The sequence below is a fragment of the Sardina pilchardus genome, chromosome 10 (genome assembly GCF_963854185.1).
Source record: "Sardina pilchardus chromosome 10, fSarPil1.1, whole genome shotgun sequence".
In the NCBI taxonomy this organism is placed as follows: domain Eukaryota; kingdom Metazoa; phylum Chordata; class Actinopteri; order Clupeiformes; family Clupeidae; genus Sardina; species Sardina pilchardus.
Window position 1 is genome coordinate 1,012,165 of NC_085003.1, and position 121,896 is coordinate 1,134,060.

At 40.9% G+C, this 121,896-nt stretch overlaps 2 protein-coding genes and 1 pseudogene across 2 annotated transcripts; 1 reads left to right on the forward strand and 2 right to left on the reverse strand.

The window, feature by feature from the left end:
- Positions 1-22,329: 22,329 nt before the first annotated feature.
- On the forward strand, positions 22,330-23,968 carry LOC134094315 (zinc finger BED domain-containing protein 4-like; annotated as a pseudogene).
- An 8,700-nt stretch (positions 23,969-32,668) lies between these two features.
- On the reverse strand, positions 32,669-106,490 carry tmtc3 (transmembrane O-mannosyltransferase targeting cadherins 3). The gene is made up of 15 exons (XM_062547469.1): positions 106,291-106,490; positions 106,124-106,175; positions 95,510-95,718; positions 89,000-89,218; positions 85,741-85,840; positions 85,246-85,361; positions 80,045-80,217; positions 77,120-77,372; positions 75,737-75,885; positions 72,146-72,266; positions 71,900-72,011; positions 66,827-66,930; positions 58,993-59,162; positions 34,806-35,032; positions 32,669-34,523 (listed from the first exon to the last, which is right to left on the reverse strand). The coding sequence occupies exons 3-15, from the start codon at positions 95,696-95,698 to the stop codon at positions 33,676-33,678; spliced, it is 2,781 nt and encodes a 926-aa protein (XP_062403453.1). The 5' UTR covers positions 95,699-95,718; positions 106,124-106,175; positions 106,291-106,490; the 3' UTR covers positions 32,669-33,675.
- Positions 106,491-107,938: 1,448 nt separating this feature from the next.
- On the reverse strand, positions 107,939-110,479 carry LOC134094316 (uncharacterized protein K02A2.6-like). The gene has a single exon (XM_062547803.1). It carries the CDS (start codon positions 110,477-110,479, stop codon positions 107,939-107,941), a length of 2,541 nt encoding a protein of 846 aa, XP_062403787.1.
- Between the last annotated feature and the right edge of the window lie 11,417 nt (positions 110,480-121,896).

A 121,896-nucleotide genomic window follows, 5' to 3' on the forward strand; every position in this document is an offset into this window, starting at 1 on the left:
GTAAAAGTAGTATTTGTTTAAGAATGTTGATATAGAGTAACTATTAATACCAATATTATCTTTCTCACAATTAATAATGATAAATAGCCTAATGGAAATGTAAAAAGTAGCATTTGTTTAAGAATGTTGATATAGACTATTAATATCAATATTATCTTTCTCACAGGATGTTGTCACACGATGGGGCACTAAGCAAAAGATGGTAGAGAGGGTGTTGGAGCAACTCCCAGCCAGGGGTGCGTTTCCCGTACAACTACGTAGGTTAGCTTTTTACCAACATGGTACGATGCATCGTTCAACTAACCAACATCCAAGTTACGACTGTTTCCCAAAACTGCTCTACCAACATAGTACTTTGTTAGTTTGAACCAAGTTGGTTGCTACCAACATAGTTCGGACTAGGCCTACAATAGTAGCAGATGTTTTCGGAGCATGTCGGGTCCTGTCGGCTAGAGCCGAACGCATACATGAGTTATGATTTCTGTAGCCTACACTCCTGAGCCCAGCCTTATGATAGGCCTATCATTAATAATAATCATTAAAATGATTTGTAGGCTATTATAAGAGCTAGTATTTTTAATAGGCCTATGTTATGTTTTCATTCTTATTATGGATGATGATAATTAATAATCGCCTAATAGTCATGGGCTAAAATGAATAATAATAACCCCAGCGTGTATCTTATTTAAAGTAGGCTAGCTTAGGTTAGGCTAATTAATCAGTGAAGCCTTCAAATCGCCAAACAGAGGAAATGTAAACAAATAAGTTACGCATTTATTGAAACACACCGAATACATTGGCCTACAAATCATTAGCCGATTTCACAATAATAAGTCCCATACGGTGGCGTGAAAGGATAGACATCAACATTACGAATTCCATGGTCACGGGTTCAATCCTGGGTAATGCTTGCTGTTACTTGTTATTGGAATTTTGATTTTCATTCAATAATTAAAAAGGTCTATTGATGGCAAAATATAGTCCTGGTGTTAACTAATAATTGGAGCCCTAACCATATGCTTACTACCTACCTTATAGGCCAACATGAGCCTAGGTCTGTTGTCCAGGGCCTAGGCTAAATAAAAAAAAATTACATTATGTTCTATTAAAACTGCCATGGTTGGATTAGATTAGATTCAATTCAATTTTATTGTCGTTGAGCACAAGCAGTTTGCAGTTTGCATCTAACCAGAAGTGGGGGAAAAAGCAGAAAATATAGTGTCATAGACAAAGTGTAGGTGGTAGGTAGGTAGACAGAACAAGAAATATAGTGCAGTGTAGTACAGTATATAGTTCGTTTACAGAAGGTGGATTAGACTAATATAAAAGAAGATAATATGTGCAGTGTATTAGCAGTAGAGCAGAATAAATATAGTAGAATGTTGAGCATGTGATCACACACAAGTATTTTAAATGAACAGACACAATGTTGTATGATTATTATTCATTCAGTTATGAAGTTATATATAATATCACAAACATTAGACATACTATTGCTCAAAGCGTTGAAGGAGCTGTGTCAGCTGTACCAACATAGCCACACACACACACACACACACACACACACACACACACAGTGTCACTGTATGTGTTGCTGTTGTTGCCTTTCTGCTGCTGAGATAGTAGCAAAGTCTATACTGTTACTGTTACTGTTACTGTAAAGCATATCCATATTCCCTGGGTGGATTGACATTTCAACACCTACTTTATTCCATCAACCTTCTATGATAACACAAGCATGTTAACCAAATAGTCCTGAATTCTGAAACCTAGACATGTAACTATGAGGATACTGCATATTGTTTGAAGTAGAATAAGCCATGTAGTACAACATAAGATGGGCCCCCAGAAAACAACACAACAGTGTTTAAGAAATGGATGATGTTACTCCAGTAATGAAACATCTCTGATGTCCCCTTGCCTCCTCCATATAGCTCATAATGATCATTCACAGTCCTGAGACATTAATGTATGGACTACATACATGGGTAATTCTTCAACTACGGGACATTTCATGTCCCAGTAAGAAATAAAAAAAACTAAAAGACATTTTTTCTTTTTTCTTTTTGTCAAACTTACTACACCCTAAGAGCAACTTATAAAAAAATAACCATGGCTCAATCATTATTATTTTAAGTAATATGAGGTCTTTTATGCATCATTTTTACTGTTTTCCCCCTGTCCCAAGGCCAGACTTTGGGTATTCAACCTCTCTTAATTCTAAATCAAATTGTGAAATAATGTAGAATTCAAGTCCAAATTATGAAATACAGTCTATTTCAATCATACATATTCTATATTGCAATATTTATTCACATTTTCTTATATTTTTCATAAGATGAAACCCTGTCCCATGGTTTCACTGTCATTTCCACCACACTGCACAAAATAGAATCTTGAGATCATGATTTTAGGTTTTTATACCTAGTAACTACAGTAATAGATACTCCACAGAGGGTTTTATGGATGGACAAAGGGTGACATCCATAGATATTAATACAAGGAAGAAAGATCCAGGTAAAGATGAGTGGAAATGAAAATATTTCATGTGGATGTCAAAAGCAGCTGGAAAAGCTCAAGGCCATATTGTGTGTTTTTTTGTGCATCTAATGCTAAGTCTAACAACTTGCATCAAAAGGCTAGATATCATGAGATTTTAGATGAAAAGGGGCAAAATGTCATTTCCGTCACAGTCATTTCCACCACTTTTTGGTTGAGGTGGAAATGACATTGCCCACGCTAAAACGCAGTTTATTTGCTTCATAGTACTAAACAAATATAGCAGACGAAAACATAATTAAATAACATATGGTATGGACATTTTTTTTTTAAATTGTGATGCTTTTAAAGATTAAATTATTGTCGTATTGTATTGTATTGTCGTTATGTCATCTCCACCACACTTGGAAATGACTTGTGTGTGGCGGAAATGACCATCACAGTACATATCAAGATAATCATATAAAAATAATACATCATGCATTTCTGGAAAATTAATCAATTTAATATTTGGGCAGATATGTGTGTAATATTTAATAAAATACATTTGGAACAGTAGATGTTATGGTATTTTTGCATAAAAACCCGTTTTGTTGTATGATGGAAATGACAGTTAAACATTTGGAATTAAATGGCAAAAACATATATTATTTAAGTAAAATCAGCATGACCACTATTAGGGCATGTTTCTAGATAGAGCAGGTAATTGAACTATGAAGAAAAAATGTAATTGAAAGATGTTGAATTTTCTGAAAAAAAGTCTTCAAAATGTCCCGTAGTTGAAGAATTACCCACATATGACATGACAAGTCATGCCTTTATGTTTAGAACAGGTGTGTGAAATCAATGAAGGGTAATTGCAATACAGTGCAATACATGTTGATCATTATGTACATTATGCTACTGGCAGCTTTTTGGAGGTGTTAGGGCATGGCCTTGGGCTAAGCAAGGCATCAGTCAGTAGAGCTGTGACAGTGGTCACACAGATCCTGTTGCAGCTCACTGACAGGATGACCTTCCCGACTACACCAACGACGACATCACCCAAGTCAGTGGTGGGTTTTATGCCATTACTGCACGACATGGCCCTTCAGGATGACGTCCCACTGCCAGATGATGATGTTGGTGGAAGAGGTCATTCCAGCAGCTATAGTGCAAACCTTCCTGATGGCCTGGAAGCATGCCGGGAAATAGTTGCTTACATGTTTGGACCCCTGTTTCACATATGTTCCTCATGAGGCATGACATCAAAATACATAGATAGGTCACAAAGCAAAAGCATTTAGTTAAATTAGTGAAATTCATGTCATGTTTTCACACTAACCACTGCAAACTGTTACACCCAACTATACACAATATGCTCACTTATCCAACGAGCCTCATACATATAAATGAAGTAGGTATACAATTACTTGAAAGTTGCTCTTTAAAGTTCTCCAAGCGAGAGGCTACTCAAGTTGACAGCTGTGTAGCCTATGTTGTAGCTACATCATTTAATCATTTAAAATAATTTACCTATGTTCAAAGGTCAAAAACGTAGGCTACAGTGATTAAGAGTTTACCTTCTACACTTAGTGGATAATAAGACACCAATAAATCATTATCACTTCACAGACATACTCCAGCATCAGCCTCCGTTTGGGTCTTGAACCTGCAGCCTCGGCCACGTCAGTGTCACGCACTGTTCACTACGCCACTGCACGGTCTGTGACCCAGGAGATAGACTATGTACAGACCGTAAGACACTTAACATACGACTACAATGTAACGTTAACTGTTCATAACAATTACAGGCTCACATGACATTTACGTTAGCATTCAAAAGGCCTATCACCCATAGACAGTAAAGATAACGTAAGTTGTTCGAAAGAAACCACGCTAACTCATTAGCATTAGGCTACATACAAATTCACGAACAACAACAACACAGTTAACTGCGGTCGCAGTACCTCACCACGCACTGTTGTCGTGTAGAAGGCTAACTCCACAACATTTCACTTTCCACTGTACCCCATAATGTTCTCCAGTAATGTTGTGCGCGTATAGCCTCTGGCAATATGTCATACAACAGTAAATGTTAGTGGGATCGTCGGCTACCATGATGGCTACGTCCATCTGTCCACTGCATGTCATGTACTTACTAACCACAAGGACCGACTTACCACAGGTCGAGAGGTGTAGTTAGAACTACACAACTTTACGATGGTGGTCACGAACGTTCGTTGCTACTACGCTTTTGGGAAACACCCACGTAGGTCAACGATGCATCGTACTATGTAAGTTCCACCACCATAGTTCAGACTAACGTTTTGGGAAAAAATTGTGTCGTACTTACATAGTTTCAACTATGTTAGTTGCTATGTTAGTTAGCAACTATGCTTTTGGGAAACGCACCCCAGAGCGGTAGATAAAACAGAGTGGTGCCACTCGTTATGGGGCTTTGGAACTGTTTACAGCCAATCTCTTGGTCAGTAGTCAATGAGTTAATTGATTACACCTTCCAGCATCAGAAGTACATCCCACTCTCCTGCGATTCAGCCATTCAGCACAGGGTTTTTTGGAACTTTTGATCGTGGCGGCAACATCAAAGAGTGTCGCAACTCTCTCTTTCTATGGCTCTACATAACACATTTACACACTATTCAAAGAAATACATACACAATATCTTAAATTAAATTACATTACACACATACCTCATTGGCCGCTTCACCAAGGGGAGTAAACTAAACTTGCAGTTTGCTTCTTGTGCTTGAAATACTCTTTAGAATCTAGCTTTTAACTTGAACCTGTGCTCACACGAGCTTCACATGAGTGGCGTGGCTGCCATCTCCTTAATAGAGTGTGTCACTAAAACAATTCCCCCTGCAACACAGTAAATGGCACATTTGCCCTGGTGAATTATAGGAAGTAATTATTACAAATAAAAGAACAAATAAAAAATGTACAAAAAATGTGCAAATACAAAGAATAAAGGACATAATTGTCTGGCAGTTACACTCCCACCAAATCACTTGTGATTTTCTTAAACCTTCATTCTTTAATACTGAGCTAAATCTAGTTAACTACATATTGAACTTGACCAAATATTTATCTTCACTGTCAACTACTATAATCCCAAGGTAAGTTTGAGACACATTGTAGGCTATATCAGTCAGCTTCGACCAATGTCACCATATTCTGAAAGGGTCTTTGGCGATTAACTGACTTCAAGTAGTGTTGCTTGCTTCTCATCCAACTTTAATTTCAGTCATCTATCTCTGAGTAAACTTTGATTTGGTGTCCTTGAATTACAACTATTATAGTGTTACGGGTGCTAGCTGGTTAGCTATGCTGTGGAACGTTAGTAAACCTCACTCCCCGACGCTTCAAGAGCGCTGCTGGCATGAAAGCTAGTAGCCTGGGCTTTTAGCTGGATTGTTAGCGCGCTCGACTCCCGATCCAAGGTGCTGCTGTCTCGCGGGTTCGAGTCCGGGCATGTGCAGGGCTGGACCGCGGTGGTTCCACACAACGCAGGTTACATTGGTGCCGTGACCCGGATCGGGAGTGAGGTTTAGGGGGGTGAGTGTAACGGGTGCTAGCTGGTTAGCTATGCTGTGGAACGTTAGTAAACCTCACTCCCCGACGCTTCAAGAGCGCTGCTGGCATGAAAGCTAGTAGCCTGGGCTTTTAGCTGGATTGTTAGTGCGCTCGACTCCCGATCCGAGGTGCTGCTGTCTCGCGGGTTCGAGTCCGGGCGTGTGCAGGGCTGGACCGCGGTGGTTCCACACAACGCAGGTTACAATAGCATTGGTCTTTCAGTTTCTGTGTGTTGCCATTTCTGTTTGTGTTGTATGTTAGCTATTTCCTTTTCCACCGAGACCAGAATTCATTGGCGGAATATTGCACTCTACGCCGGCTCTTATGAAGATGGATGTCCTTGCTGACATATTGTCCAGGCTGTAGCAAAGTTACTGATGACTTCGCATCTGGCTGCAAAGCAGCATGCTCTAAGTGTCCTCCCACCAGAGGCGATTGCTCATTGAGTGCAGGGGAGGCTCAGCCTCCTGTAAAATATCACGGGAAATTGCATGAAATAATGCCTATTATCAGCTACATTAGCAAGCCTAATATTCCAACTAGAACATGCTAAAAACGTGTTCAACTTCATGGCTATATCGTTATAGTTTAGTTTTGCAACAAGGTTTTGCCTGTCATCTATCGTGATTTCGCACGTCTAATGCATTGCTGTGACGACACGATCCATTAAAATCCCCATAGAGGCTCGGCCTCACTGGACTTCGATGGCACTACGGAGTGGGCTGGTCTTAGTGATGGAAAAGCTAGATTAATATTGGATAAACGCTGCAAAATCGTCATATCCAGGGAAGCCCGGCCTCTCTGGGGGTGAATGGGACAGTGGGATGGCTCGGATGCCGAGCTTCTGTATGATGATTGGAGGAACCGTCATTTTTTTTGATTGACAAGCATATTTCGCGATTGCACAGGAAGTTTCAACAGAGACGGGCTCTGGTTTCAAGTTCAGGGATGCGTGAAAGTTACGGAACCTTACAGGGTTGGCAGGTGAACTCGAGAGGCAAGGCTCAAATGTTTAATTCTATTGCATGTTGTACACAACATATCCTATCAATAAAACCGTAATGTGGAGTTACAGAGTTCGTGATTTGCATTTGTTTCAGTTGTGTGTTTAGGCTAAGTTGTAGGCTAGCCACATAGCTCGCTATAATAACTGTGTTGCTTGGCTAAATTGCTAATGTTTACTTGAATTTTATAAGCTATTTGATAGCATTCCCCACCATGGGAGATTCCAAATAAAACAGCAAGGCATATGAACGTAGAATAGTCACGTACTATAACTCTAGTAGGCTACCAAATAGCATATTTAACCCCCCAAAGTGAACTGGTAAAATGTAAGCTTAGTTCTAATCTAACCAAGCCAGCTGCAATGTCTCAGAACCATACGTATCTGACGAATCCAGTGCCGGATTCGTCTATAGGCTACTGTTTGGTCTATTCTGTTTTAGGATATATTCCCCCCTCAAATAACAATATAGCAGCAATAATATTAATTTAATAGTTGACCATTTTTATCAGAGCTTCCCCTATTCCAATGAGCAGCAACCGCCACTGCCTCCCACCCTGAGAGCACTACCTTTGTCTGAGACCAGATTCGACCTGTTCAATCTGGTCGTCTTGTTCTTGGTAATTATTCCTTCTTTGCCTTTCAGGCTTTGGATCTCATCAGCAGTGCAGGTTTTCCGAACCATTGGGATGATGGTAAGTTCTGAATCTTTTTTCCTTTTCAGGCGTGTTATCTTACAGGTTCTTGACTTCAAACTCTTGACTGCTTTAGCCATCACTGCTCTTCTGCAGCCAGAGAAACTTTGAAGATGGTCACGCAATGCTCTTTCTTCCTTAGCCTGGCTTTTATGTGCCAGGGTCTTAAGCTTTGCGTCATCAATTGTGACTTCTCCCACCTTGCTATCTCCACTGCAAATTTCATCACACCAAAGAGTTTTTGAACCCTGCTTGTGATGGAGATCTTCTTCAGAAATGTGTCCTTTCTCCACTAATCCTTCTTTAAAGGGATATTCCACCATTTTTGGAAATACGCTCATTTTCCACCTCCCCTCGAGCAAAACAATCGATATTTACCTTGTTCTCGTTCATCCAGCCATTCTGTGAGTCTGGCGATACAACTTTTAGCTTCAGCCTAGCATAGATCATTGAATCGGATTAGACCATTAGCTTCTCGCCTGCTAGCTTCATGTTTAAAAGTGACTAAGAGAACTGGTAATTTTCCCATTTAAAACGTTTCTCCTCTCAAGTTAGAAAGTGCAATAAGACCAACTGAAAATGAAACCTGCCGTTTTTCTAGGCTGATTTGACATGGAACTACACTCTCATCTGGCGTAATAATCGAGGCAACTTGCAAACGTACCACAGGCGCAGTGATATCATACGCAGCATCTGAAAATAGTCCCCATAGACAACAAGCAGCAGTAGTGCCAGTAGTGTGCAAGTTGCCTCGATTATTACGCCAGATGAGAGTGTAGTTCCATGTCAAATCAGCCTAGAAAAACGCCAGGTTTCATTTTCAGTTGGTCTTATTGCACTTTCTAACTTGAGAGGAGACACGTTTTAAATGAGAAAATTACCAGAAATCTTAGTCACCTTTAAACATGAAGCTAGCAGGCGAGAAGCTAATGGTCTAATCCAATTCAATGATCTATGCTAGGCTGAAGCTAAAAGTTGTATCGCCAGACTCACAGAATGGCTGGATGAACGGGAACAAGGTAAATATCGATTGTTTTGCTCGAGGGGAGGTGGAAAATGAGCGTATTTCCAAAAATGGCGGAATATCCCTTTAAGGTCCGATTCAGGCACCTTGATCTGTCTGTTGTCTGGTTATGATTCTATTGCTTAATCCAACATCACCACCATTGTCGACACATGGATTACTACAGCCAATTATGCACCAGCCAAGGTCTGTTCTTTGAGCAAATGGCTGGTCGTCCTTACCAGACACTACTTCTCTTGGCAAAAGTGCTAGTGGGCAGTTGTAGCCAATAAGAAGACCAATGTCACAGGTCTGTTGAGGAGCAATTTCTTTAACAATATGCTCTAAATGAGGCCATGCTTTTGCAGTCTTCGATGTTGGGATATGAGACACCTTGGCAGGGATGAAGTTTCTTGAATAGACCACAGGGAGACCGATCTTCTTTGGTGAGTAAAAACCTCTCACCTGTAGACCAGTCTAGAGGGCTGCATTGGGACTGGGACCCGCCGGGTCCCGCGGGACCCAACGCAAATGTTGCGGGAACGGGCGGTATGAACTTGACTGCGGGCGGGAGCGGGCGGCAGAAAAAAAAACTCTGCGGGATCGAGATTTAGCATAGCAATAAAATGGAGAGCATAATTGGAGTGGAAAGCCTAGCCTAGCCTTGCCTCCCATTGAGATACAGTGAGGGTTTAAATTGTTTGTCGTGCGCGCTCTGTTGCGACTGTCATGAGGCAGAGGAGCTGTGATGCGCCTGGCTCGCTCCATGCCTGATTATTTTTATTTCTTTCCCGATATCTCAGACAGGCGTCCGTCATTTAGTACACAACGCACTGGGGGTGTGCAACACAGCCTAAGTGGCTGCATAAGTTGCAAAGATGTTTTAACTGAACGCAGTTTTTGTAGCCAATGATTAAACGAAGTTCTAGCCGTGAACGGTCATTCAAACACAGTTGTTTTCTATTCAAGCAGCTGTTTTTTTTGTCTTGCGGGACGGGAGAAGATACAAAATCAATGCATGTCTATTACAGTGCAAAAATTATCAGAATTTCGCGGGAGCGGGCGGGACTAAACATAAACATTGCGGGTGCGGGCAGGACTGTAACACACACTCCGCGGGTGCGGGCGGTAATGGTCAGAATTTCTGATTATGCGGGCGGGATTGGGATGAAGAAAACAGTCCCGCGCAGGGCTCTAGACCAGTCAGCTTCTGACAGGACACAGTTGTGTTTCTTGACACCATTGTGGAAAGTTGCAACTCCACTGGTTCTTTCTTGGTAGCTAGAGAGTCCGCTATCTCTTGAAGCACAAAGGTTGTATCACTCTGGGTGTCCAAGAGCGCATAGACTAACACTTCACGGTTTGGTGCAGTTGTCATAGACAAACACACTGGAATCACAGTAGATGTGAGGGTGTTGTGAACATTCTGCACAATCTTATTAGAGATTACCTCATCTGCTTCTGTTTTAGTTTGTGTAGACACCGACTTCCTTTCTTTTACCTTGTTCCTTTCCTTTGATGATTGTGAGGATTCTTGACTTTCTTCCTGCTGTAATTTCTTTCTGTTATATCCAGTACGGTCTTCATGTAGGCATGTTGGATGTTTTCTTTCACAGACACTCTTCTTTTCGCAGGTCTTTGAGTGGTGTCCAGTATTCAAACATCCAAAACATAGTCTTTTTGTTTGAACAAACTTTTTCTTTTTTTTTTCTCAAATGTGTTTTATTGAGCACTCAAGATACAGGTACAATCATTAATACATTTCAGGCTCTTTTTTTGCTTACAAGTATGCTCACAAAGTCGAAGAGGATATTGTATGCTGATAGAACACAACAGAAAAAAACAAAACAAAACATAGAAAACAAACAAAACAGACAATGTAACATAAAGGACATATCAGGTTGACTGGGACCCCCCCCCCCCCCCCCCCCCATCCCTGAAGACCCTACTCTTAACTGCGTCAGTGCTGCTTACTGTTTGAACAAACTTGATGCGTTCTGCAACAGTCTGTTATGTTTCCATGACAGTGTGTTGGGAGCACGGATGACGTGTATCCGTTTACGTGTACTGTGTGAGTTTTCAGTTTCATTAAACCACCGAACATGGCGTGCGCCTCTGTCTTCCTTTAGACATATTTTGCATACATAACATTGGCGACGAGGATGGAGCTTTCACTTCCATCACCAACACCGTTCCTTGCACTGCCGGGCGAGCCTCCAGTGCCCTGGCTTCGCTGGCTGGAGTCGTTTGAGACATATATCACTGCTCTCGGACTGGAGGAGGCTAGCGAGGCCCGACGGAGAGCACTCCTCATTCACTGTCTCGGCACCGAGGGACAGCGCATACACAGCACCCTGGGCCAAGCCAAAAAGTACAAAGACACTGTAAAGCTACTGGAGGCACATTTTGCTGCTCCGCAGACAGTAATTCTCCGCCGGATTGTCTTCCGGCAGCGCAGGCAGAAAGCGGGTGAGTCAATCCAGCATTATGTGGCCGACCTCCGCGGATTGGCTGTTTTTTGTAAATTCGGTTTTATGGAGGACGAGATGATTAGGGATCAGCTCGCAGAACATGCGTCCCACCCCAAGATACGCGAAAAGTTAATCATGTCGCCAGACGAGCTGACTCTAAAACAAGCTTTGGAAATAGCTTTGAAAATCGAAACAGCCACCGAGCTAACTTCGAAACTAGCTGCCCGCGCTTCCCCGCAGCCTGCCTTGACGCAACATGTGGACGAACCGGAGCGTCCTCCCAGTCCTACACACTCGGACACGGACCCAGGGATTCACTACACAGCACGCACACACGGTCAGCCTCGCCGCAGCTGTGGCGATTGTGGCTCTTCTTCACACGCTACCAGAGCTCCAACGTGCCCTGCCAGAGGACAAGTATGCCAGCGCTGTGGGAAGAGCAACCACTTTGCCAGAGTTTGCCGTTCTGCACCGGCCGCGGCGGGCCCACGCACAGGCCCGCGATCTGCGGGAGCCAGCGCTTCAGCTCCCACGCCCATTCATTCAGTTAGCTCTGCCCGGACATCGTTCAAGACGTGCACCGTAGAACTGGATGGGGTCTGCGTGCCATTGCTGCTGGATACTGGAGCGGCCGTGTCTCTTCTCAACTGGTCCACAGTCAAACGCTTCTTGCCTCACGTCACACTGCAGACACCTTCTGCCGTACTACATGGCTATGGCAATTCCAAGATCAACCTAGTGGGCTCCCTGAACTGTTCAGTACGCCATGGAAACAAATGTCTACCCACTTTCGCTTTCCAAGTGGCGCAGCATGGAGCTAACCTCATGGGGCTGGACCTCATCACCGGCCTGGGCTTCACGTTCCTGGACAGCTGTGGAGCAGCAATCCTTCAGGTCAGCTCGCCATGGGAACAGCGATGGCCTCAGCTCTTTTCGGGCTTGGGCGCCATTTCAGCCTTTACACACCAGCCTCTCCTGCACACGGACGTACACCCAGTCATACAGCCTCTACGCCGCATTCCCCTGGCACTGAGAGACGAGGTCACTGCTGAGCTGACAAAGCTGTTGGAAATCGGCATCATAGAGCCAGTCAACGCCTCACCATGGATCTCTAACCTGGTGATCGCAAAGAAGAAGTCAGGTGGATTGCGTGTGTGTGTGGACCTGAGGGCGGTGAACAAAGCTGTGGTCCCCGATAAGTATCCACTGCCCACTGCAGAAGAACTGACCTCCCAGTTTCATGGCTCCACAATATTTTCAAAACTCGATCTCCGCCAGGGATACCTGCAAGTTCCCCTGCACCCAGACAGCCGCAGCCTCACCGCGTTGGTCACACACGCGGGCGTTTTCCAGTACACCAGGGTACCTTTCGGCCTATGCTCCGCCCCTAGTTGTTTCCAGAAAATCATGGCCACTATTTTTGCCGGTATCCCGGGCGTGGTCATATTTCTGGATGACATAGTGGTACACGGACCGACGCCTACCATCCACGATCAACGCCTGACACAGGTACACGACACGCTGGCCTCCCACAACCTCACGTTGAATGGGTAGAAATGTCTCTTCTCTGCGCCTGAGGTGGAGTTTGTGGGCTTTCGCCTGACGCCAGAAGGACTTAGCCCTCTTCATTCCAACGTGGAGGCCATTCAACAGCTGCCCATGCCCTCCAGCTCCCCTCAGCTTGCCTCCTTCCTGGGCATGACGGCCTATTACCTGCGGTTTCTTCCTCAGTACTCTGCTACCACTGCTCCTCTACGCCTGCTCCTTAAAAAAGACGCTCCATGGACATGGGGTATTTCTCAAAGTCATGAGCTCGTCCTTGATAGAATGCTTTCTTTCAAGTCGAGTGCTAGAGAGACAAGACTACACACCTTCCCAGTACCCTCTCCAGCCGTCAAGATCACATACAATGGAACAGCCTAGCGAGTGTGGAAGTGCACGTCAATTGTGCACGGTTCCGGCTGCGCGCTTAATTAGAACCGTGGAAATTGTGCTGCTTTTACAGGAGTTCCGACAACTGCGGCCCGCAGTTGTCGGGTCTGCGGCTGCACTTTCCTCTAAATAAACTTTTTGGAGTAGCCTACAGTATTTCCACATTCGACTTGGTCTTCACATATCACAATCCGTAGTTTATAATTATGTTAGTGTCAATGGAAAGTTATACCAGTAATTGGCAACAGCAACGGTAATGTTAAACGTCTACAAAGTTCGTATTGGGCGAAGTTCTGAGATAAATTAATAACAAGTCTATCACAACTTGTTCATGCACATTGACTATGCATTTATGATGAATATGCACAATAACTTGATATAAATGCCTGGGCAAATATACAATGGCATTAACAAAACACTTGATAAATCATATTTAGCCTACATTAACACGCACTGCTTCTTTGCATCTACTTTCCATCTCCCTCTCTCTCTTTTTTTTTAAACCGCACCGTCAGAAAATTTCTAATTGTTCATACGCAAAGGATTGTGGGTTATTTCTTCACTCCGACGATCCATCGATGCATCCTCCAAAATTCTCCAAAATTCTCAGAACGAAGGACTCAGCACTTGCTAGAATTTGAAAGCATCCTTGACTTTGGAACAGTGCTTGACGAGATTTGATGACGTAACGTCCTTGAAAAAGTGGCTTGGAAGGAGCAATCCTTGACTTTGAGAAGCACCCATGGACTCCTGCCTGTGCGGCTGCCATCACACAGCTGAAGTCCCAACTCACCGCGCCACCAGTGCTCGCCCATTTTGACCCATCGAGCCCAACACTCCTCACCTGCGACGCCTCCAACTACGCACTAGGGGCAGTGTTGTCTCAAATCCATAGTGGCACAGAGAGGCCCATCGCTTTTGCCTCACGAGCCCTTAATTCAGCAGAGCAGAAATACTCTGTGGGAGAGAGGGAGGCCCTAGCCTGCGTCTGGGCGTGCGAACGGTGGCATATCTACGTGTATGGCCGTTCATTCACTCTACGAACTGACCATCAAGCACTTACGGCCCTGCTCGCAACATCTGGTTCTGGACACAGGCATCCACCGCTGGTATGAGAGGCTTCACCAGTACAACTTCACGCTGCAGTACACACCGGGCCGAGAGAACGTGGTGGCTGACTTACTGTCACGCCCCACACAACTTCCAGCTACGGACCTCAATGCTGACACCACCGATCTCGACCTAATCCAGCTCCTCCACTCACCTCTGGAGGCAACAGTGTCACTGCAAGAGCTACAGCAGGCTTCTGAACAGGACCCAGTGTTTGCACAGCTCCGCCCCTTCATCCACTCCGGGTGGCCTCCAGCCTCCAGCCTGCCGGACACCCTGACGTCTTTTCGCCGCTTTAAAGATGAACTTTTTTGCTGGAATGACCACTGTGTAGCCCGGGGCCATCGCACAGTCATACCCTCTGCTTTACGGGCACAGGTCCTATCCATGGCTCACGACGGCCATCTGGGCATCGTCAGGGTCAAGCAGCGTTGCCGTGAAGTAGTCTGGTGGCCAGGCATAGATGAGGACATCGAGGCCATGGTGAAGGACTGCACAGCGTGCCTAGTGAGTGGCAAGACCGGCCCTCCACCTGCACCTCCCCTTCAGCCACTGCAGTGGCCAGCTGGGCCCTGGGAGCACATCCAGATGGACATCTGTGGAGAGCTTCATGGCGTCCCACACCACCAACGTTTCCTCATCGTGGCCTACGACCTTCATTCTAAGTGGCCTGAGGTGGTTTCTACCGGGTCTGTCACCACTCGCGTGGTCATTGACTTTTTAGAGGAGCTGTTTGCCCGCTGGGGCATGCCCACAACATCGCCTGCGGGTCCCTGCTCACCTGACGAGTGCCACAGAGTGCACAGCATGAGTCAGCTGGTCAGCTGCGTGATAGAGTCTCTGCACGACAGCGCAGAACAAAACAGCGCTTTGACCAGGCCCATAGGGTCAAAACCCCTACTCTGACAGACCTGGACTGGGTCAGGGTCCGAAGGCCTATACGGGGTCATAAGCTCCTGTCATTCTGGTCCGCGCCTCTACAAGTGACTGAACAGCTGGGCCCTGCCACTTTCCGCTTGTCGGATGGAACGAGGTGGCACGCACGCCGCCTCCGCCGAGTGCCACCACCTACTGCGGCAGACCTGGAGGTCATCCGAGATCCAGATCCTGGTTCTGGTGGCCCTCTGGATCCAGCCACACGACCAGTTCGTGTCCGCACCAGACCAGGCTACCTGGGGGACTATGTTGCAGATTTTTAATACTTTAGCTTGAAGTTCTAAGGCACTTAAGTTCAGGTTTGGAATAGCCTTCATGATAGCCTCTTTTAATTACAGATGATAAAGATGTAAGATTCTTGCTATTTCATTGGATAAGAGTCTTCTACTTCGCTTGATATAAACTTTTGTTTAATCATTTGCTGCTTCCCTGTTTAATTAATTATTACATTTTGTAGCAGGTTCAAATACAAACTTGTTTTTAACTTATTTTTCATTCTTATTATTATTGTGGAATAGTTCATTTTGTCTTGTAGAGGTCTGCGCTCTTGAGTGGCCTTCTAATTAGCGTATGAAAACGAGTGTAGTGTTTGTGTGGGCGCGTGCCAGGCTATAACGTGATTAAGAATACATTGGCCAGGCCTGACACTACTTACACTAATGAAAGCCTTTCATTACGTAATCAGGGGGCTCATCTACAAAGCTTGCACGTGCACAAAAATGTTGCGCACACCATCTGTCATGCTCACAGTCAGATGTAAATTAATGTGAGAATGAGCACAATATCAACATTTCAGAGTGGCCCAGCCAGAGTCCAGAGCTCAATCCATCAAAGAAGTGAACAGCGGAGTGAAGGCCAGAGTGATGCCAAAGAATCGTTCCTGCCTCAAAACCCAGATTTCTGCTACAAAGGTGCAGTCTAGAATCACTGTGGAGATATGGAGAGGCTTGGTAGGTATTATAAGAACTATTGAGAGCTGTGAATGCAAATTAAGATGTTTCCATTAATATAGTGTGTGTGTGTGTGTGTGTGTGTGAGTGTGATATTGGTTAATGTGCAAATTAATGGATTGCTTTGACAACTTAAGCAAAAAAATCAAAATCTTGGTTCTAAATACCTGTCTGTCTTATGAATGTGTATACATTAACAAAAACGGTATGATCCCACACTTTGAATGTGTGACAAAGGTCTTTATAATTTAAACTTTTGTGATGGGAATCAGTACAGGACCTTAGTCACAGGTCATGTGGTTTAAAGTTACTAATAGCTAAGACCAATAGTCTTGTGTACACATTTTGGTCTTAACAAAGCCCATCCCAGCAGAAATGAGAGAAAGCATTCACTCCCACCTTCCCACCCCCTGCCTGCCCCCAGGTGCAGAGCAGAGGCAGTCAAGGCCCATCCCCAGAGGCTGTAACTGGAGGCTTATCAGACCACAGGGCTGTGCAGTAATACTCCTGTGAAAGACCTCTTCAACCACCTCCCAATATCCATTTTTCTGGAGTGGCCACTGAAATGGAGAATGCTTTGGCCCCTTCTCAGTACAGGGATGTGAGAACAGTCTCAGGAGTGGGAGACTTTAAAGAAGAGGGATGAGGAGATGAAGGAAAGGATGTGGGAGTCACAGACAACACCTCTGAATGATTACACCAATTATAATGTGAGGACCTGACATTGGCGAGGCTGTTTGGCTCAAACTGATACAAAAGCTTTTAGGACGTCACTTTGCGTAGGTGGAACACATCTGTCATTTGAGCAGGACTAGCTTTAAAATGTTGACAGGATCAATGCAAAGTTATCTAATGTCTGATTTACCATGGCTACACTATGGCTGTTTACTCAATGCTGTAGCCTATCCTTACTGGTGTAATCCACATACAGAAAGCTTTAGATGTTTAAATGTCTCAATGAATTCCTGTTTACAATGTTGTGTAATCTCATACATGATGTCTGTAGAAAATCCTTGAGGCTTGCAGTGTTGGGGAGTAACGCATTACATGTAATACATGTAAACGGCTCCGGAATCCCGACAGAATTACGGATCACTCCCAAAATTTTATCGTTTCTTCCTTGGGTCATGCCTGACATTCGCTGAAAATGTCAGCGAAAACCGTCCTTCACTTTTTGAGTTATCTTGTAGACAGACAGACAGACGGACAGACGGACAGACGGACGCCGGTCCCTGATGAAAACATATACCTCCTTGGCGGAGGTAAAAAAAAACAACCGTACCATCCGACCAAATGAACCCAGGTCCGGTCCAGGGGACCTAGTGTGAATGCGCCCTCAGTGTCATTATACGTACATTCAGGTATGACGTAGTTTTGACTGAAAGCAGTTGAGAAGTATGCAGAAGTGAAGGGGTTAATAACTTGACATCTGCGGCAGCGCAAGGTTAAACCGGACAGCAAACAGCAGCTTCGAACAGTACAGGCATACAGTATCATCAGAGAAAAAAGGCATCGCAGATCTCCAGATTAAAAACAGGCAAACCATAGGATAGATCCAGATCAAGTGTGTGACCACGTTCATGTGTCGGCCCAAGTACAGACTGAACAAGATTAACAGAGTCTATGCTCAGGCAAAATGCTCTGCAGGGATCGAGTCACTGCAAAGATACGTGCATGCACCCCAGGGATGCAAGCAACTGAGGCACCTAGAAGATGAAGCAAGAGGGTTTAGTAAGGAGCAGAAAGAGAACCTGAAGATTCAGTAACGTCCATAGATTGACCTGGGAATGAAAGGAAGGAACATTGTTAGAATGATGTGGTGACCCCAAGAGTGATGGCACAGCTCCAGGGAAGGAGGTGAAGGAGTAACCCAGGACACAGTCCTTGGGGGAAAGGGGCGTAGGCACAAACGCGGTGCGGTGATAGGCAGAGGAAAGATGTAGCGACGCGGTCGCTACGGCCAGGGAAGGTGGCGGCTCATCACTCTGGGTCAGCAGGACACCTATGCTGGAGGGAAGTGGTTAAAGACATGACAAGAAATAAAAAAATATGAAGACCTGTGCTGCGGCTCTGTTGCTCCACAGATCAGCTAGAAAGGGCAAAATAAAACTAGACCAGCAGTGTTTTAGTAAACCAGAGATATCAATAATATGCATCAATATAGTAATATCAAGTGCAAGGAAACAATAAAAACTGTAGCCAACTATGGTAGCTAGCGGCAAGAGAAGTGGTGAGCAGCATGAATTATGAAGAATTCCAAGGAACGGTGCAGAGCTACACTCTGGTGTATAATGCCCTCTTGGTCAGCTAGGATGGAATGGAGCAGATAACGCTGGTGTTTGCTCTCTTGGTCAGCTAGGATGGAATGGAGCAGATAACGCTGGTGTATGCTCTCTTGGTCAGCTAAGGATGGAATGGAGCATAGCTATACGCTGGTGTACAGTATATGCTCTCTTGGTCAGCTAGGGAAGAACTTTAATTTGCTGCCACGCTGACAGTGGAAGATGATGGGGGAGAGAGATGTAGCGATGCGGTCACTATGCTAAGGAAGGAGGTGGCTCAGCATGGCACCTATGCTGGAGGGGCGAGGTCAAAAGACAGATGACCGGAAATAAAAATATGAAAAACCCATTGGAAAAACCCAAGCAGTACCTTCATAGAATCTCTCCGCTGGGCGCCATCTTAATCAAGTCGCGATAAGCTGACTGACGAGCACAAACGAACAGGAAGGACAGGGGAACATATTGCAAAAGTAATTCCATAGGAAATATATAGTTATACTGTCTACATGAGCATGATGAGTAACAAAGCTCAAAATGTTTGGAATATGTCCCCCTGTCTTTCCTGTTCGTTTGTGCTCGTCAGTCGACTTATCGCGACTTCACCACAAGATGGCGCCCAGCGGAGAGATTCTATGAAGGTACTGCTTGAATAAACAGTATAAACAGTAAAAACAGAATAAACAGTAAACGGTTGAATAGAAATTGCGTACGGAAAAATCGATCAGCGGAATAATAACTATAACTAGAAAACGTAATTCCAGGAAATTACTATGCATGAAAATGCAAAAATGGAGAGGACTTTTATTTTGAAACAGTTTTGGGTAGAGGAAACAGTTGAACAGGATATGTAGTCTTAAGAGAGCCAGAAAGCCTGAGACAGAGAGTTGCTGCCAGGTGGCCTGGTCATTAGAATACCTACGTTACAAAGTTTGAATGAAGTTTCTAAGTTAAACAGTTGAAGAGAAATTGCGTACGGAAAAATCGATCAGCGGAATAATAATAACTCTAATAAGAAGCCTAGGAAGAACAGTATAGTGCATTTTCATGCACTACAATAAGAAGCCTAGGAAGAACAGTATAGTGCATTTTCATGCACTACAATAAGAAGCCTAGGAAGAACAGTACAGTGCATTTTCATGCACTGTAATAAGAAGTCTAGGAAGAACAATACAGTGCATTTTCATGCACTGTAATAAGAAACCTAGGAAGAACAGTACAGTGCATTTTCATGCACTGTAATTAATAGTATACATTCACCAATACACACGTTTTTGCTAATTATAGAGCCATCGACAGACCAAATAACACCAAATTTACTGAGGGTGCTTTGGATGGGGTCTCAAGTCATCCCACCAAATATGGATTTCATACGTCACAGCATTTCTAAGATAGGCACACTTCCTGTTTGGCGGCTTCGCCCGCTGAATTTAATTGGTTATCACAGGCGAACGCTTAGACGTATGAAGGTGAAATCAAGGCGGTTGATCCGCCTTGGTCTATAGATCACGCGTGCCAAGTTTCATGACAATCGGATAAACTATGTGGCCAGGGTAGCTTTACTTTGACTTTGGACAAAATTCAAAATGGCGGAAAATGACGTCATATGGTGTGTTGGAATCGGCTGAGTCAGAGGATTCCAATGGTATAAGTTTTTATCAAAATCGGCCATACAGATCAAACGTTGAACGTATTTTCCAACTTTGACCAGTTGGTGGTGCTAGGGCGTGAGAGCGGCGAACATGAAACCTGGTGGTGTCAATCAGGGTAGTCTCCTCTATCAGCGTACCCCATTTCATGACTTCATGTCTTATGGTTGGGGCTACAGGTGGAAAAATGTGTGGGCAAAAGCGCTCAAAAATCTCTTTTGCAAGCACACTAATAATAATAATCTGAGCAAAAACAATAGGGCCTTGCACCTCGGTGCTCGGGCCCTAATAATCTGAGCAAAAACAATAGGGCCTTGCACCTCGGTGCTCGGGCCCTAATAATCTGAGCAAAAACAATAGGGCCTTGCACCTTAGGTGCTTGGGCCCTAATGAAAAACAGCAATTTTCTAAACATATAGATACTATATGTTAACTAGAATGCGTTTCCCCGGTGGGAAGTGCGAAGTGTGCTTGCTCCGACGCGCCGCGACAGCGCCCCGGCAGGAGACGCGACCGCTCGCCCTCAGGTCAAAGCGCCAAAGTTTGGCCAAGACGCGAAGCTGCTTCGAGTTTGGCGGCGTTGCCCTTGATTGCCGAATTCTTACACTGACGTGAAGGGTTGCCTAGGTTCATCAGTGGTATGTCCCAGAGCACCTCCAATGTAAAAATGTGGATGTCATCCCAAAGACGTAAAGAGATATGAGACAAAATGCATTTTTGCTAATTGCGACGCCCCCTAGTGGCCGAATTACACCAAATTTACTGAGGCTACTTTGGATGGTGTCCAAAATCATCCCACCAAATATGGTCTTGACACCTCAAAGCGTTTCCGAGATTTGACCTCACTTCCTGTTTGAAGGCTTCGCCATCGAATTTGATTGGCTGCCATGGGCGAACGCTTTGATGTATGGAAATGAAATGTACACCTCTAAGGTCTGTAGACCTTGTGTTGAATTATGTATGAGTTGTTCACGTGTAGCCAGCATGAAACACGTAACCACTGAAAGAAGGAAGGAGCCTAAGGAACTAGGCATGTTTCTAGAACAAGTACGAGTAATGTTAGGAGTATTGCGGGAACATCTGCTGTTTACTCACTGTTGAGTAAGTTGCAATGTGTTATAGCCTCAAATTGATGGTAGAATAAATAGGACGACTCACCTGTTCAAATGGTGTAATAGGATCAAATTTGGTGTTGATATGTCAAAGCAACCAGGCTGTTACTGGTTAACGTTTCTGAATATGAAATCGATTTTGGATCGGTTGCATGTGAGGGGTCGACCAATTATCGGCTGGGCCGATAATTAGGGCCGATATTTAGCATTTTTATAATTATCGGTATCGGTAATTTTTTCCACCGATAAGCCGATATTGAAATGGATAAAGAACGAAACGCCCTACTTGTCTACTTCTGTCTGTGGTTGAGAGTGTTGTACCGCCCACAACACCATCTGATTTGTTAGTCAGCACGAATCCAGCCAATCAGGATCGAAGACTGGATGCACAGATTGCTTTCGCTTCTCATCAGTCACTCGGAGAGGCAGTGACAGACTTGGCTTTAGCGGTACGGAGCGAGTTTTCAAAGGTAAGATAACGTAAACTATTCAACCTAACACAAGTCATCACGCATAGGCTACACCTCCCTCTCTCTCTGCTATCACTATGGATAAACATGATAGGCCTACACATGACACTTGTGATGCAAGTTGATAGAAATGTGTCCTTAGATCGTTTTGCATTAGATAGTCCTATGTAATAAATTAATTTGAATTATAACCTACCTACTTACAGGAGCCTAATCATCATTAGCAATGTTGTATGTGGGATGACCGTCTCCTGAATACCACACATCAATTTGAAACATGTTAGTAATGAATGCTAACTTAATTTTTAGTCCTTTCACACATGTAGCTATAATGTAAAATCTGCCATACAGTTTTCCTATGTCACCCGTGGCCCCATTTAACTTTATTTTATTCTCTCTCTCAATCCAGATGAGTGCACAAAAGGCAAGGCAGGAAAGTGCAGTATGGGAGTTCTACACTCCATCCACAGCAGGGAAGGCATTGTGCAATACCTGCAAAGTTACTGTCAGTATGGGAGGTTCACAGCCGAAAATTAGCAATACTTTATCACCTTGCCCTGTATGAATCTGCAAAGAAGCAGGAACCTGCTGCAACAACAGCTGGACACCTGGCAACAGCTGTACACCAGCCTGCAATCAATGACATGTTTCAGCAAAAAAGAAAATGGACCAATTCAGATGACCGATCAAAACATATGGACAAACTTATCACGGAAATGATAGTTACAGACAACCAACCATTCACACTAGTCTCTGATGTTGGCTTTCAGCGAGTCATGGCTGCAGCTGAACCGCGGTATGAATTGAAAAACGAGAAATTTTACCGTACAGCCAAACTAAATGAAATACATGAGAAGGTTATGCTCAAGATCAAAGCCCTTATTAAGCCAGATAATTCTGGCTTCCCACTGTCCTTTACCACTGATTGTTGGTCTGGATCGACTGAGTCACTGATGAGTCTAACATGTCACTTTATTGACAAAGAGTGGCTCAGAAAGCAAGTTGTATTAAATACAAAGGTAATGCAGGGATCCCACACCGGTGATTATATCCGGGAGACATTCCTAGACATGATTCCAAGATTGGGAAATCACCAAAGACCGTGTAGCTCTTGTCCTTCGGGATAATGGAGCAAACATAGTTAAGGGGTTAAGGCTGGCTGAACTTCCAGACCTAAGTTGCACAGCTCACACTCTGCAACTGGTGGTTAATGAAGGCTTAGCAAGTCAAAGGGTTGTGATTGACATAACTGCCATGATGAAGAAATGTGTGACTCATTTCCAGCACTCCATCTTGGCCAAGCAGCGCTTTAGGAGCATTCAGAAGGACCTTGGCCTTCCTGAACACCAGTTGATACAGGCTGTTCCTACAAGATGGAATTCCTCACTCCACATGCTTCAAAGGGCACTGGAGCAAAAGCGTGCTCTAACCATATACTCTGGGGAGTATGGTGGGTTTTCATGCCTAAATGCTCAGCAGTGGGAGATTGTGTCCAATTTAGTAGACACAATAACTCCCATTGAAGAGGTGACCCTTGAGGTGAGCAGAAATGATTCCTCTGCATCTTGCATCATCCCCTGTGTCACTGTGCTCATGATGCTACTCCAAGGTGATGGGCCCTCAACACAAGGAATCGGAACCCTTAGGGGAGTGATGAGGGAGGCTCTCAGCAAACGCTTTTCAAAGTTGGAGGAGACAAAATCTGTGGTTCTGGCATGTCTTTTGGATCCACATTACAAGAGCCATGCATTCTCCTGTGATTCAACACTGGCCAAGGCTAGAGAATGGCTCCAAGAGGAGGTGGAAGGTGATTTAGAGCCAAGTGAAGAGCAGAATGCAGCAGGTGTAGAACAGCAAGAGCAAGCTGATGCAGGGGGGGACACTGTGACAGAACAAACCCCAAAAAGGCAGCGGAGAGAAGAGACTCCATCTCATAGCCGGCTAGATGCAATGTTTAATGTTTTGCTGGGACCCCACACAGGAGAGGTGTCAACCCAGCACACATTAGAAAATGAGCTACACGAATACCTCACAGAGCCACTGATAGACAGGCGCAAGGGGGATCCTCTCCAGTGGTGGAGCCAAAATGAGACCCGCTTCAAGATTCTTGCTGCAAAAGCAAGGAAGTTCCTGTGTGCCCCACCCTCTTCTGTGCCGAGTGAACGTGTGTTCAGTGAGGTCTCTCTTATCTACGAAAAAAACCGAAGCCGCCTCACTGGAGAAAATGCAGAAAAGCTCTGCTTCCTCCACCATAACCTTCTCCTGCTAAATTGGGAATACTAAACTTGAGTAAACCATTTTTTTGTGATTCTACGGGGAGTGATCTTATTCAATTAATTAAATTAGTTTGTGTTTAATGTATACATTTTAAAAATGCTCAGCTCTCTGCACTTTATAAATTAATTTCATTATGGAAATCTTTTGGTTTTTGAATTGTCAGTTTATCAACCCAGTGTCTTTTTTGCTACCTCATTTTCAGTTCATAAAACATCAGGGAGTGATATTTTTTTCCATTCCTCTATTTGGTGGTTTTATTTGACTTTATTTTCTGAAATGCTGCAGGCACTGCAGGTCCCCACTTTGTGTTACAAATAAAAATAATTAAATGCTTTTGAATTTAATAGTTGCTGTGTATTGCCTTTATGTCACAGGGTGTCTACATTCGGTGGGGGAGGAATCCACATTCTAGAGAATGAGTTTCCCTTGGGGAATGTTTCAATGTAACGCCCAGGATTAAAATGGCTGCCTCCTGTGTTGAGGTGGTAGTGCAACCAGAGTCCCTTTAGGGAGAGCCGGTCCACTTCCTATTAACTCCATTGTACCGGATTGTTCCTGCAATCTGTTGAAATTCCGCTAGGGACGTTGCCGAGCAAGTGATAAATGAATTGTGGTCTATGGGGCTAAGCGGCTAGAACTCGTTTTTTTCACAGTTGACAACTTCATTTCTTAATGTACATTGTCGTAGTAGCTACCTGAGTATAGGTTTTCCACTGGAAATGAAATAAAAAGTCACTCATGTCCTTTCTGCTTTTCATAGGATGGGCCGTTTTCCCTGTAACATGCTAGCATTTAGCTCATGGATGCTCGCGACACTCGCGACCGATTACGACCGTCGTGAAGCTGAACCAAAGATAATTAAGGGCGGAGCAAGATACTTCATGAGAAGCCACTTCCTGGAACCCGAATCGCAAGAGGGGGGGGTCAAACTCCCCCTTTATGCAGAGCAGAGGCAGCAACTGTTCCATTGAAGTCTATGGACATAGATCAGAATTTCAACTATATGCTAAAATCTCCATTCTCTAGAGTTAGGAATGTGAATTTTGGGCACGGTTTCATGACCCTCAACCCCTTCTGACCACTTCAGGTACATTTTTAGCATTTTTGAGCATTCCCGTCTGGAGAAAATCGACTTTATATCAGGTGTGCCCCTCTTGTTTATTCTGCTTATGTTGGCCGGTTGCTACGCTCTACCTTGACAACACATTAGCCAGCCAGCTGAACCAAATCCTGATTTTGTGCTAACGACGATCAGATGGCGCTGGGGTAACTTAATGAGAGCAGCGACATATTTCCATTATTCCATTGATGTTTTTATTCAATTCCTTGAAAGTGTACATGCTTTGTGTGTGTTACTTTCATATTAGAACTAATAAATGTAGAGGGCTTGAAAGAGCAGCATGTTATTTTGGAACATCATCAAGCATTGATAATCGAGTGCTTGATTTTGTACACCTGTGGAAAGGGACCTGATGAAACCCATCATACGTCTGACACACAATGACGCGCCTCTTTATGCAGAGGAAGTGATCCCCGTTTTGCGCCCATAGACATGAACTACGACGACGTATCTTGCTACGCCTTAAGGATCTTTGGCTGAACCTTCTTTTAGGTCTATGGCCGTAAAGTGGTTCGCTTGTGTCACGTGACATGAAAACTTTGAAAGGGTTTTTAGGAATAACAACACATATTGAAAATTTTATTGGTCAGCTGATTGTCAAGTCAAGTTATCCTGCATCGCATGCATTAATGCAATTTTAGGAGAAAAAATTATATAACGACAAATGTGGTACTGGGGGGTTCAGCTCCATTGCTACCCATTCATTCATCACTTGCTCGCGATCGCCCTCTAGTTGCAGTACCATGCGGAAGTATTTCGCTAGTGGTCCTTCTCCCCTTATTAGACATTCTCTGGTGCAACTTAACAATCCATTAAGCTAACGAGCCTCAGGTGTTCAACGTTAGGGAGCTAGGCTGCTGATTGGTGTTTAGATGTGTGGGAGCCCTTTTATATGCCTTAGGTTGCCGGCAGTAAGGAAGGAGAGCTGGGGGAGAAGATGGCACACAGGAGATTCATACAGGAGATTCATACAGGAGATTCACACAGGAGATTCACACAGGAGAATTCGACGGGCATGTTTGTGGTAGTGATGGGCGAACGAAGCCTTGTGAAGCCTCTGAAGCTTCTTCCTGATTGTATCGCAAAATGATCCGAAGCATTGAAGCATCGAAGACAACACAGTGACATCTGGTGGTCAACAGAAATGACAGCACTATGAACTCGACGCAGCCGAATGAGGCACAGCAGAAGAGACAGATATACACATACATGGCGTGTGATGACTGGAAATTACATACATTAATTAGAACTAGGGTATTATGTTTGAATATCATATGTTCAGCGTTTGAATTTAGGCCTACGCGTGTTCAGTTTTAACCAACTGCAGCAAGAAATGCAGCCTCCTACTGCCTATGGCAAATTGCAATATCGATTTCCTTTTTAATAAATAAAGTTTAGGCCTTATACAATAAACTGCCATTGCCTACTCATAACCGAGACGCATTACAGTCTGTTATAGGATAGAACTAAAAGCTGCATTATTAGAAGTAGTATCTCACGAACATCGTATTGTGCATGTAATGACGGAGTCGAGGTAACGAAGAGGACTGTCAATCCGACGCTTCAGGTTCGATCCCAGAGAGGTGCACCTTAGCGGAAATTTGTTATGGCACAAAAACACATTTCATTTCGAAACTTATTTAGTAACAATGATTGCTGAGTAACTTAAGACACGTAACACAGGTTTTGTTAAATTAGAGCAGTAGGCTAATACAGAGTAGGCTTGGGCTAGTGTAGCTTCTGTGGGGCAAACTTTCGATTCCAGCAAAACCTTTTGGTGACGTTCTAAGCTTCGCACGTCATCAGTCACATGCTTATACCAGCTTGATACAAGCTCCAATACACTGCTTCGAAACAATTTGCTTCGTGGAAGTGATACAAGCTTCGGTGCCTCGGTGTCAAGTGTCCCATCACTAGTTTGTGGAAAGCCGCCGCCTGCTGACCAGCTAACTGAATGCAGCAACTAACTAACCCAGCCCAGCTGTAAGGAGACTGATGCCTGGATACTGTTCGTTTTCTTGGTCACCGTGAGTTTGATTGCCGAAGGGCCTTGTTGATTGGAGTGTCCATTGTGAAGTGTCTGAAGTGCATAACCGAGTGCTGTGACTATTTTTGCATTGTTTGCCCTGCACCTAGTACAGTACCAGCTATAGTCACCTATGGCCTGGGTAGAAAACCCAGTAACCTGTATTTATGAGCACCACAAGAAGCTGCTGCCCTGATGCCGACTAGCCTCCCACTGCCTAGCCCCTGCTGGAGGATACGAGCAGCTGCTGTCCGGATGCCGACCAGCCCCCACTGCTCAGCCCCCCTGCTGGAGGCAACAAGAAGCTGCTGTCCGGATGCCGACCAGTCCTCACCGCTCAGCCCCCCTGCTGGAGGCAACAAGAAGCTGCTGCCCTGATGCCGACGAGCCATAACACTGACTAGCCTCCTACAGCCCTGCACCGGGAGGGTAACTCCCGCAAAGACTCTTAATAATTTAATAAAGAAATAAATGTTTTAATCCTATTTCCTGAGTCCTGACTTTGTGGGGATACGGTTTGCTCCTCAGAGTGGTAGACAAGTCAGTGGCGACTAGCGCCCCCTGCCTGTGACACTATCTACCCTCCTTTTTGACAACTGACATATCGGTTTTACATATCGGTTATCGGCCTCCATTTTTGGTAATAATTGATATCGGTATCGGCCCTGAAAAAAACATATCGGTCGATCCCTAACACACACACACAGACACACACATACACACACCTCTTTCAAACAGAAGAGTCAGTCCGTTACATCTGCCTCTTGTCCACAAACTGCATGTTGCTGAGTTGACCCACAACGGCAACAGCAACGAAGACTTACACACACACCACCCCCTCAAACCCAAATATCTGTGTGTTACGTCTGCCTCTTGTACACAAACTGCATGTTGCACAGTTCACCCACATCTACCCACAATTCTTTGATTTATAAATAATCCCTGCATTAAAAAACTGCAATGTGTCAAATCTTTATATATATATATATATATATATATATATATGTATATGTAATACTGTATGGGCAATTCCATGTAAAACTGTCAAGTCCATAACCCCACACAGTGTCAAACTATGATGTGGATGATGATTTCTTAAAAGTTTACCATTTCGCTCTTCTTGTTTGTACAACATATTCAATGATATTGTTAACTTAATCATTTGCATTATATAAATGTAACCTGTTTTTCCACCCTTATGTCTCAACATATACTGGAGTCACATTCATAAACATAAACAGGATCCTAGGTTCTCAATTTGCTGGACTCGCTGTCTACCATAAAGTTAAAGAATAGTAATAACAGAAGAAAAGGTAAGAAGATGTTGATAGCGTGATTAACTAGTGTGGTGCCTCCACTGAAGAATGTCTTTACCACTGCCCTGGTGGACATATTTAAATCCTCAGAAATGTCAAGTGACTACAGTTACTTCTACCTGCTTTGATATAGCTTATCCTAAATGAAATACTATGCATAATGCAACAATCACAAAACATTTATTGTATCCTTTGTTTTTAACTCTTAGAATTCAGTTCAGTACGACATAATAAAATGAAAGTACGAAAATAGTTTTTAAACCCCTTTTTAAAAGTTCAACCTATCACTTTCAATGAAATCTCAATTAAGCATTACGTAGTTCTAAATAGTAACTGTGTGGTAATAATTCACCTATACCACCCATAGCCTAAATTAATTAAATGTTTACCATGAACAATAGTTAAATGAAACACACAGTAATACTTTCTATAACACTTTGTGTTGGATGTAATTAATTGGACCTAGAATTGTTAACTGCTATAAGTGGGCCAAACTTCCCAGTTTAAGTCTCCACACATAAGCTTGCCTACCGAGTCGAAAAACGTAGCTCCCACTTTCCTTAGCTGTAGTGGAATTCTGGGATTACTCCCTGAAGCGGAAACTATTATTTTAACCTAATTATAATTACGATTATTATTGGGGAGGTTATAGGTTTGCACTGATTCGGGTAGGGTAGTGGTAGCAATATACTGGATGGTATATCGGTTAGAATATAGGACGGAGAAGAGATGGGGTTTAACTTTGTATTGTTCCAGCAGAGACATTCAGGATTTCCATACAGAGAAATATGGGTATGGCTATTTATATACTTTAATATAAACTTTTTGTTCGTGACTACTACGTTATTAAGTGGTCAATTACGCCATCTAGCGGCGTAAAATGGTACAGTGTAATAGCGTTAAAAACTTCCTGTATTTGGAATGCAACATCCTTACAACAGTATAACGCTAAACAGTAGATTCCTAAGCGAAACACATGAAGTATTATAATTTCAAAGAACACTTACACTATATTACTTCATGGAAATTATGTCAAGAGCAAGTTTAACTATATTAGCAAACCTCTTGCATACCAGTGTGAATTAACTCGATGTAAACATCATACAAACTTACTTTTCATCAATGACTCGCAACTCTGAATGTCAAAGACTGGATTTCTCAGGATAACTGCAGGAATTGTCAAAAGGTAAATTAATTATCTCTGTTTAAGTGCACAACGAACTTGCACGTCTCTGCAGGTACTAACAAAAATAAGAAACTTAACAGGAAGGCACGTGAGTTTACCACATGAAATATCACGACAAATGCTAAATCACAGCGAACCGAACACACAAATGTCCCGGCCTTTTCTACATAATTACTCAAACTATAATGAACTCTACATGCTAATACCTTACAGATGTAAACTTGTGCACATTCAAAGGATACACAACGAATACAAAAGCAGTAGCCTACATATAAAAATGCAAAGCGAAAGTAAACAATAGGCCTAATCTCTGTTACATCTTCTAAAGACGTTAAACAACATGTTTCAGGCACGTTACAACATATGCTGAACAGTAAATATTGTAGGCTCACTAAGTTCTGAGCTAGCTCAGCTATCCAGCAAGTTTACAATCACTAGGCTAGGACGAACAAAGAATGCAGGAAATCTTCACTTTTTTCTCCCTTCCTTCATTTATGCTGTAAAACTGTGAATACAGAAATAAACTATTTTCAGTCCATTTGTCTTGTCTAGCCACGCATATAGCGAATTGCCGCCATATCAAAAAACAAAGAAATCTTTCTCTTAAACATATCTTATTTTCTGTACTTATGTCTAAACACATATTTCACTAGAACAACTTACAGGCATTGCCTTCGTATGGGTAAGAAATAACTATAGCAGGTGGAAAACATAAATTGTCCGGAGACAGCAACCAGTGTGAATCATCTCAGTGACTTCTCTCGTTTTAACGCTAAGCAGGAAGTATTTACTAGCCTACTAACACTCCAAAGTAGATTCTGATAAGGCCAGTAGATGGCGCTCTAACATAACAAATGACTGGTAAATACTGAGTGCAATAACATAAACGAAATCTTGGTCGGCTCAGACCGTGACAATATTATTGACTAAACAATAAACTTGTAGGAATGAGGTGTCAAACTCACTTTATGGTCAATTATCATCACACATAATGACTGGTGCATACGTGCAGGAGCGGTCTTTCTAACAGGGAGTGATTTACCCAGAATGCTCCGGTCAATTATGGTAAATAACAATAAATAAAATCGAATTCCTCTCAAAACATCACAAATATATCAAACGATGTCCTGTAATCATTACAATCTCCTAAATAGTAATTCATTACGAAGAGAAACCATTACAAATTGTCAAAAATGAAACACCGTCACAGTGAAAAATCGTGTGATTGCGACTATATAGAGCACCTGGACATCAGTGTTGATTAACAACGAGTAAGTCCATACTTGCCTCTCGAGGCCATGGCATCGTTAAGATCTACACAGTCTCGGGATGAGACATCGTTGCCGACAATCCAAATCGATCATGTGCATTGCACCGTTGCGGACTATCTCAGTCAATCAGCTCTGACAAACACGATGTTGTGGTATGTTAGCTGGTCTAAACCGTGTCATAAAAAGTACTACATGATGGAACTCGTGCCAGTTCCTTTTGCAAGAATTGGCATATTTTGATTTTTTTTTTTTTTAAATATCAACATTGTATCTTAAATCACTCTGGAATGTCCTTTTGGCATTACTTTAGCAATTTAAGATGAGCTATTCTGCTTAATAGTATACATTCGCCAACACACACGTTTTTTGCTAATTATAAAGCCATCGACAGACCAAATAACACCAAATTTATTGAGGGTGCTTTGGATGGGGTCTCAAGTCATCCCACCAAATATGGCTTTCATACGTCACAGTATTTCCAAGATAGGCACACTTCCTGTTTGGCTGCTTCGCTCGTTGAATTTGATTGGTTATAACAGGCGAACGCTTGGACGTATGAAGGCGAAATCAAGGCGGTTGATCCGCCTTGGTCTGTAGATCACGCGTGCCAAGTTTCATGACGATCGGATGAACTATGCGGCCAGAGTTGCTTTACTTTGACTTTGGACAAAATTCAAAATGGTGGAAAATCCAAATAAGTTTTATCAAAATCGGCCATACGGATCAAAAGTTACGGGCATGAACGTGTTTTCCAACTTTGACCAGTTGGTGGCGCTAGAGCGTGAGAGTGGCGCAGAGCATGAAACCTGGTGGTGTCAATCAGGGTAGTCTCCTCTATCAGCATACCAAATTTCATGACTTTATGTCTTACGGTTTGGGCTACAGGTGGAAAAATGTGTGGGCATCAGCGCTCAAAAATCACTTTTCCATTCATTCCTATGGGAAAAAATCGACCGGAAAAACTGGAATAACGGGAGAACGACAAGGCGTATCAAAAAGCTGTATACAAGCCACCATCCTCGCATCAGGACGCATGTGTGAGAGGTGGAACGGCGTCTCTAGCTCCAAATCCCTAGGACAAGATAGGGAGACAAGAGTTGGACTTAAGATAAATAATTTGGATAATATGAAACGCACGGATAACAATAGTGTGCTTTTGCAAGCACACTAATAATAGGAAGAACAATAGTGTGCTTTTGCAAGCACACTAACTCCTGTATATTCTCATTCAGGCGAAGCACTGCTACTTGGGGTTTGCAGAAGTAGCAATGGGGCTTTTCAGGTCCTGTGTGCAAATCACTCTGCCGAAGTAGCAGTGCTTTGCCAAAATGAGAATATAGTTCCAAGTATTTACATGCTTAGAAAAATGCTGTGCCTCATTTTTAGTGAAACTGTGGATGAGATGGTGAATAAGTGCATTTCTCAAATGTGGGCGTGTTCCTTTAAAGGCCATGTGCTACAAGGACTGGTCCTACCATGGGGAGAGAAAAGAAAAACTTGTCAGTTAAAGGTGCTCTAAGTAACCCAACATCGCTTAGAGCACCTTTAACAAATTAAACATGTGACAGTAACCATACCTCACTGATTTTTAACAATACTCTTTAGGCTTGGTTTCAAGGCTGAACCATTACATTGTTTGAAGTTCCAACCACTCTGTGACAGGACAGGAAAATCCTGTTTAAGTGTTCCCAAGATGAATGTAATTAGTGGGAAGCATAAGTGAGGGTATAAAAACAATCACAACAATATTCACAGTAAATGTGTTCAAGATTATTAAGAGGACACTGTTGGAGATACTGTCATTTTATTAGTGGGAGTGCAAATATTGAAAGACTATCTTTAAAATCTCAATGTGAAAACTGATACATATTCTGATATCTTAATGCTTAAACATAGGTCTAGCCATCAATTATAAACACAAAGGAAAACAGTCCATCTTAATTTAGGTTCAAGTTACAGTTTGTGTGTTATATTTGCTTTGTGCTGGTAAATATGAACTATTTACCAATGAACTATTTACCAATGATGCCAAAGATGCATCTAAATCAGATGACAAATCAAAAGTTTCTGAAGCTGCTTGGCAAGAAATAGATTGAGACGCAAAAAGAAGGAAGAAGTCCTACGTGAAAGTGACAAAAAAGTAAACATAAATACAGGTTAAAACAGTACTCTTAAATGACATCATTACTTGTCTAACCAGAATACAACGACATGATGCAACCCTGAAGAGGGAAAAGGTGTTGTGAAATTGGCCACCAAACAATTCAATGGCAAATGGTGTAGCTATGTTGGAACTAGAGGATAGGGGGTTAACACAATGAAATAACTATGAACTAAGGCACCAAGATTACAATGCATGCAGGAACTCACCCATACCCATCTGGAGGGAGGTGATAAGCTTTGACTCGAGATTAAATCAATGGCAATATGAGGTCATGATTATCTAAGCCACTCTGCAGCTATATTTAAAATGGCATGATCATGAGATCACAGAATGATAAAAATCAAGTAACAAACACAGATCCAGTGATTTTTAAAGAAACAATATGCATAAAACATAAATTAACATCAAATCACAGCAAGGAGGACCATTCTATTTTCTGTTTTGCATGGGTTCTTTCAACTATCTTCTGAGAAATGTGATCGTCTCTATTTTACTAAACAGTATCTGTTAAGGAACTCTGACACAGAGTTAATAAGACATGCAAAGACAAACAGGACATGTTTTGAATGGATGCACATTTGTGCTTTAAATTGTTCTATAAAAAGTAGTCGTGGCAGATAAACAACAGGGTTAATCACCGCTTAATATGCGCTCAATCTCTTCTAGTCTTTTCAAGGCAGCTGCTCTTTTCTTTTCAATGTCTTTAATCTCTTTTGTGGATTTGCTCTTAGTCCGCTTGTCAAGTTGGCTATCCTCCAGGTCTTTTGATTGGTCCTGGCCTTGGTTGTCAGAGCTTTCTACAGGGGAGGATTTCCGTACATTCTTCTCATTCCCATCCCCCTGTTTGGCTTCTGCACTCACAGCCTGCCCTTTCCTCTCCTTCCTTTCCCCCTCAGTCACAGAGGAAGTAGCACCCTCTACTGGTAGCAAAACATGCCCTGAAGCACTAATTGCTGCCATCTTATTGCGGACAATGTTCAGGTGTCTGCGGACATATTCCTCCTGAGGAGCCATGGCCAGTGTCTCTTGGAGGCACTGCTCAGCCCGTAAAAGGTCTCGTTCCTCAAAGTAGACCACACACAGGTTGTGTTTGCCCTGCACATTGGTGGGGTCCATGCTCAAGATGCGCTGGAAACAGGTTTTGGCTCCATGTGTGTCTTTTTTGTGGTTCATTAGGATATCCCCTTTTAGAATGAGGCCTTTAATGTGTTCAGGATGGTAACGCAACAACTCATCCAACACAGGTAGGGCATCCAGCTCCCGTTGGGACTGGGAATAAAGTAGTGCCAAGTTGAACAAAGCACTTCGAAAGCCAGCCTGCAGGTGGACGGCCTTCCGCATCCAGTGTTCAGCTGCCTCATTCTCACTGGCATCCATGGCAAGCATCCCTAGATTGAAATAGCCATTTGCATCATTAGGCTCCTCTTCTACATAAGTGAGGAAACGGCGATTTGCTTCTGGACGGAGTCTTGCATCACCTATTGGGTCAGTTGGGAAAGATAAATTAAAAAGCTTGATGGATTAATCATGTTAGGGGTCTGAAATACATTGAAATGATTCAATGTAATATCAGAGCAACTTTTGCGATAGAACATACAAATTGCCTGCTGGAATACTAGATAATGTACAGACAGGTTCTGCAAGCATACTTTTGTATTGTTACATGCATCACATATGAATCTCATCTGTTTTCCAAATCTGCAGGAACTGAACAGATTAATACTGTATTCACCGTCTGCAGAAATACAATGGTCCCTTACCAGACTCCTGCATGAGTAGAGCTGAATTGAACAAAGCCAGCTTGTGACGTGGATTTAGCTCAAGGGCGCGATTGAAGTTTCTTAGGGCCTCTGCGGGCTCCTTCATTTCAATGTTGACTATGGCCAGATTGTACCAGAGATCAGCATTGGTGTGGTCCAACTCAAGGGCCCTGAGATAGGCATCCTTAGCCTCTGTAGGTTTATTCATCTTCAATAAAAGCTCCCCCCTGTAATTTGAAGTCAATATTAGAGCTGAAAATTGAAATTTTTTCTTTCTTTCTTTTTTACACAGTTTATCACACATCACATACATTCTTAAACATAGCCACACCACAATACATAAAACAATAAGGACAAGACAGCAAAATATGCAACAAGACAGACAGAAAAAACCAACAAACAAAAAAAAACCCATATAATACTAATAATCCTACGTTACCACAATCCGTATTATCCATTCATTTATAGGAGTTTATCTTTTTATAGTCTCTATGTAATTCAGTACTAAGGACCATGTGGATAAAAAATCTTGCAGTCTTGAGTGCTGCTGACTAATAATTTCTTCCATGGGCAATAAGTCTATTATCTGCTCCAGCCATTGACCCAAAGTGGGTACTGGCTGGGATATCCATGTGGTAAGTATACATTTTTTTGCAACATATGAAAACATTGTAAACAGAAATTTTTTTTGCAGAGGGAAGCTTGTTTTCCAAATCATAATTCAGCAAATATAGCATAGGGCATAGCTCAAAAGTACAGTTCCAGATGTCTTGAATTGCTATATGGATCTTATCCCAAAAGGAGTGAACAAGTTTACAACGCCAAAATAAATGCATACATGTTCCTAGTTCAGTTCCGCACTTCCTACACATAGGATCATTTGTGTTATCATACTTATTCAGCTTCACTGGGGTTATATCATATTTAAACAGGCATTTATAATTAGTTTCTTTAACTTTAATGTTTACAGTTGAAGGTGAGGTCAGTTCAGTACACAGAGTTAAACATTCATTTTTGCTGAATTTTATTTTAAGCTCTATTTCCCAGTTTGCTCTCAAGGGGGAAAAGGAGTTCTGGGAATTTTCAGACAGAAATCTATACAATTGAGATACAGCGCCCTCCATAATTATTGGCACCCCTGGTTAACACTAGAGGCGCCGGGCCGTTCTGACCCACTAATACCTAGAAGCGCCGCGCCCCGGTCATTTGACCGCTTTGACGACCTACTAGAAGCGCCGTGCAGGTGTGAACTACTTAAAGCGCGGCGAGGCGGTCAAAAGACCGCTGAGTCCTTAGAATGGGAGGTTGTTACTTACACATAATGATAGCTAGATGGCGCTTCGTGCACGAATCAAATGGTTTGGTCATAAATTCAGTTTGCACTAAGCCATGCGTCATTCGTGTCAGACCGTGTTGTTGATAGTCTGTAGTTGTTTCATTATGACATACAGCACGTTTGAGTTATCTGTTCATTTATTTGTGTTGATTTGTGTTGTTTGAGGTAAAAACTCTGGAAGAGTTCTTGAACAAACCTTAAGCAAACTTGACTTTCAACTTTTTCATGGTATTTCATTTTTTAGATTTCGTTTTTACATTTTGTATGCTACTTATAAATTTTATTTTAAAATGGAGGCGTTCTGTGATAGGAGCCTGACCCGACGGGAGGGGAAGGATGAAAAATGTCGACCCAACACCAATTTTCATTCATTTAGGGAGAAGCATCTTAGGGTCTAGCTACCTCGGAGGGAGGGAGATAGAGAGAGCTATGCTGAGCAGGCATAGGCCTATGCGCGAGTGAAAGATATTCTCCGTTTTGCGAATGTGTAGGCTATGTTTGCGCTGTCTGCTGAAAAAAAAGCTATAGGCCTATTGTTTCTACAATTTAAGCTAACTTCTATGTGAATTCGAGATTCAGGATTGAGACACACATTTTAACCGACAAGTAAAGACTAGGCGTAGCCAAATGGTCAGAGCTTCGGCCTCATGACCCAAGGATTGCTGGTTCGATCCCCGACCTATTCAGGGCTGAAGTACTTTTGAGTAAGGCATCAATAAAGTAGGCTGTATTCTATTCCTTTTCTATTCACACAACTACACGCACGCTGGCGAATTCGATCATTCTGAAACGCGCACATGCGATGAAACATGATTGCGCATTCTTCCACGAGTTGCCTAGCCAGCCTACAGCCTACAGGGGACAGAGAGAGGGGGTGGGGAGGCAGTTATTTGTCCTCATCAATGCCGCGGTGATGTCTGTAGCCTAGACGAGTGTATGGGGGAGGGGGAATGATCGGTTTCAAATAGGTTTGCAATGGATAGTGTGTTATGTATAGACCCGAAGCCATTTGCTTTGAGAATAACCGCTGGCTGAAGTTGTTGGCTGGCTAGCTGGCTCAGCCAAAACCTAAATGCTGCCTGCAGCCGCCAAAGTTTTCATGACTGATAATGGCTTTAGTTGCCACTTCATGTCTACAGATGTCTATATCGTACTAGATCTCAACACACAATGTTATTGTAGTATTTTGGACAACGTTCTGCACATTTCACTTCATTGTAGACTGCATGTGTTGTGAGCAGTGCAGCAATCTCTAAAAAGGAAACGGTGGAAGTCGCAGCCTAATAGCCTATCGCGTTCAATGCTGTAAATCAGTCTGTTCCAGAATATTTGGTTCATATCATCAATCTTTTTCGTTAATGGTAAACTCACTCTCGCTAATGGTAAACTCACTCTCGCTCTTCGGTCAGGTTAAGCAGCCATGGGCAGTATGGCCACGAAAAAGAGAAGATGCACTTTTAATAGCGAATGGACCGCAACATAGCTCTCTTGGCAAAGACCTAGAGGCGAAGCAGAGAGAGCATTTTGCATTTGCGTTTTTCTCAGTGGCATGGTGAAGAATACGATGTGAATACGGTGACCACCTGTCCCGCTTTACGTTCTACTTTACAACAATTTTACCCTTTGTCCCGCCTCACACAAATTGAGCATCTGTCCCGCTTTTTCATTCGACCCTAGCCAATTGAAAATAAATACACAGATACGTTCATAGGCGTAGGCTATGTGTTAACTTATGTCCAATAGTTATAGCGAATGGCGAATAGCGAATGGACCGGCCTACTTTCGTCTTTCCCCAGATAGGGAAATGCGTTCAACATAGGCTATATTTGGTCTCAACGTCAGAAGCCACCCAGAATTTGATGCCAAATTTGTCTGGTTTATTGTATTGTGTAAAGCGACAACGCGCCTGGGTCGGGAACAGCTGTTCATCAACCGTTATATTCTCACCGGGAGTGTAAGAAGCAATGCTGTTTCTTACAAACTTATCGAAAATCTCTGATATCATCCAGACTCAATCTAAAGACGAGAGTTAGAAAGAGATACATAGGGAGCCGAACTCCGGTCGTTCGCGTTGAAGGGCAGTTATTTACCCCTAGTCCAACTGATTCACGTGTCAAAGTAATGAGAGAGATACTATTGAGCCACCCGCCGTCGCAAAACCCTGGAATGAATATCATAATAGAAAATAGTTTGTACAATAGTAAACTATTTACAGCAAATATGTAAGAAAATGCTTATAGCCTACATTAGTCTGAGCTTTAAAGATACAACTAGGCCTATAGAAGATATACAACTTAGAAGATATAGAACTATGAATGTACGTAGGCATACTAAGTAGGCTAAGCCCAAATAAATGCATAAGAAAGGTTTGCCCACAGATGAATGATTTGGCCTATACTAAATTAATTTAATAGGCTACGACGAATTTCAGATGAAAATATTTTTTACACACATAGCTTTATGCCTAATAGAACAACGTCGCGCAACGTTTTCAAAACAAACTTTTTACCACTGTAAATCGCCTCCATACACTATGCCATGTAAAGGAAAAATAGTTATTAAAATAAATAACATATATAATAGGCTACATATTGCACATATATAAATTATATGTTTTATTATATTATCCTCATGCCCGACTGACAGGAAACTTATGGGAACCCTTGCGACATCTGCTGTGAGAAAAGAGAATAGCAGCCTGGAAAAACATGGCCGAACGTGAGACTCGCATTGTTGTGAAATAAGTAATAGCAAAATAGCTCTAAACTAGCTTGTACCGGTGTGCTTTTGGTCATGTAAAAATACTGGGTGATAAAACACGCATATTTAGGAAAAGTCGTGAACGTAGGGTCCTGGAATGTAATCGAGTGAAAAGATTTTTATTTTTTTTGTAATCACTGTGGTCAAATGACCGCAGCCCGGCAGTTCTAGGTATATCTAGGTCAAACCTACACGGCGCTTCTAGTAATACGCGTCAGCGGTCAAATGACCGGCGCTTGGCGCTTCTAGTGTTAAGATGTGTTCTTTAGCTTCTAATATATATATTTTTTTTCCAAATAATATAGGACCACAATGAAAAAAGCATAAAATCCAACCTTTAATACAAGTGCATTTATTTAGAACGGAAAAAATCCTACATTAAGAAATAATTATTTTACATCAAATCATGTGTGCCACAATTATTGGCACCCCTGATGTTAATGCTTTGTACAACCCCCTTTTGCTATAAAACAGCACCTAATCTTCTCTTATAATGTTTCACAAGATGAGAGAAAACAGAAAGCGGGATCTTTGACCATTGCTCTTTGCACAAAATCTCCAAATCATCCAACGACCTGGGTCCTCGCCTCTGCACTCTCCTCTTCAGCTCACCCCACAGGTTTTCAATGGGGTTGAGGTCTGGGAACTGAGATGGCCATGGTAGGAGCTTGATACGGTGTCTGGTGAACCATTTCTGTGTAGTCTTGGCCATATGTTTTGGGTCATTATCTTGCTGAAAGACCCAGTGACGACCCATCTTCAGCTTTCGGGCAGAGGCCACCAGATTTTGATTTAAAATGTCCTGGTATTTCAAAGCATTCATGATGCCAAGCACCCCAACAAGGTTCCCAGGCCCTTTGGAAGAGAAACAGGCCCACAGCATCACCGATCCTCCACTATACTTCACAGTGGGAATGAGGTGCTGTTCTGCATACTCATCTTTTTGTTACGCCAGACCCACTTAGAGTGTTTGTTGCCAAAAAGCTCTAACTTTGTCTCATCCGACTAAAGCACACGGTCACAGTTGAAGGCCCAGTACCGCTCCAGACGTTTGTGCTTATGATTTTGAGTGAGAAAGGTTTTTTTTCGTGCATGTCACCCAAACAACTTGTTGGCATGTAGATAGCGCCTGATGGTTGTTTTGGAGACTTTGTGACCCCAAGATGCAACCATTTGATGCAATTCTGTAACAGTGAGCTTTGGAGATTTTTTAATTTCTCTTACCATCCTCCTCACTGTGCGTGGTGGCAAAATAAACTTGCGTCCTCTTCCAGGCTTGTTTACCAGTGTTCCAGCTGCTTTAAAGTTCTTAATGATTCCTCTGACCATAGATATGGGCAGGTGTGCGAGTGGCTATTTTCTTGTAGCCATTGCCTTACTTGTGAAGGTCGACACACATCTGCCTTACTTGAACAGTGTGTTCCTTTGTCTTTCCCATGTTGAAGAGAAATGGCCTCTGCGTCACGTCATATTTATAGCCCAGGGAAACAGGATGTTAAGAATTACTAATTAAATGTTCCTACATACTCTGATCGACTTTGTAAACTACTGTAGAAATGACAGAAATGACTGTGAATACTTTAATTACATTTATTTCCTAGGAATTGTCAGGATTTTTTTTCTACAATAAAAACTGAATTTATTTTAAGGCTTTTAACACATCTTAACCAAGGGTGCCAATAATTGTGGAGGGCGCTGTATCTTCCCTTTTACCGAAGTGGCAGAAATAACAAATTCTTCCAACTCAGTGGGATAGTTTCGAAAGTCTGTTTGACAGAGAGCTAGAAAGTCGGGGTTAAATGCAATAGGGGATTCTTTGCTTATATGTGCTTCTGTACTCAGGTGCCTGTTACAAGCTCGCCAAGCTTCTAATGTGGCTCATTAAATCAAAGATTGGAATTTGTTGACAGAGTGTTGTTATGATCTCTAATGGATAGCATGTTAGTGATTCCAATGCAACCCAAAGAGAACTAGTTCCCAGCTTCCAACTTACTGTATTTCTAATTTGGGAGGCCCAGTAGTACCAAAGAAAATTTGGGAGTCCTAACCCCCCTTTCAAATAAGACTTGGCTAAGGTGAACAACTTAATTCTTGGGGTCTTGTTGTTCCATAGAAATTTTGTTAGACATTTATTGATTAGCTTAAAGAAAGAAGATGGAATATAACATGGCAACATATTAAAGGCATAGATGAATTTAGGAAGTATACTCATTTTAATAGCATTTATTTTCCCAATAAGGGACAGTGGTAGTACAGACCAAGTCTGAAGTTTCTTTTTACATTCCTCCAGCAGAGGGTTAAAGTTTTCCTTAAATAATTTATCCAAGGTAGGTGTCACTTGTATTCCAAGATACAGTATTTGAACCCATTTACTGACCAAAAGATGGGACATTATTTCTTAATCTTTTCTTCATTTAAAATATTAAGAGGGCAAGCAATTGATTTTTGTAAATGTACCTTATACCCTGCCGTTTTTGAGAATGTTTTAAATCTCAGCCAAAACATGGCATAAAGTTGACATAGCATCAGTGACTAATAATAAGGTATAATCAGCATAAAGTGAAATGTTATGATGTTGTGTGCCCGCGGTCACTCCCTTTATCATAGGATTAGTTCTAATCATCTCAGCATCTCTAAAGCAATAACAAATAATAATGGGGAGAGAGGGCAACCTTGTCTGGTACCTCTTCCTAAGTGCATTGGGTGAGATTCCACATTGTTGGTGCAGACAGTTGCCTTTGGAGTGTCATATATTGCTTTAATCCATTCAATAAAATTGTGGCCAAATTTAAATTGATCTAATACTAGAAAAAGGAAATTCCATTCTAAACGATCAAACGCCTTCTCAGCATCAAGGGATATTAGTAATGAGGGTATTTTTTCCTGATTCAAATAGTGTATGATGTTAAACAACCGCCTAGTATTATCCGATGAATGACGACCTTTAATAAATCCAGTTTGGTCTAATTTTATTAATTTAGGAAGGATTGCTTCTAATCTTTTCGACAATTAAAATAAAATTATCACAGATTTGTGATAATTTTATAGTCGCAATTAAGCAGACTTATAGGTCTACATGAGGCACAACTCTGAGGGTCTTTAAAATTGCTTTGTGTTCTGAAAAACTTTAATATTTAAAATTTAATATCATTCCATCTTCCAAGATATAATCTGTAAGGGACCCCTTTATTTAATCCAAAAACACAATTTCTAGTTGGTGTTGGGATGATCTACTATCAAACTGATTATTGAAAATCTGCCTAATTGTAGCATTTTTTTTTCAATAAAGTATTAATTATTCATTAATTAAATTGAATCATTAATTTGATCTAGCACAGAGTGTTACCTGAAAAATCAAAATACCTGTAGTCTGACACATACACAGTGCAAACAAAATGTTTCAGACTCATCTTAAATGGATTCAATACGTTCATTCAATTCATGGATTACATTTTGATTACATGGAGACATATCAAAGAACCCCTCAAAGCGGCCTATTATAAGGATGAAATACCAAAAAAACCCAGTAGCTATAATCTGGCCAAGTTCACCTATTCTTGCAGTCAAGTATGAAATTCTTTGAGACGCCATGACACAGACTATTTCTACTACACTGCTGTTTTTATTCAGAATATGCTGATTAACATGTTAATGGGAACACTGGGTTGACAGGGCGAGCCTCACTATTTAAGATAAATAACTCACGGTTCGATTTTATTTTTTGCAGTCATGGCAGTTATGGAATGGTGTTGGCACCCATGCTAAAGTTGACTAAAGATAGGAATATAAAATCATCTTTTGGACATTTATTTTAATGGCTTAATTAATAAAACTAGAAAATGTAATTCCATGGAAAGAATTACCAATGCATGTAAATGTAAAAAGGTTGCTGTGTCAAACATTGTATTTGTTAAAAAGACAACATATGAATAGATAGAATAGATAAATAATTAGCCTAACCCAATTACAGTTCCACTAAAATTACTTGAATTATTTAATTACTTAACCCTTTCATGCACAACGTCCACATGTGTGGACAGTAACTTTAACTCTGTTTTCTACTTATTTATCATGTTGATATACACCAATCCACTTCAGGGCAGTTTTAGTAGGTCCTTGGCAATATATTAACAATATGTATCATCTTATATTTGGAATATTGACTGCTTGATGACATCATCAATTCAACATGAGTGACAGTAATGGCCATATGCTGAATGCTCCAGGCATATCTGTAAAAAGCTAGTACTCAAGAAGGCAAAATCATGTAAAAAAAAATATTATGCTGTACAGGAGAGTGTGTTGAACAACTCTATGTTTTCAGAAATTCAATCGGATGTAAAATGGAGTTTGTAGACCCTAAAAAGCAACTGTCCACGTATGTGGACGTTGCGCAACAGAGGAGTTAAATGGCCAAAAATTAGATTTTGTAACTAGGACTTTTCTTTTTTTTTTTTTTTCAAATATGATTTTAATTGCTTTAAATTACAAAGAAACAAACATTTGGTAAACATATCTATAAATAATGACCTAATTACATGTGGTAATGCCAAGGTGGTATGGTAATATGGGGGTAATAGAGGGTTGGGTGGGTAGTAGAGGGGTGGGTATGAGAGTACTGGAGGTGTGGGTGGATTAGTAGTAGAGGGGTGGGTAGTATGGATGTAGTAGAGGGGTGGTTGGGTAGTGGTGGTAGTAGAGGTGGGTAATATGGGGGTAGTAGAGGGGTGGGTGAGGGTCGGTGAGCAATAATGGGGGTAGTAGAGGGGTTGGGCGGGTAGTATGGAGGTAGTAGAGAGGTGGGTGGGTAGTATGGGGGTAGTAGAGGGCTGGGTGGGTAGTATGGAGGAAGTAGAGGGCCATAGTTTCCACATTTTCTGTCATTACATTTTATCCTTTTTTACCCCTTTGTTGCGCACTGTCCACATACGTGGACAATAACATAACTTCTATATAAAAGCATATTTTTTAAAAATTCCAACTGATTTTCAATATTGGGCTCATATAGAGTACTAAAATCAATACTAAAAAAATCTAGACACTTTTTTTCATAATGCGTGCATGAAAGGGTTAAACGTGATTTATGAAAAGGCAAATTGTGGACAGTAGGCTAGGCCCTATTTTGGAAAATAACTCTTCATTTATTAGAATAAAAGACTGAAATGAAGTTGCCAACTTCAGACGAGTTGCAAGCACTGACACTTTAGTAGGCTAGGCCTACTGAAGTTCACCTACAGTGAAACGACTGGTAGGATAGCTAAGCTTACATACATATCTACACTTTAATGCAGGTAAAAAGTAGGCTATACATAGGCTAAGAGCTTAGACCCCATTGTAATACAATCAACGATGATGCTATGCAGCAACAGGTAGGCCTAGGAAATTATATAACAAATGTAACGTTAGCTTATGGTAGGATATTTTAATGTACACAAACATATTACATATAGCTAAAAAGACTGCTAGCTTGCAAACAACAAACATGAGAATGATAGCAATGTAGTTTGTAGCCTACTGTAGAAACGACTTTGAGAAGAAGGCTTAACACTAGAAGCGCCAAGCGCCGGTCATTTGACCGCTGACGCGTATTCCTAGAAGCGCCGTGTGGGTTTGACCTAGATATACCTAGAACTGCCGGGCTGCGGTCATTTGACCGCAGCGATTACAAAAAAAAAAAATCTTTTCACTCGATTAAATTCCAGGACCCTACGTTCACGACTTTTCCTAAATACGCGTGTTTTGTCACCCAGAATTTTTACATGATCAAAAGCACACCGGTACAAGCTAGTTTAGAGCTATTTTGCGCTCACTTATGTGACAACACTATGTTGTCTCGCGTTCGGCTATTTTTGTCCAGGCTGCTATTCTCTTTTCTCACAGCAGATGTCGCAAGGATTTCCTGTCAGTCGGGCATGAGAATAATATTTTACCATAAAACATATTGTTTATATATGTGCAATATGTATTATATATTTTCATTTACATGGCATAGTCTATGGAGGCGATTTACAGTGGTAAAATGCGAGTTTGTTTTGAAAACGTTGCGACAGGCCTACATGTGTAAAACATATTTTCGTCGTAGCCTATTTATGTACGTAGGGCGCGTATGCCTACGTACATTCATAGTTGTATATCTTATCTTCTATTTGTAGGCTATCTTTTAAAGCTCAGACTAATGTATAAGCATTTTCTTACATATTTCAAGTCAATATTTCTTACATATGTCATAGTCAGGGGGCCAAAACTGATATTAAAACTTTGTCGGACACTTTTTGGTACAAGCATACAACCTATCCAGTATTGATATTTAACCCCTCAACATGACTTCTAGACAGGTTGTCAGCTTAGAAAATGTTATTTTGTCCATTTTAACACTATATTCTTAAAAATGGAAAAAGCGGATTTTCCCCCCAAAGTGCTTCCTTTTTCTTCCATGTTACTACCTACTGTAATTTTGGGCAAATGTGCAATATAATCCAACTTGTGTGCAAGCATGATCATTAAAAAATAATGATCAATAAATACCACAAGAGTATCACACCACAAGGGCCACTGTTGTGTCAGGGGGCCAATTCTGAAAAGGTCTTCCGTTAAGACTTTTGCAGACATGTTTTGGTTCAAGCTGTCAGTGTCACCCTATTTTTTTTTTGTTAGAAGACACAAATAGGTAAGATATCAGGGTGGTTGTGAAGACGAAGTTAAAAGCTTGTAGGGAGAGACATGCAATGCTGCACAAGTTATAATATTTAAATGTTACAGTGAAAATGTAGAACTGTAGATGGTGGTGTATAGTGCTATTTAACTTCATTAATATACCAGGCTGTGACACAAATGATATTTAATGGACATATAACTATAGTTATTCATTCAATCCAAAAATAACTGCTCTCTCACTACTTTAGGGTTAGTAACTAGTTAGCAATAACAACTTTGTTATAGTCGTATGGCAAAGGTATGTTTTTCCCCTGTAAAACCCGGGAAGTTAACTGAACTCAAATTATTTGAGTATACTGTAAAGCCTGGGAAGCTAACTTATCTGAAATCATTTGAGTAAACCGGATGCCTTGACATTTGAGTTTGGCAACTCATTTAATTTGAGTGTAAATAAGTCATTCAACTGGAGTTATTAGTATATTGTACAGTATGTATTGCATTTTGTGTTGGGATAACTTAAAGGAGTCAAGTAAACTACACTAATTTTATTCACCTAATAACAACTTGAGTGAATTGTCATGACAAGTAAGAATTATGTAGGCCTACACACGAAAAAATGCAATGTACTCAATGTGTGAGCTATAATTTTCTATGGATTATGGGTAAATGCTTCTTTGATTTTCTAATAAGTATTTGTTCTCTTAGCTGTTAATTGTGGCTTCTTACTGTTTACCAGGTGATGGGCAAAAATATTGTGTTGATGATTTTCAGAATATGGTCAGATATACCATTAAGGAGAAGCCCATTCTCAAAATATAAAGAACATTTTGAAGTTCATTTTTTCTTGGCCTAATGCAAAGTTGATTGTGTTTCCCAATTTGACTTTGACCTATAGTCACTTGAAAGTATCACAAAGTTGAGTATCCCAATGGTGTGATTGAGCCTCCTATTGTCTGTCTGTATTGTCTCTTGGGGAGATACAGACACATTATGCATGTTTACATTGAGTAACTATATTACCTATCTTATGGACAGGATATGAGCTTCAGGAGTAAAGATTTCAGGATTTTTTTATAGGTTTACATTTCTATTAAATTAATAGGATTACTGCAGAATGATGGTAGTGAAACATAATATTTATCACCATGGCAGTACTGGCCATCATGATATACTGTATCTTCAGATTATCATTACGTCTGTCAGAAGCATTACAAGTGATCTAAGATTTTAAAATCAGCCCACAGGCCAAGTCTGTTATGGATAGTCATCTGCTTGATGGTGTGTGGTGTCAATGTAAATAACACAATGACATAACAGCTATAGTATAGCCGTAAATATAGTTTAACTATTGCATTTAAGATTCAATTTCAGTCAAGATTAATATGTGATAATGTGTTAAGAATACTATGGACAGTGACATTCTGGGAAATGTAATGTGTGAATATACTTCTTGCCATGATTACTTAATTGAAATGAGTGGCATATACAGTCATGGCTGAAAGTGTTGGCACCCCATGCAATGAATAATGTATCATGAATAAATAAATGTTCTTCCTTAAAAGACTGGGGTCATACGTATTGGCACCCCTACCCCTATGTTAACCTGGGGTCATACGTATTGGCACCCCTATGTTAACCCTATGTTCTCAACTCCCATAGAGGCAGGCAGATTTTTATTTTCAAAGGCCACTTATTCATGGATCCAGGATACTATGCATCCTGATAAAGTTCCATTGGTCTTTAGAATTGCCCCACATCATCACAAACCCTTCACCATACCTAGAGATTGGCATGGTGTTTTGTTCAGTTTTCTTCAGTTAGCCTATTAGCCTGTTTGATGCTCATTGAGCTCAATGCAAATAAAACCAGCTACAGTAATAGGCCAACTGAATAAAACACCATGCCAATCTCTAGTTATGGTGAAGGGTGTGTGATGATGTGGGGCTATTTTAGTTCCAAAGGTCAAGGGAACTTTATCAGGATGCATAGTATCCTGGATCCATGAAATAAGTGGCCTTTAAAAATCTGCCTGCCCCTATGTTAACCCTTTGTGTTAAATTCCCATAGGGTTACATAGGGGTGCCAATGCATTTATTTATTTATGATACATTATTCATTCACATAGAACGTTGGTGTCCTTAAAGGTTGGATATGTTCTACTTTTATTACTTAAGGCATTAAGATCAATTTCCAAAATATGATTTTATATTTCTCTTTTTAGTCAACTTTAACATGGGTGCCAACACTTTCAGCCATGACTGTATTTTACTCAAGTTGAAATTAGGTGAATAAAATGAGTATACAGTAGTTTACTTGACTCCTTAAAGTTATCCCAACACAAACTACACACATAGAAATAACTCAGCTGAATGACTTATATATACTTAAGTTAACTTCCCGGGTTTTACAGTGCAGCCAAGCAGTGGTGCTCAGGTAGGCAGCCAACAGAAGGTACCCAGGGACCATGTCCATGTGCTCAGTCTGAGTCCTGGTCAGGGACATCGACACTGCCTGGTACTGCACTGACTTCCACTTTCCTCACATCCACATATCGTCAACTCCAAGCACCTGACCTGTACTCACCAAGCTCCAAGCACCTGACCTCTGTGGTTAAAAGCTGGGGGGAAAGCATGCCATCCTTCATGTGCCTTCTTCTGTTGGCTGCCTATACCCGAGCACCACTGCTTGGATGGGGAAAAATGCCTTTGCCATACGACTATTACAAAGTTATTACTACTAACTAGTTACTAACCTCTAATCCTAAAGAACTGAGAGCAGTTATGTTTGGGTAGAATTGATAACTATAGTGATATGTCCATTAAACACAATTTGTCACAACCTGGTACATTAATGAAGTCAAATAGCACCATAGACCACCATCTACAGTTCTACATTTTTGCCATAACATTAAAGTATTACAACATGTGCAGCAGTGCACTGTCTCTCCCTACAAGCTTTAAACTTGGCTTGACTCATTCCCATAGGTAGGGGTACTGATTGATAGAGGTTTTGGAATGCTATGTTATGTTCAGGGTTCGTACACCTTTTTCATGGCCAAATTCCAGCACTTTTTAAGGACTTTCAAGACCAGTTTTCCAGTACCGAAATCGAGTGTGAACAAATCCAAAGCCCTGTTGTTTGAGGTCACTGTAGGACAAAAAAACTGAAAATTTGATACAACCTAAGCCAACCAGCAGCTATCATTAGGTTAACTGAATGGGGCATAGAAAATGGAACCATTTCATTAGTGTTTGCTGCTGCTCTATTTGGTCTATGTCATATCAAATTTCCTTGTTCTTTTTCTTACTGACAGCACTCGATAATGTTGAACAGCATGGATTGATTCACACCATATTTCAGGGGTGTGATTGGCAAAGGACAAAAAAGAGGAAAATATACCCAGCACCCCCGGGAGAAATTTTTGAAAAATAACCCCTTAAATGATAACATCTGATGACTTTTATGAGAACTATTGATAAACTGTGATACATATATTTCAAACATTATAACCACAATATAGTCTATATATAAGTCTATAACTAATGTATAGCAAAGTAGCCTAGGCCTACTCAAGACTCAACCAGATATGGCTGAAATATGTAGGCTATCATGATCATTTTGCCAACAATGATGTAGAACCATGGATTTTCTCAGTTCATAACATGTTTTGTTTCAACTTAAATCAACATAACGTTAAAATTTTGACTAATATAGGCCTACTTGATCACATATAGCCTGCCCCCTTACAGTCCTCTAGTCCTGATAGTGAACCATAGGCCTATAGATATTGATGCTGTTTGAAGAGGTTGCTCCGAAGAAAATCAAATTGCACCACTCCCTCTCCTTCCAAAGTATCATGTCATACACCCCTCCTCCTTAAATAAATGGCAGGCCCTACTGTTATATGCTTCATCACTAGTTGTTCAAGTGCACACACTAAATGGAGAGCTATGATTAAAATTCAGACTGTGCCTTTAAATAGGCGACTTTTTTCAGCACAATGCGACAGTAAGCCATTTCCACTACAAAATCAGCTCAATATTATGTGCAAGACTGATGTTTACCAAGCATGCCAGCGTGTTAATATCTTATCACTATCATACGTTTTCTCATAGTGAGATGGCTATCCCGAAATATGTTTTGAATGACATGGGGCGCACGTCGGTGAACGGCTAGACAAACGCGAAATGACAAGGTGTTAACTAAACAATTTAGTAGACCTAAGGTCGACAGGCTTTGTGGTTAAAACGATGAAAACCAGTAGGCTAGTCGGTCACAGCTAACTTCAAGCACAATAGCTTAGACTTACACGCGCATAAATTAAAAGTCAATTATCAGCATCACGAGATTGCTGCTGTCATTATTATCGAAAAATCCAGACACGTTAAACTGGACGCGAACGCGTGGCAAAGCCAAAACAACTTCATAAATGATGTCTCTTTAAATAAATAATTTTACCTTTACCGTTTCATGGCTTCTGCTAAGAAACAAATAGTTCACCACACACATCGAACTTGCATCAAACATTCATCAACACACGTCTGCTTTCACTTTCAATGAAGAAGACTAGCGAACGGACATGTTTGAGTGATGAATGAGAAGCACCAAACCCGTCGTCATTGTCAGCGCAGCGCATAGACAGCAAATTAATTTTATTTCCCTTCATTTAATTATTGGTCTATTTAGGTCAGACTGCCGAGAAATATGTAGGCCTAGCACTTTCAAGCATTCACAAGCACTTTACCCGAAATCCAAGTATTTTTCAAACCTTGAAAACACCACATTAAAATCCAAGCATTTTCATGGATTTCAAGCACCCGTACGAACCCTGTATGTTTCCAATCTGATATTCACTTTGAAAACTGGTTCTCTTTAGGCGGAGATTGTTTTTTTCATGTTCTAGGTCTGTTGTCTCTTATACTGTACAATAAATGTTCATTCTGACACTTCAGCAGACATCCCACGAGTGTTAGCTTTCACTCCATACCATTTTTTATCTATATGGTCCATGTGGTTGTGGAGATATTCAACATTTATCGTTGGCATGTCATGTTGAGCAGGAAACCAAAAAATTGTCCTGAAATTGCTTTCACAAGTCAAAAAAAAAAAAATTTTGCTTGACAACCACCATAATATCTTACCTATGGGTGTCTTCTAACTAAAATAATAGGTTGACCGCTTGTACCAAAACATGTCCGCAAAAGTCTTAACGGAAGCCCTTTTCAGAATTGGCCCCCTGACTATCAAGTGGCGCAGCGTTAACACTCCTGTCTGCAACGCCGGAGACCCGTGTTCACATCCTGGCAGCAGCGAAATACAGAATCTTCGATCGAATTTACTGACCGTTTTTCAACGTCGATGAACAATTATTTTTTGTTAATGGTTTTTAATAACAACCTATCTGAAATAAACGGATGAATCACAATATGTTTAGGCCTACCATTAACGAAAAAACATTTCGCCAGCCAATCATTTTCTGCCACCATCTGACAAACTTTGACTAAGCCAGTTAGACTTTTTGCATCTAAAAATAATTATATCATAGTGACACGCGAAAAAATAAACGATAGCTTAGAAACTAGGCCTGCATGAGATTTTCCCACTGGACACACCACATCAGTATTGTGCTCGTTGCTACGATACACGGGACTCACAGTGAGTTGACGACCAGTGAAAATGACATGGGGAAAAGAAGGAAACAAAGTAGAACTACTTCTAGCCTGATTTTGATCACCTTAGGCCTACATACTTTCCTAATTCCTACGTTACTCAGACTTTTGTTAAATCGTCAGGGCCCGGTTGCACAAACACCAAAACCAAAGATTGATGATATGAACCAAATATTCTGGAACAGATGGATTTACAGCATTGAGCGTGATAGGCTATTAGGATACTGCTGCGACTTCCACCGTTTCCTTTCCAGAGATTGCTGCGCGCTCACAACGCAATGAACGCATGCAGTCTACATTGAAGTGAAACGTGCAGAACGTTGTCCAAAACAATACAATAACATTGTGTGTTGATATCTAATACAATATACACATCTGTAGACATGAAGTGGCAACTAAAGCCATTATCAGTCATGAAAACTTTGGCGGCTGCATTAAGGTTTTGGCTGAGCCAGCTAGCCAGCCAACAACTTCATCAGCCAGCCGTTCTCAAAGCAAATGGCTTCGGGGTCTATACATAACACTATCCATTGCAGCCTATTTGAAACCGATCATCCCCCCTCCCCCATACACTCGTCTAGGCTAGGCTACAGACATCACCGATGCATTGAGGACAATTAACTGCCTCCCCACCCCCACCCCATCTATCTGTCCCTGCCTACTAGTCTGTAGGCTGACTGTTCAGGCAACTCGTGGAAGAATGCGCAATGTTTCATCGCATATGCGCGTTTCAGAATGTTCGAATTCGCCAGCGTGCGTGTAGTTATGTGAATAGAAAAGAATAGAATATAGCCTACTTTATTGATGCCTTGTTCAAAAGGACTTCCGTCATGACTAGGTTGGGAAGCGAACCAACACCCCTTGGGTCCTGAAGCCGAAGCTTTAACCATTGAGCTACAACCTTGCTTATCAATCACGTGAAAATGTGTATCTCAATGCTGAATCTCGAATTCACATAGAAGTTAGCTTAAATTGTAGAAACAGGCCTATAGCTTTTTTTCAGCAGACATCGCAAACATAGCCTACACATTCGCAAAACGGAGAATATCATTCACTCATTATTTTAAATTAGGCCTATGCTACTTCTCACGCCTATGCCTGCTCAGCATAGCTCTCTCTATCTCCCTCCCTCCGAGGTAGCTAGCCTAGACCCTATAAGATGCTTCTCCCTAAATGAATGAAAGTTGTTTTAGAAAGTAGCCACGGTAGCCTGTAAAATGCGGCATGAAATCCTGGCTACTGTGTAATTGAAACCAGACTGTTAGGCTCTTTGTTCCAGGTGACTAGGTCCGATCATTTTCGGCGGCGCGAACCTATTAAATTAATAGAAGTGAATTTGGGGAGTGAATTAGAACTAGCCACATTCACTTTTAGAGCATTTTAGTTGAAAGTCAAGTTTGCTTAAGGTTTGTTCAAGAACTCTTCCAACGTTTTTACCTCAAACAACACAAATCAACACAAATACATGAACAGATAACTCAAACGTGCTGTATGTCATAATGAAACAAACAACCACAGATTATCAACGACACGGTCTGAATGACACATGGCTTAGTGCAAACTGAATTTATGACCAAACGATTTCATTCGTGCACGAAGCGCCATCTAGCGATCATTATGTGTAAGTAAAAGCCTCCCAGTCTAAGGACTCAGCGGTCATTTGACCGCCTCGCCGCGCTTTAAGTAGTTCACAACAGCACGGCGCTTCTAGTAGGTCGTCAAAGCGGTCAAATGACCGGGGCGCGGCGCTTCTAGGTATAAGTGGGTCAGAACGGCGCGGCGCTTCTAGTGTTAAACCTAAATGGTGCAACTCGCATCTATCAGATTGGACTTCACTTAGGACAGAGTTAAGACTGGCGTGGCTAGACCCGGCGCCCTGTTGGTGCAAACGGCCCCAACGTTAAACGTTAGCCGCGAGCTGATTGTCGTTAGCTAAATATAGTGCTTACGTTAACGTTAGGTAAGGTTTGATTGTCTTTATAACGATTGATAACGTCACCTAGAGCTAACCGGATAATGACGACAAGCAAATCAAGATACAGCGCCCTCCACAATTATTGGCACCCCTGGTTAAGATGTGTTCTTTAGCTTCTGATAAATTCATTTTTTTTCCAAATAATATAGGACCACAATGAAAAAAAGTGTAAAATCCAACCTAAGACAAGTGCATTTATTTAGAAGGAAAAAAATCCCACATTAAGAAATAATTATTTTACATCAAATCATGTATGCCACAATTATTGGCACCCCTGATGCAAATGTTTTGTACAATCCCCTTTTGCTAATAAAACAGCACCTAATCTTGTCTTATAATGTTTCGCAAGATTAGAGAAAACAGAAAGAGGGATCTTCAACCATTCCTCTTTGCACAAAATCTCCTAATCATCCAACGACCTGGGTTCTCTCCTCTGCACTCTCCTCTTCAACTCACCACACAGGTTTTCAATGGGGTTGAGGTCTGGGAACTGAGATGGCCATGGTAGGAGCTTGATACGGTGTCTGGTGAACTATTTCTGTGTAGTCTTGGCCATATGTTTAGGGTCATTATCTTGCTGAAAGACCCAGTGACGATCCATCTTCAGCTTTCGGGCAGAGGCCACCAGATTTTGATTTAAAATGTCCTGGTATTTCAAAGCATTCATGATGCCATGTACCCTAACAAGGTTCCCAGGCCCTTTGGAAGAGAAACAGGCCCACAGCATCACCGATCCTCCCCCATACTTCACAGTGGGCATGAGGTGCTGTTCTGCATACTCATCTTTTTGTTACGCCAGACCCACTTAGAGTGTTTGTTGCCAAAAAGCTCTAACTTTGTCTCATCTGACCAAAGCACACGGTCCCAGTTGAAGGCCCAGTACCGCTCCAGACGTTTGTGCTTATGATTTTGAGTGAGAAAGGTTGTTTTCCCTGCATGCCTCCCAAACAACTTGTTGGCATGTAGATAGTGCCTGATGGTTGTTTTGGAGACTTTGTGACCCCAAGATGCAACCATTTGATGCAATTCTGTAACAGTGAGTTTTGGAGATTTTTTTATTTCTCTTACCATCCTCCTCACTGTGCGTGGTGGCAAAACAAACATGCGTCCTCTTCCAGGCTTGTTTACCACTGTTCCAGTTGTTTTAAACGTCTTAACGATTCCTCTGACCATAGATATGGGCAGGTGTGCGAGTGGCTATTTTCTTATAGCCATTGCCTTACTTGTGAAGGTCGACACACATCTGCCTTACTTGAACAGTGTGTTCCTTTGTCTTTCCCATGTTGAAGAGAAATGGCCTCTGTGTCACGTCATATTGATAGCCCAGGGAAACAGGATGTTAAGAATTACTAATTAAATGTTCCTACATACTCTGATTGACTTTGTAAACTACTGTAGAAATGACAGAAATTACAGAAATACTTTAATTACATTTATTTCCTAGGAATTGTTAGGGGTGCCAATAATTGTGGAACAGGTGATTTTATGAAGAATAATTATTTCTTAATGTGGGATTTTTTTCCTTCTAAATAAATGCACTTGTATTAAAGGTTGGATTTTACGCTTTTTTTTCATTGTGGTCCTATATTATTTGGAAAAAAATGAATTTATTAGAAGCTAAAGAACACATCTTAACCAGGGGTGCCAATAATTGTGGAGGGCGCTGTAGGAGTAGCAGGCTACTGCAGGAGACAAGACGATAACGTTCTGTGGCATGGGGCCGGTTTCACTAAGGTAGTTTAGACTGGTCTATGGCTTAAAATAGGTCTTATGTTTCTTTATAGATCAGTCTAATGCAAGTAAGCCAGTTTCACAAAAGTTAAGACTATCTAATTTTAGACTTAAAAAAATAGACACCTCACCCCCAGGCTAACGTGGGTCTAAAGGGCTATATCACCATGATAACAACAGAAAAGGTGCTAAATTACGTCAGCTTATCCATTTGAAAGCAGGCTAGCATGGCTAGCTAATGTAGGGCTTCAGTCCTATGAGTCAACAGCGTCTGCTTTAAACTAACCTAGATTATGGCAACAATGTATGTTCCTGCCTACGAATAAAATGTAAACGACCTCAAACGTGTTATATGCACACATTAAAAGAGCATGCAGACTGGTAGGTTGGTGAAAGTAACGTAGCTTCCTAGCCAGCTAACGTTACGCTGCCTCGATAGGTAAAGTGGGATAGAACATGGGTAGGACAAGACGGGAGCAAACTATGTATCCGTTACGTTAGCCAGCAACGACAACCACACTAGCCACTATGCATGACACAAAAAAAGTAGAGCCCGACCGATATATCGGCCGGCCGATATTATCGGCCGATATTAGGCATTTTCAAAACTATCGGTATCGGCCGATAAATATTTTATAACGGCCGATAAATATTTTTTAATTAAATAAAGGAAACCCGAATATTGATCCTTCCATTCACATTTCCAGTGTTGTAATTACGTTGTATTCCACCAGAGGGCGCATCTTCTTACTGCAAGACACGCACTCTGCTTGACTAGTTAGTTCTACTTCCTAAACAACGGTAACAAATTGCAGTTAGCGTTGCGTGTCATAGTTTTCTGAAGTGGTTTGTGTGTTCATGGTAGGATGATTTTCACGTGAAATGTAATTCTCATTTCTTCTAAAAGCCTAAATAAATGCAAGAATGTTTATCGGACATGCTTGATTTTTACTGCTGTAGGCTAACGTTAATCTTAGAGCCACTGGTCACAATGTTAAGTCCAAAGCTAAAACAAAAGCTCAAATTGAACGTTAGCATTGGTGGTTGTGTGATGGAGGCTAATTTGAATGTTGTTGTATTTGTAAAACATAAACGTGGTTATACTGAGGATATTGATAGCAGCACTGTAATTGGCCGGGTTTCCCAAAATCGTTAAGAAGCTCTTAAGTCCTAAGAACTTCTTAGGAGCGTTCTTAGAACATTCTTACAACGCTCCTAAGAAGTTCTTAGCACTTAAGAGCTTCTTAACAATTTTGGGAAACCCGGCCCTTGTCTCTTCCCGACCGTCATCCCGTTCATTTTCCGATCATAAGGGGAGCTAAATTAGCAGCGCCAACATTTAGCCATAGAGAGTTAAAGCGGAGTAATGAGGGATCTTTGATTTAGCTAGTGGAATTTAGCCGGTGGAAGTAGTATGATGCATCCTTAAAAACACCTCTGTTTGCTAAAACTATTAAGCTGCTGTTGACTTGTTCACAAAGATTGCTCAGACTGTCCATGGTGGTCCTGTCAGTGCTGTCAGTGAATGTAAACTGTTACATTAAGCTCACGAAGACAGCACACAAAATAAATGTGAGCATATGAAACAAGTCTTCAGAGCTAACCTCTATTCCCAAACACTCACATACTCCTTTGTTAGTCTTTTTTTTGCATTTCAACGAAGGTGTTTACACCAAGCATGGTTTACAAAGGTTAAAGGTAAAGTAAAAAGAATATTTTGTGCAATGGTGGTTATCAAAGGTGAGAAGACCACACTTATTTAATAAAAAAAAAAATACTGTATAAGAATGTTTTATTAGGAAACCAGATGGTTAGGCCTATTTAAACAGATAGCGCCCCACCTTGATCAACATTTTATAGGAGAAAGTTTTTAAATTATGTTGGTTAAAAATGATTATCGGCGGATATATCGGTTATCGGCTATTGAAACTCTCAAATATCGATATCGGTATCGGTCCTCAAAATCCCATATCGGTCGGGCTCTAAAAAAAAGTCTTTATACGTGTTAAAGGGATAGTTCGGATTTTAAGACACGAAGTTGTATGGGTTCCCTGTCAGCAACGTAGTGCATCAGCACTGACTTACCCCCGAGAGCGTCCTGTGAGCCGAGATCCAGCCGGTTTTAGATCGTTTTTGATGCTGAAGAAAGTAGTCCGGCAAGTTTCTGGGGTCACGAAAGTAAAGTGTTTTTCTTCTCAAACCCATATGCGTTCAAAAGAGTGATATATTTGCACCACAAAAACGTTGTCCAGGAAAAAATCAAACCTTGTTATCACTTACTTATTTTTCGCGATTCCTATCACTGCGCGCTACTGACAGCTGGACAACGTTTTTGTGGTGCAAATATATCACTCTGTTGAACGCATATGGGTTTGAGAAGAAAAACACTTTACTTTCGTGACCCCAGAAACTTGCTGAAGAAAATAATCCGGCATCAAAAACGATCAAAAACCGGCTGGATCTCGGCTCACAGGACGCTGTCGGGGGTAAGTCAGTGCTGATGCACTTCGTTGCTGACAGGGAACCCATACAACTTCGTGTCTTAAAATCCGAACTATCCCTTTAAACTCCTCCAAAATGCCCAGTTTCTCTGAGTGAGTAAAAGCTACGTGGTTAGTGTCCACTTGGTCAGCCATGTTTTTTGTTTTGAAAAGAGTCTTAAAATACCCAGATTACCCACAATTCGATAGTCGGTGTCTTAACTGCTTTGTACAACACTATTATTTAGACGTCTATGCTAAGTCTGACTATACCCTTAGTCTAAGTTATAGTCAGTCTATCTTAGTGAAACCGGCCCCTGGTTTCAACGTTAGATTGCTTCTTCTAGTCACTAGCGTTACAGTCAGAAAAGTTTAAAGCGGAGCGGAGGATATGAAGGTCAGGATCTTGTTACAGCTGTAGCCTACAGCTTTGGACCAACCTTTGGAACTAAAATAGCCCCACAACATCACACACCCTTCACCATACCTAGAGATAGGCATGGTGTTTTGTTCAGTTAGCCTATTAGCTGGTTTGATTTGCATTGAGCTCAATAAGCATCAAACAGGCTAATAGGCTAACTGAAAAAAACTGAACAAAACACCATGCCAATCTCTAGGTATGGTGAAGGGTGTGTGATGACGTGGGGCAATTTTAGTTCAATAGACCAAGGGACTTCATCAGGATGCATAGTATCCTGGATCCATGAAATAAGTGGCCTTTAAAAATAAAAATCTGCCTGCCTCTATGGGCATTGAGCACATAGGGGTGCCAACACTTACGACCCCAGTATTTTAAGGAGGAACATTTATTTACTTATGATACATTATTCATTTACAAAGGTTGTTAAAGGTTGGATATATCCTAATTTTATTACTTAATGCATTAAGGTTAATTTTCAAAAGATGATTTTATATTCCTCTTTTTTAGTCAACTTTAGCATGGGGTGCCAACACTTTCAGCCATGACTGTATTAAGATCAAAACATCTATTTGCCATTGTTTATAGTATGACTCTCTCGAAAGATCATTTTGATTTAACTTAAGAAGACTGACTTATTCAAGACAAATTTACTTAATTGATCATTTTGATTTAACTTAAGAAGACTGACTTATTCAAGACAAATTTACTTAATGCACTGGCAGACAAATTTGCCCGTTTTCAGGATAAGACGTCTCACTAGACAAGTCAAACTCTTCTTATATAAAGTCAAATGATTTAACGAGAAAGTTGTCAATCGTATATCAAGATCATAAAATCTAATGGTATTGTTTTCAGTGTAAAGAGACTTACCTAGCAAATTTGCCCCAAAAACTTATTAAAACAAGTCAAAGTCTTCTTAAATTAAATCAAAATGAGAGGGAGAACACTAGGTAAGCTTCTTCAAGCTTAAAATAATACCAAACATATTTTTTTCTCTTAATATGAGATGACTAACACTTGGTTGGATTTTATTTTTTGCAGTGTACGAATGTTTTAATAAAACCTTAGAATGAGAAGTTAACAAACTTGGCTTTTCCCAGGAAAAAGAATGAAGTATGCAGTACTTTTACTTGTAGTTTTCAGGTGGAAGAGAACACTTGCCTGCTTATATAAGCTTGCTTGAAGTCAGGTCTCATACTGATGGCTTGCCTGTAAAGCTGGTCAGCTTCCTCCAGACGTGAATCATTTGCCCGAATCAAGTTGGCAAGGTTTATGTAGACATTCAGGTGGTTAGGTGCAACACGTGTAGCATATTTCTTCCCTGGAATTATCTATAATATAAATATATGAAAATTAAAATGTTTCCAAAGGTATTTTTAATGAGGTCTCACAGAGAAACGCTGGCTGGGCTACTTCAAATACACTAACCCATAGATAGATAGATAGATAATCTCTTAGTATGGTTAAGGGTGTAGTGTTGATGTGGGGTTATTTTAATTCCAAAGGCCAAGGGGACTTTATCAGGATGCATAGTGTCCTGGGTCCACAAAATAACTGGCCTTTAAAAATAAAAATAAAAATTCTCTATGGGAATTTAAAGGAGATCTATGGAATCCCGTTTCCGCCACTTGGTGGAAAAAAACTGGCAGATACTAAGTCATAATTATGAGATGCAAAGTCGTAATTATGAGATAGAAAGTCATAATTATGAGATAAGAAAGTCAAAATGATGAGATAGAAAGTCATAATTATCAGATAAGAAAGTCAAAATTATGAGATAGAAAGTCATAATTATGAGATACAAAGTCAAAATTATGAGATAGAAAGTCATAATTATGAGATAGAAAGTCGAAATTATGAGATACTTTCTCATAATTATGAGATGGTAAGTCATAATTATGAGATTTGAATAAAGTCGTAATTAAGATTATGAAGTCAAAATTTTGACTTTATTGGTTGGTAGCCTGCCTTGACCTCGCATCACTTCCTTCCCGTTCAAAACTGTTGCCGGCAGTGTTGTGCACGTTCACACTCTTCAGTAGCCTAACCATAGAGATATATATATATATTTGACAGGTTCAAAAAGCACAAACTCTTATTTGCCGCGAGGTAACGTCATCTAAGAAAAAAGAAGTCATCGTTCGTACTATGGCATGCAAAAAAAAAAAACACGCTTCAACTGGGATTCGAACCCCACATCTTGGGCACCCCACTCACTTGTTGGGGTTGCTAGGTAACGGTAAACAAAACTAAAAGATCGTATTTCTTGATTTTGCTTAGTTCTACAAACGGACGGCTTTACCCGTTCACTGAATAAAGTTTATGGAAATTTAGCACCACTTTCCCATCTCAAATATTGTTTTAATAATCCTAACTTGTTAGATTTAGGTAGACCATCTCCTGCCAAGATGGTCCCGCTATGTTGGATAGCACGGATTTCAGGTTTGGATGCAAATAAGAAAATGCCTCCATTCCACTATTTACACCCGGGTGTAAATAATCACTCCGTATTATTAATTGTTAATAAATGCGCGGCCGCATTTATTAGGCGTCGGTATCTGCCATAGACCTAAAAGAAAGGTATCTGCCCAGCGAAATAAAGCCAAAATTTCGGACATTCTCAATTAGATGAGAACAACAGGTGACTGTAGCCTATATTCCGTCAGAAACAGATTTTCATTCAAATGAACTGAATTTGAACTAGTTCAAAATTAAAAATGGTGAAAGTTATGAATGTGAACTGAACTTTGAACTAGTTAGGCTACTGAAGAGTGAACGTACACAACACTGCCGGCAACAGTTTTGAACGGGAAGGTGAGTGATGCGAGGTCAAGGCAGGCTACCAACCAATAAAGTCAAAATTTTGACTTTATAATCTTAATTACGACTTTATTCAAATCTCATAATTATGACTTACCATCCCATAATTATGAGAAAGTATCTCATAATTTCGAATTTTTATCTCATAATTTCGACTTTCTATCTCATAATTATGACTTTCTATCTCATAATTACGACTTTGCATCTCATAATTATGACTTAGTATCTGCCAGTTTTTTTCCACCAAGTGGCGGAAACGGGCTTCCATAGAGATGCCCGAGCCACTGCCATTGAAAACCTGTTTTAGCATTGGCAAGCTAGCGGCAGATTTCTGAGTGCAGGGGCAGGTTGAGATCAGCTCTGAGACAAACGCTCACACTCAGTATCATGTTTCAACACACTTTAAGTCAATATCACACCGTAATTCTCCTTTAACATGGGCGTTCCAATACTTATGACCCCTGTATTTTAAGGAAAACATTTATTTATTTACAATATATCATTCATTCACAAAGAAAATTGATGTCCTTAAACGTTGAATATTTCCTAATTTTCTCATTTAGGGGGGAATTCTCTAGCCTGGATGCCAGACCGAAGTTTAGTCCCGCCTACATCCTTTTTCTGCAGGGAACTTCGGTCTGGCACTTTTCCTTCGGCTGCTACTATCCGAGATACAGATCTGTTCGGACCAATCACATTGTCAGGGCGGGCTTTACGTGATTGACAGATGAACAGCAGTGAGGTTCATGGCTGCATGCGTCCTCGTTCGACGAGTTGGGTGTGCGACCGTGTTGGCTTAGGTTGATTTTGATTGCAACAGAAACGCTATAGCTATGAATTCCTAATTTGTTCATGCAGTTTGGCCTGTTTAGCTTAGCTATTGAAACGGAGTACACCTTAACATGTTTCGATACAGTTAAGCTCAATTTCACACCGGAATGCTCCTTTAACGTATTATGCCTTGGACAACCGTCCACAGCTGTCACCACAGGGGTCCCCCAGGGCTCAGTACTGGGCCAGCTTCTCTTTGCTATCTACTCCACCTCTTTGGGACAGATCATTCGTTCGCATGGCTTCTTATACCACTGCTATGGAGATGACACACAGCTCTACAAGCGCTATCAATAAGCAGCAGAGGAGGCTCGTCCATTGAGGAAAGGGAGGACAATCCTCCCTAAACTTTTCAGGGAAATTAAAATAATAAAATATACATACATTTAACCAACTTCCTAACTAAAACAACATAGAACTAATTGCTTTTCAAACGCAATATTACTGAAATTAGTCAAATTTGTGAAAGCGACCCCTATCGCAATTGAAAATTACTGCACGGAGGATCTTCCTCCTCAAGACCCCCATTAGCGCCCATTATAAACTCTCCAGACCCCCGCGGCTCGTGGATACCATTCAAGTGAATGGCCGAAGGGAGGAAGATCCTCCGTCAATGAACCAATCAATGGAGCTCATGCTGCTAATATCCAATCAGAAATGCAGGATAACTGTACACATCAGTTGGCATGCCGCAGGAAAGTCGAGCATGTGGATCGAAAATGAACGTAATTAACTTAATCATTTCAGTTGCTTAATTGTTAATAAATCAAACGTTTGATTGAGCATCCAACTTTGTGTCACTCACTGGACTTACAAACAGGGTCAGAACGGCAGAAAGAAACTCCAATAGCAAGCAGCTAGCTAGGGTAAGTCTGTCAGTTAACTTAGCAAAGGAGAGAGCAATGAAAATAGATGTTGCCTCGTACCAAGCAAATGAATGAACGTCTGAATGAAGACATTTCTGTAACTATTTAGGTCTAATTTAGTTGAAAACGAATTTAAGCTAATTTTAACAAGATTAACTAGCCAGGTTTTGCACACTATCAAGCTTTCATGAAAACGTGAGCCTCCATGAGCATATTAGGGGCTGTTGTCTAGGGCTACTTGAATATTTTTTAGCCTAGCCTAAAAGTGTTATTGTTTTGGGTTAGATCATGATTGTGCAACTGGTTTGGGGGCATCAAAGTAGAGCCAGAATACTTTGCTTTAGAAGTTTGACACTTCTACCCAGCTGCTCACAATTCACGTTATCAATCGGCTGAAAACTATAAGAAATGTCAAAATAAAAGTCCTTGCACATTTTCAGTGCATGAATTATGTCTTGCAGTAAAGGGGTATAAAACAGTACAGGATACTAAAAGTATACTAACAAGCTGGGGTACAAATAATTGTATTTATTAATTCCAATTTACTTACTTTGGCATTAAATCATATCCATAACCATAATGTGGGCTTAACAAATTCCCTCTCTGAAAGACCCCCCCACGCACACACCTTCCTCCGTTAATTCTGAAACCACCAGCCGCCACTGATAAGCAGCGACATAGCCTTTACTCAACTTAAGGCGAGACACGGCAGGAATAAACATAGTTTTGCTTCGGTTTGCCAACTTATCATGTATTCTTTCACACTACTACAACAACTAAGTCCGATTTACACATTTAGAGGTTTATTTCATTACCTTTTGTCTGATCACGCCTGTATATTTCTTCTAAATTCGCCAAAAGTTAGCATTCTAATGTGTCATAAACTACCGCGACCGTGATACAAAAAATATCATGCGTGGTGTCGTTGGAAAGCTGTGTTTCTCCTGCATGACGTTATGCCATCCAAATATGGACACTTCCTTAGTATCCGCAAGCAATCGCGAAAGTTCAAAGAAGAGTGTGGACTGAGAATGTATGTCATTTGCTGTGTTTCAAGGCTTCTCAAAATTAGTTTTTTTTGTTGTCATTTTCCAACATCTCAGTCTATGTAGTAGCACTAACTTCAGTTATCAGTATTCTGAAGATATTTACAGTTGGATATTGCATATGGATGTGAGAAGAAAATAAATAGTGTTCCTAGTGCATTTCTACATGTGTGAAATGAATGTCCCACACTGGGATTACTGCAGCTGAAGAAGACTTGAAGAAGAATCTGTCTATTCACATTTTTCTACCAGCCATTGATAAGTTGATTACATTTTTAACATGTTGTATTAAAGAAAATATAGGCTAGAAAATAACTCTTTGTTTGTGCTGTAAAGTGGTTAGAAGAAATTAAATCGGAATCGGCTAAAATCGGTATCGGCCGGTCAAACTCGATGAAAAATCGGAAATCGGAATCGGCCAAAAAATTGCAATCGGTGCATCTCTAGTTTACATCATAACAGGAAATAAACACCACCAAACAAATGGTAACAGTGGAATAAGTGGGATAATGGACTCCACGGCGTTCGGTCCAAGAAATAAATGCACTTAGAAGGGGCCGATTTACCTCTACATTCATATTTGTGAACTAGGGCTGGGACAACGCATCGACTTAATCGATTAGTTCGACGCAAAAAATACGTCGATTCAAAATATGTGAATCGATAGTCGTCAAAATCAAAACAAGGTTGGCAGCGACGGGAGTGACTCCTCAGACTTTCAAAAATGCAAGGCAGCACACACTTGTTCCTCTGCAGCGTTTCTCTAACTATGGGTCGCGGAGCTAGCCTAGAAATCTAGACGTCCATAGCGGCAGCAAATATGGGTCTGGCTGGTCAGGCTACCGCGGAGCTGCACCGGTCCGCAATGTAGAGACTGCTAGTCCGTGAGGCGTGGAGCTTCACCTTATAATTTGCTGCGCAATTGACCAAGCAACCGCGGCCCGACAGAAAAAGAAAACAAACGTTTCAGCAATCAGGAGGAAATACTTGCTAATTCGACGTGATTAAACATAGAGCAACACAATTAAGTGTTGGTATGAGCGTTCATTGAATGCATGTGCGTGTTTGCGCGACAGAAACTGAAACTAATCGATAACGTTGGTGGCAAGTTCCGCTTCAACCTGTTGGAAGCCGAAGGCTGTTTAATTATTTAAGTAAGGGATAACGGCCGACGAGGTGACCGGTTCGATGGAAATAATGGCTAGGTGGAGGTCTAGAACTCCGGCGACGTGCGAAGCACGTTACCTCCGCCGTGCCATTATTTCCATCGAACCGGTCGACCTCGAAGGCCGTTATCCCGCTTATCTCCCGTTTGTATTCATAACCTGTATATTTAGAACATAGTTTTATTCCACTGTTGCGTCCGTTAACATCGCTAAAACTGTCTTGACTGTGGGACTACTTTCCGCCACATATCAACTTTCTACTTGTGGGACAAAACTGCCGTTACTAGTTCTAAATGGATGGTTGCTATGGCCAAAAGCCAGTCGTTAGTTCTAAATGGCTGGTTGCTACGGCCAAAAGCCAGTCGTTAGTTCTATCTCTCCCGTTGTCAAGCGGGCATATCCCAGGATTCTGATTAACTTTAACTTTGAAAGATCGCTACTTTTATAGCCTACATGGCATCCAACTAGCTACAATCCACCTCCGTCATATGCTACAATGTTACTATGGTTCTGCACGTCTGTATTTCAGCTTGGATGCAACGTGACAGTTCATTTAAACTTCGCAACGAGTTTGGCAAATTAATATTCAAGTGTGATACGGGAACTACTTCAAAGGTAGCAGGTTATACGAAGTTAATGGCCACCCCATCAGCCAATCAGAGAAGAGAATTCCATTGTTGAGGGAGATAACAACATTTAATAGAACAACGTGGATTCTTGAAACAGAGCAGAGTATAGTTCAGTCAAATTTTAATATGGTCAAAAGATTGTAGCATTAGTCTTTCATTTAACAATCTCCAAATCAGTGATTTACGCCTATCTGCTCGGCCATAGTAGACAAAAGTTGGTATTGTGTTTCCTGAATCCTTACATTCAGAGATTCAAATGGAATTTCATTTAAAAACATGTCATTTTTGTCTCCATTTGCCTACCAGAGTTTGATGCTTGCACGAGGGATATATCCAAAAACAATTGCGCCAATATAATTGCTGTTGTTTTCAGAAGTATTTATCATGCAACCATGCAAAAGCAATTAGCTATTGTAATGATACTGTATCTTACATTTTGTGAACAATGTTAGCACTTTAAACATTGACTGCTTTGAAGTGAAAGTACACTTAATACAGCATAATAATAATTGTAATAATGATCATCATAATGATGATTTGATGGGGGGTATACAGTACGTGTAGGTGGGCCCAAAGACTTGAAATAAACCTACTTAACATTTTATTGATGACAGGGGATCTTGGGGGATCTTGTCTCCTTCAATTTGACAAAACTCCCAGTGTTTTCAAGGCTTCAAGGTTTTATTGAATGCTACCTCTGATTTAGAATGCATTACTTTGAACTTGTACAGTCTTTCATTTTGGATTTTTAAGAGCAATACACATTGCAATGTTAAGGAATTCATTCCCTCTGACTGCCCTACCATCGCCATTGCCCTCGCCATCCCTATGACTGCCCTACCATCGCCTGCTGTGGTTCCCTGCCCGAACCTTTGGCCCACGCATCCCAGCGACCCATCACTTTCCGAAATAACTAATGGATTACTAATGGACAATTTATTCCCTACACTGGACTATTTGAACTTTCATTGTCATTGTAACTTTCAAACTACAAATGACTGTACTGTAACTGACCCAAGGCAGATGGGTTGGGCCCTTGAGTCATGGATCTGTCTGAGGTTTCTTCCTATATGTATCTCCAATTCTAGGGAGTTTTTCCTTGCCCCTGTTACTCAAGGGCTCTCTTTGAATGTCTAACACTCTGTAAAGCGCCATGAGACATGTGTAATGTATTGGCGCTCTATAAGCGACATTAAATTAAATTAATTAATGTTTTATTTCATTCAAATATGTAAATCAACATACATATATAGCTATTAGTCAATTAGTGAGGAGATAATCGATAATCGAAATTGAGTCGAACTGAAAAAATTAATCGTTAGATTAATCGATGCATCGAAAAAATAATTGCTAGATTAATCGTTTAAAAAATAATCGTTTATCCCAGCCCTATTGTGAACCGAACGCGGTGTCGTCCCTGACAAAAATGACTTGCGCAGTAGACAGGCGTCTTATCCAAATGTGAACTTGGTGCTGTGTTCAAGATTCTGAAGCAAGTGCTAAGACTCCGATTGGCCCAGAGAAGTGTGAATTACAAGAATTAGCCAATAATGTTTCGCAATTCTAAGCGCCACAGCCGCCGCCGCCCAACCGCCCCCCCCCCCCCCCCCCCGCCGCTTATATTCACTCAGACATACCTGTGGCATCAGAGATTTTGCAACCATGTATGCTTCTTCAGCCTCTTTGGATAGGTTTAAGTTTTTGTAAGTTCTCCCCACATTCATATGAGCTCCAATGTCATCTAGTATAAATACAAAGAAGAATGCATGTATTAGTACTGAAGAAATAAATCTAAGGTAGGTGCTGCTATGTTTTTAAATTTAGTATCACTAGTGGTCTCATTGAGATATGGTCTGTTTTCCAAGGGAGCTCTGGCCAAAGGAAACATACACAGCAACATATTTGAAACAAACATACAAATGAAAGGCCGATAAACTGAACACAAGACAACAAAAAGAAACACAAACAAAGTTATTATCAATACTGAATACTTGGGCTGATCGATACACCGTTATCGTATCTACATCTAGATATGAACATTCAAGATATTAATATCGAAAAAGAGTGCGACTGAAAAAAAAATGTGGGTCGTACTTGTGCACCTGACGCTGCTCAGGTGAAAGCACACATTTCTTTTGCAGGTTTTCATTGTAGACTATGCGTGCAACTTTAACAAACAGTACAGAGGTAAACCCCCTCACCTTGGCCAGCTTTCTCTCACTCTCCCTCTCTCTCTTGTGCACGCTAAATGGACATCCGCCCCCTCGACATGCACATTTAATTCAAATAAAACATTCTCGACACAAGACGACTAGCTAAATTATTGTTAAATCGGGTTAGCATCATTACTATGCTGTACACATTTGGATAACACTATTGCATTCAAGTTGACTGATCATCTCAATACCAATGTTTTCCAATTCCAAGACTCAAAAGGGCCTGTCTCAAGGGGAAAAAGTATTAGCCTACATTGAAACTTAAACACACATGGGGAAACTGAACAGTCCAACCAGTAGACTATAGCTAGCCAACCATGCTACTTTGTTTACAATATTTTGAGGCTTCTACCAGACAGCTGAATTAAAGAGATGGAGTTGTATCATGAATAGTAGTTTAAAAAATTGTCACCCGATAGGAACTGATTTGACCAGGCTACTTTATTGTATAGTAAGTAACATAGGGATTGTGGTAATACTAATAGTTTACTATTGTTGGTTTACATGTGGTAGGACTGTGTTCCTGTTTGTTTGTTATGTCGGAGAAATTACAAAAAACAAAGTAAAACTGCTCAAAAATGTTCAACAACCAGTATTTACTGAAAGGTGCATAATTTGACGTTATTGCCATCCTGTGACGTAATAATATGCAAATTAGATTAGCAAATTTACCCCCTTCATAAACTTAAGTTCATACTCAATGATTTTCACATTTACAGTAGGACATTATCTCTGACCACTTTCAAGCCATGGCCCTCGGAAATGTTTATGCAAAAATCCAAAAGTGTTTTTTTAAACCCTGGCGGTTAGAGGGTTAACACACCCGAAGAATACATAAACACCTCGACATGGTAGTGATTTTCACCACTTAAAATTGATTTATTTTTATTTGGAATGAAACAACAGTGAGGCAATAGAAAATGCCATTTGGAGTTTGTTTGTTTTGTTTGTTTGTTTGCTTTCCAGGGCAATGTGACATTTTCACCTATGCACTCTATTTTAATAGATTTAAATTGATAGTTTAACAAGTACAAAAGTTACCAATATGAAGTATACAAAGCCCAGATGTCCTAAGACCTACGCAACACAGTTTGAATGAAGTTTCTACGTTAAGCGGCTGACGCTGAATTAGCTGCATTAGAAGAAGAATGATGAGAAGAAGCAGCCTATGAAGAACAGTACAGTGCATTTTCATGCACTGTAATAAGAAGCCTAGGAAGAACAGTACAGTGCATTTTCATGCACTGTAATAATGCGACAAGTCGTCGAGTTAAATAAATTCTAAGCACAAATGTTTAAACAATCAAATAATAACTAACTGCCACTTGAAGTTAGAGACAGACATCGCTACATTGCTGACAACTAACGCTACAGAGATATAGATCTGAATATTGACCAAAACAAGAACAATGTTAACTTACATAGAACATTGATGATTGATTGATGAAAAACACATTATTTTGTCCAAAAACCTTCATTCCTGGTGAGTCGCTAACCCCAAACAATGATCTATTATCTATGATACCACTTAACAAAGACAACATTATTATCTGACAAAGATCAATCATTAGAATAGGGACCTCTTTTGACAATGTAAAAGATCAGAAATGTACAGTATTAATCACTAGAACCCTGGTGAGCTAGTATTTTTCATTTTATCGTGTAACCGTAATTACAGTGCATGAAAATGCACTGTACTGTTCTTCCTAGTAGGGATGTTAACCGGTGACTGTTTGACCGATGGTTGACCGTATCCACGTTAACCGACCAAAGTTGTCGCTAGTCGGTCAAAAAAACAAACAAACAAAAAAAAGAGGCATCTTTAAATTATGCTAAACACAGTGGACTAAACGCTACTACAGCTAGCCATCTCATTCCAAAAAGATCTTTTTTGCGTGGAGTTAACAAATTATCCCTCACACTCAATGTTTCATAACTCGCCTGCTTGTAGGCTAGGCTACGTAATAAACCAATAAAAACATTTGGCACGAGGTCACAGCGGTGGCCTTTTGCAATCTGGAAGTCCGCTGTTTTATCCATTGGGTTTTATCGTGTTGCAGTCTAGGCAACTTTCCGCATAAGATGGGCTTAGATTTGGAAAGACATTACATCTACATTTCAGGAAGGGTCATCAATGGTAACAGATAAGGTAATGATCATCTTTCGTTATTATTGTTAGCACTTCCTCAAACTAAGCTGCGTCTCTTCGGAGCTGTCATTTTCATTTAGTGAGCCGTGGCCATTTCAGCTTCAAATGAGCTTCTAACGCTAGACAAACACCTTTATTTGCAACGCGATCACCTTGTACCCAAACCATTTTCGGAGCGAAGGAACCATTTGTCCTCCACTTACAAGCTCCTTGGTTTGCAGGACTCATGTTTGGCGCTGGAGGGGATTTAAAAAAAGTGACGTGAGTGAAAGGGCGGCGCCGGGGCTGTGTGTATGAGCGGGGGACAGAGAGATGAGAGTTGGGAAATTGCATGGCTGTTATTTCAAATAGCATAATTTATTTTAAACGTATCGGTTAACCGGTTTCAACCGGCTAATGAGCCTCAGTGGTCGGTCAAGAAAATTTGTAGTTTTCGCCATCCCTACTTCCTAGGCTGCTTCTTCTTCTTCTTCTTCTTCTAACGTATTTAATGCAGCTTCAACCGTTTGACATAGAAACTTCATTCGAACTTTGTAACGTAGGTCTTGCTTAGGACACCCGTGCTATGTATTTTTCAACTTTGTAACTTTTATACTTTTTAAACTATAAATGAAAAACTATTAAAATTTCCCCATAGACTCAACATTGTGATTATGACATCATAATAGGGCAATTAGAATCTTATGCCAGGTGGCCAGGCCAGCTGCAGCAGCTCTCTCTCTCTCTCTCAGGCTTTAAGCATACAATCTCTCTGTGAAGACTACATATCCTGTTAAACTGTTTCCTCTGTCCACAACTGTTTCAACATAAAAGTCCTCACTGCAATAATACACTATTAAATCATTTAACCATTGAAACTACTCAACTATTTAACTGTTCAACCATTCCAACTATCAGTTATCATCAACTATGCCTCCAGTCAACTATATGAAACCTGCACGTACCTAGCAACCAACATAGCAACCATTAAAATTAAGCATTTATGACAGTTTCCATAGCAACCAACATGATTATACTACCGTAACTTCCTTATTCCTGATAGTGGCCACCATGGATACCCTAGCAACAAATGTTTCAAAATAAAAGTCCTCACTAGCAAGTTAACATGGTTAGCATTGTTAACTTAATTAGCATTTTCAACATAACTGCTAGAAATGATTAGCTAAGTTAGCTAATCAACCTGGTTAGCATTGTTAGCATAGTTAGCATTTTTAACATTACTGCTAGAAATCATCAGCTAAGTTAGCTAATCAACCTGGTTAGCATTGTTAACAAATTTAGCATTGCTAACATAGCTAGCATTTTTAGCATAACTGCTAGTATTCATTAGCCAAGTTAGCTAATCAACCTGGTTAGCACTGTTAGCATAGTTAACATTTTTACCATAACTGCAAGAAATCAGTAGCTAAGTTAACCAATCAACCTGGTTATCATTGTTACCATAGTTAACATTTTAACATGAATAGAAATCATTAGATAAGTTAGAACTGGAATGTTTCAGCTTTAAACTGTCTACCTTCACACTATTAACTTTCTTTAAACTATGCAATCACCATCTTTACCCTAGCTACACCTTAGTAGCCATATCTACATTATCTATCTATACATTTTTGCATTTTCATGCACTGGTAATTCCTTGCAATTGCATTTCTAGTTTGACAATGTTTTGCTAACATAAGTCAGGACAACCTCTAAAGGAGATTGATTTTACAATGTATGAGGTTTATTAACAGTTTAAGATTTCATCAATTGCCTTCAAGCTAACTCCTCTGCGGTTACCATGCAAACTCGAAAAATAATATTCCTGGAGGTAATATCTTTAGCGTTTGCAAGCTTGGTTGACTATATGCTTATGATATGCTTGCGATAGTTGTAACATAAAAATGATATAAGAACCTTTTGAGCCGGACTATTGGGAGTACATACGTTGAGTTGACACCAAAATCATGTCATTCGGATGTATTTTGAGAAAGTTCGAGTTCACCGTTTTTAGCCAAAACTCGTTAGCCTGGAAGTGAACTGGGCATGTCCTTTCGCCGCTACAAAACGCTATTTTTATACCTCTTCTACTGTTCCAAACAACACTACACTTACGTGGTAGTGAGTAGAGGGTCCCTAAAGCCAAACCAAAGTATCCCCACGTCTTTATGTGGTCGGATAGAGAGTCCAGAATGAATTTAATCGAGTCAGTACCTTTCCGGAAATGTCGCTGCTGCAGCTGGCAACGCTTTAACACTTTATTAACATTTCCGGAAAGGTACGGACTCGGATTAAATTCATTCTGAAAAAGTGAAAAAGTGCATTTCACTCCGGATTATCCCTTTAAGGGTTAAACTAATTCTTACCTGGCTGTACTCGTGTAGCCTGCAGAAAATATCTCAAGGCTATTTCGTATCTGTTCTGATTTTCCAAAGCATGTCCCACATTGTTCCAAAGCTTTGCATTGTTCTTGTTCACCTGCAAAAAGAACAAAGAAAACAAAAATCAGATCCGTTATGGTAAATTGGCTTTTCAATTTGAACTTTTTTTGCAACATAAGCAACAAAAAGTAACTGGGATGACAATAGAAATATCAAAAATATATTTCATACTTTTAATGCTGAAGTGAAAAGGGTGTACTCTGATTCCCAGTCCCAGTTCCGGTTGAAAGTTTTCATAGCATGTGTTAACAGGAGAATTCCCATCAATAGCCATGATATTTTCTTTGATGCTCTGTTTAACAAATTCATATGTTATACATATCTGCACATATACATACGGTGTGGCTACAGTTAGGATAAATAAAGGCCGGTCTCAAATAGTGACCTGGTCTATTTTTTAGTTTCAGGTTGTATTCAATCTCCTAAAACCTGCTAGATCATCTGTTTAAACCTATACTGTGCTGTTCTTGGCTTAATTCCTCAAGGTAATTCTTCCATCTAGAGGGGAGATGGTATATTGCAAGACCTGTAAGCAAAACTCTGTCTTTTGGTAACTGAATGACAAACGCGAAAAGGCGGAGATGATTTGATTTTGATGGGTGCACAGGTGAAGGCAGAGCAGGACAGACTGTAAATATGATGCAATTTGATATCATTTCATGATTTTTTTTAAATGTGCATACTTGATCGTACAGACAAGTGTGTAGTATTGTTGGAAAGCCTCACTTCTGCCCTTTTGTGCAATAAAGGTCTCATCTCAGTGCAGCTAAATGTTGCAGAGAGAAGAATGGGTGTGTTTTTGACGAACTTTGCGTCAATCGGGTTCTAAGGGTTAACCACAATTATTATACCATGTCTCTTGTTACTTCATATTTTCTGTAATCTCAGCTTTATTGAAAATGAGGGCTACCCTCAATGCGCATTAGACAAAATATTTTCGCGGACCCAACGTCAGAAGTGAGTGCCTAGACTCGTATCTGCTGTCTCTCCATGAAGTAAGCGTTTGTTCTCCTTTGACTAGTATTGAATTACAAAAGTATTGCAATACCCTGAAATCAGAAACGTCACAAAGTGTTTTTAGTTGGAGGCTACGCCAACTTAGCTTTAAGAAAGACAAATTTAGGAAGACTTTTTTACCCACTGCAATAGCACTTTATAATGTCTCCCTTCTGGGCAGAGAGAAAGGAATAACATTTTAAATAATTTTCTGCATGTATGTTTGTATGTTTTTGTTGAATGTTGTGTTTGTATTGCTGCTGAAACACTGTAATTTCCCCTTGGGGATGAATAAAGTATATCTATATAAATGTATTAGTATCGATATATTTCAGAATGAGGATACATATTTCATGTCTGTGTACACAAAGCATTCTAGTACATTTGGTACAGTGAGACATTGCTTCTAGTTTAAGTTATGTTCATTTGCTGTTTAATTTCTGATTTGGACCGTTCAAGTTTATGTTGCTAACCTACCTAGGCTATGTAATTTAAACTTACTGTTGGGTTTAATGAAATGTAATGACAAAATAAGCTAAGCAACCTATTGGCAAACTCTGAGGAGAGTTCCTTCTAGGTAACCATCCTGTTATCTCATGTGTAGTGCTCACCAAAATCATAGAAATGAACATCGGAAGACACATATCTCTTCTAAACCGCTCACAAAAACTAAGGAAACTTGACTTTGGCCTATTATATCCCCTTTAGTAATACCAACCAGTAAAGTGTTTCATATCATTTTTATTGTTGATTCGTCACCTTTACAATGAGGTATAGCTTGTAAGCATAGGGCAATCATGGAATGAACAATACAGCCAAATGTCTAAGTAGTGCCAACCAAAAATGTGCCAAAATGGCCAGTAATAGGGTTCTGCTGCCAGACATCTCGTTTTGGGCTTCAAGTGCTACCAGGTGAGTTTAGATACCGGGATGAGATTCTGGAGCCAGTGGCAATTCCATATCTCCAGAATATAGGACCAAATGCCATCCTCCAGGATGACAACGCTCGCCCCCATAGAGCTGGGATCATCAGAGAGTACCTCCAGAATTTGGGAGTGGAGAGGATGGAATGGCCTGCCGTGACGCGAGTCCAGACCTCAACCCAATTGAACACTTGTGGGATCAGCTTGGGCGTGCTGTACGTGCCAGAGTCACCAACAGAACCAGGTTGGCTGACTTAACAGATCCTTATCGAGGAATGGAATGCCATCCCATCCCACAGCAGAATGTAGCCAGGTTGGTGATCAGCATGAGAAGAAGGTGCCAAGCTGTTGTGGCTGCATATGGATCCTCTACATGCTACTGAGGACCCTGACACTGAGTATAAAATGAACGAATGTATTTTTTGTTTTCCTCATTTCTGTGGGAGAGTGCAATCGTCAATGCTTGAAGTAACAAAGGTGAATTCCAACAGCATAACAGGCCATCTTGGCACATTTTTCGTTGGCACTACTTACACATTTGCTTGTGTTGCTCATTCCATGGGAGCCCAATGCTTACAAGCTGTACCTCATTGTAAAGGTGACTAATAAACGATGAAAATGACATAAAACACTTTAGTGATTGGCCCATTATATCTCCACTTTAATAATACCAAAGTCAAGTTTCATTACTTTTTGTGAGCGGTTTATGATCCTAGAAAGATTTTCTTCTTTTTTTGAATACTTATTTTATCTAATGACATAAACATAATGAATTGCATCCACATATCCTTGGACTATGCACAACTATCTTTCTTTAGCCTAAAATCATCAGAATGAAGGCAAATTACTTTCACATTCTTCTTAGTGACAAGCACTCAATTAGACCTACATTCCACCACTATAACGTCATTAAAGCCAAGTCTATAGTGAATAGTACAAAAATCAATATGAAGTGTTAAAGTTACTAAATGTTTTTAACAATTATGCAGATCATAAAATACTAAAAATTATTAACAAAAGTTTATGAATTCCAAAATATGAAATAGAAATTACATGGCCATAATTTTCTGTGTGTGTGGAGGGTCAAGTAGAGTTTAGGATTGCCATTGATATTGGCCACATAATATTCAATATTACCGATGGCATCAAGGTGGTGGGGACTCCCAAATCAAATCAAATTTTGACTTGGTATCTGTATCAAAACAATAATTTTGGTATTGTGACAACACTACCTTTAAGGCGGGTCTTTGCCTCTGATTGGCCGTGGTCTACATATTCCTGTACACCATGCTCCGGGCTGTGTGTTTGAAATTGTGACCTGAGCTCATAGAGAGTTTTTTAGTGAAGAAAAGTAGGCCTACTGTTCAACCCAATACGGTCATTCCCGGTCCATGCTCTGACAACGGCTCAGAAACTGAGAGCGATAAAAAGTTTACCTAAAAGTGAGCCATTAAAGGTGATGCGATGTACATTTTTGGGTGCACCTACATTTTGTACTGGTGCACCTAACAACAGTCAACGCAAAAAGTTAGTCTGGAGCCCTGCCTACCATCGGATAACCTAGTACTATGGGTAGGCATTATGTGTGTTTGAAATAATTATTTTTGTGATATTTCCAAACTTTGCAGAGGAACATTTTTGTATTAAGGGAATTAAAGGCCTGTCGCATACACAGTAGATGTCTCTCTCAAATACTAACCGGTGCAGTTCTGAGATTTGGAAAAATAAAAGCCTGGGCTATTCTTTGAAGTTTTACGGTATATACATACATGCATACATACATACATAACAATTATACAAAACAGGTCAAACAGTAATTCAATTGTGTTTTGAATAGACTTGCCCTTTTCTTGAAACCGCTTTGAATCCATGTGCAATTAATATGCAAAACCCCATGCTGGGTACATAAAGCACCCGCTCTGCTACTACAAACCCAACAGGAAAGAACAAGTTGGATGCTGGGATGAAAGGAAGGATTGTTAAAGACAGAGCCTGAAAAGAAAGAAGGAAAAAGAATCAAGGTATTTTAATGTCAGCATGGTGAAACAATTTTTACTAAAAATGTGGGCTGGTTACATAATAATATATATAATACTATGGTTATAGTTAGATACTGTGTCGCAGTTCCAGCAAAACTTCTGCCACCAGTTCGAAAAATGTCCCTTCCAGGTTTCAGGCGCTATTCCAAATTGTTCTTTCAAATCTAGAAGTTACTGTTACTGAGGAGCAACACAGAATTCACATGCCCCCCACACCCCTTTTTTTTCACTAAGCAAACTGAGCAGTAACATGTTAAGTTCATTTTAAATCATGCAGGGGACATCTGGGTCCTTCATGATGCCATCGTGACACATTTCACAATGGCTGCTGCCACCGAGGTGGCAAGGACCATAGCGTGGGTACCATACTCCAGAGCGACTTATAGCAGCTAGTCCGTAAAATACGGTATACTAGTCAAGGACCGAGAGAACTGAGCCCATACGATGAATGGTCTGGAAGCAGATCTGCACTGCAAAAATAAAATCTAACCAAGTGTCATTAATCTTATATTAAGATGTGTTAGTATGAGAGACTTGCCTTGCACTCTCTTGAAAGATCATTTTGACTTAATTTAAGAAGACCTTGACTTAGTTTAAGGAGTCTTATCAAGAGAAAGTTACTCGATGCACGGGCAGACAAATTTGCTCATTTTCAGGATAGATTAGAGCAGTTTTTGCATTGTATGCATATGAGGAAAGCCAATCAGTCCTCAAACTAGAGGCTGGATATCAGTGTCCACCACAACCTGATTATATATACTCAAATAATATGGTGGAGGTATTTTTGCTAGGACAGTTGGATGGATATGATCTCTCCATGGACGTCTGTGGAGAGGTCCAGTGCCTGTACTTCGAGCATAGCAGTTATACCTGTACTTTGATAGTGATGAAGTGTTTATAAATAAATGTGACCCAGGTCCCCATGAGCATGTGGTACGGGTGCTGTAGCCAGTTGTGTGACAGCGATCCCCAATTAAATACTTTTACAGGCCAACATTTGAACAGAATCCTGAGCGTAGTACTGTAACCATTATGAAATTATATAGCAAAATACCAGTATATAGGATTATCCAGCATTTATCTTAAGTGGACACAATTTACAGGATCTCTTATTCAACAGCAATTGCTATTAAGATTTGTAGCCTCATCATGTACACACATCCAACAATACAAATATGTAATCTCACCATTATAACCGTTTTTCCTGAACTGTGTGCATCCCGGAGACTCTGACAGGCTAGGACAGCCACAAAAGAATAGAAGGCTGCGGTTGCAAGGTTACGGGTGTCCAAAAGTGTCTCAACCAATGGAATGGTACCCATGGTCCAATCACAACAGAGCTCAGATGGATTTAGCAAGAGCCACGCATTGACTGGTAGAAGATAGTTGAACGTCAGCTGTCTGGTTGGTGAAGGGCTGACCGCTGCTGGATTATCGAACCTTAGGAGGAAAACAGTTTTTCTTGATTTTTTTAGGAATCATAAAATGGTGATATATGGGTTCAGCGATAAGCCCAAAAAGCTTCCATGATGTAAAAAAAAGAAAAGAAAAAAAATCAGTCAGCAAAACTTGTTGGTACTTGCCCTACAGCTGAACTTTCTGACTTTTCTGTCAGAAGAAAAATGTTACAGACAGATATCGTGCACATCATGGAAGCTGCTAATTTTTCTGAATTGTCAATACCATATACACAATATTGCCAAAATAATTGGGTCACTTGCCTTGACCCCCCTAATGACTTAAGTGACATCCTATTCTTAATCCATAGGGTTTAATATGACGTTTGTCGACCCTTTGCAGCTGTAACTGCTTCATCTTTTCTGGAAAGGCTTTCCATTAGGTTTAGGAGTGTGTTTATGGGAATTTTTGGCCATTCTACCAGAAGTGCATTTGTAAGGTCATACACTGATGTTGGACGAGGAGACTGGCTCTGAGGATCCGCTCTAATTCATCCCAAAGGTGTTTTTCCAGGTTGAGGTCAGCTCTCTGTGCAGGCCAGTCAAGTTCATCCACACCAAACTCTGAAATCAATGCCTTTTTGGATCTTGCTTTGTGCACTGGTGCACAGTCATGTTGGAAACGGCCATCCAAACTGTTCCTTCAAAGTTGGGAGCATGGAATTATCCAAAATCTCTTGGTTAATGCTGTAGCATTCAGAGTTCCTTTCACTGGAACTAAGGGGCCAAGCCCAGCTCGGGGATGGCCCCTTCCTGTTCCAACATGACTGGGCACCAGTGCACAAAGCAAGGTCCATAAAGACATTGATTTCAGAGTTTGGTGTGGATGAACTTGCCTGGCCTACACAAAGTCCTGACCACAACTAAACAGAATGAATTAGAGCGGAATCTGAGAGGTAGTCTCCTCTTCCAACATCAGTGTGTGACCTCACAAATGCGCTTCTGGAAGAATGGTCGAAAACTCCCATGAACACACTCCTAAACCTTGTCGAAAGCCTTCCCAGAAGAGTTGAAGCTGCTATTGCTGCAAAGAGTGGACCGATATCATATTAAAACCTATGGATTAAGAATGGGATGTGACTGAAGTTCATACGTGAGTCAAGGCAGGTGACCCAATACTTTTGGCAATATAGTGTATTATACAGTAGGCCTATATTATTTTCATCCTGCATAACAATAAAGAATATGTGCTTTGCCTAGTAGGTCATGTTCAGAGCAGTAATGACGCCTGGGATTTAAAACTGGAATCTCAAACATGGAACTTAAATAGTGTGTGTGTGTGTGTGTGTGTGTGTGTGTGTGTGTGTGTGTGTGTGTGTGTGTGTGTGTGTGTGTGTGTGTGTGTTCACACAATTCAATTTGCTCTGAGTAGGCTGAGCTTCGCTCTGCTTAGGTTAAAAAGAAGATCTTTCACGAGAGGATTTTGGGCTGCGTAGATTCAACGCAGATCTTGTTAGAATGGTGAAATGCATCCACACCTGACATTATTTTGAGGAAGAAGTAGCCAACCAAGCTCAATTACTGTAGCATGCAGCCAGACGGGCTTGATGTAGGTGGGAAATTATGGCTTTAAAAAATATCGGCGCAAATTATCGGCAGAAATTCTGTTATCGGAACGATAATAATATTTAAATTTTTCATTTATCGGCCAATAATATATTGGCCGCCGATTTATCGTGCATCTCTATTTCTTAACCAGCAGACCGTACCTGCCAACACATATGTGGTGAAAAATGGAAAGTGCAGAACAGTCGTACAGAACATTATTGATCATTTATAAATTGAGAGAGAGGGCACAGCCATAGGCTACATTTAAAAGGAGCTAGCAAAAAAAGTGCAGACACAATGGTTATGATTATAGGATTCGGCAGACACTTGTGTCTAAAGCGACATACAAATAGCAACAATACAATAGTTAAATTTAACAGTAAACGATGCTCTCAAAGTGACAGTGCACCATTTATAAATGAGTTTAACAACATCAACAGTGGTGTGTGAGAGGGGGAGTGGCTACATTAGAGCAGAGATGTGCTTCTTTCACCGATACATTTAGCTACATCTTTTGCATTACTTATCCAAGCTAGAAAAGCACTCAGAGGAACAATAGGCTACAGGCAGAGGTCTGCGCTCTCTAAGTAAGCTACCAGGATACAACTCATAAATAACGTTATGCACTCTGATAAAATGTCCATGAAAAGCCTGCTTTACCTCTTTATAGTCCGTTAGTTTTGCTTCTGCCATTCTAAAGCGTGCTAATGTTTTTATCCATGCGGGCCACGAGCTTATTCGAAGTCGAACAGATAACTTTTATTATTAGCTTACTTCTTCCTTGGTTGTCATACATTTAACCTAAACTATTCAGTGCGCCACTATGTGGCCATAGCATGCCATTACACGGCCAAGTGAAAAACATAAACGAAATCCATCAATCACTTTTTGAGTTATCTTGCTAACAAACAGACAGACAAACAAACCCCCCGACGAACACATAACCTCCTTGGCGGAGGTACCAATGTCAAACACTGCACTTACTCATGCCCGTAGCAAGACACCTGTCAAGTTTGAAATTGAACGAACAAACGGTTCAACAGAAATGCGGTTAACGTTCCTGTAATTTATAGATAGATAAGACAACAAGCCACCTCATGTTATTACCTGGTGAAAACTGGCAACTGTGACTGAATGACCTGCACTCTGATGATCACCAACAGCAGTGTACTGATGATGAGAACAATGAGCTTGAGCAGCGTTTGCAGCATGCCATACGGCAACATATGTTTCCCACGCAGTACCTGCAGCACAGTGTCCAGCAAGGCAGGCAAGGTGAACTGTCAGTGAAGGAACAAATGAGATAGTGAAGGAGGGAAAAATGAGAGATAAAACATGAAAGAAAACATGAATTGTACTATTTTAGAAAAATACTTGAAAAGGTACAATCAAACCCCTGACATCAACAATGTGCTAGCACTTCAGATAGTTTCAAATTCATACTGAGGCTTTATTCAACACTTCACAGAAATATGATTGCCATTTTGTTTTAAAGTGGACTTATTATGCACATTTTTAATGTTTACAACTATTCTCGGAGTCTGCTAGAATAGGTCCACTCATACTATACATCTTCATTCAGTCTCTGTCTTAAAGCAACACTAAAGAGTCTTTTGTCCCTTAAAATAATGTTCCCAAAATCATTTCAGTGGTTCATCAACTCGTAACAGAGTGAACGGCACTTCTGCATTCACTTTGTGGCCCTCTATCTGCTACAACCGCACTATGCAAGTTTGCCAGATCGGGTAGCGGTTCTCTAGTACGATGGAATGAGACATAAGAAACTACAAATTTGACTTGTCTGTGGACATCGTTATTTGCTGGATGAACAAATAGCGTTCGTGCGACAGAGGAAAAGTGCTTTAGTGTTGCTTTAAACAGTCTATTATATAATGTACACAATGACCTACATGTAAGTTCAGCGCTGAGTACTTTTTGGTCTAGTCTTAATTTGATTTTAGTTTAGTTCTGTGGCAACAAGTGACCTGCAGGCCAAAACTGGCCCACCAATAATAATATCTGTCCCGCCAAATTATTCTGATAATTTTACATTCTTGCATCAGTGAATGTTTTTTTCAAAATATCCTTACATCTACGTTGAAAATTGTTATGTCACAACTTAACTTTTGCACTATTTTTTTCCTGAGTAGTGGGACTTTGAGTCTCCTACTAGGGTTGGTCATTCTTTCTGGGGTTTTTTTGTACTATTATTTATTTGATTTATTTTATCCATTTTATTTTATCTATTATTTATTACCTTCTTCCTCCTCACTCACACACACACACACACCTGACTGCCCTCCTACCCCACCTTAACCTACAGTAATTCCCCACATACTCAGCCCCCCCCCCCACACACACACACACACTCTGCCCTTACCAGCATCTTATTAGCCACATACATACAACACACTGCCCCCCCCAAAATGCACACTTCCCCTACACACATAAACTGCCCTTAACCCTCCAACCCCTACATACATACAGTACACCACTATTACCGCCCCCCCCCCCCCCCCCAAAAAAAAAAGACGATCAACCAATCAAATTAGGGAATGTCACGGTCGCGGTCAAACTGTGATTCGTCAGCACATTAGAAAGGGAAGCCATCCTCCTCGTCTTTTCCTCACCAGTCGAGTTACGAGTGGCAGTAGGCTAGTCCAAGCTGCGTTGTTAGCTTACATTGCCGTGACAATGCGTGTAGCCGTATAGCTTATTCATATCTCCGTAGTCTACGCATAGGCCTAATGTAGTGATGACCGAGTAACTTTGTGTGGAGATGTGTGGGAGAGAGGGGGAGGGAAAGAGACAGCGCGCGTGTGTTGCAGTCACCAATGTCCCTCGTCCAGTCTGTTTACATGGTCTGTTGGTTAGAGTATATCGCTATGCATAGCGCAAAATGTATACACCCCCCCCCCCCCCTTCTTCAAACAAACAAATAAATAAATAAATATGCATTCGTCACTTGGCTTCCTCAGAAATTTTCCTTACGCCTCGCCACTGCCACCCAAGACATCACACATGCCTGCCCTTACACACTTACATGCTCCCTCTACAAGCACAACCCCAGGCAGTTGGGTTGGCCCCTTTAGCCGTGGACCTGCCCAAGGTTTCTTCCTACAAGGGAGTTTTTCCTTGCCTCTGTTGCTCCTGGGTGTCCCTTGGTGCTCCCCAATCCCTCTTTTGTGTAGTATCTATCTATTTCTTTTCTTTAACTCATTAAAGGAGTCATAGAACGCATTTTTTGACCATTACAAATTGATCTTTGAGCCTAAATAATGTCATATGTAAATTTGTGGGGCTGAAAACGCCCCAGGAGCACTGCTAGATCGCCTAATACAAGGTCATAAATAAGCCTTGCAATGAAACAGTTTGTTTTTCCCGCCCACTCAGCAAGTTCATGAATATTCAAATGAGATGCGCGCTGATTGGTCTATTGGCCGATATGTCCTGAAAGTTGATTGGCTCAATCCACCGGTCTGAAGCTAGAGCAAAGTGAAACTATGTTTACTGCTGGTAAATAAAGCCAAAGTCTTTGATAAAGCTATCAACAATGGATTTAAATAAGGAATACAGCCGTACATGTATAAACCGAGTCAGAAGAAGATTCTGACGAAGATGAAGTGCAGCAGATTCCCCAACAGAATGAATGTGTTAGATTGGTAAGTTTTATCAGTACATTTCTTAGTATAGTAACTCTCCAAAGTTAGCTGTAATAACGCTAGCATTACAACGTCTCTGCCATAGACCACATATCTAGATACTAGCATCGTAAGAGCAGTTTAACAAGAATTATTAATCGAAGGTATGCAAATGAGAGGGGCCGAGGGGTGTATCTAAAGGGGGATGGGCGCCTATTACGTGTTATCTGAGCTCTGTTCAGATTGGAGCATTTCAACACGGCTGTTTCTATTTCCCAATTTGCATACGAAAGCAGGCGGGGGACGCGGTAAAGTCTTTGGTGTTGTCCTTTGGACACTGCTCGCAGCCTAAATTCAACAGTAACAAGGTGAATGTGGTTTTGAATTCTAGGACTCCTTTAACTGCCATTGACGTCTTTAAACGTCAATTTAGACCCATACGTTGACTGCCATCGTCTATAGACGTCAATTGCATTTTTCAATGGGGAGGGCTCATGGGTGGGCTTGGGAACGATCTGGCAGAGTTTCAGGCTTTTAAACAGACTGTACTAGCGATCCGAACTGCTAGATGCAGCAGTGCCATTTCATTAGTATCTGCCTCCAGCAGAGTGCACATGCAGAGACAAACAGCAAGAAAACACAATCAAGATTGACCACAGTGGATCTAGTTTGCACGTGGTCCAGCAAATAAATATGCTCACTTTTTACATCAAGGATGGAAAACATGTGAGCGGTATGATCCATTTACATTGGATATTGCTATTTAGACTAACAACAACTTTGCTAGTGCTAGCTTGCTAAGTCTACCGTCCTGTTCAGAGTCTATAGCGACCATCAGAGTCCCTAGCAACCTTGACGAGACTGACGAGATAACAGTGCAATCGTGGTTGACATACTACTGAAACGCTAATGTTAAAAAGTTGATTTTCACAAAAAGATCGTTTTCTCAATTTTTTGGTCAAAATCAGTGTTTTTAGCAAAACTAACCCATGTTCTACTGACGATTACTAAAGAACGCTAAACGATAGAAACAAACCGTTTTTTTAACCGTTTTTACATGGTCATAAAACTCACTGTTCGGTGGATCTTAGAAAAACAGTCAAAATGTTGTAAAACATCTGGCAGAATGGAGCGCTCTGCACTTAAAATGGCTGGCAGCCAATGAGTTCATTTATTTCTGTAGTTGAATGTATGTATCATCTGAATGTTAACGCATACATCTACTCACAACACTTCCTGGCGCTCCGACTGCTGACACTGTCCGATTGTCTATTCTGCAGGGGTAGGGAGCAGGACATTACACTACAGGGGTGTTAGGGACATTATTTTGGGCTGTATTGTTTCTATATGCCTTTTGGCTATGTATGTATTTATACCAGACGTCTTCATCATATCCTTCCTGTTATTTTCTATATCATTATTATGCTGAATTATGTATATAGTATTAGTTCATATTTTGTATACTTCCCTTGTTCAATGGTGTGCCTCAATCATCCCCAAACAGACCAATTTAGAGTAATAGCTGGGGCTATTTAATCATCAACCGTTTTTTATTCAGGGAAAATTGACTGAGCATCAAGCTCTTTTACAGCAATGCCCTGAGTCACAAAACATAACAATAATCAAAATAATAAACAAGAATAAGAAAAAGATACAAAAAGCAAATAATTAAAATAATACATAAACAATTAATAAAGCAATAATAATAATAATAAAAACAGAGAGAAAAGAGGAAAATGTATGTATAAATAATAATAATAATTATAATAATAATAATAATAAAATAAAAGGTCTAAATATTAGTCAAAGCAAGAACATTTTACACCAGCCATATCATCAATCATACCTTTGAATTGGTCTAGTGACACAAACCTATCTAATTTGAATAATTCTTGGAATTTGTTCCATTTATTAGATGCAAAAAATTTAAAAGCTAATTTACCAAATTCTGATTTAATTTGAGGAGTTTGAAGAGATATAAAACCCTGTGAACGTGTATTGTGGCAGATTGATTTCATATTCAGAAGAGAATTTAGGTAAGGAGGTAACTTTCCCAGTAATGCCTTATAAACAAAAAGGAGGCAGTGCCTTTCCCTCCCATCATAAAGGGAAGTCCATCCTACATTTTCATATAGTGTACAGTGATGAGTTCTATGAGGTAGCTCAGTTACCATTGTGTGTGTGGTAGGGGAAAGACTCTCCTGGTGTGACGCAGAGTATAGTTATTCATGCTGTTTCTTTAACTGTGCGATATTGCTGCTGCTTTTCTTTGTTTTTGGTAGGGACCAGTTTTTGTTTATAACAGTAATTTCCTGCATATAAGCCGCATTGTGTATAAGCCACAGGACAGTGTTTTATGCGAGTTAAAAGAAACAAAATCATATTGATACCATACTAACTGTCCCCATGTATTAACCTCATAGCTGAAGAAATTTTGCAAAATCAATGTATGAGCCACGGCTAATAGTCGGGAAATTACGGGTAGTGTTGCTATTTTTGACTATGCTACAAAATAAATAATTTGAGTTATTGAAACAACCTCCACCTCTCCTGCAAGTGCATTTCCACCATTTCCACCTAACTCGCATCCCAACACGTGGGTTGACCTCCCGGTCGCTCACACCCACACACATTACATTACATTACTTACATACATACATTACTTACCCCTTGTGCAACAAAGACCTCATAAACGCAGCAGATCCCAATGACTGTGATCCCTTGTTCCTTGCAAAGAGTAGCAGCAGCAACCAGGATGACTGTGACTGCAATGGGCGTCCACACTTGTCAAAAAAGAGAAAGGGTTTACATACATTAGGAAAATTGTCAATAGTGGTCTAGCAAATTCAAACACAACTTTACTTACTCTACATCAACACTAGTTGGTGTTGTACTCAGCAGTCAACTAGTCATAGAGAAAATGGCTGAATGCTTAGGAAGCTTGTGAGTCCTGAGCAAAAATGCAATTGTACAGCTGCGGTTCAGAAACGGGAGCAGAATAAAAAGCGGTTTCAAAATAAAAGCCCCCCGAAACAGTAGTAATAGGCTCAAAAAAGTAAACAACATTTAGAGTTATCAAATGATTTTTGTCTGTGACAGATAGTTTGTTTTATCTTCTACTTGCCCAAGCAATTATTTAGTGAATATGTCCAACACACTTACCGATGGAATGATCTGGGCTCCTAGATTTAGTGTAGGCTAAAAATGCTGCTAACAGAAATATTGACGACAACAGTTCAGCCCTACCAACCACACCGGTTACCTAAAAGTAAAGTAAAATATAATGTTAGTATACACATAAGTGTAAACATACCATAATTGTAAACATAAGCACTGCATCATCCCAATTTGTTTGTATAAAGTCACTCCATAGCAACCTTTTTTTATAAAAGTTTTGAAAACAAATTCTCATAAAATCAAACATCAGATGTACTTGAGTATTTACAATAATAATATTAATAACAATAATAATAAAATAAATAAAAATCAGAAGACAAACTGTATTCTGATGAAACAAAAATTAATTTCTGACCTGAATCAAATTATTCTTTCAATAATCTAATTTAATCACGAGGCCTGTGCGGAGTTTTCAGGAACTTTTTTCTTTTTCCTTTTTGGAAACTACATAGCAGTACAAAATATAAAGTATATTTTGGGGGGCATTTTTTGGACAGGACAATGAACAGATTGACTGGAAGTGAATGGGAGAGAGATGGGGAGGGGTCAGGGAGAGAGATGGGGAGGGATCAGGAAATGAGCCTGGTCAGACTCGCCCCAGGGTCTTAGCACTTGGACCCAAATGTAAAACGGGTGCAGTAGGTCATACAATATTGAGGCAGAACATAAAGACATGATGACACTTGACACTTCATAACCTTAGCCTCAATATTTCATCTATACCACCATATTACATTTTCAGTTCTGTGCCACCTGATCCACCTAAATATTTAAGATCCTGGAGTTTGGGACATGTCCTATGGTATTATAAAAATGAAAAAGTTAGACCTACGCTTTTCAGCTACCTACAGGGTAGGTTTGGTTCCCTCAGTTGACATTTCTTTTTTCATTTTTCCTACTTCAGACATGTCCCGAGGGAACAGTAAAAGAGAAAAGTTGGATCTAATACAATGTTGCAATGTTACAATTGCAACAACAAAAATAATATATAAATGGGTTTGCATTTCATGTCGTCCGTCCTTTTTATAAGACCATGGAGTCAATTCCTTGCCTGGAAGCCAGCTCAAATTTACCCCACCCACAAAATTTAAACTCAGGAAATATGGTGTGGAGTCTCTCCATTCAGAAGCAGGCAGGACAGGCTTAGTACAATGATTGACTAAGAACCGATCCTCATCAGTCTTTTAAAATAAAGTTTGATTAACTACAAAGTTGTGCATTTGGTTCATTTATCTTTATTATAACTTAAGAGTGTAAAAAAGTGTATCATTGTTAAAACAACCAGGCCTAAACTGGCAATCAATGTGACAGGAAGATAAGTTAATGGCAGTTAAAGTCAGCTGACTGGTTTAAAACAACAACTAGAAAAGCACTCTCAGAGCGCAGCTACCTCCGCCTGCATTGTTCTTCCTAGGCTGTCATACATTTGAACTGAAACTATTCAGATCGCCACCACATGGCCATACCATGTCATTACACCACTAAGCTAAATACGTACATAAATGCCTCTGGAATCCGGACAGAATTACAGATCAGGCCCAAAATGTAATCGTTTCTTCCTTGGGTCATGTCTGACCTTCCCTGAAAATCTCATCGAAATCTAACTATTTCTTTTCGAGTTATCTTGCTAACAAACAGACAGACAGACAAACAAAGAGACAGACAAACAAACGCCGGTCCCCGATGAAAACATATACCTCCTTGGCAGAGGTAAATTAGAGGATACTAAGATATGGGAAGGGGGACTGCCTCCCTGGCTTTTATTGTTGATCTGAGAGCAGTGGATTCTTGCACACTGAATTTGTGCCACTTGGCATAGCCTGAGCAACCTGATATTTTTTGTAAATGATTTAAAGGTGGCCTGCCACATGTATTTCATTACTTTGTGGTAATGTTTGAAGTTCTACCACAGACTACAATTTTTTTGTGGGAAATTTTTTTTTGGTTACCTGGTTTCAAGCCATTGTAGCATGACGTAGAAAGCCTGCAGGAAGACTCAGCTCGATTTGCACCAGTTCTCATTAATATTCAACGCGCTAAACTGCTTGACTTTAACTGAACTCACCAAAGTTAATGAAGTTACTTTCTTCATAATGTGATGAACAAAGAACTAATTTCAAAATGTAGTGTTGGGGTAGACTGGTAGCCTGACATTGTCATACTCACAACTCTAATCAGGATGTGAGCCTGAAATTGCTCCATTGGGATGCAATTATGGGGCTTGTTTCAACCAATACAGGGCGGGGGGATGCCTCTGCACTCATTGGATAGATCAAACAGTGCAACGAAACAGCTTAGAATAGCTTATATTTTCTGGTCTTTTTTGAACATTATTACATTGCCAGTATCTTGTACAACACCCGATAGTGAAATCTAAAACATTGAGCAGGGTAGGCTATTAGGAAAACACTTTCACCTTCACTTTTAAAAATAATTCCGTTCAAACCGATGCAATGCTATGCTGGAGAAGGGTGTCACAAACCCAACAAGCAAACTGAGATTTCAAACAAACGAGGGAACAATATCAGTGAAACTGGAGTTTTCCCACATATCCACTTTTGGCAAGTTTTCAGAAATAATCGTGTGATAATCAGTGATAGAGCCTCCGTTTTCATGTAAATGAAAGGCCAAATTGCATGAAAATAGTATGCATTTGTAGCCACAGTGTTTCTGTTGCAATCAAAATCAACCTTAGCATGCTCTGATGACGTGATAGACTGTTGCTCATCTGTCCATCATCGTATAAAGCCCGCCCTGACAATGCCAGGCCAAACTTCCCGACCTCAAATGCTGTTCACGCATAGCGCACAAGCCTGTTGATGTTCAGCCATCCTTGCATATGAAACCTGTCACTGAGTTAGATAAATTTTGTGACTGCAGTCTCAACTGGGCAAGCGCATGACTAGTAATGAGCCGACAGGGTAGGTAGCAGTTCATTTTCATATTCAACATCATACAATACATCTAACATACTTTAAAAAAAAAAAATACACATAGAAATGGTTTTGAGTGGCAGGGCACCTTTAACTAATGTACTCTCATCAGGACATCACTGCAGTTTTAGAAAATCTGAAGTTGTTTTTTAGACAAGTAAACTACTGCAGCTTTTAACTATCAAGGATGTCTGTAAAACCAAGAGAAAGAACACAATTAACAAAAAAGAATGACATGTTTTAAAACTGAAAAGAAAAACTGAAGGAGAAATAAAATATAGGTGAGTATCAGTGTTTCCTTCGGTACTCACAGCCTCTGTGTGGATGGGGTGCACAGCAAATAGTGAAGCGGCCCACAGACTGGACATTCCGTCAAGGAAGAGACGGCAGACCCGCATGAAGAGAATGCACACTACAGCATGAAGTACCACATTTAATAAGTGGTAAGAGGCAGCATTTAACTCACTGAACACATAGTTCAGTCGAAATGTCAACACAGTTAGTGGTCTGTACGATTTATGGCTCCTCTCCTGCAAAAAACAAACAAAATTAACATACATTTAATTTACTCACCCAATACAACACCTTATTCCATATCTCAATAGCACTGTGTTCTCTTTCTGAACTGAATTCTCACGTCTAATAGCATTAAAGGAATAGTTCAGCATTTTGAACATACAGTGGGGGTTGGTTGACATTGGCCGCTTTCACGTGAGATTCTCATGAGACCTCACGCGTGAATCACGTGTATTTTATTTATTTTTCCCAAGTGAAGCTGCAATGACCCACACAACCACCAGGTGGCACTTGTGAGCAGGGTTAGGAATGTCGGCATTTACCACTAGCCAAACAATCCAAAAGTGAATTAAATCCTGAAGCAAGCTGAAGATCTTTTCTGCTTTTAACAGCCTAGTCTCACAATAAAACGTGTTATTGTTTATGAAGGTGTCTTCTGTTGGCCTATTGTATGAAGAGGCATCTGGCTGTTTCGTTTAGGTTGGTTTTGCTGTCACTAACGGTTTCATGAGGTCACGAGACCAGTTTCCACTAAAAGCATAAGCCTATGTCCTTGTGTTCTCGTTTTTGGGTCAATTCATACATTTTATTTCAAATGTGCAGATAGGCTGATGGCTTGTTTTTATGCTGGCAACAAAACAAAATGGTTCACAAATGTTATTCTTGATTCTAAATGCAGGAAACAATTAAAAATAAAATGTCCCATTTTCCGACGCACCACAAACCTCTTGCCTATGTATACATTAGGCTATATGTTTATTTGAAATGTATAGCTGGCTGTTGTCAAATTTGTCAAATAGCCTAAAATAGGCCTATAGGAGAAACTATATGGTTTATGCTCTCTGCCGTTTCATTCCGAACCGAAAGCGAAGGAAGGAGAATGAATTATGAACGTTTCACTTTTGCATAAATAATTCCTGAACGGTTTTGATCAGGCGGGAAACAATTAGGCACCACACACATCTTGTCTATTTAAATATTCTATTATTTGGGCCTATTATAAAAGGTAGGACTTTTTCGTTAGAAAACAATATCATTTGAATTATGGACTGCCTTTGAATGAAGTTTGATCGGACTTTCAGTTCACATAAGAAAGTTTCAAGACGCTGTTTGCCCCGTCGCATTAACGGTGACTTAATTTATTTCAAAAGGATATGACCTCATGAATCCTATGGTTGGTTGTGTGTTCTACTTGTCTTTTTTGATCTATGATGATTATAGGGGATGCATCTCAGTTGTTAGATTTGCACACAATATGGTCACCCGCGATGGGTCAAGAAAACATATTTTTAATGATATTAGGGTCATGTTTGGTCGGGTCGGTATACAAAAATATGCCGTTCATTTTTTTCATTTATATTGTACATAATTGTCTTTAGAAGAGGAAAACATAATTTGCAGCATTCCCACTGAAACGCAATTCCCATATTTTGTCACGAACATAGGCTATGCACTTGTTGTTTCTGCGTAGACAGACCCTCGGCTACACTTGATATGCAGTTGTGTTCTGTTCTCAGAGCATATGCTTTCTTTGTCTATGATCAGCAACTTTTTTCTCGAACTGCTGGCCTCCTCGATTCGGCTACTGAGCAGCGAAGTTGCTGATGCCATGCGTGCTTCTCAAGTCTGATAATTTGCAGCAAGATCGAATGGTGGAACCATGGACTGAAAGACAAATAAACTAAAAGTGTCCCCAAACAGGAAATACTTCTTAATTTAATGTCATCAAGGCATATAGCCTACAATTGGTATGAGCACGCAATGTGCGTCCTTGCGCAACTTATAAAGTGGCTCGTTGGAAAGCCCCACGTCTGATCTTTCGTGCAATAAAGGTTTCATCTCGCTGCAATTTATAATCGCGGAGCAATGACGCACTCAATCGGGCTCTATGGGTTTTGGTTTTGATTTTTGTTTTGGTCCATTGATTAAGACGTTAATAAAGAGTTTCTTAATAGTAATACTGTAATATTCTATGTCTGCATTTCATGCTTGGTAGCCTCAACGCATTCACGTGAGGAACGGCTTAAACAGAATTTGTATAGGAAAATCCTTAGGCTATTATGTTCAATGTTGAGTCAAATAGCCTAATTTTTGGATGAATGCTGACACGGAACAAAAAAAGGTAGGCCTAGACTAAATGCATGTTTCCCAAATTCTGAGCAATCACTAGGCTATTAGGCCTATATTGTTTACATGCATGAGATACCAGTTTTGCGTAGCTCAATGACGCGACGACTAAGTTAGACTCATTTTTACAATGAGCGGGTCGGGAAGCGGGTCGGGTACAGTATTTCAATAATTTTTTTTTGCGGTCCGAGTTGCGTCTGGTTAGTTGTAAACGGCGGGGCGGCGCGGGCCGTTCAGACACGTACCCGCACATCACTGGTGGGCACCAACTTTTTTGATGAATTGATAAACATTTAAAAAGTGGTGGGGACAAAATCATTCGTCATAAAAAGTGGTGGAGACATAGGCTACCCGGTCCCCGGCGAAAATGATGCTGCTGTTTCCGAAAGCCGAAAAAGAGTAGGCTCACTGTTGCAGACGCACACTCAACATAGCCTATACAAAAGATTGCTGTTGCTAATGATGTGTGAAACTGCTCTTGGGGGTTGGGGGATTTTTTAATTTGTGTTCTAAGGCACAGAGGTCAGCTCACAGAGGGGGGGTGGTACAGTTAGCTTCCAACACTTGATGCTGCTGCCCATTTCGGAGCCCTGTTAGAATCGCTTTGTAGTAGCCATCGTCGGCACGGCATAGATGCTTGGAAAACGACTCAAAAGTCAAAGACTAGACTAATCGTTATAATATTTTCTATGTTTCAAATCACTTGATCGCAGATGTAACAGAACCCTCACCAATTTGAGGAACCGGATAACCTCGCAAAGTTCATGCCGAGTCCTGAGGACATGATAGAATTCCCATAGAGGATTTTTATTTTTATTTTTAAAGGCCAGTTATTTCATGGATCCAGGACACTATGCACCCTGATAAAATCCCCTTGGCCTTTGGAATTAAAATAACCCCACATCAACACTATACCTTCACCATACTAAGAGTTTGGCATGCTCAATGTCAGTTATTAGCTGTTAGCTAATTCGCTGGTTTGAATTGCATTGAGCTCAACAGCTAACAGCTAATAACTGACATTAAGCATGCCAAACTCTTAGTATGGTGAATGTGGGGATATTTTAATTCCAAAGGCCAAGGGGATTTTATCAGGGTGCATAGTGTCCTGGATCCATGAAATAACTGGCCTTAAAAATAAAAATAAAAATCCTCTATGGGAATTTAACATGGGCTTTCCAATACTTATGACCCCCTATATTTTAAGGAAAACATTTATTTATTTACAAAACATTATCCATTCACAAAGAAAATTGATGTCATTAAAGGTTGAATATTTCCTATTTTTTTTCATTTAAAGCATTAAGATCAATTTCCAAAAGATGATTTTATATTAAACTTTAAGCATGTGTTCCAATACTTTTGGAGTTGACTGTACATTACGAGTGGGGAATGTTTTCGCGAGGATCTGCTTGGACTGGAGAGGCACACTACCGGTGAGATTTCATGCACCAAAAATGCTTCATGCTTTGAGGAAAACAGCTTGGATTTGGCGCACGTCAACATGTTGGTGACGCTGCGTAAAAACGAAGCAAGGCACCTCTTTGTATAATATCCCGTAACAAAGTAGCCTACAACGGGAACGCACCACACAGAACATTATTTATAGGCGCTACTCGCAGTGTAGCCTATCACTGCACCTCCATTATCGTGTTTTCCACCAGCTATTTACGTCTCTACCGATCATAAGGATTTGCTCATATATAACATCAGCCAACACTTCAAGGGCCACTACAAAGTATCTCGGGGTCCGGATCCGGCCCGCGGGCCGCTAATTGAAGAGCCCTGCTTTAGATCATTCACCTGACGAGCCGGAGCGGAACTATAGCAACACATCAGTCACGTGACTAAATTCAAGACGGCGGCGAACGCTAAACTTTCGGAAGTGACTGCCTGAATAAACAGTCATGTAGGTACACCATCAGTGCTTTTTCAAAGTTCTCGATGTCTCAATTTAAATGCCAGGGCCCTCAGAAGTCTACCAATAAAGTGTGGAGCTACTTTGAGCCTCATAAATGGTGTAAAACAGTGATTTATTTGCATGGATAAGCCGATGCCCGAGCCACTGCCATTGAAAACCTGTTTTAGCATTGGCAAGCTAGCGGCAGATTTCGGAGTGCAGGGGGCAGGTCGAGAACAGCTCTGAGACAAACACTCACACTCGGTATCATGTTTCAACACACTTTAAGGCAATATCACACCGGAATTCTCCTTTAAGGACGGGATGAAATGCACTGAAAACGGTCACCTCCGACCTATATCACCCCAGCTAAGTTGGAAATGAGGTCCTATGTCCAAAATTCCAAACTATTCCTTTAAATTGTGGTCATCAAGTTGTTTTTGCTATGAACTTTGCAATTTCTGTATTAAGCAGAAAATGGCAGCAAAGATTTCAACCAATACATGCAAAGTGGTTCCTATCATCTCAATTATCTCTAACACTCAATGAACAACATGGCCTCCCAACCGAATTAGACTTCAATAGAGCAGTCGCTGCCTCTGCTCTGCATAAAGAAACTGTCTGAGAAACTCCCCTCTTACCTTTTGGAAAATAAAAGCCCAGGCTATGTTGAACATCCTATGTAGGGTGGCTACCCATCACATTTTTGTTAGAATTTATAGACTGGACATCAAAGCAACACTGAGCATAGCATAAGCTACGGGCAGTACGTCTACCCACCAAATCACACAAATTGGCTAAAAGGGGTGTCTGTAACTGACATGTCAATAACTCAAGAACCGCTTAATCATACAATTTTGATATTCCAGGCTTTGTATGGAATATTTGAAAATTAAAATTCCTCTGATTTCTTGGGGTGCAATGGTGTATCAACGTTCAGGTAGCAGAAGTCAATGCATTTTGAGGTGTGAGGGTCACTACACTTTCCATTGCATCCACACCAGCACCTCCAACATGTATGAACTTCTACTACCCGTATGTCATATTGGCCATCATTCCTTAATTCGGTTGGGAGAACTGGTTTTCAACTCATTCTGCTAGGTCCTGCTTTTGGAATATCAATTTTGTAGAACACAGTAACTTTCTTTCCTTCAATACTGTTGGTAAGGATGGTATACATATTCACACCTTATTAAGCTAACAGTTCAGTTTTACATTATTATTAACCCTTTCATGCGCAACGTCCACATGCATGGACAGTAACTTTAACTCTGTTTTCTACTTATTTATCATGTTGATATACACCAATCCACTTCAGGGCAGTTTTAGTAGGTCCATGACAATATATTAACAATATGTATCATCTTATATTTGGAATATTGACTGCTTGATGACATCATCAATTCAACATGAGTGACAGTAATGGCCATATGCTGAATGCTCCAGGCATATCTGTGAAAAGTTAGTACTCAAGAAGGCAAAATCATGTAAAAAAAAATATTATGCTGTACAGGAGAGTGTGTTGAACAACTCTGTTTTCAGAAATTAAATCGGATGTAAAATAGAGTTTGTAGACCCTAAAAAGCAACTGTCCACGTATGTGGACGTGGCGCAACAGAGGAGTTAAATGGCCAAAAATTAGATTTTGTAACTAGGACTTTTTTTTTTTTTTTTCAAATATGATTTTAACTGCTTTAAATTACAAAGAAACAAACATTTGGTAAACATATTTATAAATAATGACCTAATTACATGTGGTAATGCCAAGGTGGTATGGTAATATGGGGGTAGTAGAGGGGTGGGTGGGTATGAGAGTACTAGAGGGGTGGGTGGGTTAGTAGTAGAGGGGTGGGTAGTATGGATGTAGTAGAGGGGTGGTTGGGTAGTGGTGGTAGTAGAGGTGGGTAATATGGGGGTAGTAGAGGGGTGGGTGAGGGTCGGTGAGTAATAATGGGGGTAGTAGAGGGGTGGGCGGGTAGTATGGAGGTAGTAGAGAGGTGGGTGGGTAGTATGGGGGAAGTAAAAGGCCATAGTTTCCACATTTTCTGTAATTACATTTTATTATTTTTTATTCCTTTGTTGCGCACTGTCCACATACGTGGACAATAACATAACTTCTATATAAAAGCATATTTTTAAAAATTCCAACTGATTTTCAATATTTTTTTTCATAATGCGTGCATGAAAGGGTTAATTTGTGTACTTATAGCAATTTCACATGAAATAACACCAACCAAAATAGCACAGGTTCATTGACGATCAAATTTAATTGCATTACCTCTGACATTGGTGTTCCCCAGAAGTCATTTCGGAAGAGGTTTTGAAGCGGCGTTGAGGGTCGAAGGTCTTTGTTATCCAATATGGCAGACACATCATCAAAAACAAAACCACAAAACAAGCTGTTCCAGTAACAAAGTATCACCAGCCCAGTCAGCAGGCAGATCTCCCGCCATGATACTGCAGACATGGCAAAGCCTTCACGAAGGACTAAAGATACAAAAAGAATAGAGATGCCACAATAAAATCACTACCATTATATTTACTATGCTTTGGGTTCAGAGTAAAGACAACAAAGGCCCCATACACACAAGGGCCGGGTTTCCCAGATTCGTTAAGAAGCTCTTAAGTGCTAAGAACTTCTTAGGAGCATCCTAAGAACGTTATTAGAGCGCTCCTAAGAAGTACACTTAAGAGCTTCTTAACGAATCTGGGAAACCCGGCCAAGGTCAGTAAGGATGTAACCATGGCACAAAAATCACCAATACAGAAATATGATGGGGAAAGAGGGGTGTCAAAATGCACCATTGCATTTTGCAGTTCAAACATGACCACATGTATTGTAAATCTTATTAAATTTTAGAACTACAAGACATAGTGGTCGGGAGATTTGCAACAAATTACAAACAACAAATTTCTGGCGTAGGGGCCTACCGAGGTGTTTGCAGAAAGAAAAACAAATCAGGTTCACGGATAGAACTCAGTCAGATTAGCGCGATAAGGCATTGAACATTTTGACATTTTTGAAAATAAAATACATGTAAAATATTTCCCTCACATCCGTCTTCCTATGTGCAGAAATGTGTTAAACTACTGACAACAAAATACGTGCGTTTAAGCTATAGGCTATTGTGTCAGCGCAACGATGCAATAGGCCTACATGTTTAAAAAGTTGTCCATCCACCGTTGATGCAATCATTTTTCTGCATAAGAACATAGCCCAAACTTTCATAGGTAGATTATACCAATAGATCTCATGTTGCAGTTAAGTAGCCTATAGGTAAGGAAGCCCACTGTTTTCGATGAAAAAGGCAAGAGCTGATCTTCATGTCAATAACCCTCATTTGCGCTATGTTGATGTTAGGCTACACGCGTTGTGTTTTGTTCTGTTAGTTTGGCCATTTGTGGTTGAGCAGCTATGTAAGGGATAATCAACGACGCGCCGTGCGTTTATAGGAAAATAATGCACGTTCGAAGTGGTAATAAGGACCCGACGCCACAATACGTTTGTTTGTGTGGAAAGCCTGATTTAGTAATTAAGCAACTGTAGGAAGGCATTCAGAAATGTCAAAAGGTGAGCGCAGAAGCTCACACGGGGCAACAAGCGCCAACACAGGCACGCACAACAAGTATTTTCCGCTATTCTGACTAGCCTTTAAGAAAATGTTCATCTTATAGCCTACAGACTTGTTGCCTCAACCTAATCAAATCTATATTTTTCGCGGAAGCTGGATGTTACCCATTCATATATCATCTGGCTGCATAGCTACAGTGATTACTTTGTTGAAGTTTAGCGATTTTGTTTTAAAACCGCTAAAACGAAGGTGGTGATGACAAAGTTTACAAGTAGCAAAACCCGTCTGGCTGCGCTAATAAACGTCTTTTCACAAAATAGCTGCTGGGTCCGTGACGTCGGACTCAGTGGCGGAACAACTGCATACAGGGCCCTGGGGCAGAGATGGTTGATGGGCCCCCCTCCCCATACGTCCCATACGTCCCATACGTGCCCCCCCCCCCCCCCCCCCCCCGCTCAGCCCCCCAACACGCATCATAACATTTGAATGATAACAAAAATGTGACACAAGCAGCTAAAGTAATGCAAATTGCTTATGTATTATTTGATATTTTGATCAATTGTGATATTGATATTGATAAATGGTGCAGTCACTTTAAGACGAGTCTGAACGGTTCTCATAATGCCCTTTTGCAGGTCATGCTCCAGGCTGAAGGCTCTACCAGCTGTAGCTCGTTTGATTGCACCATATTGATATCACAATATTTGTATTATTACAAGCAGCCTTCATTTGTAGCTTTGAACCTGGTAGCCACTTCGCTATCTGAGTGGAATGCATTCACAAGAATAGTCTAATTTGTGACTCCATTCTCCAGATGGTAAATAGAAGGCTAGCTAATAAATAAATTGGCTAAGTTACTCACAGTGAGTGCAGCCAATGTAAAATAGTCTTCTTACCAACCTCAGCTTACAAATGGTGAATCACTGGAAACCTGATCTGCCACCTCCTTTAGCCTTCCCTCTTCTTTGCTGCCATCATCATTAGCCTACCTTTCTTAAAACGATTCTTATGGCAGAAGATGTCAACAATGACAAGCTAGTGGAACCTGCCTCATAGCTGTTTTCAAATGTTCTGCACATTTTGCGATAATCTTGCCGAATTTCGGACGGTAACGGACATCACGTGAAGCGGCCACTTACTGTTCACATCTTATTTAGAATTTCCGTCGTTAGCTGGGCAGATAATGACACCTAAATAAAGGCTATGCGGTCTGACAGCGGAAGAGTGAGCTGGAACCTGCCTCTCTGTCTCTACTGCATGCTCATAATTTCGTTCCAAATTATGCTTTAGTTTGTAGAAGTCACGAGCATTGAGAGAGCCCACAAAGTACAGTAGGCTATAATGATCTTTCTCGTTTGATCGATTATTGGAATTGTCATTCATAAAAACGATAGATTATGCGTTAATTGTGTGAGAATGATCCGGGGCTGATGCTTGGCATAAGAACAATTTAAACCAGGTAGCCTACTACCAACATCCCGTAGCCTAGTCCAAGCCTATACGTTGTTCACTACAATGGAATTTTGATGATGACGTTCAACAAGTCTTCAGATATCATACCCATCATGCACTGCAGTTGTTAAAAAATTACACAAACATGATTAAAAAAAATACAAGCCTTAACAACATAGCTTAGGCTATCTTAAAAGAACATGACTAACTATTACATTACAAGACAGCTTGTATTTCACTGGTATTTTTTGAACCATGACTCCCACCATGATAAAATAGTAGATCTAAAATGCTAGATATATAAAGAGGCTAGCCACGTATCTACTGCAATTATTTGTGATGTACGCTACAACACGTTCGGTGAGAGTAAAAATTGCAATTCGGGGAGATTGAGTTCGCGTTTTCGACGAAGTGCAAAGGGCCCTTTGAGCCCTCGGGAAGGGCCCGGGCCCAGGGGCAGCTGCCCCGCCTGCCCCGCCTATAGCTCCGCCCCTGGTCGGACTTAACAACCGAATAGGCTACCACTGCTTGGTCAAATTTCCTATTGTGATGCGCTATTTGGAACGTGCATTATTTTTCTATATACCGCACGGCTATGAAGTATTTCCTTTTTTTGGGCTTATTACACTTGAATATCAATTCGCCAATGTTAATGTAACGGTAAAAACAACAACGTTGTATCTAAGACAGCGGCAATATAAACGAAAATTATAGTAGCAGTGGTATAAGCGGGGTAATCAACTCCGCGCCCTGTGCGTTCATAGGTAAATAATGCACTTATCGAAGTGTAAAGTCCCCTCCGCCTGCGGCGTCGGGTCCTTATTACCACTTCGAACGTGCATTATTTTCCTATAAACGCACGGCGCGTCGTTGATTATCCCTTACTTAATTTCAAGTGGCTATATGATTGGGCTTCTTGTGCGTGCCTGTGTTGGCGCTTGTTGCCCCGTGTGAGCTTCTGCGCTCACCTTTTGACATTTCTGAATGCCTTCCTACAGTTGCTTAATTACTAAATCAGGCTTTCCACACAAACAAACGTATTGTCATAGCCTAAGTATGAGAAACCATCAAGAGAATGACATTTTAACTGTATTGGGCTCGGACAGAAAAATCTGCACACAGATATCCGAATCGACCCTCTGACTGATCGCATGGCTGATTTTAAAAATCGCGCACTCGTCATCGCTCATGAGCATCCAAGCTATCTTATTGTAGCCTAGGCTACACGGCATCTCACCAGAATTCTTGAAATTGTCCATTACCCATGCAAACATTTATTTAGTAGCCTATTTACAAACTCTCTGTGTTTATTTTCAATTTCTCTCGTTTCTCTGCGTTTCTCTCCATACCAACTAGGCAATGTAGCCAACTAGGGCGACAAAGGGAGGGAAATATGATTTGACATTTAAGCTGACAGTTGTCAAATTTACCGAACAAAATATAGGAGAAGACAAAACAAAGACAAAACATGTGTGGCTTTCAACTTGTATTGATTGAAAATAGGCCTAATGTTACGATTTTCAAACCTGTCAATATTCAATAGGCTTACACTGCAATGCAGTGATATATGAGATGCATCCCTTATAATCATTATAGGTCAAAAAAGACAAGTAGAACGGCAAACAACGGGATTCATAAGGTCATATCCTTTTGAAATAAATTAAGCCACCGTTAATGCCACGGGGCAAACGTGTTTCTTAGCGTCTTGAAACTTTCTTCTGTGAACTGAAAGTCCGATCAAATTTCATTCAATGGCAGTCCATAATTCAAATAAAATTGTTTTCTAACGAAAAAGTCCCAACTTTTATAATAGGCCCAAATAATAGAATATTTAGGCAAGATGTTTGTAGTGCTTCGGAAGATGGGACATTTTATATTTAATCAAAACCGTTCAGTTCGTAATTCATTCTCCCTCCTTCGCATTCGGTTTGGAAAGAATGCATAAGAGAGCATAAACCATAGTTTCTCCAGTAGGTCTATCTTATTTTACAAATTTGACAACAGCCAGCTTACATTTCAAATAAACATAGCCTAGAGGTTTGTTGTGCGTCGGAAAATGGGACATTTTATTTTTTAATTGTTTCCCGCATTTAGAATCAAGAATAACATTCGTGAACCATTTTGTTTTGTTGCCAGCATAAAAACAAGCGTACCATCGGCCTATCCACACATTTGAAATAAAATTTATGAATTGACCCAAAAACGAGAACACAGTTGTGCTTAGGGCATAGGCTTATGCTTTTAGTGGTTAGGCCTACCTCATGAAACCATTAGTGACAGCAAAACAAACCTAAACGAAACAGCCAGATGCCTCTTCATAAAATAGGCTAACAGAAGACACCTTCATAAACAATAACAAGTTTTGTCGTGAGACTAGGCTATTAAAAGCAGAAAAGATGTTCAGCTTGCTTCGGGATTGAATTCAATTTGGGACTGTTTGGCTAGTGGTAAATGCCGACATTCCTAACCCTGCTCACAAGTGCCACCTGGTGGTTGTTTGGGACATTGCAGCTTCACTTGGGCAAAATAAATAAAATACACGTGATTCACGTGTGATTCTCATGAGAATCTCACGTGAAAGCGGCCAATGTCAACCAACGCCCACTGTATGCTCCACACAGCAGACATTATGTGCACTCTTTCCGACACTTTTAAGGCTATTTTTGGACATGTTGCGGGAGACATAACGAGCCGATTGATCTGACTTAATCTTGATTTTATTGATGATGTCAGAGCCAGCTTCTACAAGCCATCAAAAGGTGTGCATGATGAACTAAGCTTATCCATATGCCAAGCAGTGGACATGCTTAAGGCGTAGGGGTGTAAAAAATAACCGATACGTATCGGTAATCATTCGGAACGTTAACAACGCGAGTGCATCGGTAGGCAAACCCCTGGATCGGTTTAAATGTACTATGAATCGATAGATAAATCGATTTTAAAATGACGAATCGGAAAACTAACGTTACAAGTTATGATAGGCTACTTTCAAAATCGTAAGACCAACCGTGATTTGCTAACACAGCGCCTAGCCTTCTCCAACGAGGGTACTGTAAGTAGCGTCATTGCTAGACAGTGGCAGCAACAAACTTGTCAAGTTTAGTGAAACGCAGATAACGCTGACGTGAACGTGTGTTGCAGTATCCTGAACTAAGACATTCAGTCGTAAGCACAAGCCTCAAAACTAGCTTCAGGCTACAACAAACACCACTTGTCATCCTCCTGCATTCCCCTTTCCCCGTGTCTCCCCAAATGCTTCGGTGCCTTACTGTATGTTCGGTGCAGGTCTGAAAGTTGACTGAGGAGGGTAGTGCCTACCTGTCATGTGTTGAACGCGGTTCTCACAACGTGCGTTAGTAACCCTCCTTATTTATGAAAGGTAATCCAGACAGACACTCTTTCCCAAGAGCTAGGCCTACATCACATATTTCTAAACTATTGTGATTGGTTCAGCAGCTAAGTATAGGGTGATATGAATGTATCTCTATTAATTGGCCGAGTGATTTCGTTTAGAGGCATTTGGCCACGTTCTTATTATCAACATGTTTGTTCAGTCTTTCAATCCAGTCAATCAAGTCTTTTGGAAAAAATGTAATTAATGACATGCAATTGTAGCCTTTTCTCATGCCATTTAAAGTAGCAAAAAAAAAAAAAAAAAAAATCTGCAGTAGCCTATGGAAAATAAAATGAGATTAAGAAATAAGAATATTGCATTTTGGGGCCTATTACTGCATCGTATCGAATCGTATCGCATCGTATCGAATCGCACTGAATCGTTCTGTATTAAACCGCATCGTCTGTGAATCGTATCGTAGCTTTATGAATCGATACGAATCGAATCGTCTTAAAAGGGAGAGATTCACACCCCTATTAAGGCGTGTGTAAAATATCCCTTTCAGTGCGAATGCAATATACAGTAAGCAGTAGGACAGGCTATGGTGCGCCCGCGCTGCTCCATTGACTTTGCGTGCACAGCTTTCTCATACTGTCTACACTACAGGCTACTGTCTCATAGACCGTACATTTACGTTTTCGGTAATTTCCATACAGAATTATCTTTGATGAAACTATAATCAGACCCTCCAACAGACCCCCCCCCCCCCCTTAAAAAAAAAAACTCATCGGATCTACACGATTCATGCAAGTCCACCAGACAACCGTGAAAAAGGCGGCATCCGCCAAAAGGTGCGCCGTTTGCATCCCTGGATGATGTAAGTTATTTCAAAGTTCTTTGAATAATTTGTATGATCATGTATGAGTAATTACTCATCGAGCAACATAGTGAATTACGTTGTCATGCTTAGCCTATATTGTTTTTACATTAGCTTACTATCGTAATATTAGCATAGCAGCAGCTAACAACTTGACATGACAGTATAGGCTAATGCTTGTATTGCTCTAAAGGCATGAACTAGGCTACGTCACCAAGTGCAGTGTTTGTCTGTAGGTTAAGTATGACCGTCTTCACGCTGCTTCTCTGTGTAACGCGAAATGCAAAAACGCGTTTTTTCCTAGCGGTATTAACAGGTAGTGTTTTATGTCCATCTCGGCAGTTCATATTTTTCTATACACCGGAAAGACATGGAAGCCTTCCTGTGAACGTCCCTTTCAATGTAAATGCCGGGAAGTGATTCTTCGGCCAGTAGGACAAGTCAGATCATTGGCATATGTTATTTTACACCAAAGAGGATCTATTTATGAATGAAGACGCTGACTTGAGGTACTAAAACACTTAAAATCCTACATAATGTACCGTTAAATAACATGAATGTTCAAAAAACTAACAAAGGTAAAGACAAATATTTCTGGTGTAATAGAAAAGATGAGTGTCCAGCAATGTTAACTTCTATGATTTAGGTAGCCTACCGTGGCATGGCATTGTGAGTTGTCCGTTCACTTTTTCCTTGGTCATGTTTAATTGGCTGGGTGCTTAACTTACTCGACCATGACTTGTCTTGGAGTTTGGTATATCTGTTATATGATCCAATGAGTGACAACCAGTGCTCAAAATAAAATGTTACGGTATTCTCCTGATAACGTTAGTGGAATGGATTTAATGTGAACGTAGCCCACATAAAAAGACGCAGAGTGGCTATACACTAATCCAGCGCGAACTTTATGGGCGTTGCCATCTTGAATATCGCCATTACTGCGTGCCTGCGAGTGTGACGAGTGACACTTGCCTGGGCTTTTCAATGAAAGCATCCTGTCAGAGAATGTCTAACAAGAGATCCTGCTCATGAAAGAAAATGTCAGGTGAAAGGGAACATTGGTAGCCTAGAAATCTAGACGCACCCTAGCGGCCAAAAATATTTTTGCCTAGCGGGATGGTCTAGGGTCGCACCGTTGAGGACAAGCCTGCGCCAGGCTCGAGTTCAGCCTAGCCAATTAGAACGCTCTATCTGTGTACGGAGTCCTTGAGCCCGAAAGCGTCACGCAATAAACAAATCAGAAGCAACGAAAGGCGGGTCTTGGCATCTAACTTATCTTTCACACACAACAGCGCCGACTCCGATAATTAGATTTAAAACGTTCTCCTGCTTGCTAGATTTTCTTCACTGTTGATTCGCTGTTTCTCTTTGAGTTTCCAAGTTAACGTTAAGGCTGCTACGTCTATAATTGTCCTATACTTGTTGCAGAGCTGTGTAACATCTATTTGCCTCTGTCTTGGTAAGTTCACACTTGAAAAAGCGACTCTAATCGGAGCTGCCAAGTGTCACGCTTTGAGTGTGACAGACAGTCAAAAAAATGTTCGACGAACGCATCTCACTGTCGCTTGCAATTTTCTGAAACTTGGCAGCCCTGTTGCCGTTTTGCCAACCGGCTACGATTGGTCACAAATGCTGGCCTATTACGTGCAGAGGCAGTCTGAAAGACAACTGTTCATCCCACCCACAGGCTTCAACTCTGTGAATGGTCCGACCCCAGACTATACATTTCTGTGTAGTTTGGCTTGCCAGGCTAGAACATTGGATCAATAATGTCAGACTGTGGCAAAACTTACCGACGAAGGTAATTTATTAACAACATAATGTATTAAGACGTGTATTAATGACAGCTAACCTCTGCAACAGCCTATGGAACCAAGGGGCTAATTTCTTAGCAGCCAGCCACACAGTAATGGCGGCGCTGTGTTACTTCCGTGTTTCGCTGGATTAGTGTATATGATGGCCTACAGCACACATTTGCGATGAAAATGTTCCGCCTTTTTAAAGCAGGTGTAGTCTACACCGAATCATGGTTAAATCCATAATTTAGACAACAGAATCAGTAGGATACCATTTTTGTTTCATAGAAGTCCACCAGGCCTATGTCAAATGAAGGCTCGGGTGAAGCTGGGAGGATAACACACGGTGTTTATCAACCGTGATAATAATATTTGAAATGAACACGGCAATTGTTATAGTCAACATTTTTATCATGGTTTACCATTTCACCGCTAATCATTACATAGTCACCAACTGAAAACGAACAGATTGAAGAAAAAGAAGAATGGATTTGGAGAGACATTTCTTGCGTTTGTGTGAGAGCACGAGGTTGATGCTGAAAGCGTGAGTGTCCAGCCAGGTGCACAAGAGTTGTCAACTCTGAAATTTCTATACAGATGCGCGAAAACTTTGATCGACTTGGTGATGTGGATTAATTTTAGGAGCAAAATGCGAATGAAAGGGTTGAAATCAGTACTCGCACGCAGTCATTTTTCAACTCGCACTAATATATCTTTAGTCACATTTGTTATTTTACTGTTTTATGTGGGTAAGGCACACAGCCCCAATAAGTGTCCTTCATGACCTACCATGCAGTCAATCTCCATAGGTTAACATGGCAAAACTTGACCCCTACCTGCATAACCCCAAATATATTTGCATCTTTGTAAAACTACTTTTCCATGGCTCACCTGCACAACATAAAGTATAAACACCGATATGTATTACAGCTGTTTCATTCGTCCAGCCATAGATATTTAGCTTTATAGGCTATTTTACATCCATTGTAAAATATGCAATGTGAAAGCCTGGGATTGGGGAGAACACTAAATGGTACTAAATGGTTTCCAACTAAATGGAAATTTCAAAGCCTAGATAGGTTAGCAGCACAAACTTGTCTCGCTGTACCAAATGCACTAAAAGATTGCTTTGCGCACACTGACATGAAATATGTATCTTATTGCAAAACAACACTGTCATTCTTAAAAGTATCAATACTAATAACCATAGCCATCCCCGCATAATTTTGAAAACGGAAATCCTAAACGTATGTCGAGGGTGGGGAATTGAAGCTGTTCCGTTGACATCAGCTTATGAATGATCATTCTCAAGTAATTCATTCATTCATTCATTCATTCATTCATTCATTCATCCTTTTCAATGTAGCCAAGATACAAACATAAAACAATAAACATAACTGTATAGCAGTGCAAAATATGACCATTATTCAGTCCTGTACATCCTGTCTCCATGTGTTGTATGTGCATGTCTGTGTGCGCCTGTGTGTGTGCATGCATGTCTGATTGTGTGTATGTGTCAGCATGTGTCTGTATGAAAATGTGTCTCACCAATGTGGGATTCAAACTGCATGTTAAGAATATTGGGTTCCCTTGCTGTGCAATGTTGCTTTAGTGGTGTTATAGTAGTGATCAATTACTGCTTAAAAATAACCAGTTCTTAGAGCTCAAATGCCGTTAATGACACTAATATACTACGCATACTACTACCCCTGTTACATTATCCGTGCTCGTGATTTAATCGAGCACTTTGCATGTGAATGTTTCCAGTGCCCGACCAGGGTTACTGTGCCACTGGTAGCGTATTCACACAACAAAGAGGACCAACTGCGAACTTCAAATCATATCTTAACGTTAAACTTACATTTGCTGGACGTTAACCTTCTCCCAATAGCTGCAGTTCCTGTGTGTTGCCACTGTAACGCGACAGTAATTGAGATCAGCAGGCAAACAAGTAAATTAAAGCTATGGATAACTCCATAAGAAAGTCAGAATCAACACTAAAAAATGGAACATCGCATTGATAGTTACCTTGAATAGCACGTTAGCTATCCCAGAGTTAGCGTAAGAGAAATAACATTACTGCTGTCATTAGAAAACTACTGCACTTGCCCTTTCATACCAATAAAAAGGCAAGAACATTCATTTGAACCGACCACTTGCAAAAGGAGAAAAATTTAGCGACTTGAAACTGTCCTCCTACTTATAAGATGTATGGTGTAGCCTACGGTGTGCCGTCCGGTATTTTATGACCTCATCAAGGACTACTTCCGGTGTCGTTTTGACAGCGAAAGCTGTTTCGCTTTAAAATAAGAGTCTAGGCCTACTTGCTCTTTCACACCAGGGGCCTCATTTATAAAGGCTGCTACGCCCAAAAAGTTGCGTAAAAGGGGCCGAACTGCATTCGCATCTTTCACCAACACAACAATTCTATGCGGGAAAATATGAGCACGCCTGCATCCTTTCGACCATGTGTAAAGTTTGCAAGTTTTTCAAACGTGTAGGTCAGCGACATATATTCGTGAAAATCAAATCACAAAATAAAGCTGAAAGGGCATAATAATAACAGGGCTGCCAAGTCTCACGCTTTGAGCGTGACAGTCACGCAATTCTCACCATACTTGACATTTCTCACGCAAAATATTTCTCCATTCAGTGCACTATATTTTTTTTCCATGATGATAAACTTAGTCATTGCCTTGCCGTAGTTCGAGCTCTGATTGACGGACAGCAATAACCAATCCATCAGTCCTTGTGCCTAAATCTCACCAACCACAGAAGGCATCACGCAATATAAACAAATCAGAAGCAACGTAAGGCGGGTCTTGGCGCCTCTAATTAAATTGTTTTTCAAACACAACAGCGCCGACTCCGACAATTAGATTTAAAACGTTCTCCTTGCTAGTTTTTGTTCACTGTTGTTTCGCTGATTCTCCTTGATTTTCCAAGTTAACGTTAAGGCTGCTAAGTCTATCATTGTCCTATACTTGTTGCAGAGCTGTGTAACATTTATTTGCCTCTTTCTTGATAAGTTCACACTTGAAAATCGACACTAATCAGAGCTGCCAAATGCACGCTTTTGAATGTGACAGTCAAAAAAAATTTCTCTCACGCTTGCCATTTTCTGAAACTTGGCAGCCCTGTTAATAATAATAACTAGAAAATGTAATGGAAGGAATTACCATTGCATGTAAATGCAAAAAGGTTGCTGTGTAAAACATTTAATTAACAGTAACTGCGGTGAAGTTAGTTTCACGTTGGATATTGTAGCGACCACACTCAGGGTTTAAGTATTTAGTAATAATGTCTTTATTAGACAACCGTACAACATGTGGGCTACATACAGATGTATACTTCCTGGTAATCTCAAGTCTCGCGTGATCGCGGTATTTTAAAGTATCAACTTAAAACACTACATCTTCCCTCTTTTTAATATTGAAATTCCTACTTAAGTAAATCCATTAGAAAACATATGTGCATTTAAATCATTGCATTCTGACAGCATTAAAATATTCACTATCTAACAGTTGCATAACACATCAACCTTAATCATTTCAACATCATTTTAAAGATGCTTGACTTGAACTTCAAATAACAGAACATGTCTATTTCAAACAATACTATAATTTCCTTTTCCCTCTTTTTAAAGAAAAAACTTCAAGTAAACTGAATAAACAGTTCATTTAGACATGACATAATCCTTCTGCCAGACTGGTGGGGATCTGACTCTGGTCGAATGTGTTGGTGCAGGAATCACTTCAGGTTGTGCGGGTATTGGGCCAGTGTTCATGGGGCCTGGAGAGGATGCACAAGTGGGATTGGGGGGAGTGACTGGGACGGAATCTGCAATGGGAAGGGCTGAATCCGGGGTGGAATCAGGCGCAGCAGGGGCACTGTGGTGTGCAGACTCGCATGGAGCGGCACCATCAAACTTCTTCAGGTGAGCAGCATTTCTCATCCTGGGCGGGCCATTAGGTTGTTGGACTATGACTGCGTTTCCGTGCTTTCCAATCACTTCATAAGGTTGGGTTTCAAAGTTTGGATCCAATTTGTTAGTCTTGTGTAGATTCTTACAGAAAACTGTGTCTCCTGTTTCTATTCCTTGATCTTTGGCTCCTCTTCTCTGATTTGCAGCTATGTTACGTTTCAGCTTGTAAAGAGCGTCTTTGTCCTGAATTCCTTCAAACTCAGTAGACAATCCAGTGAAGCTGGGTAACTTGTCTCCAAGTTCTCGGTTCATGAGCAGCTTTGCGGGGGACACTCCTGTGGCTGTGTGGGGAGTGGTACGGTAGTGGAACAGAAAATTCTTCAATACTGTCTTCCAGTCTTTCTGTTCAACCTTGGCTATTTTGACTGACTTCAGAATTGTTCTGTTGAAACGTTCAACTTCTCCGTTTGACTGAGGCCAATATGGTATTCCTTTCAGCTGTGTGATGCCATGAGTGGTGAGATATTCATGGAACTCTCTGGATGCGAACGGTTGTCCATTGTCGCTTCTCAAGTACTTTGGATATCCATGGGTCTGGAACATCATTTCAAGGGCATCAATGACATTTTTAGCACTTGTGACTCTCATGTACGCAACTTCAGGCCATCTGGAGAAGTAATCAATTACAGCAAGTAGGTAGTTCCCTTCAGAGATGCTTAGTAGATCGATAGCAAGGTACATCCAGGGTTGATCCGGTAGTAGTGTGCTCTCCAACTCTTCTGGTGGAGCGTTCTTCCCAACTACCTGACATGGATAACACTTCTTTACTCTCTTTTCTATCGTTTTGTCAATCTCGGGCCACCAGACCTTGGAACGCAGACGATTTTTAGTTCGCACGATTCCTTGGTGTCCTTCATGTCCTAACTCAAGTACCTGTTCTTGCAGCGCTTCGGGAATCACAATCCTACTGCCACGCATGACCATCTGTCCGGCTGTCCAGAGTTCATCCTTGACTGCTTGAAACACAGTGCCTTTGAAGTAGGTCCAGTCATTGGTGAGTATGGCATGACGAAGTTTAGACATTGTTGGATCATCTTTTGAAGCGTGCTCGACTTCACGAGGAGTCAGTGCCTGAGGCACGGAGTCTTTGACGATGCTGTAGATGTAATCTTCAGTTTCCTTTTCTTCAGCTTTGTCCGAGTCACCAACGGGTTGACGGCTCAGGGGATCTGCCTTGTTGGTTTTGCCAGGAATATGAATGAGCTCGTATGTGAACTGCTGCAAATACAACAGCCACCTTTCCACTCTCGCTGAGGGAGGGTTTGAGTTAGACGACAACACCTTGATCAGAGCTTTGTGATCTGTCTGGATTTTGAATTCACATCCAATGAGGTATAGACTGAACTTGCGGCATGCCCAGAATACTCCAAGAGCTTCTCTTTCGAACTGAGAGTAGCGGGACTCAGTGGGTGTGAGTTTCCTACTGGCATAGTACACCGGCTTCCAGACACCATCAAGCTGTTGCTGTTCCAGTATTGCACCTAGGCCAACAGGTGAGGCATCGCACGTGATTCTGGTTGGTCTACCAAGGGTGTAATATGCCATGACTGGAGCTTTAATTAATGCTTTCTTGAGCAGTTCAAATGCCTGTTGTTCATCTTCTCCCCATTTCCATTCAGCATCTTGCTTTGTAAGATCCCAGAGGGGAGCAGTTATGGTAGCAAACTGAGAGACGAATTTTGCACAGAACTGAGCCAAGCCGAGGAAACTGCGCATTTGTGAGGCGTCTGCTGGTGGAGGCGTGTGGACTATAGCCTTGACCTTCTCACCTGAGACCTTCAGGCCATCTTGCGACAGGATATGACCCATGTAGTTGATGGAGGTCATTTTGATCTGACACTTCTTTGCATTAATGGTCAGCCCTCGTTCAGCTAAGCGTTGAATCACTGTGGCTAGTCTTGAGTCGTGCTCTGCTTCTGTGCTACCAACCACTACTATGTCATCTGACATGTTGTATGCACCTGGGCAATCTTTGATGACTTGACTGATTATTTGTTGGAATTTCTCTGAGGCCATGTTCACCCCGAACACAAGTCTTTTGTATCTGTAGAGTCCTCCTGGTGCAGCAAATGTTGTGATTTCTCTGGAGTCTGGATGGAGTTCTACTTGATGATACGCCATGTTGAGGTCAACTTTTGTGAAGAATTTCCCTCCGGCCATTTCCTGAATGGTCTCTTCGATTGTAGGCACTGGGTGGCGCTCACGGATGATGGCTGCATTGGCTCTTCGCATATCAATGCATATTCTGACATCTCCAAGCCTACCGTCACCTTCTGGTCTTTTTTCAACAGCGACTAGCGGATTCACCCAATGAGCTGGTTCCGTTACTCGCTCAATGACATCAAGTTCCACTAGCTCTTGTAATTTCTTCATAACAAGCTGTCTTCGATTGAATGGAATTCGACGTACTGGCTGGATGACTGGAGTGACGTTTGGATCTATTTTGAGTTTGAGCTGATAATTTTTAAGTTTTCCCAGCCCAGTGAAGACTTGTGGGTGCTTTGTGCGTAGATGTGACCATGTGTCAACTCCAGAACAACACAGAACATCCGCGTTAACGCCAACCCTCAAAAGTCCTAGCTCTTTGCTGGTTTTGCTACTTAATAGTGATGCCTGGGCTCGTGGCACTACGAAGAATGAAGCAGTGACGCGCCGTTCCGTACTAGGGACCTGTACCTCTAGCATGCAGTTACCTAAGAGTGAGAGAGGTTCTTTGCTGGCATATGGATACAGTTTAGCAGACGCAGGTTGAAGTTTAATTTCAGGTTTGGCCTCCTGTAGCCTTTTGAAGTCATCCTCTGACAGTGTGTTGTGTTGGGCGCCAGAGTCTATCACTAAGGGCAGAGTGACACCGTTCAGATGAAGGTTTATGGTGTCTTCTGTTTTTGATATTCTGAATAGGTAGAGATTGTCATTGGGGTCATCATCAGAGTCATCATTTTCCCTTTCTTCTACCCTACGTTGAGCTCCTCTACCTCTACCCTTACTTGCGCTCCGACCATCCTCACTGCGGCCTTGAGCTCTACCACGGCCCCTGTGGCTGTATGTGTCATTTTGCTTTGTCTTTGGTTTATCTCCATCTTTACGGAAGCAGAGATCATCAAAATGTCCTATTTTCCCACAGTGGCTGCATTGATGATTTTTAGATCGGATGCATTCACGGCCTATGTGTCCTTGGGCTCCGCATTTGTAACAGCCAGACAGTGATGTCGGTTGGAATTTTGCTTTTTGACTGATTTTATTGTGGATGCGGTTTGTATTTGACGTAGAGCCAAGAATGAGCGCTTCTTTGTGATGATAAGTTCCAATAACTTGGATAAGGCGATCCAGTGTGAGATTATCGTCACGATACAGTTTCGCCTTCAGGTCTGAGTTTTCAATGTGTAGCAACACTTTATCTCTAACATGGTTATCAGACTCAGCTTCAAAGTTGCATGTCTTGACCACTACTTTAAGTCGAGTAATGAAATTGTTTACTGTTTCTCCAGCATTTGGCTCGGTTTCCCAGAATTTTGTGCGAGCTTTTGGTATATTTTCTTTCAATGCAAAAGTTTCGTCAAGAAGTTGAATGGCTACCTGATATACATCTCTTTCAGGCTCTTGGTCAGTACCCCTCTGATGGGCTTTTTTCTCATCGGTGAAATTTTTCCATATCTCACGCAGACCTTCTCCTCCTGTCAGTAAAAGCACAGCTCTCTTTTGAGCAGCATTCGTGACACCTGAGGCTATGATGTATATTTCTAACTCTGTTTTCCAGTTTTTCCATCTCTGATGCAGAGTTTCAGGTTCGCCAACAGTATCTAATGGTTTGGGTGGTGTTAATCCACCTAGCGCGACAGCCATTTTACTGTTAATAGAGTGCTAACGACCTTTTCAGTGGAGGCTATATTTAGAATGAATGACCGCTATCGTATTGGCTTGAAAGTCCGGGATATACACGCTCAACTTTAAATATTAAACGTTTTTGGTATATCACAGGAGAATAACAGTCACTTCCCTGAATGAATGGCATCGGATTTCCAGCAAAGTTGTGAGTTTAGACGTCCTTTCTTTCCGAGGGAATTCTCACTGATTCACAGCTCCGACGTCTAATGATGCACGCTCCGGTCAACACTTGTTCTTTTCTTCTCACTCGGTTCGCCCACAGCTGAAAATGTCTCGTTTCCTTTTATGTAGGTCTATGATTATTCAACTGTCGGGAACATCCTCGTCGCCAGTTGTAGCGACCACACTCAGGGTTTAAAGGGATATTCCGCCATTTTTGGAAATACGCTCATTTTCCACCTCCCCTCGAGCAAAACAATCGATATTTACCTTGTTCCCGTTCATCCAGCCATTCTGTGAGTCTGGCGATACAACTTTTAGCTTCAGCCTAGCATAGATCACTGAATCGGATTAGACCATTAGCTTCTCGCCTGCTAGCTTCATGTTTAAAAGTGACTAAGATTTCTGATAATTTTCCCATTTAAAACGTGTCTCCTCTCAAGTTAGAAAGTGCAATAAGACCAACTGAAAATGAAACCTGGCGTTTTTCTAGGCTGATTTGACATGGAACTACACTCTCATCTGGCGTAATAATCAAGGCAACTTGCAAAAGTACCATAGGCGCAGTGATATCGTACGCAGCATCTGAAAATAGTCCCCATAGACATCAAGCAGTAGTAGTGCCAGTAGCTGCAAGTTGCCTTGATTATTACGCCAGATGAGAATGTAGTTCCATGTCAAATCAGCCTAGAAAAACGGCAGGGTTCATTTTCAGTTGGTCTTATTGCACTTTCTAACTTGAGAGGACACACGTTTTAAATGGGAAAATTACCAGAAATATTAGTCACTTTTAAACATGAAGCTAGCAGGCGAGAAGCTAATGGTCTAATCCGATTCAATGATCTATGCTAGGCTGAAGCTAAAAGTTGTATCGCCAGACTCACAGAATGGCTGGATGAACGGGAACAAGGTAAATATCGATTGTTTTGCTCGAGGGAAGGTGGAAAATGAGCGTATTTCCACAAATGGCGGAATATCCCTTTAAGTATTTAGTAATAATGTCTTTATTAGACAACCGTACAACATGTGGGCTACATACAGATGTATACTTCCTGGTAATCTCAAGTCTCGCGTGATCGCGGTATTTTAAAGTATCAACTTAAAACACTACAGATATACGTTGGATATTCGACAGATTCACATATTCGCAAAATCGTAGCCTAGAAATCTAGACGCCCCTAGCAGCAGCAAATGTAATTTGGCTGGCGGGGCAGTCTAGCAACGCTCCGTTGAGGCAGGGAGCAGAGAACCCCCAGCACCAGCGATCCAATCACAGGGCTTAACATAATGGTGACTGACATGCGACCAGAAGTTGCGACGGTAACGCATCCTGTTATTTGAAAACAAGAAGATGATTCGCTTAGCGTTATCCTATTGCGTGGAGAGGGAAGGTTACGCATCCTGCTACTTGAAAACAAGATGATTCGTTTAGCGTTATCCTATTGCAGTGAGGGAATTTGAAAGACAACTGTTTATCCCACCCCTCCGATTGAGCCCTGTCTACGGTGAGTGTCCAGACCCTACATCTTGATGTGGGTCTGGCTCGTCAGGCTAGCAAAATCGTGCTGTGGGGCCCCAAACTTTGCAGCATGCTTTAGCTACATGGGACTACTAAGACACACCACAATTTTTGGGGGATTTCATGCCCCTTCTCTGTATATCCACATAAAATTAAAATACCATTGTTTTCAATGGGGAAAACACCTTTTTGTTAATAGCTTTCACATTAAGTGACACTGGGGCCCCAAACGTTGCAGCATGCTTTGACTACATGGGACTGCTAAGACACACCACAATTTATTTGGATTCCATGCCCCTTTCTATGGATATCCACATAAAATTAAAATACCATTGTTTTCAATGGGGAAAACACATTTTTTTGTCAATAGCTTTCACATTAAGTGACACTGAGGCCCCAAACTTCGCAGCATGCTTTGACTACATGGGACTGTTAATACACACCACAATTTATTTGGATTTCATGGCCCCTTCTATGGATATCCACATACAATTAAAATACCATTGTTTTCTATGGGGAAACCACACTTTTTTCAATAGCTTTCACAAAAAGTGACACTGGGGCCCCAAACTTTGCAGCATGCTTTAGCTACATGGGACTACTAAGACAAACCAAAATTTATTTGGATTGCATGCCCCCTTCTCTGTATATCCACATACAATTAAAATACCATTGTTTTCAATGGGGGAAACACCTTTTTGTCAATAGCTTTCACATTAAGTGACACTGGGGCCCCAAACTTTGCAGCATGCTTTGACTACATGGGACTGCTGAGACACACCACAATCTATTTGGATTCCATGCCCCCTTCTATGGATATCCACATACAATTAAAATACCATTGTTTTCTATGGGGAAACCACACTTTTTTCAATAGCTTTCACAAAAAGTGACACTGGGGCCCCAAACTTTGCAGCATGCTTTGACTACATGGGACTGCTAAGACACACCACAATTTATTTGGATTCCATGCCCCCTTCTATGGATATCCACATACAATTAAAATAACATTGTTTTCTATGGGGGAAACACATTTTTTTAAATAGCTTTCACATTGTGTGACACTGGGGCCCAAAAACTCATTGTCTAAATGGGACTGCTAACACTCCACCATTTATTCGAATGTATGTCCACTTTCGATTTTATATAGAAATAACTGTCAGACAATCTGACATCTTGTGAGATCAAATCCAGGACTAGAAAGACAACATGTATTTACATTCAATAATATGCTATAATAACAATCAATACCAATAATGAATAAATCAAGTATCTTGACATTGTTCACCAATTTGCATGTTTGGGATATTTCTAAATGTAGGGAGAGAAGAAGAGGGCAGAGAGAGTGCACAGACAGACAAAGACAAAGACAGGGAGAGTGCAGAGAGTGATGGAGAAGATGGAGAAAATGACCAGAGTGATGGAGGGGGAGTCAGAGACAGCACACACAGTGAAAGTGGAGAGAATAGAGGGAGTGCAAGTAGTGATGGAGGAGAATATGGAGAAGATCCACAGACTGATGGAGAAGAAGACGGAGAAATCACACTGAACAATGGAGGACAGGAAGATGGAGAAGGTGACAGAGGAGAGAGTGTAAAAAGTGATGGAGGACAGGAATATGGGCAGAGTGATGGAGGAGAAGACAACAAAAAATCAGAGAGTGATGGAGGAAAGAGCTCAGAGAGTGAAGAAGAAGATAGAGAGAATGAAAGAGGAGAGACTGCAGAGAGTAAGGAAGGAGAAGACAGACAGTGCAGAGAGGGATGAACTCAAATACAGTGCAGAGATTGATGATGAAGAAGACCAAGACAGTGTAGAGATTGATGAAGAAGACAAAGACAGTCCAGAGATTGATGAAGAAGAAGACCAAGACAGTGTAGAGATTGATGAAGAAGACTAAGACAGTGCAGACAGTGATGGAGAAGACAAAGACAGTGCAGAGATTGATGAAGAAGAAGAGCAAGACAGTGTAAAGTTTGATGAAGAACACAAAGACAGTGTAGAGATTGATGAAGAAGACAAAGACAGTGTAGAGATTGATGAAGAAGACAAAGACAGTCCAGAGATTGATGAAGAAGAAGACCAAGACAGTGTAGAGATTGATGAAGAAGACTAAGACAGTGCAGACAGTGATGGAGAAGACAAAGACAGTGCAGAGATTGATGAAGAAGAAGAGCAAGACAGTGTAAAGTTTGATGAAGAACACAAAGACAGTGTAGAGATTGATGAAGAAGACAAAGACAGTGTAGAGATTGATGAAGAAGAAGAGCAAGACAGTGTAAAGATTGATGAAGAACACAAAGACAGTGTAGAGATTGATGAAGAAGACCAATACAGTGTAGAGATTGATGAAGAAGACAAAGACAGCACAGCGATTGATGAAGAAGAAGACCAAGACAGTGTTGAGATTGATGAAGAAGAAGAACAAGACAGCGTAGAGATTGATGAAGAAAATAAAGACAGTGATGGAGAAGACAAAGACAGTGCAGAGATTGATGAAGAAAAAGACCATGACAGTGTAGAGATTGATGAAGAAGACAAAGACAGTACAGAGATTGATGAAGAAGAAGACCAAGACAATGCAGCTTCAATGACTGCAAGGCTGTGTATTACATTTCAAGAAGAGCCAATCCGACACTGGCGGCAAATAACATTTCTTTCAATGTAGTACGCTCTGGTGTGGTCACACACCAGAAGAAAGAAAGAAAGTTCAGGCCTGCCAGATATAAATGCAGAGGCAAGATTTTGTCTTTCTAGTCCTGGATTTGATGTCACAAGATGTCAGATTGTCTGACAGTTATTTCTATATAAAATCGAAAGTGGACATACATTCGAATAAATGGTGGAGTGTTAGCAGTCCCATTTAGACAATGAGTTTTTGGCCCCTAGTGTCCCTTAATGTGAAAGCTATTAAAAAAAAAAGGGTTTCCCCCATAGAAAACAATAGCCTGGCACGCCCTCCCAGTGACGCAACGCCTTCAGGCTTTTGCTGCTGGTCTGGTCAACTGCTCATTGAGAAGGATTTCTGAGTTCCCGAAATCTGCGGAACTGCCCCCTTTGGTCGAGAACCAATCAACTTTGAGCAGCTCCAACGGCTCTGGGTAGAGGCGTGTTCAAGGCAGAGGAAAGAGTGTTGTTATTGGTTTAAACTCGGCAAACCGCTTTCTGACATCTACCAGTAGCAAATCGAGGCACTGAAAGGAGGCGGGTCAACCAGCGCTTGCAAGAAACCGTTTTAGCACAGGCTGTTGGTCAGACTAAAGTCTCGCAGAGCCTTTGAAAGTCGATGGTAATCAGGCTAAGAAAACAATGTTATTTTAATTGTATGTGGATATCCATAGAAAGGGGCATGAAATCCAAATAAATTGTGGTGTGTCTTAACAGTCCCATGTAGTCAAAGCATGCTGCGAAGTTTAGGGCCCCAGTGTCACTTAATGTGAAAGCTATTGACAAAAAGGTGTTTTCCCCATTGAAAACAATGGTATTTTAATTGTATGTGGATATACACAGAAGGGGGCATGACATCCAAATAAATTGTGGTGTGTCTTAACAGTCCCATGTAGCCAAAGCATGCTGCAAAGTTTGGGGCCCTAGTGTCACTTTTTGTGAAAGCTATTGAAAAAAGTGTGGTTTCCCCATAGAAAACAATGGTATTTTAATTGTATGTGGATATTCATAGAAGGAGGCATGGAATCCAAATAAATTGTGGTGTGTCTTAAGCCTACCTTACATTGACAGACTTTGCAAAGATTTGGAAAAGATTTTTGAAAGACTACAGTCTCAGACCCTCTCACATCTAAAGACAATTCATTGAGTTTTTAGTCACAGTCTAGTCACAGGCCAGTCTCAGATTAGGATTTTGCAAAGACTGTGGGTCACTATTTACAAGACTGCTGCTAGATTCCTTCAAATTATTTCCATCGTGCAATAGGCTACACGTCATCATTAACAGGAAATCACATGATAGCCTACTCATATCAAAGTATTTTTTTCGCGTTTCTGCAGCATTGTTTGATGTGTGACATCACTAACAGATATAGAGTTGTTCTGTCTCGTAGAATAGCCGACTAATAAATTATAAGAAATGAAATAACAAATAATCATATAGGCTACAGCTGTCGCCTATTTTGCCCCTTCCTGTTTTCGTGTTCGCGAGAGGTTACTATTGGTTTTTAATGTTCACGTCACTATTTGCATGAGCCACGACTGAAAAGACTTCCGATAATATCAAACATGTTTGATATTGTCGTAACGGCAAAACTAGAGAAAGACTGCCTCCGACGGACTTAAAACCGCTAAGATTGGCACCTTACACTAAACGATTTAGATGACGGGAGCGCGCTGCGATTCTAGCACAACTCTCAAGATTTCCGCCCGATTTTGGAAATTTAGTCGCCGACTGTTAAAACAGGCCAAAATCGTGCAATGTAAGCCAGCCTTTAGCAGTCCCATGTAGTCAAAGCATGCTGCAAAGTTTGGGGCCCCAGTGTCACTTAAAGCCTACCTTACATTGCCAGACTTTGCAAAGATTTGGAAAAGATTTTTGAAAGACTACAGTCTCAGACCCTCTCACATCTAAAGACAATTCATTGAGTTTTTAGTCACAGACTAGTCACAAGCCAGTCTCAGATTAGGAATTTGCAAAGACTGTGGTCACTATTTACAAGACTGCTGCTAGATTCCTTCAAATTATTTCCATCGTGCTCTAGGCTATACGTCATCATCAACAGGAACTCACATGATAGGCTACTCATATCAAAGTATTTCTTTCGCGTTTCTGCAGCATTGTTTGATAGTGTGACATCACTAACAGACATACAGTTGTTCTGTCACGTAGAATAGCCGACTAATAAATTATAAGAAATGAAATAACAAGTAATCATACAGGCTACAGCTGTCGCCTATTTTGCCCCTTCCGTTTTCGTGTTCGCGAGAGGTTACTATTGGTTTTTAATGTTCACGTCACTATTTGCATGAGCCACGACTGAAAAGACTTCTGATAATATCAAACATGTTTGATATTGTCGTAACGGCAAAACTAGAGAAAGACTGCCTCCGACGGACTTAAAACCGCTAAGATTGGCACCTTACACTAAACGATTTAGATGACGGGAGCGCGCTGCGATTCAAGCACAACTCTCAAGATTTCCGCCCGATTTTGGAAATGACAGTCGCCGACTGTTAAAACAGACCAAAATCGTGCAATGTAAGCCAGCCTTAAGGTGAAAGCTATTGACAAAAAGGTGTTTTCCCCATTGAAAACAATGGTATTTTAATTGTATGAGGATATACAGAGAAGGGGGCATGAAATCCCAAAACATTGTGGTATGTCTTAGTAGTCCCATGTAGCATGCTGTAAAGTTTGGGGCCCCAGTGTCACTTTTTGTGAAAGCTATTGAAAAAAGTGTGGTTTCCCCATAGAAAACAATTGTATTTTAATTGTATGTGGATATCCATAGAAGGGGGCATGAAATCCAAATAAATTGTGGTGTGTATTAACAGTCCCATGTAGTCAGACAGTGCTGCGAAGTTTGGGGCCCCAGTGTCACTTAATGTGAAAGCTATTGACAAAAAGGTGTTTTCCCCATTGAAAACAATGGTATTTTAATTGTATGTGGATATACAGAGAAGGGTGCATGAAATCCAAATAAATTGTGGTGTGTCTTAGCAGTCCCATGTAGTCAAAGCATGCTGCAAAGTTTGGGGCCCCAGTGTCACTTAATGTGAAAGCTATTGACAAAAAGGTGTTTTCCCCAGTGAAAACAATGGTATTTTAATTGTATGTGGATATACAGAGAAGGGGGCATGAAATCCAAATAAATTGTGGTTTGTCTTAGTAGTCCCATGTAGCCAAAGCATGCTGCGAAGTTTGGGGCCCCAGTGTCACTTTATGTGAAAGCTATTGAAAAAAGTGTGGTTTCCCCATAGAAAACAATGGTATTTTAATTGTATGTGGATATCCATAGAAGGGGCCATGAAATCCAAATAAATTGTGGTGTGTCTTAACAGTCCCATGTAGTCAAAGCATGCTGTGAAGTTTGGGGCCCCAGTGTCACTTAATGTGAAAGCTATTGACAAAAAGGTGTTTTCCCCATTGAAAACAATTGTATTTTAATTTTATGTGGATATCCATAGAAGGGGGCATGGAATCCAAATAAATTGTGGTGTGTCTTAGCAGTCCCATGTAGTCAAAGCATGCTGCAACGTTTGGGGCCCCAGTGTCACTTAATGTGAAAGCTATTGATAAAAAGGTGTTTCCCCCATTGAAAACAATGGTATTTTAATTTTATGTGGATTGTAATGGTGCTGCTGCCCATTACTAGCCTGACGACGTCATACTCAATTCTTATCAGAATATGAGTCTGAAACTGCTCCATTCAGCTGCGATTATGGGGCGTGATTCAACCGATACAGTGCGGGGGGGATAGCTCTGCACTCATTGGATAGACCAAACCAAACAGAACAAGTTATTGGCTGTCAGTATCTGCGAAATCTAAGACAGAAATATGTAGCAGGGTAGGCTATGGAAAACATCCTACTTCGTTTTTAAAAATAATTCCTTCAAACTGTATGCAATGAACAGCTGGGGAAGTGTGTCGTTAACCCAACGAGCAAACAGACATTTTTAAACAAACGGGAACAACATCACCCAAACATGCTGTTTTAACTGGGTGAAAGTGAAACTGAAGTTTTCCCACATATCCTCGTTGGTCTAAGTGTTCAGAAATAGTTGTGCGAATCCGTGATAAAACCTCCGTTTCAATAGCTAAGATAAACGAAAGGCCAAACTGCATGAACAAATTATGCATTCATAGCCATAGCGTTTCTGTTGCAATCAAAATCAACTTAAGTAGGGCAATTTTATTATTCACAATATGATGAAGATCTGGAAACAAATCAAAATATTATGTGGTGTAAACTCTCTATCCTTTTTACTTCCTATAGTTAATAACCCATCCTTTCCACCGTCAATGCTGGACAGTGGCTTCAAGCATTGGAAGGAGGCGGGCATACATAACATTGGGGATCTCTACTTAAATGGGAGATTTGCGTCTTTCACTGAACTTCAAGAGAAATATACTCTCAGCAAGAACAATTTCTTTAGATTCTTACAAATACGGAGCTTTGTACAATCACACTCAAAAGATTTTGTCACAGCCACCCCCTCCTGCTTAGATAAGTGTCTTAGGAACTACTTTAACAGCTACTCCATCTCATCGCTGTATGGCACACTACAGAATCTTCACTTACCCTCATCAAATGCAATTAAGGCAGCTTGGGAGGAGGAGCTAGGGTTAGAAATTTCTGATGGATTCTGGAAAAACATCCTAGAAGAAATTCAACACTGTTCCATACATGCGAGACATTGTCTTATCCAATTTAAAGTGGTACACAGAATTCACTACTCAAAGACCAAATTGCACAAAATATTTCCTAATGTCTCTCCACTTTGTGATAAGTGTAATGCTGGTGATGGGACATTAGCCCACAGCTTTGTTCTTTGCCCTAATTTACAAGGATACTGGCAGGGCATCTTTAAAGTCCTTGCTGAAGTAACACAAAAGAACCTTGAGCCAGATGTTCTTCTTATATTGTTTGGACTGTCAAACCAGTCATTCAATCTGTCCAAATATGAACAGCAATTTCTGTCATACGGACTCCTGACAGCAAAAAAGCTCATACTGACCTTTTGGAAGAAACAGCAGGCACCTTCCCTTCAGATTTGGCTCAGTGAGTTAACTAGCACTTTGCACCTTGAGGAAATTAGGTTTTCCTTAAGAGATAAAAGGCACCACTTTGATAGAATTTGGGCCCCTTTTGTGAGGTATCTTGAAGAGAATAGTTAAGCACTAACTGATCATCAACAACCCAAGATGTTCCTCCCCTCTCCCTGACCATTTATCTATTGATATATAAGCAGACGACTCCCCTCTTTGTTTTTGTTTTGTTTTATTTCTTTTCTTTTGTTTTATTTTCCTTCCTCACCTTGGTGGGTGGGATTTGGGTGGGTGGGATGTGCTCAGGGGTTTAAGTGTGCTGAATTACATTATGTATTCAATGTATTGTTACTATAACTGATACACTT

Excerpts from the sequence above, each read along its gene's own strand:
- tmtc3 (XM_062547469.1), bottom strand. The coding sequence starts at position 95,698 with ATGTCTGCAGTATCATGGCGGGAGATCTGCCTGCTGACTGGGCTGGTG. Across the intron at positions 59,163-66,826 it reads CAAAATCTCTGATGCCACAG|ATAATTCCAGGGAAGAAATA; the intron begins GTATGTCTGAGT and ends TTTATATTATAG. Across the intron at positions 34,524-34,805 it reads TCTACTCATGCAGGAGTCTG|GTGATGCAAGACTCCGTCCA; the intron begins GTAAGGGACCAT and ends CTGACCCAATAG.
- LOC134094316 (XM_062547803.1), bottom strand. The coding sequence starts at position 110,479 with ATGCGAAGAGCCAATGCAGCCATCATCCGTGAGCGCCACCCAGTGCCT.